At 37.9% G+C, this 144179-nt stretch overlaps 1 protein-coding gene and 1 pseudogene across 3 annotated transcripts; one reads left to right on the top strand and one right to left on the bottom strand.

The window, feature by feature from the left end:
- The first annotated feature begins 69471 nt into the window (after positions 1–69471).
- STARD3NL (STARD3 N-terminal like) lies at positions 69472–122845 on the top strand. 3 transcript variants are annotated; one of them, XM_055301304.1, is made up of 10 exons: positions 69472–69655; positions 70352–70408; positions 98036–98303; positions 103929–104006; positions 106948–107025; positions 109508–109561; positions 109675–109792; positions 110000–110095; positions 121100–121175; positions 122354–122845. In XM_055301304.1, the coding sequence occupies exons 3-9, from the start codon at positions 98079–98081 to the stop codon at positions 121156–121158; spliced, it is 708 nt and encodes a 235-aa protein (XP_055157279.1). In that variant the 5' UTR covers positions 69472–69655; positions 70352–70408; positions 98036–98078; the 3' UTR covers positions 121159–121175; positions 122354–122845. The 3 variants fall into 3 exon arrangements, with proteins under 3 accessions (XP_055157279.1, XP_055157278.1, XP_055157280.1); XM_055301303.1 differs by lacking the exon at positions 70352–70408; XM_055301305.1 differs by lacking the exons at positions 69472–69655; positions 70352–70408 and adding an exon at positions 74875–74962.
- A 9721-nt stretch (positions 122846–132566) lies between these two features.
- Positions 132567–133081, bottom strand: LOC129494095 (T-cell receptor gamma alternate reading frame protein-like; annotated as a pseudogene).
- Between the last annotated feature and the right edge of the window lie 11098 nt (positions 133082–144179).

Genomic DNA, 144179 nt, shown 5'->3' with positions numbered 1-144179 from the left:
ATCTCCAACATTTTCACAGCCACCCAGCCATTCCTAGCAAAAGCAAAAAGGTAGAAAGGAATAATAACATCCTCCTCTGTCTGACAATTGCCCCTTCTTACCAAGTTATTTACTGACCCTCTCAGGTTTTACCACTTCAATTCACAGCAAAATAAATAACTGACAGAAATAACTAGGGATATTTGCAAAGGTCTTATCAGATAAAGCGCTAGTATCCAAAATCTATAAAGAACTTATCAAACTCAACACCCAAAGAACAAATAATCCAATCAAAAAATGGGCAGAAGGGGTGCCCAGGTGGCTCAGTTAGTTAAGCATCTGCCTCCAACTCAGGTCATGATCTAGGGGGTCCTGGCATCAGGCTTCCTGCTCGGTGGGGAGTCTGCCTCTCCCTCTCCCTCTGCCCCTCTACTCTGTTCATACTGCCTCTCTCTCTCAAAAAAATAAAATAAAATCTTTAAAAGAAAAAAAAGAAGAAATGGGCAGAAGACATGAACAGACATTTCTCCAAAGAAAACATATAAATGGCCAACAGACACATGAAAATATGCTCAACATCACTCAGCACTAGGGAAATAAAAATCAAAACCACAATGAGATACCACCTCACACTGATTAGAATGGCTAAAATTACGAGTCAGAAATGATAGATGTTGGCAAGGAGGTAGAGAAAGGGCAACCCTCTTGCATTGTTGGTGGGAATGCAAGCTGGTGCAGATGCTCTGGAATACAGTATGAAGGAGCCTCAGAAAATTGAAAATAGAGCTACCCTATGACCCAGCAATTGCACTACTCAAGATTTACCCCCCAAATACAAATGTATTGTTCTGATACTGGTCAGCCATCAAAAAAATGAAATCTTGCCATTTCCAACGATATGGATGGAAGTAGAAGATATTGTGCTAGGCAAAGTCAATCAGAGAAAGACAATTATATGATCTCACTCATATGTGGCATTTAAGAAACAAAACAGAGGATCACAGGGGGAGGGAGGGAAAAGTAAAACAAGACAAAATCAGAGAGGGAGACAAATCATAAGAGATTCTTAATCATAAGAAACAAACTGAGGGTTGCTGGAGGGGAGGTGGATGGAGGGATGGGGTAACTGGGAGATGGACATTAAGGAGGGCACATGATGTAATGAGCACTGGGTGTTATATAAGACTGATAAATCATTGACTTCTAACTCTGAAATTAATAATACACTAAATGTTAATGAATTGAATTAAATTTTAAAAAAGAACTAGAAAATCAGAAGACAATTATTTGATGCTTTTGAAAAAGTTTTTAAAAATAAAAAGTAAGATGAATTTTCTCACAATAAGGGAGTACTATATGTATATATATATTTTAAATTTAAAACGAACTGTTTCAATTGTCTATTGCTGCATTATGATTATGGATTTGCTCATAATTCTGTAACTTGAGCAGAACTTGGCAGTGACAGCTCTTGGTGCCATGTAATTTGGATAAGGGCAGCTCAGCTAGGGGTTAACTCACATGTTTCCAACTGGCCAGCTCTCTTTATCTTTCTTCTTTCTTTTTTTAGAGATAGTGTGTGAGCTCATGCCCTTAGGTGAAAGGCCAGAGGAAGAGGGAGAGAGAGAATCTTATTTTTTAAAGGATTTTATTTATTTTGTTAACAGAGCGAGAGAGCACAAGCAGGGGGAGCGGCAGGCAGAGGGAGAGAGAGAAGACTCTAAGCTGAGCAGGGAGCCTGCTGTGGGGTTCAATTCCAGGACTTTGAGTGGAAGGCAGATGTTTAACAAACTGAGCTACCCAAGTACCCCAAGAGAGAGATAATCTTAAGAAGCCTCCACACTCAGCAAGAAGCCTGATGCAGGGTTCGATCCCACAATCCTGAGATCATGACCTGAGCTGAAAATTAAAAGAGTTGGACACTTAACCGACTAAGCCTCCTGAGCATCCCATTCCTCTTTTTCTCTGTTTGTAACCTCTTTTCCTCCAATGCCTCTCTGTTTATGTGGTTTCTTTTCTTTCAGTGTATTTGACTTTTTTTATATCGTAGCTGGCATCCAATAAGGTAAAAATGAATGCTGCAAAGCTTTTTAAGACTTATGCCCATAGATCATACCAAATAATTTCTGCCACATTCAGCTGATCAAAGCAAGTCAAAGAGCCAACTTGAATTCAAGGGAAGAAAGAGGCTCCTCTTTTACTGGGACAGGAGTAATCACTGATAGTCTACTTTGCAGACAATCTACCACACAAGGTTTTGCTCCTCAGTAAGATGTAACAAAGAATTATTTCCCAATAAAAGAATGGTATGAAAACTATCATCATTGTTTTTTTTTTCCTATAGCTACAAAGCAGTTTAACTACAGAAGTATATCCCACTCTGTTTCTCAAAATTCCAAATACGTGAAGTTTTAGTCAACACTAAATCAGAAAGGATTCTTTCATGAGTTACGGTTTGACTAATGGCCTCTAAAATTATGCGTCCAAGCCCTAGCCCCTAGAACCCATGTATGTGACCTTTTATGGAAAAGGGGTCTTTGTAAATGTAATTAAGGATGAAGTCATTCTGGATTAACTGAGTGGGCCCTAAATTTAATGACAAGTGTGCTTGTAAGAGGAGAAGACTCAGGAACACAGGGAGAAGAATGCCATGTGGAGACTGGAGAAGCAGAGATTGGAGTTTTGTTTCTACAATACCCGGAGCCTCCAGAAGCTAATAACGCTTGCAAAGATTCTCCCTTAAAGACTTGAGAGGGAGTGTGGCCCTGCTGACACATTGATTTCAGACTTCTGGCCTTCATAACTGTGAGAAAATAAATTTATATTGCTTTAAGCCAACCAGTTTGTGCTAATTTGTTATGGCAACCTTAAGAAACGAATACATAGTTCTTTATCAAACTCTTATTGAAAATATTTAATGAGGCATCTGAGTGGCTCAGTCAGTTAAGCTTCTGCCTTCGGTTCAGGTCATGATCCCAGAGTCCTGGGACTGAGCCCTGTGTCATGCTCTCTGCTCAGCAGAGAGCCTGTTTCTCCATCTCCCCCCCCCCCCCACTCATGCTCTCTTTCTATGTCTGTCTCTTTTTCTTTTTCTTTTTTTTTTTAATTTTTATTTATTTATGATAGAGAGAGAGAGAGAGACAGAGACATAGGCAGAGGGAGAAGCAGGCTCCATGCACCGGGAGCCAGACGTGGGATTCGATCCCGGGTCTCCAGGATCGCGCCCTGGGCCAAAGGCAGGCGCTAAACCGCTGCGCCACCCAGGGATCCCTGTCTCTTTTTCAAATAAATAAAATCTTTAAAAAAAAAGAAAAAGAAAATATTTTGCAATATACTATTTTTAAAGCTTCCACTTCTAGTTCATCTGATTTTAGATGATCTTCATGCTGCAGAAAGAATGAAAGACTGAAAAAAGTTTCATTTATTTCAAACTTAATAAAAGCTCTCTTAACAACAAAATTTAAGAATTAATTCCTGAATTGCGCAGATTTCCCTCATTGGTTATGTATCTACAGATACAATATCCAAATTTTCTCATCATTTATATTGGCTGGATGCTCACACTGATCCATTCAGTCCCTCACAACACCTTTCTTTGACCCATATAGCATCTCGGTGGTCTTTAATATTTATGGTAAGAAATTAAATAAAAATATTTAATCATATCATGGCTTAAGTCAGTAGTTCTCGAAGGCTGACACTATTACCAACAGTAGCGGTAGCACTTGGGAACTTGTTGGGAATGCATCTCTTGAATTCTACTCCTCCCCTACTGGATCAGAAACACAGAAATTTGTGTTTGAATAAGACCTCAGGGCAATTCTAATACCACTAATATTTGAAATTGTTTGGGATTCTGCTACTTGCGAATTATGCCTATTAGTCCGATTACGTTTTCTGGCACTGGGGAAATAACCAGATGAGTTCAAAGACCTACTGGACCCACTGTGAGAAAGACTTGAGCTGAAACTCCATTCATCTCCTGATCTCTGTAAGTCCCTGCTCTCACTGGTGGACCATTGTGACATTTTGAATCTCCTTGAATTAATAACAGTTCTGGAAGCAGTGACCACTAATCTTACAGAAATCTAATTGTTTCCTTTCTTCAATGCACAGTCAACCCAGAGCATGGTGTCATACTGGGGTCTGAATGTTAGTAGTCCCTGCCGTTGGCCGACTGGGCACTCAGCAGTGGCTAAAGCCAGGTCAGCCTCGGTGAGTGGAAGTCAATGTCACTTCCAGGGATTATAGAATTCAAATTTTGAGTTACTATTTAGCAACCAATAAAATTTCTAATTTGTGGATATGCTGAATAGTTTTTTCCCAATTGATTTCTTCTTCAGATTTCCTTCTCTTTTTAACCTGCCTCATGCAGCAAGTGTTTTTATTAAGGTGGCTACTGTCCAACATCTGGATCTGAAAGGAAACTACAAAAATCCATCAAAACACATTTGCTTGATTCCTGTGGGTTTCTGGGTGGGGAATAAGTTTAAACTCTGTATGAACCTAATGAGGGTAAAATAAGCAAGGACAGAAGAAAGAAACATTAGGTTGGGACTGCAGAAAACCAAACGGTTAGGTTTGTGCCCTGAGCCTTTCTTCTATGACAGCCATACTGTTGGTTCAAAAGGAACTGGTGTACTACACAACCTATCGTGCACTGCAAATACAGGTATTCATTATGTCATAAATATCCCGTAAGCATCACTGAAATCTTTCTTTTTGCCTCTTTGGATGGAAAGAGCTATATAATTAACAGGCTCAATGTCATTCACAGGTGAGTCTACAAAAATAAGCTCTCTCTCTATCCATACTCACTATTTAAGAAATGAGGCATGGGTCAGAATTTAACAGAAGCTACACTTAGAAGTGTTGCATGGAAGTGTGACGAATTTACCAAAAAAGTTCCAGAATATAATACCAATTATGTGAATTATGGAATTTTGTTACTCTTTCCATACTAGATTTTCAATCTAGTTGCTCTGCTTCTAAGAATGTATATATAGAAATAATATATCTGAAGAAATGGGGGATTGGAAATAGAGAAATTTGTTTCTAAGCACTTGGTAAAATATTTATCTAGTCTCTTCCAGAGGTTAAAAGTTAATCGATGTTTAGTAATATGTGATAACAAGCTCCAAGTCTATAGCAAAGAAACCCTTCATATTTTTTATGTCATCGCTTTATATGGCAATTTTATGAACCACATTTCACTGAAACCATGATGCTACCAATTATAAAATACATCATTTTATATACTACTAGAAAGAAAAAAGTTGCCAATTCTATCATGTTATGTTTTTAAATTTACACGCTTTGAAAGAGATCTTTGGGACATATTCAGACCCAGATTTTTATCATATGTAACTCTCATGCTTATATCATATGAAAAATGCTACCACGTTGGTGAGGATGTGGAGAAAGGGGAACCCCTTTCCCTCTTGCAATGATGGTGGGAATGCAAACTGGCGTGGTCACTCTGGAAAATAGTGTGGAGGTTCTTTAAGAAGTTAAAAATAGAGCTACCCTCTACGACCCAGCAATTGCACTACTGGGTGTTTACCCCAAAGATACTGATTTAGTGAAATGCCAGGACACCTGCCCCTCAATGTTCACAGCACCAATGTCCACAATAACCAAACTGTGGAAGGAGCCACGATGTCCTTCGACAGATGAATGGATAAAGAAGATGTGGTCTCTATATATACGATGGAATATTACTCAGCCAGCCGAAAGGATGAATACCTACCATTTATTTCGGCATGGTTGGAACTGGAGGGTATTATGCTGAGTGAAATAAGTCAATCAGAGAAAGAAAATCATCATATGCTTTCATTCATATGTAGAATATAAGAAATAGTGAAAGGGACTCTAAGGGGAAGGAGGGAATGGGGAAAAATTAGAGAGGAAGACAAACCATGAGACACTCCTAACTCTGGGAAACAAAGGGTTGCAGAAGGGGAGGAGGGTGGAGGATGGGGTGACTGGGTGACAGGCACTAAGGAGGGCACATGATGAGATGAGCACTGGGTATTATACATATGTCAGCAAATTGAATTTAAATAAATTATAAAAAAGAAAAGAAAATGTTACCAAAAAAGTTGCTTATCATTCCTAAAACTTCTTCCCTTTCAGAGTTCAACTCCTCCAAATTAGAGGTGTCGATGCCCATGTTTTCCCTCATACCACCTTTGGGGCATCAGGAAATGTGCTGTTACATCACATGCTAAGAAGAGGGTCCACTCTTGTGTCCGGGCTTTTCTTCCAGACTACCGACATCTGCTTTTCAAGTGTTTGATGCTGACATTAAAAAGTCTACCAGAAGGAATCAGTGGAATATTTTCAAATAATTAGGGCTCACATTACTTTTTAAATGAGTATTTATTATTTGCTGACTAAGGTGTTCAGAGCTGAAGCTGTCTAGTCATGCCATCAGACACAGCAACAAAGTCATATTTATTGTTGAGCTTTTCCTTTTGCTTTCCCAGTGCTTGTCCACAAAATTAAATAAAAAATAGCATACTTGATCAGTAATGGAGAATCTCTAATCCATCAATTTCATACTTGATAGGTATCTCACTTCATTTTCTTTCTCACTATGAATCCTAGAGGAGTCTCTTTCTGATCAGAGAAATGTCTTTCTTGTTTCATGTGCCTTTGAGGGAGGGATTCTATTCTGTCCGTTTTTTCTCTCTCCTTCCACCAGGCTTTTGACTAGTGGTATATTACTGACATGACTAGGTGAATTGCTAAGCCCAAATTCACCCATATGCAGGCAATGACAATGATTTCCCAACTGCATCCCGGTCCTTAGTACCTATAAGGGGTAAGATGCCATCAGCTAGATGGCTGGCATGGCTCAGGGCTACCAATTTTAGACATTAAGTGTCAAAATGTGGGGAAAAGTGTGAATTTTAGAATATGTTAGAAAAAGTAATTGTTTGATTTTAGATTTTCTCAAGGGCAGTGATCTTGACTTCTGCATCTCTTCATTCCTGGTATCTAACGGTGATGTGTGTAATTATGTTTGGTGAATGAATAAAGCGTTCACCCATGGCCAGAAAAATGCTGATAATGCATATCAACAAAGCATGAACTCTCACATTTGCTTTCCTAAAGATAGAAAATAAGTACTTAAGTGGAGATTTTTCTTTAAATAAGAATATTCCTTTCCTATAGCAGTCATAAATTAAAAGTAGAGCTTTATATGTGTCCTAAGTTCTATCCTCAAAATTAAGTGGTGAAAGCACCACTATGAGAAGGAGCCCCTTCCTCTACAGTGTCCCTCCAGCACTCTCTTGACAAGGCCTAATACCGTCCAGCTGGCAAGGAGAAATGTTTACAGGGTCCAGCCCAGTATCACAAAGCAGGACAAGTGGGAGTAGATTTGGAGCTGGCATAGCAGAAAACTATATTTTATTAACATATAAAAACAACTGGCTAAATATAATTTGTCAAAACATCTCATATATCCTGTGAACTTTCAAGCAAGTTGGAAAGAGGCAAATCTGTGCAGATGTTTTGTCACTGTTAAGATGGGAAGAAAATCATGTATAACCATGTACTTTTGCAAAAACTATTAGCCACAATAATGGCTCTCCAGATGTCTTATGTGGACATTCAATAGTTCCTTTTACTTTTCTTCTTAGTGAACCACTTGTCTTTACATTCAAACAAACCAGGATTTGTCACTGAGCGCGCGGAGCAATGATTCAAGTTGACCGAACTCCCTGCCTCATCTTACCCTCAAAAATCTGTCTCATTATTCAACCTTCTGTGAATATAGATTTTTAACTTATTCAAATTGCTGTTTTCAAAGGAAACATTCTCAATCAGTGTAATCATTCAGGATGAAGTAAGGAGGTAAAATGATACCAGTGATTACTGTGAGCAGGGCAATTTTAACATAAAAACATAGTAACAGGGGATTAGCTACAAAAGGGATAAAGAGAACTCTAAAAAATAAGCAGTGTAAAGAACACTCATCGCTCTTGGGCTGTGGGAAACAGCTCAAGAAAGAAGCAAACTGAGAGGAGCATTCCACTCCATCCTCAAGCATGGATGAGACTTGCCAAGAAGCCACCCACTGGGGTCCAGCACACCACTGATCAAGAAGCTGCCCACGTCCAGGAAGTGTCCTTGGCAAGGAAGCCATCCTCAGCAGCTGTACCTCAGGATCAAGAAGGAAAGCATCAGTGTAAGGAGAAGAAGCTCCCTTCCTCTTAGAGCGTCCGTCCAGCACTCTCCTGACAAGGCTTCGCATTGCGGCCACTGGCTCGGAGAAATGTTTAAAGGGCGCAGCCCCAGTATCACAAAGCAGGTCAAGAAGGGTGGATTTGGAAATGAAAGACAATAAATCGACAACTGGCATAATCAGCATACCTTTTTGTTCTTCCAAGCATGTTGCAAACACTCTAACTTTAGAGCCATAGACTGGTGGGAGAGAAGGGGAGACCGGTTACTGCGAAACACCTGGGCCTTAGTGTCCAGCAATGCCGTCATGCTCATGACCATCCCGTCTCTTCTCCATTCCCTGAAAATAGTCATTTAAAAATTATTTCCTCATGTCTCTACTCTTCAGCCTCGTCCATTGTTTCTAATGATTTTATTGCTTATTTTAAAGAGAATTAAGGAAATCTTCAGAACGAAACTCACTCATCTTCATATGCTTACAACAAACAGGTGCATCTATTGCAAACTTTGCTCCTTCCCTCCTGTCCTGGAGGAAAAAGTGTATTTTTCCTTTATAATGCTTATTCTAGCACCTAATTCCCTAGGAACCATCCCTCCCATATCTCCATGTGCTAGGTTTTATCAGTTTTATTCTTTTTTTTTTTTTTTAGGGATGAAGATGGGGTTTGCTTTTTATTATAAAAGAAAAAGTAACTCCTCGGGAATCTTAACAATGGAAAGGAGCATCTCACACTCAGAATAGACACTAGGATACAAAATGACAAATGTTCTGACTCCAGGGCTGTCCCCATGACCTCATAGAGCAGAGATAGGAAGGAGACAGCCAAAGCAAACGGGTGATTCTGTAAAAACGAAGACTCAGAAAAACCCTACAACAGGATTAAAATCTAAACTTCTGTTTTGCTTTTTAAAAAATTTTAATATATCAAAAGGCCTGCTTTAGTGACATGCTAGTCCCACCAGAAAATAATCCCAATAACCTCTTGTCAGTAACATGCAAGTTGACCAGCCAACTCTTTATTTCTAAACCTCTATCAGTTTTATTCTTGTTTACTTTCCCTTTCCTGAAGTGTTTCTAAAATTGTGGTCTTTCCAATACACAGCTCACATTCACCTGGCAGATTTAGTTAAAAACAGATTCCAGTGCTTCACCTCAAACCTACTAAATCAGCAATTCTGTGAGGCAGAACTCAGAAATCTCTTTTATCTGAGTGTCCTTGACAATGTATTTGCACATGCTAAATTTTGAGAACTAGTGATATATACTATCTTTTTGTTTGTTTGTTTTCATGCTTACTACATTAAAAATAGCCACTGGCTCTTCTCTCCCTCGATTTTTATTTGATCTTTCTTTTCCTTTCGTTCTTTTAAAAGTATAGTTCATGGTGGCTTGCAGAGTAGACTAAGATTCATTATCTGCCTTTCACTTCCAAGATGCTAGATATAGCCTCCTAGGTCATCATGACATTTCTTGTGATAAATTCAAAAGAGTTTTTTCTAACTTTTCAACTCTTTTGTAACTGGATTTCTGCAGTGTTTGACACTGATCTTTCCTTTACCTTGGCCTTTTTTTTTTTTCTTAATTTCTTCCTACTTCTTTATCTTATGCCTTTATCCTATGCCTAAGCTCTAATTTACTGCCTATCTCTTAAATATTGATGTATCTACGGTTCTACATCTGACAGCTTCCTTCTCTTCCTACACACTTCCTAAGTAATTTTCGGAACCTCTGTAGGTATCTGTACCTACCACTTACATAATAATGTAAGCTAAGATTTCTCTCCTAAACTTCATACCCATGTTAAATTCAGCTAAATCCTGGAGAGCTTTACCTAGATGTTCCATTTTAAACTCAGTGAGTTCCAGTTTTAGGTCTGGCTTTCTTCTTTCAAGCCCCAATGTTTCTTCCTCTACCTTTGTGAATAACACTATAATCCCTCCAGATTTTAGAGTAATTCTGGATCCTTTCTCTCCCTCAGCTCATATCCAATAGTCACACAAGCTATATCTCCCTTTAAACTATTTTTTTGCATTGTCACAATTTTATTTTAGACTACATCACATGTAATGCAGAAAGCTACTATATTTTCTTGCTCTCCAACTTTGGTCTTCTTCTAATATACTTTCCACATTGTCCACAGTTTTTTCTAAATATCAAATGTGATTATGTCACATCCCCATTTAAAAAGTGTTTCCACATACTGTACCACCAAGAAATACAAGATAAAACTTTGCAAAATCTATAATTTTAAATACAATTAAAAATATCAAATACCTAAAAATAAATAGTCCAAATGATGTGCAATTCTCTATAGAGAAAAACATTATTTAAAAACAGATAAGACCTAAAGAAATGGAAGATACATGGCTAGAAATGTTCAATACCTTGTAAACTTGTCATTTCTCTCAAAATCTTTTCATACATTCATACAAACTCAATGAATACACCAGGGTCGTTTTGTAAAATTTTACAAGCTGTTTCTAAAGTTTATGAAAATGCAAAGATTCAAGAATAGTCAAAGTGTCTTAAAAAACATGTTAAGATAATTATTTTCTACTTTTATTCAAAACTTGTAAAACTAGAACAAGACTGTGGAATGTTAGCCAAAGAATAGATAGGTACACAAATATTGTTTGGTGATAAAACCATTTTTACTCTCATTCTTGAAAAAATTTTTTGTATATTTCTTATTGGAGTTCGATTTGCCAACATATAGCATAATACCCAGTGCTCATCCATTCTTGAAATTGATAAGTTCTGCCTTTCTCTTCTTTTTTTCTCATTGATCACTCTCCCAAAAGTTTATCAACTTTATTAGTCTTTTTAGAGAGGATACTTTTGGTTTATTTCCTATTTTCTAGTTTGCATTTATTTTCTAATTAATTAAAAGTGAGTTTAACTTGTTCATTTTCTATATTCTTGAAATAGATATTTAGATAACTTATTTTCAGCCTTCTTTTCTAGTTCTTTCTGATTTCTTCTTTTACTCGAAATTGCTTAGAAATATATTATTAAAAAAGAATCATTATTTCAGAAAGTCAATGTTAGAAAGGAAGTTCTCTGGTAGCTGCTTGGACGCTTTGTTGGTAATGTTTTATTCTTTTTAAAACAAGTTGTCTTGCCTTCTCTTTTTTTTGTCTTGCCTTCTTTGAAATTAAACATTTTAATAAACAGAAAAAAGTGTTATTAAATTTCTAAATATTTGGGTAACTATATATTTTATTCTTACCTTTTGTTTTTGATTCCTAGAGTACCTACAGTGTGGTAGGGGAACATCCTCTGAATGATTTGAATCCTTTGTAATTTGTTGGAAATTGTTTTATGGCCCAGCACATGACCAATTTTGGTAATTGTTCCATAGGCTCTGAAAAGAATGTGCATACTGTCATTGGTGGGTGCAGTTTTCTGCATATGCCACTTAGTCAATATGGTCAATCATGTTTTCCGATATTTATATGCTTACTATTTTTTAAAGGTTGGTCTATCAGCAACTGAGAGAGGCATGTTTAAGTTTACCAGTGTACCTCTGAGTTTATCTTTTCTCCTAAATTATGCCAATTTTTGTTGTTAAGTGATTAGTTACCAGGTACAAACAAATTTTGAATAGTTTTCTTTCTGGTAGATTTATGTGGTTAGCAAAATCAAATGTCTGTTGTTGACTCTATTAACATTTTTTGCCCTAAAGTTCACTGTATCTGATATTACTAAAAGTATACAAAGAATATCTTTTTCTATCCTGCTGCAATCTTTTTATATTCTTACATTTAAAACTTGCATCTTTTAAGGAGCATATAGTTTAGTGTTGTTTACTTATTTAGTCTGGAAACCTTTGTTTTTTAACTTGAATATTTAGTATATTCATAATGCAATTATTGATAATATTGCTTTTATATCTACCAACTATTTGTTTTCTATTTATACAATTTGTTTTATGTTTCACTGATCAAGTATCTTATTATTCTAATTTTCCCTCTCTTAACTTGTAAGGTATGTAAATACAGGAATAGATGTATATAATTTATGTAGCTTGATATATCTAAATATATTTACATATAATACATAGTTTATGTTTATAGATAGATATAGTTACACTGTATATGTATATATTTCTATTTATCCACACATATACTATATATATTTATATATACATATAGTTACCTCAGAAATTACTATATTCATCCTTTGAAACTTAAACTTATTATCTCATATAATAGTTTTTACTCTAACAATGAGAAAAGTTATGATTTTTTAAACTTCTTTTAACATCCTCTGACATTTTGTTACTATTACACATTTAATTCTCTATATATTAAAATCCCCAAATATTGCTATTTTGTTTTTATTAAATTTTTTTATATTTATACATGCATTTTCCAATATCACTGATATTTTTACTTCTCACATTTTTGTTCTTTTGTCAGGGATCATTTTACTTCTGTCTTAAGAATCCCCTGTAGTGTTCATTGTAATGTTTTTGTTGATAGTAAATCCTGTTTTTGTCCATTTGAAAACTCTTTATTTCTTTTGCAACTATAAATAATAGATATTTCTAAAGCACTTATTTTCTTTCATCATTAAATATGTCATTACACTGTCTTCTGGCTTCCATCATTTCTGTTAAGAAATCAGCTGTCCACCATATTGTTACTGGTTTAAAAGTAATGCATTTTTAAAAAAGATTTTATTTATTTATTCATGAAAGACACACAGAAAGAGAGAGAGGCAGAGACACAGGCAGAGGGAGAAGCAGGTTCCATGCTGTGAGCCTGATGCAGGACTCAATCCCGGGACTACAGGATCACGCCCCAGGCCAAAGGCAGGCACCAAACCACTGAACCACCCAGGGATCCCCTTTCTCTTTGCATATTTCTAATGATTTTTTTCTTTCATTTTCAGCAGTTTGCTTCTGACGTGTCAAAGTGTAGCTCTCATTGTATTTACCTTGCTTGGACTTTATACACTTATTGATTATATTATTTATCTCTGGTCAGATTTATACAATTTTGGAAAGATTATTCTTTGAAATACTACTTTTTCCCTATCATTTGTCTTTTTCCCTTCTGGAACTCCAATTCCTTATATGATAGACCTTCCCTGAAATATCAGTTAAGAAGTATGTTTCCAGAAGAAGGAAATGTAGCCTAAAAAAAGAACTTCAAAGCAAGAATCAGTGGTAAATAAAGGAGCTGACAAATATTGGGATAAATGTGAATAAGAATTTATACATAAAATATTATAATTATTATTTACAACTTATTTAAAGTATTTTGAGAGAGGGATAAAAATACTGATTAACATTCAACTTTCCAGAGTCGCATGTGTGTGTTTAAAATGTAAGACTGCTTATTTACAAGGAGAAATAGAACAAAAGCTTTAAAAGTGTTATTGGGTTTTTAAATAAAACAATCTACTAAAGCTTGAAAGGAGGGGAAAATGGAGCACAGAGTAAAAACAGATAAACAAAAATCACAAAATAAGATGGCAAAAATAATGACGAATATGTCAGTTTAACTGGATTTGGCAGTTAAATAATGCAAAATATTTAATGCAAAATAAAAACTAAGGTTGGATTCAATAAAATGAAGCAATATTCTATTTAAAAGAGACACATTTAAAATATGAATATGCAGAAAGATTATAAGTAATAAAATATATACCATGCATTCAGTAATCAAAAGACATTCTACTGCAGAAGTCAGCAAAATTTTTCTGTAAAGGGCCAGATAAATATTTTTGGCTATATGTCACAACTACTGAACTCTGCAGGTGTAGTAAGAAAGCAGCCATAGACATTAGGTAAACAAATGAGCATACATGTGTTCCAATAAGACTTTTATTTTTTACAAAAACATGTGATAGGTCATATTTGGCCAATGGGCCATAGTTTGTGACCTTTGGTCTATTGAAAGGTCATCATTATGGGCCTAACAGATATACGAAGGAATATTTTAAGATACAAAGAAATAAATTAAGATATCATGGTTTTATAAGAAAAATTAATCTCAGAAGTTGGAATAGGTATTCAGTAAAAATAGAGGAAAAGGAACTAGACAAAAATGGTAGATAGCCTGAATTTTTACCCTCTTACTCATCATTAACTAATCATTTCTTCCCTTTTCCCTCATTCCCACTTCATACCAGTTCTAGACAAAGTAAAAATTAGGACATAGGCTTAGAGAGTGATTTCAGACAGCAGAGTTTATTTTTTTTTTAATTTTTTTAATTATTATTTATTTATGATAGTCACAGAGAGAGAGAGAGAGGCAGAGACACAGGCAGAGGGAGAAGCAGGCTCCATGCACCGGAAGCCCGATGTGGGACTCGATCCCGGGTCTCCAGGATCGCGCCCTGGGCCAAAGGCAGGCGCCAAACCGCTGCGCCACCCAGGGATCCCGACAGCAGAGCTTATAAGACTAGAATCCCCAAGACGCATATGATGGAATGTAAGTGATCTTACTGGCTTACAATTCTGGGGCAGTGTTTAGCCAGCCACCTTTACGATATCACAGCTTGTGATAAAAGAGATTCCTAAAACTAACTGATTCCACTAGCATCCATGGATAATTATTTAGGAAAAGATCAGAGGACACCAATACCATGCATACTTAGCATTATAATAATAAACTATAAACACTGTGTAAAAGTTACTTACTGTCTCTTAATTATCATTTTTACCACTAGGTGGCCCTCATCCAAAGTTGTATTTACCCAGGAAGATGGCTTAGAAGTTGCAAACTGACAAGGTCTGACTCTCACCCGCAAACGTGTTTTGATTGGCCCAAGATGTTTTCAAAAATTTGTAGTACTGGTCTAAGTTTAAGATTCGACAGTTCCATGTTATAAAACTGCATTTCTTGCCTCTCTACCTGCCAACGGCTGGTAGAGACCGACTGACTCTACCAAGTCCTTTCTATAAAGAGAGCATGTGTTCTCACATGAGGCCCTGCTTATTTTTCTCATCTTGTCTGCTTCAATCACTTATAATCCCATCTGGCCTCTATAGCTGTTTAGCTGTGTGATCTGTACATTATAGTTGTACCGGAAAGTCTCAAGCAATAGCTATTTATTCAACTAAACCAAACCAAACCCAAGAAAAATATAACTTAATACTGAAGTGTATTTCAGAAATATAGATGTAAAGTCAAAAGAGAAGAAATAAGGAAGAAATTAAGATCTGGTTACTACCTTATGGAAATAATACCGAATTAATGAAAGTAAAGGAGGCTTAGAGCAAGGTAAGCAGCAAGACATCATAAAAAAGATAAAAAAAAAAAAAAAGAGCATCCAGCAAATGTCAGTTTACTGAATCCAATACTGGGCTAAGCATTTGATGTAGATTCATGCATTAAATTCTTAAAATCATTCTACGAGGTGTGTTGTTTCCTTCATATTATACAGATAAGAAAGGTGTGTCCCAGAGTTTACATAACTTCTCCAAAGTCAAACACTGTAAGTGGCAGAAGTAAGTTTAAGCACAGGTAAGTCTGAAGCAAAGGCCAAGCTTTTAGTTTCTACTCTAAGGCCCTTGCTGCAGAGAAATTATGTGGTAATTAGGTAGGCATGCAGTTTGGTTTGCTTTGCCATTCACACTGGATCTTTGTGAGCCCTAAAACTGGTTACCCTGATTTTCTCTGTTGAGTGACATCATTCCAGAAGGCAGACAGTTAGGAGTGCTCCTCTGTCTTTCCATTTTGAAGAAGAAAAGAAAAGGCTCCCTTTCAGGTAGCGCCATGGTCCATCTGGATGCAATGCTTCTTTTCCTTCTGTCTCAAGGATTCTTCTTCCTGTGAGAACTCCAAAACACCCAGTGACGCTTACCCAAGCTGAAAGAACCAGAAAATCTGCTCCCTCAGTGGCAGAGGCCATTCTTTTTTTTTTTTTTTTTTTTTTTTTTTTTTTTTTTTTTACAGTTGCTGCCACACGGTGTCGCTATTGAAACACAGGGAACACAGCCACCCAGGTAGGGTTCCTGCTGCTTCATGTTGTTGCTGAGTTCCGGGCAGGTGCAGTGGCAGGCAACCACTGCAAAAAAAAAAAAAAAAAAAAAAAAAAGCTTTGGTGACCTACAACCACTACTGTCATCCATTATTTATCCACAGGGAGAAGAAAGCTCTCCTTAGTATCCTTTTCCATTATGATAATTCTGCGCCATTGTAGGCCTGAGTACCCCCACGACTTCAGTCTTATTTATGAGGCTAATGGAGTATACATATAAAGACGTTTTTTACAAGATCCACACTAAATTTCTGGGGTGGTTGAGTTTGGAGGGATTTTTAGGCACAGCCATGTAATTGCTCACAATTACCACTCTACCCTCCTACCTTCTTTACTAACCCCTAATGTGAAAGAACTTCCTCTCTTTGTCTCAATGACCATCCCCTTTTTCATCAAAAGTAGAACAACATTCCTTTATGGCAACACTCGACCTTGTTACAAAAGTATGGTTCATCAGGATTCGGTGAACTTTATGCCTATTAATCTCTCTATTGTTCAATAGAATTACTCTGCTGGTTAAATCACCTTGGCTTCAGAGATTTGATGTGGACTGACTATTTGAAGCATCCTCAGTAGTTCAATGCCAAGTGGATGATCCCCAAATCCCTTCTTGGTAAAAAATAATTGATGTGATTATTATTTGCCATCTAAGAGCTAGGGGAGTATGCTGTGGAACAACAAATGATATTTAAATGAAGTTTCCAGTTCTGCAAAATATTTTTCTCTTATAATCCCACTATATGCCAGTGTTCTTACTCATGAAAATATTTCTGTATCTTTAAGTACAGATATGAGATAAAGAGTAAATACGAAGAAAATGCTGAGCATGGATTTGAGGATCATCAAACGATTAGATCAGAAACAACCTTGGTAAATTTCCATTTTGTTCTGGACATAGAGTAATATAGACATATATTCAACCGTCAACTAATCTGAACAAAGAGAAATTCATAAATAACCCAAAGTCAAAGTTGAAATAAACTATGCATCATCTTCTACTGCTTCGCAACTCCCTTCTACCAACCTAGAAGCAGCCTATCTCCAAGGTTTGGCTCAAATTTTCCTAAAGCCACCATCCTTGCTCTGGTCCTCTGGGGAAAGGAGAGGGAGTTCTAGTGAATATCGGTGGCAATAATAACTAATTACTGTCTAATTTCTGAGTCCTGCTTCATTATTCCTTTAAGTAGGAATTCGATTACTCTATCCCATTGTAATTGAGAAGTACCTGTATCCTAATCTCTGATCTCCCAGGAAGTAGAACTGCATATCCCCTCTAGTCAATCAGTTTTAGAAGTAATTAGCCAGGGAAATCATTTTAAAAAATTAGTACATTGATTAATTTCCTTAGGATTAAGAAAAATAATTTCTTGAGAAGTCATAGACCTTTAAAATGGAGGGTATTAAGTAACTAATACTTTTTACATCAATGATACAACCCCTCCCAAAGCCAAAAGGGAGAGTTTAGCATTCTAGAAAGGTCTTATAGACCATGATATTCAAACTTTGATTTTTTCACTTACAGATAAGGAAACTCATTGCTATCAACATTAATTTTCTCATCTGTTAAATGAAGGGCTCCAAATGATTTGACCTCAATTGCAGGGTTGGTTACTGGGGTGGAAAAAAAGTTCCTATCTAAGGCACTTTCTATTACCATACATTGCATTAGAACTAATCAGTCATTGTCTTCTAAAACCACTCCCCCCCCCCCCCAGAAATCAATGATATTCCACATTAGAATTCCAGGATACAGCTTTTAGAACATTTGGCTGGAGCTGAGAAGGAAAGTTGCTGGCATTGCGGCTATTCTTTTGTGGTTTACAGGCAATCCAAACAACAGTTGTGTGCTGTTACATTTCAGTTCTCAAAGACTGGTGAGATCCCATGTTATGGTATGCTTAAAATAAAAACAGAGAGACCTCCTTTCTGAGGCTGTGGGATGACATGCAGTTTTGTGCCACTTCATCAGAACTTGGGTCTTTTGACCAGAGCGTTTATTACAAAGTGCAGTAAAGCACAACACAACCACAAGAGAAACATTAGAGCTCCCTCTCCCTTGTGAATTAGTCTGAAGAGATTTTCCTTCAGAAATCACATGTCTGCCTCTGTGCTCACTATGCCCTACCCTCAGTCTCACTGAATTAATCTCCCATAGGCTTCTGCAAAGAAAAAAGCCCCACTGAGTTGGGAAGCAGGGAAATACACATTGTATAGCCTTTTTCATTGAATATCTACCCTTCTTTGGAAGGCAAACTGTGTTATCGAGTTATCTTTAGGAGTGAGAGTTGGGTTGGAAGAGATGCATTCAGATTTAGTTCCAGTGAATTTGAAGTAGAGGACAGAACATGTAAACAAAGATCTCCTTTGGTGACTGGGAAAAAATTGAGCAATATGTTGGAGTTAGAAAAACTGAAATAAAGGAATTTATTGTGTGGGGAGTTAATTCACATACACACAGAAGGCTTCTGAAAGTCTGTCACCAGCTTTCCAATCAGTTCTTGTACCACCCACTGGTTTAGGTTCATGATGGCCTACTTTGCATCTCTATTCTTTTTCTGTGACCCTGAGACGGTAAGGGATTTCAATTTGCCCTTTTTAAATTTTAATATTTATTTTCCCCTTATTCTTAAAAGAAAAAAAAAAAGAAAGAAACGTCGCACTTGGCTGGAACTTCGATTACATGGTTGCCTGAGGCTGGGTTAGAGCTGGAAAGTTGCAAAATAAATCAAAGCAAGCTGTGTTCTTGTGTTTCTAAATTATTAAACATTTACATTTGACTGGTCAAACAGTGTCTTTTTCCTAAACCTATACACCCTTGATTGAGCGGCAGAGTTTGGTGTCAGTAATTTGGAGGATACCTCATTCTATCAGAAGGCATATTTTAGGCCCCATTCAACTAAACTTTGCTGATGGAATAGAAAATTTAAGTACAAGGGTGGACTTTTTTAAAAAACTTATACCCATAGAGTACATAAACACTCTAAACCAGCAAAGCAAAGAAAATGATGTGTTTATGATGCTAATTACTGAACTTCACCAGCTCAGTCTAAGATATATTAAAAAGTTGCTTAGATTGGCAATATACCTTATTCCATTAAGCTTTAGCCTTATTTTCCCCCTAAGTCAGAGTACCAACCTGGAAGGAAGAGGCTAGAAAATCTGAATAATGTTATAAAGTGATCTAATAATAAAAGAATGTTTAAAGTAATTTCTACTCTAGGGTCATATGCTTTTTAGATTGAAAAAAGTTCACAAAGCTTTCAAAGATGACAGACCTGTAACCAAAAGAAAAATGCAGTATAGTATACTCTACTTCCTGTGTGAGCTGTAGGGGATAATATTTAAGGGTATAATGGAAAACCAAGTTAAATGCTAATAATCTCCTCTGGAAGAAAATCATTTAGATTATCTACATCTTTGTTGCCATTTTCCAAAAACTTTTTTGTGAATATTCTACAATTTGCATACTTTGCAGATTGAGAAATATAGTGGTTATCCACAATAGTTAATGAGAACAACCCAAGATTTCCATTTTTTCCGTAGTGTTTCAAAACCTCTAGGCTAAGTCATCCTCTCTTTGACGTATCTTTAAACATTACACCTAGTATCAGATTATTCCATCACATAGCATTTTGTTAAAATATACTGAAACAAGTATATAATATGATATTTCCTGTGGTACAATATTCCCACCTTGCAAATGTTCCCACTAGAGACCACTCATAATCACATTATGTCTGAGTGGTGATTGAGGGAATGTCTAATAGATTAACTTTCCCATTCTCCTGCATAGTCAGCTCTTCCAGGCTCCCATTAATGGTTGTTTTTAACCAGATTTCTCTTGAATGATAAAAGGGGCAGGAATCAGAAAAGTTGTAAATAGATAACCACTGTGCTACTTTATCCTCCAGTATTGATCTAGGGTATTGAGGAAGATTGTTACATGGGATAGAAATAATTCTTTGGGTCTTCATCTTCTATCCCGAAGCCCCAAAACCAGTCTGTCCGATCTTGGTCTGAAGAATGTGTTCAGGCCTTAGAAATCATAGATTTCAATATCCCACATTCTTATCAACACCTCCTGACCTTCTTCTTGGAGGATCTCCTTATCTTTACCCTAGAAACCTCCCTCTCCTCAGTTCTTCATCTTGTCTCACCCGAGTGTCCCCTCACTAGTAGCTTTCCTACCTGCCCTGAACCTCATGATTGATCTTCTCTACCTTTTTACAAGCCCCTTGGGTTTACCTATACTCTATTCTCCTGCTATCCACTCTGCATACTATCTGACCCTTGGCTAAAAGGCAAGGAATAATCCACTTTTTTTCCTACTTTATCTAGGGGACTTAGCCCTTACTTGAACAACTCTGCAAACTGATAAAACCTGACTTCTGGGCTCTGACTTCACAAGTGACTGGTGCCTTCTATCTGCACTTTTATTAACTAACGTAAGTTTCCCCTTTCATTCCATTCAATGACTCTTCTTAATGTAAACCATGACTTTTCTGCCATTAAATTCACAATATAACTTGTCCTCACATATCTTCTCAATGTTAAATTCTACTCAGAGTATATTCAAAGCTTTCAATGGTTGGTTTGAGTATTTTTAATTTTTTTTCTCATTCTGAATTTTCCATCCTATCTGAAAATTTATCACCTATCCATTTTTACCTTCTTTCCTTTGGTCTAAGTTCTCCCTACTTAGGTGATGGGCAGCCACCCAGCCCTTGACCTCATGCACTTCCTTCTATCATCCACTGTCTCTCTTAAATGTTTGATCTCTTCTGTCCTACTTGCTCTTTTACCACCCTTCCTCCCCACAAAAAGCACCATAATTAGTGATCCACAGATCCTAGATTGAAGGATGAGATGTGCAATGTATTTGCCATTCAGATCTGCTGAATTTTGGTTTCCACTCTCAGCACTCCATTGAAGTGCTCTTGTTGGGAGTCCATAATAGTATTGTCACCAAATAGTCATTTTTAGTTTCTATCTTACTGGATCCCTGTACTTTATGTAACACTGTTAATGCTATCTTTTTTTGAAATGTGTTATGCCATTATTCTCCAAGACACACTACTTTCTTACTTCTATCTCCAATTCTATGGGTGAATCTCTTTCTATCACATATTCTTTAATTTTGGATTATTTTCTCAGCCTTTTGCCCATAACCATGGACAAAAAAGTATGTAAAGTTAACTCATCCTATGTCATTTTTAACTATCATCAGTATGGTTTTGACTTCCAATTCTATTATTTCCAACTCAACTTCCTCCCCTTCTTGAGATTTTCACTAGCTGGCTGGACCAGTTATTACTTTTTGAGAGGATCTAAATCTAGTATTTCTATAAGCAATCTCTTCCTACTGCATTCTTTCCTCAAGCATTTTTACATAACCCAATATGCACTGGCTATACAAGCAGCCACCCAAATTCAAGCTTAAAGCCTGCTGGACCTTTTAGCTCCTTATTTCCTCACTATTTATACCACACTCTTAACTTAGTCATGGATTATATCCCAAATATTCTGCTACCAGAACTCTCTATAGTTTCACTGCCAGGGATCAGGCTGCCATCATAACCCTCAAGGAGATGCAGAAGATGCCTACATACCCTCTTTGCTACTCTTTTGTCCCTTCATTTTCATTTTCCACAAAATTTCCAATCACTCTTCTTAGATGAAGAATGATTACATCATTTTCATGCTTAAGACTCTTCAGTGAATGCCCAGAGAATAATGCCTGGGCAACTTACTGTGGTATTTCATGCTCTAATCCTTACCTACCCCTTTAGCTATGAATGTCAGAACACCCTCCTTCAAACTTGCTGCTGCTGCAGGAACATGGGATGGATGGTATTTTCCACATTCTTAAAATTTTCTTTCTTTGTTGCTTTCACTCACATTGTATCATTTTCCTTTTTTAATTTTTTTCTTTTTCCTTTTTTTTTAAAGGAAGCTTTATAAGGAGACTATCCTGTAGAAATTGTATTGTAAAAGATTTCCATAAACAGTGGGAGTTAGAGGTAAATATTCTGTTTACGTTTGTCCTCCAGTATTCCATTACATACCTGCCCTCCAAGGATAAATGTCCCTGGCTATAGGTGAAGAGAGCATGTATCCCTAGTTCCTTCCCTCTTCGCTAATGCTGGCCCACTTTCTTATTGTCATGTTGTGAATTTTAACAGCATTGGGTGGATCCTGAAATAAGGATGTAATTCAAAAAAAATGGCAATGAGAAGAGGGTTTTGCTTTTGTTTTAAAGATTTTATTTATTTATTTATGAGAGACACAGACAGAGAAGCAGAGGTATAGGCAGAAGGAGAAGTAGGGTCCCTGTGGGAAACCCGATGTGGAACTCAATCCTAGGACCCCAGGATCACGCCCTGAGCCAAAGGCATACGCTCAACCACTAAGCCACCCAGGCATCCTGAGAAGAGGGTTTTTGGTGTTGCTTGTATATCTTGGTCTAAAATGTATTCCATTGAATCAGATTTAAGTGTTGTAAGGAGCTGTTTTCACCTGAGACTTATTTGGATAGGTTATTGTCTTTGTAAAGGCAGGTAACAACAAATAGGACCTGTCTTTGCTTTTATTAAGCTTCTCTTATGTCTCATGGGAACAGTATCTGCAGAAGGAGTCTCTAACATCTTTTGCCTGAAATTTCCTACCTCATTCCCTATATCAGATGTCATTTGTACCCGTCTTACACTTTCTCAGCCTTATCCCTGATTTTAGCCATGCTATGGCAAAAAACTCTGTGAACATTTTGTCTCATGACATACTAACATAACTAATACCTCAGCTGCCCATGCTCCCTCTTCAGGACTTCTCATTATTGCAGCATAGGACACAAAAGACCACTCTGCATGAATACATTTGCAGACCAAAAGTTCAGGTATTAGTAACCTGTTGAGGAACCCTCAACCAATGGGGATCAGGAAGTGATAGATAACAAATGCTCTCTGTTACTCTGCAGGAGGATAATCCTGATAGGCATCTACACACTCCTTAGGGATCCAGCCCCAGGAACTCATGAAATGATTTATAACATATGAGCATGTAGCAGTACTACCTGTGCCTAACAAAAAAAGAGTGATGGAGACTTTTGCTAAGAATCAAGTTGGTGCCATGTTGGCAAAATAAGAAGAATGGTGGGGAAAACTGCATAAAAGAAAACTAGCTATTAGCCACCCCATCCGTCAGTACATTGCATCCCTTCCTTATAGTGAAAAGAGGAAGACTGCCGTAAAACATGCTATGTCCACAGAAGGCTAGTAGGGAAATGCAAATAAATGTGAGCACACAACAGTAATCACAATATTATCTGTGGGAAAACTACAAAGTAATGGAGTTAAAAGAGTAAACTGAATGAAACTTTAGAAAATGTATAAATGCAGACAGCTGAAGAACAAAAAAGGGCTCTTAGAACTATTAAAAGGACAATCCAAAGATTGAAAGATAAAAATTAGGAAAATCTCCCAAAGAGCATGACCAAAACCCAAAAATGAGTGGAAAAATGTGATAAAAAAGGATCAATTCAAGAGGAGGCCTAATATCTTAATAATAACAAATTCATAAAAGGGTAGAAAAGAATGAAAGAGATAAATTATTAACGGAGTAATGCATTCAAAGTTCTTGAAGAAATTTTTCTCAAATCAAATGCCCCACAAAGTATCAGGCATGACAGGTAGCCTTTCATTCATTTAATATTATACTCAATTAATATGTTAGTAAGTAAAAAGGAAAATATTAACTAAATTTCTTAAAACACAAAATAATAAATAAATTTGAATCACTATTTGTAACAAATGTGCCATCTAAAATAGAGACATGGTATATTCGTTTTTGAACATCAAAAACTTTCAGAAAACTAATCTTTCAGAGTTAAACTAAAACTGCTAGGGCAAATCAAATTTGCAGTCATTTTCATACAACCTGGAACGAAGCGAGTTTTTACATTTTTAAATAGAAATAAAACAAAATTAAGAATATATGACAGAAACCATATGTGGTCCACAAAACCTAAAATATCTGCTACCTTGGTTTGCTGACCACCTATACTAAGCATAACGATGAAGGTTATATGCTGTCCCTCCATTATGCTAGTCTTCTTCAAGAACATGAAAGAGATTCTAAAAGACTCCGTCACTAAGAAACTGAGAATCTTAGATTTATGAAATGTCTAAAAAACTTCTGCCAAGTGGACACCATGGGGAGTTCCAATACTATGGATTTGGTGATGGGTTAGTTACGTGAGAAACCACTTAGGGTTGTCAAAGGTCCAGGACCAGTGAAGGGGTCAGTAAGGAATCATAAAGAACATACTTTAACTAAAGACATTCACATTAAAAACATAAAAAAATGTGCTGTGCTGACCAATCAACATATCCTATTTATATAAACTGATGTGATTTGTACTAAAGTCATTGCTGTATGGATGTCATGTTTCAGAATTTCTGCTGCTTCTGTAACTTTGTAATTTTCACAGATATCTAAGAATGAAAATTTTGCTTACTTTGAGGCAATATCCTCATATATTTGTGAATTTCTTGGCTTAATATATTGCAGGTCAAAGATTTTCTTGTGATGTGGTAGAAAAAAATCTTAATGCAAAAGGAAATGTGGCTTTGGGCTGAAGCTTATAAAGACCTAATTCAATAAACCAACTTCCCAGGTGACCCCAATAATCCCTGCCTCTTGGTAGTCACACTCTGTGTAACGCCCTTTCCCAGAATGAGGGCTGGACCTCTGACTTGTGTCTAGTGAGTAGAATACTTTAATTGATTAGGTTACAAAAATGATGACTTCTGTCTTACTAGCAGACTGTCTTGCTGGCTTTAATGACATGGCTGAGAAGATCACATCACTAGGAACTGGGAGCAACCTTTGGCCAACAGCCAGGGATGAACTAAGGCATTTAGTACAACAGCCAGTGAGGAATTGATCCCCACTGGCAACAGTCAAAACAGCCTAGAAGCAGGCCTGCCCCAGATGATTGTGGAGATGGCTGCCGACAACACTGTGGTTATAGCCTTGTGAAAATCCCTGAGCCAGAGGACCCAGATCGTCTAAGCTCAGATTCCTCCAGTAGAGACTATAAGACTTCTGTTTTGGGACGCCTGGGTGGGTCAGTAGTTGAGGGTCTGCCTTCAGCTGATCCCGTGATCCCGGGGTCCTGGGATCGAGTTCCACATCGGGCTCCCTATGAGGAGCCTGCTTCTCCCTCTGCCTGTGTCTCTGCCTCTCTCTGTGTGTCTCTCATGAATAAATAAACAAAATCTTTTTTTTTAAGACTTCTGTTTTCAGGCTCTAAGTTTGGGTGTGATTTGTTACACAGCAGATGACTAATACACATATCATAGGAAGAAAATGTTTTGCATGTTGTTCTAGGGCCAGTTTGTGATTCTGCCAGCATCTCAGGATGGTGAATATTCTATAGTACTTATGTGGGGCTGTGCCTACACCAAGTCTTTAGTTCAGTTACATTCTGCATCCAGACATTTCCACAGCATGAGACTTTTCCACATTTTTGCTTTTTAGATCATATTTATGTAAGTTTCATATCCTTTAAATTGATCTTATTTAATGATATTAAAGCTGATTAAAATTTTTATTTAATGATATGATTCTGCAATTTGTGCAATATAACTTGTGTGATGGAGGAGAAGAATGGCTCAGGGGTTACATTAGAAAACACTAGCCATGGGTTGATGATTGTTGAAGCTGCTGGTGGACACATTATACTATTCTCTCTACTTTTGTTTTTTTTTATATATTTTTTTAAAATTTTTTTATTTATTTATGATAATCACAGAGAGAGAGAGAGAGAGAGAGAGGCAGAGACACAGGCGGAGGGAGAAGCAGGCTCCATGCACCGGGAGCCCGACGTGGGATTCGATCCCGGGTCTCCAGGATCGCGCCCTGGGCCAAAAGGCAGGCGCCAAACCGCTGTGCCACCCAGGGATCCCTTCTCTCTACTTTTGTATGCATTTGTAATTTTCCATATGTGTGATGAACTTCTATATAAATATATCATCTCTCTCAAGGATCTTACTATAGTATTATGTGATTTTTTTTTTATAAAACCACATGATGCTTTCAAGTTTTTTGATATACCAACCAGCAACACAAACATGTTTAACATTTTCTATTTCCAACAGGACTGCTCATTTTGAAGGAGACATGCTGTAGAGACAATTTTAATAATGACAACTTTTAATAATGACTAAATATTATTGGTGACTACAGACATTATGCTACATGCTTTACATGAATTATTACAGTCGAATCCATACTATCCTTGAGTGGTGAGAAGTTACTAGTAACTTACCTGTATAATTTACTTAAATAAGTTACTAGTAAAACTTATACATGAGAAATTTATCTCACAGGTTGAATATAAGTCAGAATCCTATGAAAGCCAGTATACATTCTAAAACACTATGCTATACTGTGGCATTATTTTTTCCTATTGTAATGCTTCTCTGGAAAGTTCTTTGATGTCCTACCAAGTTTGGTATCTTTTCTTTAAATACTTAATAAATTGTGCATCAAAATATTTCCTGACACAGATTCTAGTAGATGTTTATAGTTTATCTTTGAAGGGTAAATAACATAAATGAGTCAGTAGCCATTTTTCACTGAGATCCTGCTTAGGGTGGTATTAGAAAATTATAAAACTGAATAGTTTTATTTATCATTGGTTAAAATTATAGTCAACATAAGAGACCACTAGCTTTCAAAATAGTTAAAAAGAAAAATCTGAAACAATAAGAAGATAGTTGATATGAGGATCTGTAGAATTAACAGCAGTGGGCAAGATATTGAGGGAAGCTGGAAAATAGTTAAGCCCCATTATTCTGTATTCTGGTATAAAATTTTTGACTTTGCTTTTCCAAGAAATTTTCCTATGGTTTGCTTCTGCATGAAAAGAGACTAGAAGACAGGGATGTTTATTTTGTTTTTGTGGGACACTGTATTGTCATTGTTTGTTTGCTATAGTTAAACTTACTCATTACCCTTGTACAATTCAACCCACTGTCTGTGATGTCACTGATGTTGCTATAATCAACACAAACGCCAATACAAAATCAGCCTAGATCCTCTAGGAGGTAAAATAAGCATTTGGAAGCTTTTTGTTTCTTGCATATATTATGGCAGATTTGTTTTTAAAATACAACATAAGTTCTCTGACTTTCATCTCCACTTAGTTACTGAGTTAGCTGTACTAATAAATTATCTGGGTTTGGATCTTGGCCCATATGGGATCTATGGCCATGGGAAAGCCTCTTTGCTTTTCCCAATCTCCTTCTCAATCAGTAAAATGGAAACCCAAGCCTTGATTTGAAGATAGTTACATGGCATATGGCATAAGAATCATAGTAAGTGCTCAAATAAAGATCATTTCTTCCCTTCATATAAGAGGCAGGTTGATTTTCCTTTTGTTTCTACAGAAACTTTTCTTTTAAACAAATAATAACAGTATTTCATGAAGAATTACTTGGAATTCTCATTTAGTTAAAAGATGCCAGTTAGGAAGTTCAATATGATTACATTATTTTTACAGAAGATGAGGCAGAGGGGAAAGTTTATGGGTATGTATATCATCCTCAAACTTAGAAAAGATTTAAGGTATCAACTAGACATTCCTTACTTAAAAAGTGTGTTTAGTCAATGGGATAGTTATTTCTAAATACATGTTACATTATTTGTAAGTTGAGTGCTCTACTAGTTTTTTTCTCAGAAATATTTCCCTATATTAGCTCAGTGTTTCCAAACTTGCCTGATCATGAGGCTCTCCTAAATTAAAAACTGATGTTGAGATCCCCTCCTCTGGAGAGGCTGATACATTGGAGCTAGGGCAGACATCTGGACATTTAACTGTTGCCCCAGGTCGTTCTTATGCTCAGGCAAAGATAGGAAAGAGTGCATCTGCTGATATTCCCATTTTGCTGATTGGGGAAAAGTGTATATGTGCAAGTCAACCACTAAAATTACATTTTTCCTGTCATAGTACACGTAAACTCACTGATTCCTCAGAGTTAACAGTGAGGTAGCAGCCTGCAGGGCTAAAAACTTAATTACAATGAAGGCTTAGAAGGTGATTTTGCAGTGTTTTGAGCCAGGGTTAGATTTCAGAGTTAATATATATGTTTTCCAAGCAATTCCCCTCCTCAATGTTTTCTCGCTGGCACACTGAGGATCTCTCTTCATCCTTCCCATCCTCCTTTCTTCTTCCTTCTTTACTTCCACCCATCTAATCATCCATCAAGTAGACATCAAAATAGAAATAAAGACTAAGAGAAACTGTTTTAGTCTTTCTGGGCTGCTATAACAAAATACTATAGACTAGGTGGCTTATAAACAACAGAAATTTAGTTTTCACAGATCTGGAGGCCAAGAAGTCTAAGATCAAGACTCCAGCGATTTGATTCTGGTAAGGGCCAACTCCCTCATAGACAGTCATCTTTTCACTGTAACCTCACATGACAGAAGGGGCTAGGGAGATCTGTGGGGTCTCTTTTATATGGGTACTACTCCTCTCATGGTGTAAGCACCTCCCAAAGGCTCTAGATACCATCATATTGGGCATTAGGTTTCAATATGAATTTTGAGAGAACACAAAATCCAGTCTGTACCAGAAGCCTTTGGCTTCAGTGTCACAGTAAAGTAGGGAGACATGCTTGCCAAGATCAGATCAACATAGAAGGCAGAACTAAGAGAGGAAGACAGATAAAAGGGGGTGGAGAAGGAGTGGCAGGCTGAGGAAAACAATATATACTCTGTCAAGTTATTTTGTCCCTCCCCTCCATTCAATAACACATTTATGCACCAATTATCAGTCTGATTGCCCTTTATAGTAACAGTTGTGTCTAAATACCATAATTTTACCTTGCCAAAATGCTAGAAAGCCCTAAAGGACAAGGTAGCCTCCATCACTATATCTGCTGCACTACTCAGTAGAGGACCTGGCACATAAAAGATGGTCTCGTGTTTTTGAAAAATTTAAAGGGCTACACTGTGGAAGGAGCCTCAGTGTCCATCAAAAGATTAATGGAGGGGATCCCTGGGTGGCGCAGCGGTTTGGCGCCTGCCTTTGGCCCAGGCGCGATCCTGAAGACCTGGGATCGAATCCCACATCGGGCTCCCGGTGCATGGAGCCTGCTTCTCCCTCTGCCTGTGTCTCTGCCTCTCTCTCTCTCTCTCTGTGACTATCATAAATAAAAAAAAATTAAAAAAAAAAGATTAATGGATAAAGAAGATGTAGTTTATGTATACAATGGAATATTCCTCAGCCATTAGAAACGACAAATACCCACCATTTGCTTCGATGTGGATGGAACTGGAGGGTATTATGCTGAGTGAAATTAGTCAGAGAAGGACAAACATTATATGGTCTCATTCATTTGGGGAATATAAAAAATAGTGAAAGGGAATAAAGGGGAAAGGAGAAAAAAATGAGTGGGAAAATCAGAAAGGGAGACAGAACATGAAAGACTGCTAACTCTGGGAAACGAACTAGGGGTGGTGGAAGGGGAGGTGGGCAGGGGGTGGGGGTGACTGGGTGATGGGCACTGAGGTGGGCACTTGACGGGATGAGCACTGGGTGTTATTCTATATGTTGGCAAATTGAACACCAATAAAAATAAATTTATAAAAATAAAAATTTAAAAAAATAAATAAAGGGCTACACAAAGTGATTCATGTCATTAAATATAAAATAAAAATGTTAAAGATTATCTGTGCCTACCTGGCTCCCAATTTCCACAATCCACTCTCTCCCCATGACCCCAATATTATGGTACTAGAATAAATTCTAACTTTGTCCACAATCCACAATTCCTTCTCTTTTGCTAACAGTATGCTTTGGCAGTATCTCACTTTCTGACCTTTTGCTCCAATTCTTATGACTGGACTTCTATCTTATTCTTTGTCCTCTAGAACATTTCTATGTAACCTGACTACTACCTCCCCAGTACCTCTAAGATAGGGTTTAGTCTTTGTTATGGGGTTGAATTATGTCCCCTATGAATATATGTTTAAGTTATACCCCCCAAATCTCAAATACGTCACCTCCAAATGTGACCTTATTGGAAATAGGGTTGTTGCAGATGTAATTAGTTAAGATGACGTGTTACTGGAATAAGATGGGCCCTTAATCCAAAATAATTAGTGCTCTGATAAGAAAAGAGGGTTGCCTGGAGACAGATACATAAAGAGAGCACCATGTGATGACAGAGGCAAAGATTGGAGTGACACAGTTGCAAGCCAAGGAACACGAAGTATTGTGGCTATACCAGAACCTTGAAAAGGCAAGGAAGGATAATCTCTAAAGCTGTCAGAGTGAGCATGGTCCTGCTGACACTTTGATTTCAGATTCCTAACCTCCAGAACTGTGAGACAACACATGTCTATTGTTTTAAGCCACTCAGTTTGTGGTACTTGATTAGGGGAACCCTAAGAAACTAATGTGGTCTTGTGGCTAGTTTCTTTGTAGATATTACCGGAATCACTATGCGTACGCCATCAGAACACCCATAACTAAGGGAAATCAGGATGAGAATCCTGCACTTGTAGGAGTACTCCTTAGGTATCTGCTGGCCAAAATATCTTTTCTCCAACTTCCACAATGATTCTGTTCTCCCAAGTATGTCACAAATTCCATGGGGGATTGGTCCAATTCTAAGTCCTACAAAATATTAAAATAGTGTCTCGCCATATATCAACACGTTTTTTTCCTTGCTCATCTTTAATTAGCAGCCTTAAAGTTAGAAGAGCAGGAAGAAAGCACACAAGAAAAAAAACAACAAATAAAAAGGATCACCTACATGACAGAAGGCCTAGTCAGCTAAGGATGGATTTATTTATAATTCAGTAAAGAGCTCTGTCTGTCCTCTACTTTTTCAAAATGTGATATGTAGAGATTCCTAACTCTGGGAAACGAACAAGGGGTAGTGGAAAGGGAGGTGGGTGGGGGGTTGGGGTGACTGGGTGATGGGCACTGAGGGGAGCACTTGACAGAATGAGCACTGGGTGATATGCTATATGTTGGCAAATTGAACTCCAATAAAAAAATGTGATATGTAACATTTTCATGATTAAATGTGTTTTCAAAAAAAAGAAACACTGCATCATTTTCTTTGAATGGAAACTATTATATATAGGGAAAATGGTAAATGTTGCATAGATGTGAAAAATCACAACATATCTTTTTTAGAGTAAATCAAATGTTCCTAGTGAAGCTGATAAATTGATGGCTCAGCACATCTGGGGACTTGTTTACTCTGGTTTGCAATTGTCCTTGCCACAAAGGCTAAGTTTTGCTTTCTCATGGTTTGCAGGATATGAGAACATAAAACAGATTTTCTAACTCCTGGGTCATAGAAATCTCCTCATTTTTATATATAACTATAAAAGTCTTAGGACTATGGAATACTTTCAGTTTGTTTATGTATATGTGTGTACATGCAAGGGTGTATACTTGTGTACGTGTATTGTGGTGGTGGTGGGTTAATCTTTTTTTAAAAAGTGTTGAATTATATCATAAACACACATACAGATGTATACTAACACATTTTCCCAACCACACTTACATCCTGCTACATGCTGCAAGAGTAAAGTAATTACTTGAACTTGAATATTATAGTAAATTACCATTTCATGTGACAAAGAATGTGGTGATAAAGAAACCAAAGCAATTCATGGAGAAGCAATTTGTCCCACCTGTGAGAACTTCCTCACAGTTTTGAAATAAATATTAAATAAACAGTAGAGATGTACCCTACAAATATTTTATACTGAGGAGGAATTTTAATGTGATTTGGAGAGGATAAAGCTAGGATTATCAAATATTTTTTAATATGTCCTGACATGAACCCCCCCCCCAAAAAGAGAGAAGTTCCTTATTTGAAGATTGACTGAAGGATACCATTTTCACTATAAAAGCTGAACACAGAGGCACTTAGGTAGCTCAATTAGTTAAGCACCCAACTCTTGATTTTAGCTCAGGTCATGATCTCAGGATGGTAAGATAGAACCCCGCATTGGGCTCTGTGCTGAGCACAGAGCTTGCTTAAGATTCTCTTTCCCCACTGCTCACACTCTCTTTCTCAATTGATCAATCAATCAATAAAAGCTGACCACATTCTATTCTATACATTGTAGGGTTGAAAAACTGCTTGGAAACTCCTGAAAAAAGGAAGCTCAAAAAACAAAAATAGAAGCATGTATATTAAACTTCAGGTATATATACTAGTAGAATGTCATCCCCATCAACAAATTTTCTTGGGTGAATTATAGGTAAATTGTGAATGTACTAGTCATGTTTGAGAAAAGATACATGGGTAGGGAGAAGTAATTGAAAAAGGGAGGATAATGATATTGTGATAAGTGGATATTTCAAAGCCTAGCAATGTAAAAAACCTAGAGTTTAAAGTAAATGGAATAGAGAACTAGAAAGTACCTAGCATATAATGATCATGATTTCTTGGAAAAAGATGGTGAGTCAAAGCATATGTATGACCTCTCTCTTCTCCAATGACATTCTTTTAAAAGTATCCAAAAAGTATGTGTCTGGTGAGAGAGCATAACCTGCATTGTTAGTACAAAAAGTTGATAAGAAATGCCAGCCCCAGAGAGCAGGCATTTGCTAACAGCTATTCTAGATAATGAAATCTCAAGACTATATATTATACACAGTGCCAATCAGACCAGATTGGAACAAACACATAAGCATAAATGCTCTGAATTCTAAAAATGTACTTTAGTTATGAAGCAAAGGCTGGAAGCAGGGTTTGAAAGACAGAGAGACTCAGACCAACGTCCTTGCCCATAGTGAAGGGAAAATTCAGGGATCACTGGGTAGTAAAGTCAGATGCAGCAGAGGATTTCCTGAGTAGCAGGCAAACAGGGAAGCAGTTCTAAGAAGTGTTTCAGGCAAATGCCTTGTTGAAGTCAGACCCCTGGGAACAGGCATTTACTGAGAAAAGAAGACCATGGACAATGTAGCAATGACTTTGAGGTATGGTTTTCCCAGTGATCAGGGTTTATGGCTAATATATTCAATAGGTTCTTGGTAAATTAAACATGGGACTGAGTATATGTGTAGTAACACCATAAAACAGGCCAACAGGAAAGGACTGTCTTTCCTGAAAGACCAGGCTGTTCTACACCTAACAAAGAGGCCTGTGTACACTGGGGCTACATCTGGCAAGGTAAATTTACCAAAGAGGAAATGAGTGGATGGAAAAGGACAAGGACTAACAGATGCATCAATGGTCCAGGTCTCTTTCTTACCTTACCTGTCCAGGCAATGCTGGAGAACTATGAGAATGCCTAAGATAGCATCAAAATGGAAAATTAGAATCTAGGTAGAATCCACTCACCTGAGAAAACCAGATCATGGTAGAAAACTCATTTAAGAATAAGTAATGAAAAAAAATCAGGCTATGGAAAATGTTTTGTGGCTTAAAGAGCATCTAAGAAAGGATATATAAGTGACTAAAGAAAACAAATTTTTTAAGAATACCTTTTCAGTATTAAAACATCTTCAAGGAATTACAGAGCCCTTTGTGGACTCTGTATACAGAAGTACTATATACTTCTTTGACCTTACCTTTTGCCATACTCAATCACTTCTGGAATTTCATCCCCTGTCTGGTAATAACAAAATATCTGTCCTATTCCATACTGGGGTAGTGTCAGATAAGACCCAGTGAGTAGTTAGTTACTCATCAATTGTGAACACAACTGAAATGAAGTGAAATTTGGAATGAAAAAGATAAAAGTCTTAGCAAAGAAACAGAAGATAAAAAGTAGTGGAAACTTTGTAAGTGAAAAACACAATAACTAATGGATAGACTCAACAGCTATCAATTCTGAAGAACATGTAGAGAAAATAGATTGAAGAAAACATAGATAATTACAACTCTGTGGATGAGTCTTACACTGCTGTAATCAGAATCCTGAAGATGAGGAACAATGTATGGGGCTGAAAAAATGAGAAAATAAGGCTGAAAACTTCCTAAGTTAGGGAAAAAACCTTTCTTACAGATTTAAGAGCTAAGGGGATCCCAAAGAGAATGAGCCAAAAGAAATCCATACCAAAATATGTCATAGTCAAACTTATAAAAACTAAAAACAAAGAAGAAATCTTGAAAGAAGTGAAAGAGAAGTGACACCTTACTTTTAGGGGAAAAACAATTCAAATGGTGGTAGATTTCTCATTAGAAACCAAGGAGGCAGGATCCCTGGGTTGCGCAGTGGTTTGGCGCCTGCCTTTGGCCCAGGGTGCGATCCTGGAGACCTGGGATCGAATCCCACGTCGGGCTCCCGGTGCATGGAGCCTGCTTCTCCCTCTGCCTGTGTCTCTGCCTCTCTCTCTCTCTCTCTGTGACTATCATAAATAAATAAAAATTTTTAAAAAAAGAAACCAAGGAGGCCAGGAGGAAGAGACACAGCACTTTAAAGAGCTGATAGAAAATAACTCAACCTAGAATCCTATATCCAGAGATATTATCCCCTTCAGGAACAAAGGGGACATTGAAAAACTATTATATGAAGGAAAACTAGAATTCATGCCAGTAGAATTATTCTCAAAGAATGGCTAAAGAGGTCATCAAAACAGAAAGGAAACGATAGAAGGAAGAATTTTGGAACATCAGAAGGGAAAAAAAGAATAAACAAAAATATAGATAAATACAATAGATTTTCCTTCTCCTTCTAAGTTTTCTAAATGATTTTTGCTGGTGTAATCAAAGTATTTGTAACACCAATGTGGTTTATAACACCATCCACATTGGTGTTATAAATGTATAAAGAGGAAATACTTAAGTCAATTATATTATAAATGGAAACAGTAAAGGGATGTAAAGAGAAGTAACTTTTATACTTCACTCAAAGTGATAAAATAATGACACTAATAGATTGTTATAAATTATGTATAAATATAAAGTAATACCCGGAGAAGCCACCCTAAAAGCTATACAAAGAAATGTACCTCAGGGTACCCTAAACAAATAAAAATCCACCCTTAAGAACGTTCAAGTAACCCACAAGAAGTCAGGAAAAAAGAAAACAGAAAAAAAACAACAACAACAAACGTAAGACAGAAAATAATAGACTTAAGCCGTAACACATCAACAATTACATTAAATGTAAATAGTCTAAATATGCCATTTGAAAGGTAGAGATCAGCAAAGATTTTTAGGAGAATAAAAGGATAATAAAGAAATACTACAAATAAATTCTTTTTTTTTAAAAAAAGATTTTATTTATTTATTCATGAGAGACACAGAAGAGAGAGGCAGAGACATAGGAGGAGGGAGAAGCAGGCTCCACGCAGGGAGCCCGATGTGGGACTTGATCTCAGAACTCCCAGATCACACTCACCCGCTGAGCCACCCAGGCATCCCTACGAACAAATTCTGTACTCATAAACTTGACAATTTAAATGTTATGGACCTATTCCTTGGAAACACAAATTGCCACAACTCAGCCAGTTTGAAATAGTTTTCATAGTCTATAACTATTAAAGAAATTGAATGCAACTTAAAAGAAATATCCAGATCCAGATGGTTTCTCTGGAGAATTATAAAGCTACACAAAATAAGACACTGTGTTTTCTGCATAAAGATAGACATATAGATCAATGGAGTAGAATAAGGTTTCCAAAAATAGATCCACATAAGTAGAGTCAATTGATTTTCAACAAAGGTGTCAAAACAATTCAATATGGAAAGGATAATTTTGTAATATATTACTCTAACCATATACATTGATGCATAAAGATAAATCTTAAATGTCATATTGGGTAAAATAAGCAAATAGAAAACTTACATTATCTTCAAAAGTAGACAAACATTAGTTTAAAAAAAACAAAAAAACCATTAGTTTTGTTAAAGGATACAAACATAGATAGGAAAGACAAGCAGTAAAAGTCAGGAAATAAAGAATTAATATAAATTCTTGTACATTAATTATCACTAAAAAGGAGCAAAGGAGACTAATCCAAGAAGGCCCCATAGATAGATTATAAGGCATGATGATATTCTTTTTTTTGTCTTGATATTGGTAAAGATGTAGACATTTTATAATTGTTTTTAAAACAGAATGAATATATTCTCATATACTTCATTATTAGAATGTTACATTTCTCTGGATTTAAAAAACTTGGGGTGCCTGTGTGGCTCAGTTGGTTTAGTATCTGCCTTCAGCTAAGGTCATGATCCCAGAGTCCTGGGACTGAGCACTGAGTTGGCCTCCCTGCTCAGTAGGGGACATTGCTTCTCCCTCTCCTACCTGCTTGTACTTTGTCTTGCTATCTCTGTCTCTCTCTCTCTCAAATAAATAAGCAAATAAACAAATAAAATCTTAAAAAATAAAGAAAACTCTTAACAATAGCCATTAAGGAACAAAAATACAAGCTACAGCTTCCAAATTAATAAAGGGGAAAAGGATTCTAGAAATTTTATTGATTCAAGGCAGGGGAAGATAAAATATGAAAAGACACAGCTGAGATTGAAAACAAGATAAACATCTCTCTGGACCAGAAACTGAAAAAAAAAAAAATGCAGGTAGTCAGCAGGGTTACACCATTAGGCCTGCAAGGCTCTGGGTGTGGAAGCAGTCTGGGATTTTCAGCTATGTAAGGTAACATACAAGAAAAAGATCCATCCAAGACAAGAAATTAGAGAGCTAGACTCACGACTTAATGCCAGGGATTGGGGTGGAGTTGTGCTGATCATGAAAGTGCACTGAGAAGAAAAAAACCCAACTGTGGTTGCCCAATACAGCATGTGGCTATAGCTTTTAAGAAGCTATGGGCATAAGAAAATGGGAAGACTTGTAAACAGCCTCATAAACAAGAATGGAAACCAACCACCTGCTGGCTCAGATCTTGATCTGCTTTATGTCTGTGTCACAGAAGAATGTGAGCATTAACTCATTGTATTACACAGACCTGGTTCTAGACTGGGAAACCAGATGGTTCTACTGGAGGCAACCTGAGACAAAGAGACTGAGAGACAGAAAGGGAGAGTGAGAGAGACCTTTCCACTGCAAACTAAATTCTAAAACATATAAAATAACGAAAGACAGTCAAAAAATTACTAATCAGAATGTTTTGGGTTTTGGGACACTTGGGTGGCTCAGTGGTTGAGCATTTGCCTTTGGCTCAGGGCATGATCCCAGAGTCCTGGAATCGAGTCCCACATTGGGCTCCCTGCATGGAGCCTGCTTCTCCCTCTGCCTATGTCTCTGCCTCTCTCTCTCTCTCATGAATAAATAAATAAAATATTAAAAAAAGAGAATGTTTTGAACACACCTGAAAATAAAAAGGAATTCTGACACAAGCTATGATATGGATAGACCTCTTAGATTTTATGCTAAGTAAAATAAACCAGATGCAAAAGGACATATGATTCCAAGTAGGTATCCAGAATAGACACATAATTGGAGACAGTAAATGAATGACAATCAGAGCCAGGGGAAGGAAGAACGGGGAGTTATTGTCTAATGGTTATTGAGTTTCTGTTTGGGCTAATGAAAAAGTTTTGGAAATAGCAGTGATGGTTATATAACATTGTGAATGTAATTAATGTCACTGAATTGTACTCAGAAATTGTGAAAATTGTAAATTTCATGTTACATATCACAATAAAAATAAAATGTATAAGGCAAAAATAGAGCTATAGGGAAAGAATACATATCCAGTTACAGTGGGGAATGGTTACATGCACTTTATAAAATGATAGAGCCAGTGAACAAAAATTAGAATACAGTACACTTAACAGAATTAACTACTTGATTTCGTATATTTACACTCCTGTGTATATAACGATTGCTTCAGAGAAACATATAAAGTATATTAATGGAATATTTAGAAAAGCTGCAATTCATAGAGTATTCTCTGGTGGTATTTGGTTAAAAAAACATTAGCATGTAAATTATAATCTTTGACTATAATACAATAAAATTAGAAAAAAATTAAGATTATTTAAAAGCCAAACTTCCTTTAACCCTCCATATTTGAAACCTTTAAAATATAAAGAGGATATCATAATAGAAGAATCATAAATAAACATCTATGAAAGTACTACATATCAAAGTTTATGAGATGCAGTTAAGTGGGGTTTAGAGTTTAATGTATATAATCAAATGTGTATATTTTAGAAATGAGATGATTTAAAATTAAGTAGTTCAACATTCAAATCAAGACATTAGAAAAGGAACAAGAATAATATGAAGAAAACAGAAAAAGAAAATAATAAACATGAGAGCAAAAATCAATGAAACAGAAAATTAAAAAAAAAACAAGAGGGAATTCACATTGTCTTTGTTTTTGTTTGTTTCAGGTGCAGGATTTAGTGATCCTCCCTTCTGGCAACTCTCACTCAGTTTGTTCTCTAGAGTTAAGAGACTGTTTTATGGTTTGCCTCTCTCTTTTTTCCCTCTATGTTCATCTGTTTTGTTTCTTAACTTTCAAATATGAGTGAAATCATATGGCATTTGTCTTTCTCTGACATATTTTGTTTCGCATAATACTCTCTAGCTCATTCCACATCATTGCAGATAGGAAGATTTCATTCTTCTTTATGGCTGTGTGTGTGTGTGTGTGTGTGTGTGTGTACACACCAACCACATCTTCTTTATCCATTCATCAGTCAATGGACATTTCGGCTCTTTCTATAATCTGGCTATTACTGATAATGCTGCTAACAATATCAGGGTACATGTATTCCTTTGAATGAATATTTTTGGGACACCTGGGTGGCTCCGCGGTTGGGCAACTGCCCTGGGTTCAGGTCGCGATCCCGGGATCCAGGATCGAGTCCCTCATCGGGCTCCCTGCGAAGAGCCTGCTTTTCCCTCTGCTTATGTCTCTGCCTCTCTCTCTGTCTGTGTCTCTCATGAATAAATCTAAAAAAAAAAAAAGAATATTTTTGTATCCTTTGGTTAAATACCTAGTAGTGTAGTTGCTGGATCTATGGTAGTTCTATTTTGAACTTTTTGAGGAATCTCCAAGACGTTTTCCAGAGTAATTGCAAGTATGCATTATCACCAACAGTAAGACAGTTCCCCTTTCTTTGCATCCTCACTAACATCTATTGTTTCCTATGTTGTTAATTTTAGCCATTCTGACTGGTATGAGGTGATACCTCACTGTAGTTTTGATTTGATTTTTCCCAGATGATGAGTGACGTTGGGCATCTTTTCATGTCATATTGCCTTTTAACATTAGTATGCTAGTTAAAACAATAAGAAAAATAAACACGTGATGCAAGAATTGAGAAGAGCCAAAACTTTCTGTTTCAGATTCTATTATTGTCTATATAGAAAATTCAAGTATATCTACAGATAAACCCTTAGACTCAGTAAGAGTGATTAATGATATTGCCAGATACAAAGAAAAGAATCTATAGTATCCTCATATATGTCCAGTTATATATTAGACTGTTTCTACTCTTAGGGTAGTTGAAAAAATATTCCATTTATAACAGTGACCAAAATTTATGAGTGTCCAGAAAAAAAAATCTAATGATTTTTTTTACAAAATAAAACACACACACACACAAATAAATAAACCACAAAACATTTTGAAGAATGGAAAAGAAAACCTAAATTAAGAGGAAAAAGATTGCAACTCCAAAAATCAGAAGCCTCTCTAGAAATTCTCTTTAAATAAACATACAAATTAAATATAAGCACAAAATCCCACCAGACTTTCCATTGGATACTAATAAAGAACCAAAAATCTCAAAGGCAAATTTGATAAAAAGGAAGGGAAACATGTTATAAAGCAATAGATTTTAAGACAGTCTAGTATTAGCTCAGGGATAGATAAGGAAATAAAATAGAAATGAGGACTACTCAAAATTGTGTGTATATATATATATATATATATATATACTGTGTGTGATATATAATATATATACATATACACACATACACAAATACATAATGACAAATATGTGCAAATGGGTTGACCATTAAAAAAAGAAGCTTGTCCAATTGGCTATGAATATAGAATGAAATTATATTACTACCTAATATAGAGAATAAACCCTAGTTGAATAAATATCTAACTGTAAAAGGCAAACTAATGTTTTAGGGAAAAAAGATAACTTCTTTATGACATTATTGATATTGATAATTTTTATTTACAGTGCAGGTAAAGACTTGTGAAAAACCAAGACTTTAAGGTAAAATGACTGTCCACCACCATCTTTTAGCAATTCTATCATAGCAACACTTTTATTTTTTTGTATAATTTTTTATTGGAGTTCAATTTGCCAACATAAAGCATAACACCCAGTGCTCATCCCGTCAAGTGCCCTCCTCAGTGTCTGTCACCCAGTCACCTGATCCCCCCGCCCACCTCCCCTTCCCCTACCCCTTGTTCGTTTCCCAGAGTTAGGAGTCTCTCATGTTGTCATCCTCACTGATATTTTCCACTCATTTTCTCTCCTTTCCCCTTTAATCCCTTTCACTATTTTTTATATTCCCCAAATGAATGAGACCATATAATCTTTGTCCTTCTCCGACTGACTTACTTCATTCAGGATAATACCCTCTAGCTCCATCCACATTGAAGCAAATGGTAGGTATTCCTCATTTCTAATGGCTGAGTAATATTCCATTGTATATATAGACCACATCTTCTTTATCTATTCATCTTTCAATGGACACCGAGTCTCCTTCTACAGTTTGGCTATTGTGGACATTATCGTAGCAACACTTTTAAACATGGCCTTTGACGCCGCCGAGAAAGGGAAGTGGGAAGGTGATAAAAGCTCACCAGCCTTTAGCTGGCTTGGAAATAACACCCTACTGGCCATGATTAGTCTCAATTCAACTTCAAGGAAGCCTGGGAAATGTAGGGGTGCACTTGGAACCTAGGTTGTAGGGGTGACTAATACCTGGTTCTTCCACAGGTTATTGATCTATGATTTCTACATTTCATTTAATCAAACACTTATTACTTTTCTATTGCTGCTTCAACAAATTACCAGAAACTTAATGCCTCAAAACACTCCAAATTTTCTGCATTGCACTTCTGGAGGTCAGAAGTCCCAAAAGGATTTCACTGGTCTGAAACCAAGATATTGGCAGGGCCATGTTCCACTGGAGGCTCTATGAAATAAATAATTTTTCCTTGTCTTTTTGATCTTCTAGAGGCTGCCAACATTCCTCAAACCACAGCCCTGACCAAAATCAGATAATTTCAATCTCTGCTCATATCATCACATCTCCTTCTCAGATTCTCAGGTATTCCTCTTTCATTTGCAAGGACCCTCATGATTACACTGGACACAACCAGGTAGTACAGGATAATCTCCCCATCTTGGTATCCTTAACTTAATCACATCTGCAAAGTCTCCTCTGCCAGGTAAAATCACATATTCACAAGCTGTGAGCATTAGGATGTAGACATATTTGTAGCACCATTATTCTGCCTGCCACACATGGTATGATCCCATTTTTGTAAAACATACAAATAACACACCTGCACATACACACACGTAACTGGAAATTTATATGCACCTATAAATGCAATTCTATATGTGTAAATAGGATGTTAAATTTAAAGATATGATTGTCTTCTAAAAGAGTTATCTAACTGTATTCAGAATTTGAAATAGGGTAAGTAAAACTCGTTAAAGCTGAGAGAAGATTTTACAAGAAAGAGTTCTTTAGAACAAATTATACATGTTTGTCACATACACAGCAAGTGGAAGGGTACAGGGCATTTTAGAAGATACTAACCTTTCTCAAGAAGGAGTCCTGTAAGAGCACTCAGAGGGCATTATATAAGTTCTATTGTTGTTGTGCAGTTGGGTGTCACAGAAACCTAATATCTGGCAAAGCCACCAGGACTCTAATGGAGAGGGGCTACAGCTATCATGCTGGGGGTGCAGAACAGAGACAAAGAAACTGGACTCTTCTGGAAGCCTGCTAAACTTACACTGCCATGGTGCAAAGGATGCAAGAATATTTCCTGTGGATCACAATAAAAAGGAGAGCTAGCCTCTACTTATGAGGTTGACCTTGAGATGGGACCCCAAAAGAACATCAAAATGGAGTGCATACTAAAATAACAGAGACTGAGGAGTAAGAAACCCAAAGATAAGAATGCATTACTAGCCTTATGGGAACTTCAAGTACATATGTGTAAACAGGATGCTAAATTTGGAGATAAAATAGATGTATATTCCAAATTATTTACTAAACTATATAGAGAATTTGGAGATCCCTGGGTGGCACAGCGGTTTGGTGCCTGTCTTTGGCCCAGGGTGCGATCCTGGAGACCCGGGATTGAGTCCCACGTCGGGCTCCCGGTGCATGGAGCCTGCTTCTCCCTCTGCCTGTGTCTCTGCCTCTCTCTCTCTCATTCTGTGTGACTATCATAAATAAATAAAAAAATTAAAAAAACCTATAAACTATATAGAGAATTTGAAACAGAGAAAGTAAAATTGTCAGTGAATGAAGAACACACAAAGAATACCCATGCTCAGGAGTGACCATGATGGTGGAATAGGAAGCCCCAGTCCCCTGTTTTCCCACAGAGACACCAACTCAATAACGTATAGGCTAAATTGCCTTTGTGAGAACTCAAGAAACCAGGTAAGAGTTTGCAGCATCCCTGATGTGGGCAAAGCCAAGAAGAGACGCATGAAGTCTGGTTAGAAAGTTTGTTGCATTGACCTACCATGTCCCCTCCCCTTCTGCAGCACAGAACAGCACATTGGTAGAAAACTTCCAACTTGTAGCTTCTCCATAGGGAGACATAGAGCATGGAACATCTGTCACTTTGACCTTTCAGAGGGCTGTTCCAAGGACTAGTTTTTGTCTTACTTCACTCAGCTCTGACAGGAACCAATATAGTTGGGATGCCTAGAGGCTACTGAGAACAAAGGCTACTAGCATGGTGGCTTTTGCAACACTAGGGAGACTACACTACCATAGACAGGAATCAGGGAAAGCAAAATATTACAAGTTCCTGAAAAAGAAACAAGGTCAAGCTTCTTTAACACAGAAATTACATGTACAAGCCTAAAGAAGTCACATACACATAAGAGAGTTGAGATATTCCAGAATCTCTAGTCAGCTTCATTGCTGAAAATCTTCCCCTGTACAAAGCCAGGCCAAAAAGATTGAAAAGTGGTTTTTTTTTTTTCAAATGTCCCAATTTCAAAAGAATCACATGATATACCAAAAAAAAAAAAAAAAAAAAAAAAACCCACCAAAAACCCAAAACCCAAAAACCAAAAAACAAACAAACAAACAAAAAAGAAAACGGAAAATATCCAGAAACCAAACTTAGGAAATGGGGATGTAGAATTCCCCTGGGAAGCCATCTGACCCTGGACTCTTGTTTGAGGTGAGATATTTTTTTATTACAGCTTCAATTTCTTTCCTGGTTATGTGTCTGTTCAGGTTTTCTGTTTCTTCCTGTTTCAATTTTGATAGTTTATACATCTCTAGGAATGCATCCACTTCTTCCAGATTGCCTAATTTGTTGGCATATAGTTGCTCATAATATGTTCTTATAACTGTTTGTATTTCTTCAGTGTTGGTTGTGATCTCTCCTCTTTCTTTTTTTTTTAAAGATTTTATTTATTTATTCATGAGAGATACACATAGAGAGGAAGAGACACAGGCAGAGGGAGAAACAGGCCCCTCGCTGGGAGCCCAAAGTGGGACTTGATCCCAGGATCCCAGATCATGACCTGAGTTGAAGGCTGATGCTCAACCATGAGCCACCCAGGTGTCCCAATGATCTCTCCTCTTTCATTCATGATTCCCCCCCCCTCTTTGATAAGTCTAGCCAAGGGTTTATAAATCATGTTCTTTCAAAGAACCAGCTCCTAGTTTCTGTTCTACTGTTCTTTTGGTTTTTATTTCATTGATTTTTGCTCTATCTTTATTATTTCTTTTATCCTGCTGGTTTTAGCCTTTATTTGCTGTTCTTTTTCTTCCCTTAGGTGTATGATTAGGTTGTATATTTTGAGACCTTTCTTGTTTCTTGAAAAAGTCTTGTATTGCTATATATTTCCCTCTCAGGACCACATTTGTTGCATCCCAAAGGTTTAGAACAGTTATATTTTCATTTTCATTTGTTTCCATGAATTTTTAAAATTCTTTAATTTCCTGGTTGACCCATTCACTTTTTAGTAGGATGTTCTTTAGCCTCCATGTATTTGAATTCTTTCCAGATTTCCTCTTGTGACTGAGTTCAAGTTTCATGGCATTGTAGTCTGAAAATATGTGGGGAATGATCCCAATCTTTTGGTACTGGTTGAGACCTGATTTGTGACCCAGTATAAGAGATCTATTCTGGAGAATGTTCCATGTGTACTAGAGAAGAATGTGTATTCTGTTGCTTTAGGATGGAATGCTCTGAATATATCTGTAAAGTCCATCTGGTCCAGTGTGTCATTCAAAGCCTTTGTTTCCTTGTTGATCTTCTGCTTAGATGATCTGTCCATTGCTGTGAGTGGGATGTTAAAGTCCCCTGCTATTAATGTATTATCAATGTATTTCTTTAATTTTGTTATTAATTGTTTTATATAATTGGCTGCTCCCATGTTAGGGGCATAAATACAATTGTTGTATCTTCTTGTTGGATAGACACTTTAATTATGATATAGTGTCCTTCCTCATCTCTTATTACAGTCTTTGGTTTAAAATCTAATTTGTCTAAGGATTGCTACCCCATTTTTCTTTGGATGTTGATTATGTCATTGATGATAAATGATTTTCCACCCCCTCACCTGCAATCTGGATGTGTCTTTGGGTATAAAATGAGTCTCTTGCAGACAATATTGATGGGTCTTGCTTTTTTCTCTAATCTGATACCCTATGCCTTTTGATTGGAGCAGTTAGCCCATTTATGAGTAACTATTGATAATGGCACGAATTTAGTGCCATTGTATTATCTGTAAAGGCATTGTTTCTGTATATTGTGTCTGTTCCTTTCTGATCTATGTTACTTTTTGGCTTTTTCTTCACTTAAAATGATCTCTTTTGATATTTCTTGCAGGGCTGGTTTAGTGATCACAAATTATTTTGGTTTCTGTTTGTCCTGGAAGCTTTTTTATCTCTCAGCTGTATATTTTTCTCATTTAGTACTCTGAATATATCATGCCAGTCCTTTCTGGCCTGCCAAGTCTCTGTGGATAGCTCTCCTGTCACTCTAATGTTTCTACCATTGTAGGTTATGGTCACTTGTCCTGAGTTGTGTTCAGGATTTTCTCTTCTTTTGTCTCTGAAATTTGCAAGCTTTGCTCTCATATGTCAAGGTGTTGATCTATTTTTATGATTTTGAGGAAAGTTCTCTGTGCCTCCTGGACTTGAATGCCTTTTCCATTTTCCAGATTAGGGAAGTTCTCAGCTATAATTTGCTCCAATATACCTTCTTTCCTTTCCTTTTCTGGAATCCAATATTCTAATATTGTTTCACTTTATGGTATCCCTTATCTCTCAAATTCTCCCCTTGCAATCTAGTAGTTGTTTATCTCTCTTTTTTTCAGCTCCTTTATTCTCCAACATTTTGTCTTCCATATCACTAGTTCTCTCTTCTGACTCATTTATCCTAGCAGTTAGAGCCTCTATTTTTATTGCATTTCATTAATAGCTTTTTAAAAAAATTTTGACTTGATTAGGCTTTAGTTCTTTTATTATTCCAGAAAGGGATTCTCTAGTATCTTCTATGGTTTTTAAGAAGAATTAATATCTATTTTTCTGAAGTGGTTTCAAAAAATAAAAAAGGAAGGAAAACATGCAAACTCTTTCTATGAAGTCAGCATCCCCTTGACCCCAAAATCAGACAAGACCTCATCAAAAAGGGAGAATTACAGACCAATATCCCTGATGAACATGGATGACAGAATTCTCACCAAGATACTGGCCAATAGGATCTAACAGTATATTAAAAGGATTATGCATCATGACCAAGTGGAATTTATTCCTGGGTGGTTTAATATCTGGAAATCAATTAATGGGATACACTATATTAATAAAAAAAGGAAAAGAGCCATATGACCCTCTCAATAGATGCAGAAAAAGCATTTGACAAAGTACAGCATTCTTTATTGATTAAAACTCTTCACAGTGTGGGGATAGAGAGAATATACCTTAATATCATAAAAATCATACACAAAAGCCCATAGTGAATGTCATTCTCATTGGGGAAAAACTGAGAGCTCTTCCCATAAGGTCAGAAATAAGACAGGGATATCCACTATCACCTCTATTATTCAACATAGTACTACAAATCCTAGCCTTAGCAATCAGATGAAAAATAAATCAATAAACTAAAGGTATCTGAATCAGCAAAGAAGTCATGATACTCTACGTGGAAAACACAAAACACTCTGCCCCAAAATTGCTAGAACTCATGCAGGAATTCAGTAAAATAGCAGGATATAAAATCAATGCACAGAAATCAGTTGCATTTTTATACTCTAACAATGAGACAGAAGAAAGAGAAATTAAGGAGTCAATCCCATCTACAATTGCACCCAAAACTAAGATACTTAGGAATGAACCTAACCAAAGAGGCAAAAAGATATGTACTCAGAAAATTATCAAACACTCATGAAAGAAATTGAGGAAGACACAAAGAAATAGAAAATTGTTCCATGCTCATGGATTAGAAGAACAAAAATTGTTAAAACATCTATGCTGCCTAGAGCAATCTATACATTAAATGCAATCCTATCAAAATACCATCAATCTTTTTCACAGAACTGGAACAAATAATCCTAAAATCTGTATGGAACCAGAAAAGACCCTCAAATAACCAAAGGAATATTGAAAAAGAAAACCAAAGTTAGTGGTATCACAATTCAAGACCTCAAGCTTTATTACAAATCCATAATCATCAAGAAAGTATAGTACTGGTGTAAAAACAGACACATTGATCAATGGAACAAAATAGAGAAACCAGAAATGTACCTTCAAATCCATAGCCAACTAATCTTTGACAAAGCAAGAAAGAATATCCAATGGTAAAAAAGTCTCTTCAACAAATGGTGTTGGGAAAATCGGACAGCCACAAGCAGAAAACTGAAACTGAACCATTTTCTTACACCATACACAAAGATAGATTCAAAATGGATAAAAGACCTAAATGTGGGAAATCCATCAGAATATTAGAGGAGAACACAAGCAGTAACCTCTTCAACCTTGGCCATGGCAATTTCTTGCTAGAAATTGTCCCAAAGACAAAAGGGGAACAAAGGCAAAAATGAACATTGGGACTTCATCAAGATAAAAAGATTTTGCACAGCAAGGGAAACAGTCAACAAAACCAAAATGGGAGAAGATATCTGCAAATGTTTTATCAGATAAAGGGCTAGTACCCAAAATCTATAAAGAACTTAACAAACTCAATACCAAAAGACAAATAATCCAATCAAGAAATGAGCAAAAAACATTAACAGACATTTGTCCAAAGAAGACATACAAATGGCTCTAACAGACACATGAAAAAATGCTCAACATCTCTTGCCATCAGGGAAATATAAATCAAAACCACAATGAGATACGACCTCACATTAGTCAGAATGGCTAAAACTAGCACGGCAAAAAAATGACAGATATTGGCAAGGATGTAGAAAAAGGGGAACTTCTTACACTGTTGGTGGGTATGCAAGCTGTTGTAGCCACTCTGGAAAACAGTGTGGAAGTTCCTCAGATAGTTGAAAATAGAGCTACCCTAAGACCGAGCAATTGCACTATTAGGGATTTACCCCAGCGATACAAATGGAGTGATTCAAAAGGGTGCCTACATTTCAATGTTAATAGCAGCAATGTCCACAATAGCTAAACTATGCTCTCCCAGTGAGAGCATGGAGCAGGCACCCAGTGCTCATCCTCACCCACCTCACAGCTCTGGCACCTCTCTGTCGACAGCTGGAGACATTCACAAGCAAGAATGTACTCTATAAGAAACATGCCAGGATTCTCCTGAGACAGATCGCAAGCCCAGCAGTTTCTGAAATAATATTCACTGAGTTCTATACTTTAGAATCCAGTTCACTGGATTCTATACTTTTATGTCTTATATATATAGTTCATTGACAGATCTCCCAAAAATCTATAGGTAATTTGAAATTAAAACTAAATGGCACCTGCTCACACTGGCAGCCAAATAAAAACAAAACAAAACAAAACAAAAACAAAAACAAAGGGCCCAGATGTCCATTGACAGATGAATGGATAAAGAAGATGTGGTATATATATACAACGGACTAATACTCAGCCATCAAAAAAATGAAATCTTGCCATTGCAATGATTTGAATGGAAGTAGAAGGTATTATGCTAAGTGAAATAAGTCAATCGGAGAAAGACAATTGTAGAATTTAAGAAACAAACAGAAGATCATAGGGGAAGGGAGAGAAAAACAAAACATGATTAAATCAAAGAGGGAGATAAACCATAAGAGACTCTTAATCATAGGAAACAAACTGAAGTTGCTGGAAGGGACGGGGGTGGAGGGATGGGGTAACTGAGTAATAGATATTAAGGAGGGCCATGATGCAATGAGCACTGGGTATTATATAAGACTGACTGACCTCTCCAACTAAAAGTAATAATATACTATATGTTAATCAATTTATATTTAAATTAAATTAAAAATTAATTAATTGAAAAAGGAAAAAAAAGAAATGAGAATCTATGAATTACCTGACAAAGAACCATTAAAAATAGCAATTTTAAAGATGCTTGATAAGCTAAAAGAGAATACTGATGGAAAACTAAATAAAATCAGGAAAATAATGCATGAACAAAATGAGAATAATTTCTTTTTTTTTTATGATTGTCACAGAGACAGAGAGAGAGAGAGAGAGAAAGAGAGACAGAGGGAGAAGCAGGCTCCATGCACCGGGAGCCCGACGTGGGACTCGATCCCGGGTCTCCAGGATCGCGCCCTGGGCCAAAGGCAGGCGCTAAACCGCTGCGCCACCCAGGGATCCCGAGAATAATTTCTTTAATGAAGAAATCGAATATATTGAAAAGGGATCAAGGAAAAATTCTGAAGCTGAAGTATACAAAAGCAGAACTGAAAAATTCACTAGCAGGATTCAACAACAGAGTTGATGAAGCAGGAGATAGAAACAATGAACATGAAGATAGGTCATTTAAAATTATGAGTCAGACCTAACTCTGGGGAACAAATAAGGGGTAGTGGAAGGAGAGGTGGGCAAAGGGTTGGGGTGATGGTGACTGGCACTGAGGGGGGCACTTGATGGGATGAGCATTGGGTGATATGCTATATATTGGCAAATTGAACTCCAATAAAAAATAATATAAAATTATAAGTCAGAATTATAAGAGAAAAAAGCATGAGAAGTGATAGGAGTCAAGGGACTTACGGACATGATCAAAAGAAGTAATATATGCATTATGGGAGTCACAGAAGAGACAGGGAAAGGAACAAAGAGTCCTTTGAAGAAATAAAGGCCAAAAATGTCCCAAATTTGAGAAATAAAATGGATATAAAAGCTCAAGAAATAAAAAGAACTCCAAATGGGATAAATACAAAAAGGGTCATGCAAATTGTCAAAAGTCTCATAGAAAGAATGTTGAAAGCAGCAAGAGAAAAGTGACTCATCACATATAAGGGAGCTCTCATGAGACTATCAGTGGATTGCTCAATAGAAATCTTGCAATCCAGAGGGCTTAGGATGATATATTCAATATGATGAAAGAAGAAAACTGCCAAACAAGAAAAATGGCAAAGCTGCCTTTCTTTTTTTTTTTTTTGCAAAGCTGCCTTTCAAAATAAAAGAGAAATTAAGTCTTTCCTAGACAAATAAGGGCTGAAGGTGTTCACTGATCCAATACCTGCCCTACAAGAAATGCTAAAAAATAGTTCTTCATGTTGAAGCAAAAAGACATTGGATACCAATCTGAAAACCTACACAATTATAAAACTTTCTGGTAAAGAGAAACATATAGGCAAACATAGAAACCTCAATGTCAGCACATAAATCACCTTTAATTTTGGCACAGATTTTAAGTGACAGAGGCATTAAAAATAACTATAAATCTATGTTAATGGATAAACAGTATAAAAATGTAATTCATTACATCAAAAACATAAAGTGAACAGAGATGTAAACACTGTTTTTGTATGCAATTAAAGGTAAATTGCTATCAGTTTAAGACAGATCGTTATATATGGGGGAGCAGGTAATGGGGATTAATAGTAGGATTAAGAGTACTTTATCTTGAGGAGCCCTGAGTAATGTACAGAATTGTTGAATTACTATGTTGTACACCTGAAACCAATATAATACTGTATGCTAAATATACTTAAATTAAAATTAAAGAAAAATAAAATAATAAAATGGATTGTTATAACTTTAAGATGTTTTTTGTAATCTCCATGGTAAACACAAATAAAATACTATAGAAGATACATAAAAAGAAATGAGAAAGGAATCAAAGCATGTAACTACCAAAAAAATAAATGAAACACAAAGGAAGGTAGTAAGAGAAAAAGATGGACAAAATAGTTACAAAACATATGGGAAACCACTAACATTTGGCCATAATAAGTCCTACCCTATTGTTAATTACTTTAAATGTAAATAGATTAAAACTCCCAATAAAAAGATATAGAGTTATTGAATGGGTTGAAAAACATAAGGTCTATCTATTTGCAAGAAACTCACTTTAAAATCTAAGGGCACATATAGGCTGAAAGCAGAAAGATAGGAAAATACATAATGGGCAAATAGTAAATAGGTGAGGTGACTGTAATTATAACATAAAATAGGTAAGACAGAAACTGTCTTAAGAGATAAGGAAGGACAATTTATTATAATTAAAAGGTCAATTCATCAGAAAATATAAGAATTATAAATATATGCACTTAACGAGCTCCCTTATATTTAGGAAAAAAGTTGACAGAAGTGAAGAAATAGCAATACATTATAGAAGGAAATTTTAACAGTCCTCTATATTAAAAGAGGACTTTATTATGAAATGGCTGAAATAACCAGACAGAAAAGCAATATGGAAACAGAGGTCTTGAAAAACACTATAGACCAATAAGATCTAACAAGTATATACAGCATTATACCCAAAGACAGCTAAATACACATTCTTCTCAATTGCACATGAAACATTCTCCACAACAGATCACATGTTGGGCCACAAAACAAGTTTTAACAAATTTAAGAAGACTTAAATCATGCCAAAGATCTTTTCCAGTTACAATGAGATGAAACTAGAAATCAATAGCAAAAAGAAAACTGGAAAATTCACAAATACATAGAACTTAACACACTCTTACACATCCAATGGGTCAAAAATGAACAAAATATCCTGAAACAAAGAATAAAAGAAAACACCATACCAAAACTTAAGGGATGCAGTGAAAACAGTATTAAGAGGGAAGTTTATAACAGTAAACAATTACATTAAAAAAGAAGAAATATCTCAAATCAACAACCTGACTTTCCATCTTCAGGACTAAAAAGAAACAAACTTAATCCATGTTAGTGGAAGGAAGAAAATAAAGATTAGAGGAAAAATAAATGAAATAGAGTAACATTGAAAAAGACAAAACACAGTTGTTTTTTTAGGAAACCAACAAAATTGGCCAACTCCGCTAGGCTGAGAAAAAACAGAAGACCCACATAAATAAAATAAAAAATAAAAGACAGGTGCCTGGGTGGCTCAGTTGATTAAGCATCCAACTCTTGGTTTTGGCTCATGTTATAATCTCAGAGTCATGAGATGGAGCCCCATGTAGGGCTCTGTGTTGGATGTGGAGTCTGCTTAAGAGTCTCTCTCCCTCTCCCTTTGCCCTTCCTCTGCTACTTGCATGGTCTCTTTCTCTCTAAAAAAATTAAAATAAAAGTAAATAAATAAATTAATAAAGAGGAGATATTACACCTGATGCCATAGAAGTAAAAAGGACTTTAAAGAGACCACTGTGAACAGTTACACACAAACAAATTGGGTAATCTAAAAGAAATGGATAAATTACTAGAAATATAGACTCTAACAAGACCAACTCATAGAGAAAAAAATTCCTAACAGACCTATAATCACTAAGGAGACTGAATCAGTAATCAAACATCTCCCAAAAAAGAAAACCTCAGAAACAGATGGCTTCTCTGGATAATTCTACCAATATTTACAGAAGAAAACACCAAACTCTTCCGAACTCTTCCAAACTTCCAAATTTCAAACTCTTCAAAAAAAATTGAGGAAGGAACACTTACAAACTCAGTTTAGGAGGCCAGCATTACCCTGAAACCAAAGCCAGAGAAAGAGACTATGAGAAAAAAAAAACTAGAAGCAAATATCCTTGATTAATATTGGTATAAAAATCTTCAATAAAATACTAGCAAACTGAATTCAACAGGACATTAAAAGCATTCCACAGTGACTATGTGGGATTTATTCCTGAAATGTCAGAATGGATCAACACATGAAAACCAATCAATTTAGTATACCATATTAACAAAATGAAGGAAAAAAAAAACCCACATGATCATCTCGATGAAAAATCATACGGCAAAATTAAACACAATTTCATGATAAAACACTCATAAAACCAGGAATCAAAGGAAATTACCTCACATAATTAAGTCCATATAAGAAAAGCCCACATCCAACAGTATACTCAATGGAGAAAAATGGAAAGTTTTTCCTCTCAGATAAGGAACAAGAGAAGGATGGCCATTCTCATCTCTTCTATTCACCATAGTATTAGAAATCCTAGCCAGAGGAATCAGGAGAAAAAAAAAGACATGGAAATTGGAAAGGAAGAAATAAGATCATCTCTGTTTGCAAATGACATGAGCTTATATGTAGAACACTAAAAAATAAACACAGACACACAGATAACAGACATACAAACGCTGTTAAAATAAATTCAGCAAAGTAGTGGGATGTAAAAATAATACCCCAGAATCAGTTGTGTTTCTATGTTAACAATAAACAATCCAGAAAGGAAATTAAGAAAACAACCACAACATTAAAAAGAACAGAATACTTAGAAATAATCTTAACCAAGATGGGAAAAAACTTGTACACTTAAAACTACAAAGCATTGATAAAAGAAATTAAAGAAGACACAAATAAATGGAAAGGCAACATATGTTTATGAATTGTAAGACTTCATATTGTTGAAATCTCCATATTACCCAAAGCAATCTACAGATTTTTCTTAACAATTTTATTTATTTATTTATTCATGAGAGATACACAGAGAGAGGCAGAGACATAGGCAGAGGGAGAAACAGGCTCCATGCAGGAAGCCCGATGTGGGACTCGATCCCAGGGCTCCAGGATCAAGCCCTGAGCCAAAGGCAGATGCTCAACCGCTGAGCCACCCAGGCATCCCACAATCTACATATTGAATGCAATCCCTATGAAAATCTCAATGACAATTCTTTAGAAATAGAAAAAAAATCTCAATATTCATATGCAATCTTAAAGCACCCCAAATAAATCTTGGAAAAGAACAAAGTTGGAGTCCTCACACTTCTTTGATTTCAAAACCTTACAAAACTACAGTTATCAAAACAGAGTAATACTACATAAAGATAGACATACAGGCCAATAGAACAGACTAGAGAGGCTAGAAATAAACCCTCATGCATTTGGTCATATGACCTTGGACTAAGGTGCCAAGACCACACAATGGGAATAGAATAGTCTTCAACAAATGATGCTGGGAAAACTAGGTATTCACATGTGTTCTATATGGATAGATGTTTCTGTGATTGGTCTGGCATAACCGACCACCTGAACCTCCATATTCATAGGCAGGTTAAGAAATGGTTGTGAGACTCATGCTGTGTGAGTAATCTTGGGAGCCTGGTTATTTAAAATATATGATCTGGCCTCCAGGTCAGAACTGGACCTTTTGTTCTGGATGCAAAGAACTACAAATCTTGTCTCACATCTCCTGCTCCAGGCTGGGCTTGCCTTCCAGAATTGAATGTGGGAGGGGAGTCATATCCATATAGCCCAGGCTACTTGAAAACATAAAAACCATGATAACATAGAAATGCAGCTCACTCCAAACTGCACGTAGGCAAACAAATGTTTAACTTCAAACCCTGTCATTTGCCTATAAATATTGCCCTTATGGAGATGGTCAGTTGGAAGTCTCACTTGACATGAGGATACTCCACCCAGGCCTCTCAACTGGGACTCCAGCCTGGCTGTTTCCATGGGGCTTCCCCAGCTGATGAGGTTGGATATCATAAGTAGCTGATTTGATGTAACTTTGCCTTATTCTTATTTATTGCCTATATGTAGATTCCTTTCCTCTTCTGTTTCTATTAGGTCTCTATAATAGTAACAATGTTTTCTTTACTTTTCAAAACCAAAACATGGCTGTTGTGAATCTTTGTTGTTCAGAACAACATGCAAAAGAATGAAATTGGACCTTTACCTTATAGTATACATGAAAATGGACTAAAAATGTATTAAAGACCTACAGGTAAGACATAAATCTGTAAAACTATATTAAAAAAAGCATAGGGGAATAACTTTGTGGCAACTGATTAGACAATAATTTCTTAGATATGACACCAAATGCATAGGCCACAAAAGTAAAAATAGATAAATGGGTGTATACCAAACTAAAAAAACTTCTCTCCATCAAAAAAAGTAATCAGCAGAGTGAAAAGACAACCTACAAAATAGAGGGGAAAATATTTGCAAATCATATATACGATAAGGGGTTAATATCTAAAATATAAAAAGAACTCCTATGAATCAACAACAACAACAACAACAACATCTTGATTTTAAAATGTGCAAAGCACCCAAAACAGAGATTCCTCCAAAGGAAAATAAACAAGTGGCCAACAAAGATATGAAAAAATGGTAACCATCACCAACCATTAGATAAATGCAATGAAGTATCAATAAAAACCCCAGAAAATAACAAATGTTGGTGAGGATGTAGAGAAATTGGAACCCTATGCACTATTAGTGGGAATGTAAAGTTTCTCAAAAAATTAAAAATAGAATCACCATAAGACCCAGCAATTCCACTTCTCGGTATTTTTCCAAAAGAATTGAGACAAGGAATTAGAATGCTCTGCATACTCATGTTCATTGTAACATAATTCACAATAGCCAAAAGGAGGAAGCAACCCAAGTGTCCATTGAAGAATGAATGGATTTTAAAAAAAGTACCATATATATATAATGAAATATTATTCATCCTTAAAAAAGAAGGAAATCTTGATACATTCTACAACATAAATGGGCCTTAAGGACAATATGCTAAGTGAAATATGTCAGTCACAAGAAGAAAAATAGTGTACGACTCCACTTACACAAAATATCTCAAGTAGTTAAACTCATACAAACAGCCCTCCGTGCTGTCACCTGGTGGCCATCGCTCGGGGTGGGAGGTTGCCGGCCCGGCACATTTTTTTTTTTTTTTTTTTTTTTATGATTAAAGTCTATACTTTATTCAGACTTCCTTCATTTTTTCCATATGTCCTTTTTCTGGTCCAGGATCCCGTCCAGGATACCTTTATATTTAGTCGTCGTGTCTCCTTAGGCTCCTCTTGGCTGGGAACATTGACCAGTTGCTTTAATTATGCAGATATTTAATTCTGACATAGTCCATGGGATCTCGGTTCCAGGATCCTCAGCCTAATCACTGGATTTCCCTTCCCCCTGGGCAAAAAGGAAATGGAAAGGAGCTTCCATTCCAAACTCATACAAACAGAGGGTGGAATGGTAGTTGCCAGGGGTTGTTAGAAAGGGGAAATGGGGAGCTGTTGTTCAACGGGTACAGAGTTTCAGTTTCGCAAAATGATAAAGTTCTAGAGAGCATTGCACAACAATGTGAATATAGTTAACACTATGGAATGGTACACTTAAAATTGGCTGAGATGGTAATTTTTACTTTTTTAACCACAGTTAAAATAATACAAAACACTCAGGACCAGAGACCATGGAGCCTTCTTATAGAATTCAATAAAAATTAACACTTTCCTACCTACCTCCCATAGCCATTTCTCTTTCTTCCCTATTTCCCATCCTTCTAGCTCCAACTAGAGTGGGTCACTGCCAGTAAGAGGGAAAGAAGTACTAAAAAGAGGAGAGAAGAGGAGCACCCTTTCTCTAGCAGCAGGTGGTCCACTTGTAATGAGCCCAGTCATTACAAGGAAGGATGGGATGGTTTGTGATTGAGGGAAGGAGGGATGGTTTGTGATTGGGATACTCAAGTGCTGATCAACATGTAGCGTTTAGGGATCCCTGGGTGGCGCAGCGGTTTGGCGCCTGCCTTTGGCCCAGGGCGCAATCCTGGAGACCCGGGATCGAATCCCACTTCGGGCTCCTGGTGCATGGAGCCTGCTTCTCCCTCTGCCTGTGTCTCTGCCTCTCTCTCTCTCTCTCTCTCTCTCTCTCTGTAAGACTATCCTATATTAAAAAAAAAAAACATGTAGTGTTTAGCATTCTAATTTCTAAGATAGGACCATAATTTATAATTTAGAGTTAACTAGGCAGGATCAGAAGAGTAAATAGATATGCCCAGTTTTAACCTATTGGCAGAGAGAGAAATTTCCCACTGAGCCTGTATAAAGGACACAATAGGAAATACGAAAATGAAGATCTTTTAAATGTATATCCAATGTGTTTTGTCTGTCCAGTATATTAGTTTCAAATGTTAATGTACTTAATATAGAGAAAAGCTGTATACGAAGTGATTAATAGCAGCCATCTTTGGGGATGGATTAAAAAGGGGATCATTTGAAAGATTTTTCTTCTGGGACACCTGGGTGGGACTCCACATATCGGGCTCCCTTCTCACTGGGGAGCCTGCTTCTCCCTCTGTCTGTGTCTCTGCCTCTCTCTCTTTCTGTCTCTTATGAATAAATAAAATCTTAAAAAAAAGAAAGATTTTTCTTCTTCATGCACTCTACATCTGTCCTATTGGAATTATTTGCAAGGAGTATATATTTATATATCACTTACTGATTTTTAAAGTCAGAATTTGGAATTAACAGGTTATGTACGTTTATTTTGTACAGGTAATGAGTCTGCCTAAATACTGTCCACTCTGTTATAACCAGACATCAGTGAACCTCACGGGAAAGAACTTTTGTTTTTGAAATTTTCGATATGCAGCATTAAAAATGAAGCCAAATGTGAAGTCTGTGTTTTCTTTTTTCCTTTTTCTGTAGCAAAAAGAGGAAGAAGGAAGTAAGACGTGGAGGAGAAGGGGAAGGAAGGGAGCATGAGGTACGTCCAATCTTCTTTTCCCTATAATTTTTAAATGGAAAACAACCCCAAATCCTTACTAACTCAATCAGTTTCTGCTGCTAGTGAATTTCACCAAGCGTGAACGTTAGCATTATAGTTCTGTCTGTATTCTTTTTATTTTTTCTTTTAAACCTCTTTATGGATAGCACAATTTTATGGAGAAATTTTACATCAATATGGTGCTTTCCAAAGTTAAAAATTACTAACAACGCCTTTACTTCTTTGTTGTGACACAGAAAGGCGACCCTTACAAAAAGACTAGGAGAACCCGAAGGGTCAAAGCAGCAAACTGGAAAACCCTCTTTGAAAATGGTAAGCGTTGCTTTCCTGCATATACTGCCATTATTTTGGCCCTTCCTCACGTTACCACTAGAATCTTATAGGAGCTGCTTCCTGCCAACATAAGCATTGTGTGAAAACTTTACAAACATCACTGGGAAGAATAAACCAATGAACTCTGTATGACTTCTTAGCAACTTTGCAAGACAGAGGCCTAATTTGACATGTGGATTTGGTGGTTTGCCCAGCCTTGGCTAACATCAGGTCCACATGGAAGAGGGGTGTGCAGTGGCTCCATACCCCAGGGGACCAGCTCAGTCTCATGTGCCATGAGTCACAGTGGCAGAAGAGAGCCTCCTTCCTGGCTGTCTTGACTCACTCTGGAGCAGAAGAGGATGCTCATTGGGGTTGTGGTCCCGTTACGTGAGAGACCGCGGTGAGCTAAACAGCTTCACCAAGATGCAACCAAATCCCTCAAATTAGGAGAGAACAGGATGAGAAAGGCCAAATTCACTGATGGTTTGAGTTGGCAAAATTCTATCAAGCTCTAACATTAGCTCTGGGCTCATAAATCATGTTTTCCTTTGTCTTCTCGACTTCTAGTAATTAAATTGCTACAAATGAAGTTGTCTTTTCAATAATTTCTATAGGAATTTCCATTCTGTTTAAGGGTGAATCGACATTTAAGGTATATCCTGGATCAGACTCAATGTCCCAACTTGCCTCCGAGCCCATGTCTCTTTGGACAGTACACATACTGCCCTTCCCAACAGCCATCCACTATTGCATTCTCCAGGATTGGGGTGTTGGTGTTGTGTGTGTGTGTTTTTTTTTTTTTTTATTGAAACCTCCAATCCCAGGTTTTTAACTTTTTTACTTATACAGTAGTAGTATTTTATGGGAACTTAACTGTAATCTATACTCGTGATTTGTCAAATTCCTAATTTTGTCAAATTCCTAAATACTAGGATTACCCCTTTTAGATAAACTCCAGACTCTTGCAGTTGCAAACTAATAAATAATAAAGGGAAAGCATCAGAACAAAATGTGTTAATCCCTCTTGTCATCATAGGACCAAACAGCCTCTCTCAGAATCTAAAGTGATTTACCAGCTTAAATAATAAAAGGACCTATTGTTCCATGTACCATTCAGTCAAGGCTACCTTCAGGCTGTTCACACATTGCTACCTCCATTTTTTTTTTCTCTAATGCTTATCCTTCTCCATTTTCCACCTACTTTTTTACTGCTTTATATTACTTACTCCCTAAAATCCAAGTTACAATTAATCTCTTATGTATATATATATGTATATATATATATACACATTCACATTTTAATATTTATTTGAGGGAAGGGGAGAGAGGGAGAAAGTTTGAGTGGGGGGTGGGGGCAGAGAGAGAGAGAATCTTCAAGTAGGCTCCCTGCTCAGCTAGGCTCAGTCTCATGACTGAGATTATAACCTGCACCAAAACCAAGAGTTGGACAATCAACTGACTGAGCCACCCAGGTGCCCTTCAACTCTCTAGGTTTGTAATCTAGATTATAAAGACACACAAGACACACAATTCCAAATGAAGCATACCTATTTAAAACACAAAATGTTCAAAAGAGAGGCTAGAACCCAGAACCTGTCCAATCTAGCTTTCCTCCTAAATTCCGAATAGTGAAATTCTCTAACCATTCCCCTTCCCAATTCTTATTTTCCCATTTTTTCCAAATAAATAGTCAAATCTTGTCCATTCTGTTTCTTTAATAGCTTACATACATATTCATTACTTCCTTTCTAATCCATACTGATGCATTTTACTGATTTCCATTATGAACATAACTACTGCAAGCCTGCAGGCTTTCCTCATATCCCATAGAGACCCATATCCCATAGTGGCAGTATAGAGGACAGATTAAACAGCAGCATTGTACTGCTTGAACATTGTAAAATGCTTATTCATTGTGTCATCATTCAACAAATATTTCTTTTTTAAAAAAGATTTTATTTATTTATTTATGAGAGACACAGAGAGAGGCAGAGACACAGGCAGAGGGAGAAGCAGGCTCCACGCAGGGAGCCCGAGGTGGGACTCGATCCCGGGTCTCTAGGATCATGCCCTGGGCCGAAGGCGGCGCTAAGCCGCTGAGCCCCCCCCCCCCCCCCCCCCCCCCGGGCTGCCCTCAACAAACATTTCTAAGCCCCTGACGTGATCTAGGACATAAAAAAGGTGTAGCTAGCCAAATGGAAAGTTGGAGGAGGAGGGCAGATAAGTTGGGCATATAATGACAGAATTTTCTGTGTTGTTCTATTTTTACACTTATATAGCTTAAGTAGAATACTGTAATTTAGATAATTCTTCCCTATTTAAAACAGCTATAGGTCTCTTCATTACCTCAAATCCATGGGATTTGGGGAAAGAGAAGAAAATTCTTTAACCATTTTTCTTTGGGGCGGGGAGAGGTTAGCAAACTGCTATTTTTTAAACTGAAGTGAAATTCACATAACATATAATTAACATTTTTAAGTAAACAACTCAGTGGCATCTATTTAGTGCATTCCACGTTCTACAATCACCATGTCTATAGAGTTCTAAAACATTTGCACCACTCCAAAGGAAAACCTCTTATCCCTCAAGCACTTGCTTTGCTCCCATTCTATCACCCTCTCTTGATAAGCATAAATGTACTTTCTTTCTATGGATTTACCTATTCTGGACATTTCATATAAGTGGTATCATATAATCTTTTGTGTCTGATTTTATTCACTTAGCATAATGTTTTCAAGGTTCATTCAAACTGTAGCATGTTTCAATACTTTATTCTTTTTATGGTTAAATATTATTTCATTGTGCGTGTATACCAAATTTTGCATACCCATTTACTCATGGATGTGTTTTTTTTAGCTCTTTCCACCTCTTGGCTATAGAAAATAGTGCTGCTGTGAATATGCATGTATATGTATTGATTTGACTTGTTTTTATTATTTTGTTTATACACCTATAAGTTGAAATGTTGGGTCATACTATATCTATATATAACTTTTTTGAGGCATGCCAAACTGTTTTTCATAAAAACGGTGTCATTTTACACTCCCAGCAACAATGGACAAGGGTTCTAATTTTTCCATATCTTTGCTAATATTTTTATTTTCCATCTTTATTGTGGGGGGGGTTGTTCTTGTTTTATTTGTCATTCTAGTGGGTATGCAGTGGTACTTCACTGTGACTTTGATTTCATTTTCCTAAAATTAATGATGGATATTGAGCATCTTTTCATGTCTTATTGGCCAATTATAGATTTACTTTGAATAAATGTCTATCCATGTCCTTTGCCTATTTTTTTTGTTTGTCTTTTGTTGTTAAGTCATGGGAGTTCTTTATATAATCTGGATACCAGACTCTTATCAGATACATTATTGCAAATATTTTCTCTCATTCTGCAGGCTTTCACTTTCTTGATAGGTTATTCACTTTCTTGATACATGCACATAAGTTTTTAATTTTGAGGAAGTCCATTTTATCTATTTTTTTAAAAGATTTTATTTATTTATTCATGAGACACACACACACACACACACACACACACACACACACACACACACACACAGCGAGGCAGAGACACAGGCAGAGAGAGAAGCAGGCTCCATGCGGGGAGCCTGACGTGGGACTCTATCCCGGGACCCTGGGATCACGCCCTGGGCTGAAGGTGGCGCTAAACTGCTGAGCCACCTGGGCTGCCCCATTTTATCTATTTTTGTTGTTTTCACACTTTTATTATCAAAACTAAGAATCCGCTGCTAAATCCAAGGACATAAAGATTTACCCCTATGTTTTCTTCTTTTTTAAAATTTATTTCCTATGTTTTCTTCTAAGAGTTTTAGCTCTTATATTTAGATTATTGCCTCCTCTTGAGATAATTTTTGACACACCAGTGAGGTAGGGGTCCAATTTTATCCTTTTGCATATGTATGTCCAGGTGTCCCAGCATGATTTGTTGAAGAGACAATTCTTTACCCTATTAAATGCTGTCGGCATCTTTGTTGAAAATCACTTTGCTATAGATATTTGGGTTTATTTCTGGACTCTCAATTCTATTCTATTGCTCCATATGTCTCCATTCCAGCATCACATGGTTTTGATTATTGTAGCCTTGTTCTAAGTTTTAAAACCAAAAAGTATGAATTCCCCAACTTCGTTCTTCTTTTTCAAGACTGATTTGTCCATTTGGAGCCCCTTGCAATTCTATATGAATTGGAAGATAAGCTTTTCCCTTTCTAAAAAAAAATGGTATTGACATTTTGGTTGAGATTGCACTGAATCTGTAGAGAGCTTTGAGAAATACTGCCTATGAACATGAGCTGTCATTCCATTTATTTAGTTCTTAAATTTCTTTCAGCAATGTCTTATGGTTTCCAGTATATAAGCCTTTCAGTTCATTAGTTAAATTCATTCTTAGCTTTTTTTATGTGAATGTAAATGGAATTGTTTTCTTAATTCCATTTTCTTACTGTTTATGCTAGTGTAGAGAAACACCTGATCAGAGACACATTTGATTTTTTTGTGTTGATGTGGTATCTGCAACTTTGCTAAATTTACTTATTAGCTCTAGTAGGGTTTTAAAAAAAGTCTTTGGATTTTCTATTTATAGGGTTATACTATCTGTGAATACCTATAGTTTTACTTCTCACTTTCCAATCTGGATACCTTCTATTCCTGTCTGTTCTTTTCCTACCCAGGGACCAGAGTCCCACACTGGGAACACAAGCTCCCATCTTCAAGACCACTACAGAACCTGAAGGGGTCTGGTTGAGGGCAAGTAAAAACAACCCAAACTATTTTACCATTACACAGTTGCCTTTTCTTTGATTCAACACATGCTTGTATTGTAAACTTTTGTCTGTTTTCCAGACTTTTGAGAGAGTTGATTTTGACAGTTTTTGCTTAATTTTTTAATGTTTCTGTGGACGAGTAAGTTATTGGAGCTGCCTACTCCACCTTTTTCACCTATGTCTTTCCAAATATTTTTCTTGTGGTGCACATCACTATTCTTGGCTAAGGGACACCAAAATAATATTATCCACACCTGTCAACATACTTGATCCATTTTGAGCTATAATTTACTATTTGGTATCAGACCAACTTCCTACCAAGAATAACCACAATGCTGGATTAAGTTTGAAAAGAAAACAGTTGCATCAGAGAGTCACCAAAACAGCCAGGAGAGACAGCATAGGTATATCATCTTAGATAGCCAGGATGTCATCATTAGCAAATCAGCAGACATACTCTAAAACTGTTTAACAAAGAGCACAAAAATGTCAAATGTAATGTCAGAAAAGCCAAAAGTAATAAAAGACAGAGTAAAGGAAAAATATATGGATAAATCTAAATTTCTCTCTACATAATAATATTTTGCTGGGTTTTTCAATTTAATAGAATTTAAAATACATGACAATTGCCCCCAAATCAGGAGTTGGGTAAATGAAATTAATGTTCTAGAGTCCTTGAATTTTCCAGAAACTAGAAAAAATATTAATTTGTTGTACATTCTAGTAAAATGAATATTTTATAATTATAAAGTAAGTCACAAAGTGAGAAAAAGATACATAATACATATATCTGACATAGGACTCATACCTAAAATATAGAAAAATCTCCTAGAAATCATTGACACAGTCTAATTTTAAATTGGGCAAAAGACTTGAACGAGTGGCATATAGACATATGAAAAAGTGCTAAACTCTTTGTCATCCAGGAAATGCAAATTAAACCTACAATGTGATTCCCCTACATATGCACCAGAATGTATAACATTCTGTATAACAGACTTCCATGCTGTTTTCCATAGTGGCTGTACCATTTTACATCCCCACCGTGTACAAGAATTCTAACTTCTCCACATTCTGTCAATATTTGCCATCTTTTGTTCATTTCAATCCCAACTGGTGTGGGGTGTATATCTTAGTGATTTTGACTTGCATTTCTCTGATTAGTGATGTTAGGCACCTTTTCATATATGTGTTGGCCAATTTAATGTCTTCTTTGGAGAAATAGCTATTCAAGTCTCCTGTCTCTTTTTTAACTGGGCTATTTGTTTTTGTTTTCTTTGTCAGAGAGTCGTAGGAGTTCCTCATATATATTTTGTGGGGAGAGGGGCTAACATCTTATCAGATACGTGGTTTGCAAATATTTTCTTCCATTTTTAGGCTGCCTTTCCATTCTGTTTTTCCCTTTCATTGTGAAGAAGCTTTTGTTTGTTGTAGTTCTACTTTTGCTTGTTTCCTGTCTTTTAGATGTCCAATCCATATACCCATGAAATCATTACCAAGACTAGTGTCCTGAAGGTTTTCACCTGGAAGTTTTACAATTTCAGGTCTTCTGTTTAAAGCTTTTAACCTTATTTCAGTTTATTTTTGTGTGTGTTTTGAGGTAGTTTATTTTCATATTTTTACATGCAGATATCTAGTGTTCCTGACCCCATTTGCTGAAGACACTATCCTTTTCCCACTGTGTATTCTTGATACCACTGTTGAAGATTAGTTGCCTATATATATGTGTGTGGGTTTATTTTCAGACTCTCTAGTATGCTCTATTAGTTTATGAGTCTTTTCATGGCAGTATCATACTGTTTTAACTATGGCCGCTTTGTAATATATTTTGAAATCATGAAGTGTGATGTCTCCAGCTTTGTTCTTCTTTCTCAAGGTTGCTTTGGATATTCTGGGTGTTTTGTTGTTGAACATAAATTTTAGGATTATTTTTCTATTTCTGTATAAAATGCCATTTGAATTTTGATGGGAATAGAACTGAATATATAGTTTTGGTAGTATGGACATTCTAATAATATTAAGCCTTCTAATCCATGAATGAAAAGACTCTTCCCATTTATTTGTGTTTTCTTTGTTTCACTAGTATATTATTTTCAGTGTACAAATCTTTCATCTCCTAAATATTTTATCATTTTTGATACTAAGGTACCTGAGAACATTTTCCTAATTTCCTTTTTGGATAGTTCATTGTTGCTGTATGGAAATGCAACTGATTTTTCTATGTTGATTTTTATACCCTGCAACTTTCCTAGATTCACTTATTCATTCTAATAGGTGTGTGTGTGTGCGTGTAATTATAAGGGTTTTATACATATGATCATATAATCCACAAACAGACAATTTACTTCTTTTCCAACTCGGATGCCTTTTATTTCTTTTTCTTTTCTAATTGTTTTGACTAGGACTTCCAGTATTATGTTGAATAGAAGTAGTGAGAGAGGGCACTTTTGTCTTATTCCTGATTTTAGAGGAAAAGGTTTTAGTTTTCCACCACTGAGCAGGAGGTTAGCTGTGGGCTTCTCATATATGGCCTTCATTATGTTGAATGAATTCTTACTATACCTAATTTGAGATGTTTAACATAAAGGGATGTTGAATTTTGTCAAATACATTTTCTGCATCTATTGATATAATCATGATTTTTATGATATGATCAATAAACATTTATTGATTGCATTTGAGCATCCCAGGAATAAATTCTATTTGATTGTGGTATATGATCCTTTTAATATGCCATTGAACTGTTTGCTAGAATATTTGTCACAAATTTTTACACTGAGCACTCTTTTTTATAGATTTTTGCATCTATGTTCATCAGCGATATAGAGCTACAATTTTCTTTTCTTGTAGTGTCTTTTTCTGGTTTTTATATCCGTGCAATGCAGGGCTTGTACAATGAGTTTGGAAGTGTTGCTTCTCTTTAATTTTTTGGAAGAGTGTGAGAAGGACTGGTGTTAATCTTTTACATGTTTGGTAGAGTTCACCAGTGAAGCTTTCTGGTCCTGGGCTTTTCATTGTTAGGAAGTTTTTGATTACTGATTCAACTTCCTTGCTTATCTATTGGTCTGTTTATATTTTCTATTTCTTCTACCATATGATCCAATAATTCCATTCCTGGGTACATATCTAAATTGAAATAAGGATCTCAAAGAGATATCTGCACTGCCATGTTTATTGCAGCATGATTCACAACAGTCATGATTCAGAAATAATCCAAATGGCCATCAACAGATAAATGAGTAAAGACAATGTGGCATATGCATAAATAAAATGTTATTTAGCTTTTAAAAAAGAAGGAAATTCTATCACTTGTGACATCATGGATAGACTTAGAAAATATTGTGCATTTTTCAAGCATTTAAAAAGTAGAAGGGAATATTCTCTATACCTCTACATTTTCATTAAAATTCATTTTTAAAAGATTTTATTTATTTATTCATGAGAGACGAGAGAGAGAGAGAGAGAGAGAGAGAGAGGCAGAGACACAGGCAGAGGGAGAAGCAGGCTCCATGCAGGGAGCCAGACGAGGGATTGGATCCTGGGTCTCCAGGATCAGGCCCTGGGCTGAAGGCGGCGCTAAGCCGCTGAGTCACCCGGGCTGCCCCATTTTTCATTTTAAATATCCTTTCATCTAAGTAATAATTGCTTTGAGCCAAAAGCTAAAGAGATAATCCATGCATTTCTGGCCTTAAAAACTTATTCGGGGGATCCCTGGGTGGCGCAGCGGTTTGGCGCCTGCCTTTGGCTCAGGGCGTGATCCTGGAGACCCGGGATCGAATCCCGTATCGGGTTCCCGGTGCATGGAGCCTGCTTCTCCCTCTGCCTATGTCTCTGCCTCTCTCTCTCTCTCTCTCTCTGTGACTATCATAAATAAATAAATTAAAAAAAAATTAAAAAAAACTTATTCGGGTCACAAATGATTGCATTTTGTAGTTTTGATTACTTAAAAGTCATGTGATAGGCCAGTTGCAGAACCAGAGACAAGTTCTTACTCTGACGTTGTCTCACTTAGGTTCAAACATCACTCTTTCTTTATAGCATCTGTCTTGCCCAGACAATTCCTAGGGATTTGTGGAATACAAAATCCAGGGCCAAAACTTATCCTGGCCATCTAGGCAAACATGGGTCCCCGGAACCTGAATGGGGAGGCTACAGAGAAACTTTTAGGTTTAGGTGCCAGGTCTAGGGAAGTCTCAGGTGGGGGCTAAGAGGGGCGGCAGGCAGAAAGGAATAGAAGGTGACCCACACTTACCACAGCACCTCTTACCTGCTTGTGGTCCCCTTGTGATGATTATCCTCAGGGAAGACACTGAAGACTATCCCGGTTTGGGGGTTTCATGAGGTTTGGTGTGAGGAACAGGAGACATTGTATCATCATGGAAAACATGCCTGGAAGTAAGTCAGTCACAGAGGAACAAATGCTGCATGATTCCACTTATATGAAGAATCTGGTTGATGCAGAGACTAGAATGGTGGTTGCCAGAAGATGGGAGATGGGAAAATGGGGAATTTTGTAATGGTTACAAAGTTATAGTACAAAATGAATAAATTCTAGAGATCTGCTGTCCAACACAGAGCTTATAGTTAATAATAGGGTGCTGTGCACTCAAAAACTTGTTAAGAGGGTAGAACTCATGTTCTCTTACAGGGAAGAAACAAAAAGCAACAAAATCAAGGGGGCACAAGAAATATTTTGGTGATGATGGATATGTTTATTATCTTGTTTGTGGTGATGGTATCACGTATACGCACACTGTCTAAACTCATTACGATTTAGACATTACACACACGCAACTTTTTTGTATGTTCAATTTGTCTCAATAAAACTGAAAACAAAGAAAAAAGAGGATGAGCACAAAACAAAACTGAGAATATCAAGTGTCGACAAAGACGTTGAGCAACTGGAATTTTTACTCACTACTAGTGAGTTGTAAATTGGCAAACCAAAACACTAATTGCCAGGGTCTACTAATAGTGAATATATGCATATCCTGTGGCACAGTAACACTACTCCCAGGTATATGCCAAAATCAGATGGGTAACTAGGTGCATCAACAGAGATGGACAAGAATATTCATAGTAGTATCACTTGTAGTCACTGCAAACTTCAAACAACCTAATGTCAAGCAATATTAGAATCAATGGAGAAACTTTGGAAGCGTATACAAAAACGAAAATAAACTACTACCTTCTTTAACACGGATCAGTATTACAAGCATATTGTTGAGCTAAAAGAGCCATGGGGGAGTACATACTATCTGTTGTCCATTTACAAAGGTTCAAAGGTTCAGGCAGCCAAAACTAATTTGGGTGGAAAATTTTGCAATAGTAGCTATTCATCTGTTGAACAATGACTGAGACAAGTATGAGGAGAGATTCTATATTCCTGGTAAACCTTTAAAATCTTAGCCTAGGAGATGCTTACACAAGATCATTTGTTTTCCTACCAAGACATACACTCATGAGCAGTGAGTGCACTTCTTTTGCACATGTGTCATCCCTCAAAACTTTTTTTTTCACACTGATCATCTCAGAATTTTTTTTTTAATTTTATTTTTTCAATTTTAGCAAGGGTGCAGGGAGTTGCTCGTCATATACTACGGGTAGGAATGCTAAGTTGTAACAGCTACTTAGAGGAGCAAATGAAGAGAACCCACCATGGGGATTTAAAATGTACATTCTCCATGCAGCACACCGACCTGCCAGTGTTTCTACCCTAGAGAACACTTGGATGTGGGTCACAAAAAGGAGCATGAACTTAGGTGGAACGTAGCAACGCTTTTTTTTTTTTAATTGTAGTTCAATTTGCCAACAGATAGCCTAACACCCAGCAGCAACGCTTCCAATGGAAAATAAAGAAACCAAGTACATATTCAAGGAATGAATGAATAAGGAAATCATAAATTGTATCTATTAGTTCCGAGGACTACCATGCAGTATTCCAAAAAAAAAAAAAAAAAAAGAGGAAGATTTATATATAATACGGAAAAATCCCAAGGATGTAATGTTGATTGTTGATTGGGGGGTGGGGGGGGGACCCTACACGTATGCAAATGCATGGGAACTAGGGGTCCTCCTATAGGGGCCGGGTTTGTAATTAGCGGCGGAAGAGGATCTCAGCCCAATTTGCAACGTGCACATCCATTATCATGTGTCACTTAATAACTAACAGCAGCCCTTAGGGTGCCTCTGGAAGCCTATCCACCCAGGGAACAACACGGGTTCCCTCCAATAGGCGAACTGACCGCGGGAGGGCCTGGAAGCGGAAGAATTTTCACTCTAGGACCTTCTTCATCTTTAAATGTAGCATCTTTTGGTTAAAAAAAAAAAAAAAAAGTCCAGTTAGGACTTAAAAGGTCATTGAAAGGCGCTCCATCTCGTGGGAAAGCAGAAGACGAGGATAGTTAAGCGTGACGACACGGAGGTCGGGCGCCAGCCCCGCCGCGGGGCGCAGAGCGAGGCCGCCCAGCCGGGGCCGACCTGGGTCACCGCGGCCGCGGGCCCGCGCTCAGGGGCGGAAGGTCCCACTTCTCCCTCCCGGAGCGCTCGGTGCGCCGCGCCAGGGGCCCCGAAATCCAGGCCAGGACCACTTTCCGCGAACTGGAACCTCAGTCCCCACCGAGACTCTGTAGGGAAGCCCAAGAAGCAGAATCCCCGAAAAAGGGGAAGCGGCCGCTTCACCCAACGGCGCGCGGCCACCGTCAGGACCGAGCAGCTCCGCGCTCTCCGGGTGCGGACTCCAGATTCCCACCCTCCCCTCGGGGCAGGCCAGCCCGCCCCCTTCCCCCGGATCCGCGTCGCCTATTGGGCAGCGAGTGATCGACAGACGTTTCCGCCAATCGCCGGCTCTGTCACGGCCCCGCCCCCGCCCCGTCTGCGGTCCCCCGGGAGAGAGGGGCCTCTGTGCGTCGACGTCAGCGTGTTGACGTCACGGGCCGGGCTCTGGAGGAGGACCGGGGGTGGCTGACGGCGGGCGGTGGGCTGCGCGTCGGCTGCGGGGCTCGGTTCCCCGGTCCCGCCCCGCCAAGCCCCGCCCCTCCGCCCGCTGGGGCTCCCGCGGGCGCAATCACGGAACCGCTGTCCCCGGGCCAGCCTGGGGCGGCCGGCCCGAAGCCCCCCGATAAGGTAGGCTGGGTTTCCCGTGACCCTATTTGACAGATTGGAAAACTGAGTCACCCGGGGGGGGGGGTCAGATGACTTGCTGGGAGCTCGCGGGAGACCGCGCGGACGGAGGCCGGAGCCCGAGCGTCGGGGCGTTTGCCGAGCGCTGCGCGGTGCTCCGGGAGGAGGAGGGAGGAGGGGCTCGGCTGTTCGTGAAGGATGCACGGGTGAAGTTGCAGATTGCAGAGCCCCACCTCGTTTGGGCGCCCGGGCCGGATGCGGGGCTGGATGCAGGCAGTGAGGTCTGCATCCCTTCACCCTCCCGGGCCCCCGCTGGGTCCCGCCCCACCCTCCCGCCTGGGGCCCTCCAGAGTTACCAGGAAGGGAGACTAGGGCGACGCCTGGGCTATGCAGGCCAGGACGGTCCCTGGCCTCTTTTACTCCTTTAAGACAGTCTGTGTTCAAAAATTTTAAGAATTAAAGCACAAGTTATGAGGGTCGTGGTGGTAGTTTCATTTCACTGCCTTGCCCACCCGTGGTATCCGGCCATATTTTGAAGTCTCAGTAGCATGATGATTTTTGTTGAGGATTTTCTAGAAAGGGATATTTTTTTTTCCTCCCCTCTCTTTTGTTCAAATATGGGTTAACATTGTGGAGCTTTTCTTACCCTTCCATTAATGCGCCAGTTATTCACCATGTCATTTGTCTTCTATTTCACAGATGGAATCACTGAATTCATCACTTGACTCAGTTAATAGTTTGGATAAGTTTAGCAAGGTAACAAACTAACAGGTCCAATCTCTCAAATACACTGGAACTAGTTCAGATGGTTTCCCTTAGAATCTTTGTTGAGAAGGGCTCTGAAAGATCATTCCCATCTATATACCCTCTCTTTCTAAAAGCAGGATCTCAAAAAATAAAACTTTCATTACCTTTGCTTCTTTATTGATGGATTCATGCCCATAAAGTGAAAAATGTGCACTACACAATATATGCATACATATATGATGTTTTCTTCTTTTCATAAAAAAATCATTCTCTTTAAATCTTGCTGTCGGAAACATTGGACTTTTAAGTCTGCATTATTGCATAAAACTGCATTAAAGAAATAGAACTGAAGTCACTTTTGGGGGGACCTTTCCTTCCTGATGTTCACAGGATGGCCATTTTAATCATTTGAATTTATTCTTTGAACAAGTTTATCAGACGAGTACCTCGTCTCTGCCGTATTTTGCCTGAAGATGTTGAGGATTAAGTGCTGAAAAATTTACGTCCTTAAAGACCTTCCATTTTGGTGGAGACACAATAAACATGTAAACGGAAATGACAGTTTTAGGTAATGATAAATGGTAGAAGAAATAGTTCAGGATAAGGGGATAGAGTGTGACTGGGATGTGGGAGAGTAGGAGGGAATTTAGGTACGGTAATCAGAGAAGACTTCCTTGAGGAAGTGACAGTTTCATGAGACGTGAATGTTTGGAATGAGTCAGCCCACAGGAAGATCGGTGGAAGTTTCCAGGCAGACACTGCAGTGCAAAGGAGCATGTTCCAGGGGTAGAAGAGAAGCTATGTGCAATGGAGTGAACCTTGGAGAGAGTGAAGGCGGGGAGATGACAATGGGTGTGAGCTGGGTGTGAGGCAGAGGACATAGGATTTGTGTATTGCCAAATCCTTCTTTATTTAGTGACATTCATAGACTCTAGCCAGCTCTCTGCTTTATTTTGGTTATGAAATCATTGCAGCAACTCATTACGTATTTTTTTCACCAGTAGTCACCTCTCAATGAAATATGTCTTCTTCCCTTGAGCACTGTGTCCCATGCTATTTTTTTGTGTGTGTTCATTATTATGTGCAGGACTTTAAGCCTCTGCTTATTCTCAGCTCCCTGCTTTTATCCTTCCTTCCTATGAATCCTCCAGTATTATCTTTATGTGTTGGCCCTTTGGAAAGAACTGGCTGTCAATCCCAGCTCTTGTCCAAGCTGAGTTCTAGGAAACTGCACTGTCAAGTGGATTACCATTTTCCATGAGAACTTTGAACTGACCAGAGACTTAATGCCTGCTTTTATTTAGTGCCTAAAGTGTGTCAGGTGCATTACATACATTCTTATCCTTCCAACATATTGCAGAGGTAAATATCCCTTTTTCATCAGAAAGGAAGCTTGCCCTTTGGCTGTCCAGCTTGTACTGAGTGAGTAAAGATTTGAACACTCCAGTTAGCCTGCCCCCAAAGTCTAACCCATGCTACTCCACCTCACTGCTTCCCTGAATATATAGCAGTAGCTACAAATCTCTGTTATTTGAAGTTATATTTTTTGAAATGATATTTTAGAGGTCATGATTCAGTCCTCTCATTTTATAAAGATTTTATTTATTTGGAGGGGGGGGAGAGAGCACAGGCATAAGTAGGGGGAGGGGCAGAAGGAGAGGGAGAAGCTGACTCCCCACTGAGCAGGGAGCCCGATGTGGGGCTTGATCCCAGGACTCCAAGATCGTGATCAGAGCCGAGGGCAGATGCATAATGGACTGAGCCACCCAGGCATCCCCAGTCCTCTCAATTTAAAGGTCAAGCTGTGGAGGCCCAGATTTTCAAAGCATAACTGGCACCAAGTTCTTACCTTACTGAATCTCAGCCAAATATTTTTTTCTGTTATACTTCATAAAAGTTCCATCACAATGGGTTTCTACATATATGAAAATACAATATTTCTTTTTTTTTTTTGAGAGATCGAGAATGAGCAGGTGGGAGAGTGGGGAGGGAGGGACACAGAGAGGAGAGAGAATCTTAAGCAGGTTCCAGGCTCAGTGCAGAGCCTGATGTGGGGCTCAATCTCATGACCCTGAGACATAACCTGCAAGAGCCAGACACTTAACTGACTGAGCCACCCAGGCGCTCCTGAGAATACAATATTTCAACATGGTGAATTTATTGTCCATCAACTCATTCAAGGTAGTAATATTTCTTGGACTAGTACAGTCCATTGCCTTATTTTCCTTACCTTTTCTCAGCAGGGAGCAGCTGCAGACTTTCTGAATGAATCCTTGATTTTTGTTAGAAGAAAGATAGTAGTTTCGAAATGACTTTAAAATTTAAGGATTAATTGCACACATTTTTTAAAAAAATTTTTTAAGTAATTTTGTTTGAGAGAGAGAGAGAGAGGGAGTCACAGTGACAGTGAGAGAGGGAGAGGGAGAAGCAGGCACCCTGCTGAGTAAGGAGCCCGACATAGGGCTCCATTCTGGGACTCTGGGATCATGACTTGAGCTACCCAGGTGCCCCTAATTGCCCACGTCTTTGAAATGGAGTTCAAAACTTATTACTGATTTTCCAGATTTAACCGTGTACTTCCAAGTGTGAGAACATTGTCTAGAATTGCAGGCTTATAGTTTCTGATAGCAAGTGGAGTTTCTTCCTGGAATTGAGGAAGTCCTCGGGTTAGCTCAGAGATATAACTTCTCTTTCTTGGTAATATATAATCATTTAAAAAAAAAAGTAAAAATCATTTCATGAATTTCATGGTTGAAAAATGGGTTACTATGTTCCTACAAATTTAAAAATACTCATTATTCATTTCCAGGCCTTGTTCATTATGATTGGGATATGGCAGGTGAATAATAGTAAACTAACAGTTTACCAGAAAGTACTTTCTGGTGGCTTTTTGCCTCTCCTTATATAAGTTAATAGAGATTGTCTTTCATTAGTCAAATTAGAATTATATTACCTGGTATCCTTGGTCATACATTCTTATACATATATGTTTGCTTGAGTCTAAAAGACACTTAAGGATTCGTGTTATAACATGCAAAGTTTTTTGTGGATTGTAGAGCCCTTTAGTTTTATTTATCATTTCATCTTTGAGAGAGGCACCGTTATGGTTTTCTTGGCTTTGGTTCAACAGAACCTCTTTACTGTTTCAGTTAAGGATCTGACTTCTGACCCTCAATTCCCTTGAGAGGAGCTCAAGTCTCTAGGGTTATAGGTGTTGAAGGCACATTGTTGCAAGTAAAAATCATTATTGTCTGTCTTGATGGTATTGGAAAAAGTAATGGAAAGTCCACTTTTTAATATTAAAGATTAGAAAAGGCCCAGAGAGCCTATCCAGCGGTGGGTGTCCTGCTGAGGTAAGAAGCCTGGTCCACATCCCTGGCTCAAGGCAGCAGGAGCTCCCACCAGCTGTTGCAGGCTCCCATGTCCTGCAGAGCTCGAGGCTTTCTGTGCTATTTCAGTTGTTTGGCTTGTTCTCCATCTGGATCTGGAAGGTACCTGTTGTGGTGACTCCACATCAAAGCAGGACATCTCACCCAGGATCCCTGCCTCAGCTGTTTAAGCCTGCAGGATGTTCCTGGGCAGGTATTGGGGAAGTATGTAATGGGTTTGGTCAGCCCTCTAGTTTAAAACCCTTCTCCTCTACTTCTTCTCGTTTTCCAAAAAATATCCTGGGACCAGTGGGTATTCTTAGTGTGTAAAACTTGGGAGTTGAGAGGAATTTTGCCTAGTACCTTCTAAGTTATGGTAATCACAGGTTTCCACAACCCCTGTTTTACAGGGCAGGATACTTTTCAAATACTGTGTATTATTGCTCGCCCAGGTATATTCTTGTTTGCTTTTCATTTTAGGAAAATATATTTGCAGGTTTTTTTTTTTTTTAAATTAACTACTTGCTTGTTGAGCTAAAGCTGTGGAACCAGGGAGTTTCAAGTACATTTTCCTATTTGTATGGTAGTTAAGTTCATCAAAGCAAGGAGCTCCTGAGCTATTAGAAATTTCTCCAGCTGAGGTAGGAAGCCAGCCAGGACTTTGGGCATTATTGATAAGAGCTGACACTCAGAGAGGCCTTCTCTGCCAGCTGCTGTTCTGATTGCTTTGTGTCTGGATTTCTCATCCTGTTGACATTTTGGGCTGGGTATTTTTGTGTATAAACATTGCAGCAGTGTGAGATGATAGAGAAATGTGTGTGCATTTGATGGCAGAAATGTGTGTGGGGGGCACGTTTCCCTTTGAAGGCTCTGGAAATGAGGGTGGATGGCAGGGGGCTCCCAGACTAGAAGTGGGTGTCTTGCTGCTTTGTAAGCCAGCATGAGAATGAAAGCTGGCCATCCGACACCCTTTGAACTTTCAGCACTCTGCTGCTCAGTGCAGACCATTTAAAAGTTCTGTACTCTCCGGCCCTTCGGCACGTTGGTAACTGTTTCTCTCATGCCTTCTCTTTTCCAGGTGGTAAAATAGATATTTTTATAGGACATTGAGAAAACATAAATTCTGGAATCCCGGAACGGCTGTATCCTGGAGAAGCAAACCCCAACTATACCTCTCTTTGTTGACCAGAAATCAGTTGAGTCCACATTTAACGCTTTGAATGACCAGCACCTCTGCCTACATTTCAGTAGCAGATGGATGGCTGTGGTCTTCAGTGCATTATCCTCATCCTCAGACTCTGGCCTTTTTAGTTGAGCCTGTGTGCCCTCATGCCTCTGCTCTCAGTGTGAAATCAAGCCCATGCTCCCCTGTTCCCCATCCATGCGCCTTGTCACCTGTCCTCCTTCCTGGTCCAGCTGCACCTTCTGAAGCTTCCTCACGTGGGGCCCCTCCCAGACCATCAGTGGCTCACTGCTCCTGGACGTGCTCCTATGCCTCTTTTTAATCTACTACTCATCTTCTTCCTCAAAATATACTGTCTTTCCGTTTCTTGCAAAGTCATGTTTCCTTTTGGGCCAGCTTTTTCATGAAGCCTTTTCTGGTCACCACAACCTAAAGTTCAGTCTTCTCTGTATTATAATTATCTTAGGCTTTGATTCCTCATTATTTGTATAACTATTTTACCTCCTTTATAAAACTGATTCTACTTGAGGATCAGAGTCACATCTTTTCCATCTTAGTTTTCCTCATAGCTCTAGCATAGTGTCTTGCTTGTGGTAGATACTTACATATCTGTCTGTTTGGGTCCCATTCACATAGTGATTTCTTTCTCTTTTTCCATATATTTGTTTCAGTTTATGTAGTGTGTTGTTTTGGAGTGACTTCAGTAAATAGCATTCAGAATACACTGGAAGGGTCCCTATGTGGCTCAGTCGGTTAAGTATCTGCCTTCGGGTCAGGTCATGCATGATCTCAGGGTCTTGGCATAAAGCCCCGTATCCAGCTCCCTCTCCCTCTGCCACTCCTGCTGGTGCTCTCTCTGTCTCTGTGTCTCTTTCTGTCAAGTAAATAAATAAAATCTTTAACCCTCTTTCCAAATACATGGGAAAAAGAGATGACCAAAATCATTAAATCGGGGCATTCTGATTGTTTTGTCAGTTATAATAATTCAAGAAAGTTCAAGTATTTTTGGTTCCTTTAGTGTAATATATTAAAACTCCAGACATGTGTAAACTTGCCTAATTTTGGTTAACAAGTACCCAGACCCCAGACTTCTTTACAATGATATTTGTGATTCATGAATTGAACAAACAAATGCTTAACATATGACCAGGTATTTCCCCAGGTGCAAAGGATATAGACGTGTCTTGTAGGAACTCTTGATAGCACTGAGAAAAGGACACGTGAAAAAATGTGTGAAAGATTAGAGGTGCCATTAAAGATATGTGCCATGTGTGTCATGCAGTGGGGCCACAGAAGGTTTCTTTGAGGAAGTGGTACTTAAGCTTCCTTGAACAATGACTTATTGTTGTTTAAGGGCTCAGATGAAAAGGCTCTCTAGGAAGAGGGAGCATTAGGGCAAAGGCATACATGTTGAACTTCCTCCTGTATTGGGAACTAAAAATAGGTTCCTATGGCTAGAGCCCTGGTTCTCTATGGCTAGAAAAAAATTGAGTTTGGAGTAGAGGGATGAAATGAGCATTCAAGTTTTCATTTTTAAAAACCTAGCATGATACCAGCATGGAGGGTGTTTCGAGGATGAGTGAGTCTGAATTATTGGAGTAATGTGAATAAATGATAATTGGGAAAACTGGGAAAGTCCTATAGAGATCTTAGGGGAATGACATGGTCCCCAGTTCGGAGGATGGAACTCATGGCAGAATGAAAATAAATGCATTGTCTTTGTAGTGAAAACTGTACACAAGACCTTATGGGTCATTATTTGTTAGTTTTTTCCTACCTTAAACATGTTTGAAATATTTACAGGTAGTATGTATGTTTTACATCGTTATCTGTATTTTTAAGTCATTCTTACAATTTTCTTTTTGATTTTGTAATTGCTTATCTCTTGTTACATTGAGAGCAAATAATGGAGCTGGTTTCAAACCTTTATCGAGAACCTTGAGAGCTTAAAGAGATCCTGCTACTTTTGTGATGTCCTCTGCCTCTGTAATGTCCTCTGCATCCATTCTCATTATGAGGCTGTAATTCAGTTTTCTGGGTATATCACCCTATAGTTGCCCTGAGTCTTACAATTAGTTGGTCTTTGCTTTTGTGATTCTGTTTTCTGAAGCGTAAGCTAGGTTGATAAAGTCTACTGGTGCTGATCTCCTGAAGGTCAGTTTCCTGTGTGACCACCTAAGAAGTCAGACGACAAAAGAAAAGATTACTTTTTAAAAAAATCCAGGCATCACGATTTTGCCATTGATTTTCCTTATCTGTCATATGCACCAAGCTGATCTTCATCCATGGTAGAGATTAGTAATTATGTTAGAAACTGTGTGCCATATCTGTATGTCAGAGTGGAGGAGATAACATGTGTAACATCTGCCTGTTGGTAGATAGTCCTGGGCAAAGATGTGAATAACAAATCCTTTTATTGGCTTGCTCTCATTTGTGAATTAGGAAGTTGGCCTTGGATAATGCCAGGGGCGGTTGATACTCTGATCTTCCCTGGCATCACTCTTAGGGTACCAGTTCTCCCTGCGTCGGAGCCACTGTAGGAGCGGTGAGTAGAGGATGGCTTTGTCAGCTAGAGTGATCCTTGCAGGAATGCTTATTTCTCCTCTTTCACAGAAGGAGTCTTGTGTTGTTGGATGAAAAGAAACCCTGCTCGCTTCTGGATAGTCACCTTAGGTTTGCTGTCTACTCATCAGCTGGCTACTTGGAATTTAGCTGCTATTTCCCTCCTGTGTAGAGAAGAGAAGTTTGGAGAGGCCTATGGAGAATGTGTGATTAACACATTCTTAATTCTAGTCATTGAGATGAAGAAAGATGGTTACTAAGAGAAGTATACACTGGTAACCCCTTGCCTGTGATTCCCAGGAGACCAGTGAGCTCACTGCCTTGGGCTATTAACTGATTTTCAGATCTAGATCAATAAGATTATAGTTTGTCCTGAGAACCAAAAGCCTCCGTTTGAAAATTGCTTGCACTAAGCACTAAAGAAGTGGCATTATGTGGTGTAGAGATGTCCTCAAATGCACTGAAAAATATTTCAGGTTTCTTAATTGAGGGATTTTGTTGGTTTACAACTTCCTCTGGAGCTTCCAGAGTGTAACCCGAAACCCTGTGTGTATAGGACAGGGACAGAGTGAAGAAGGAGTTCACTTCACATTGGCTGTGGCAGTTGTAAGGAACCAAGGAACTTAACTTACAAGGCTTGTTTGAGCAGCTGCAAGATGAATAGTTTTCCTCACCCAGCCTCCAGAATCTTTAAAAGTTTACATTGAGGCCTTCAGCGAGTTTAGTCAGTCATACACCCAGTCCAGATGGCTTCAGCACCACAGTTCTATTTCAAGGCTGTATCTTTGGAGCAGCTTCTGGGAGTGAGGAAGGCAAGCAGAATACACATTCCAAGGACAGGAAAGGGGATGGGGAGCCTCCAGTTGGCCAAATCCAGTTCACAGGTTGGCTGGTGGTGGTGTCTTCTTGATGATCTCCTCCAACAGACCTCATCTGTCTAGAAAATAATGACTGTTGGGGATCCCTGGGTGGCGCAGGGGTTTTAGCGCCGGCCTTTAGCCCGGGGCGCGATCCTGGAGACCCGGGATCGAATCCCACGTCGGGCTCCCGGTGCATGGAGCCTGCTTCTCCCTCTGCCTGTGTCTCTGCCTCTCTCTCTCTCTCTGTGACTATCATAAATAAATAAATAAAAATTAAAAAAAAAAAAGAAAATAATGACTGTTGACTCCATGATTGCTAAAGCTGGCAGCACATCCCAAGAGGAAGTTTTAAATATTCATGAGAATGTGTGTGGTCAGGAGCAACATGGTTGTCCGAATTTCCATCTCCTGATGGTTGAGAGTACTAATGAATTCAAAATTGGGAAAAATAGTGCTAACTCCATAATAGCCATAATAACCGATCTCTTGTGATTTTTTAGGAAAGCTAAAAGTAGATTTCCTTCTGTGGGAACAAGAACAAGTTCTGGAAAATGGTGGGTAGTCAGCAACCAAAAAAAATCAGCAGTCTTTTATACCTGTGGAAATGACTTTGTTTGACTCATGAAGGGAAATGGGGTTATGTATAGCTTCTGTGACCTAGAAGATTAAAATAAAGTTGTTTCTAGGTGAGCTGTGAGGGAAATATATGAGTTTAGAAGTTAGAGCTAAAGCTGAGAAGGGGAGAAAAGCTGGAAAATCTATTTGAGCACTAGGAGAGCTCTACTAGGAGGAGAATCAGAGTTTGGAGAGAGACAATAGAAGCTGCAGGAAGGTAGCTATAAAGACCATGTCATTCCAGTTATTCTTGGCCACCTGATAGCAGTTTCTGAAAAAGATGAATGTTCTTGTTTGCCAGAGCCCATCTTGAGAGAGACTTTTTTTTTGAACACTGATGAGATGTAGCTGTAACATGCCAGCCATCTGACTCGCCAGTGGGGGCGCATAACTCCCTACCAAGTTGTCAACCCCTGCAGAGGTAGTGAGCTAACGATATGAACTACCCAACATGACTGGCCACTCCATGGCATTCTGCCATTTTGCCAACTGTGATCTATGGAAGAACAAATATACATTGTCAGATGTCCTTCCTCTCTCCAACTGGTTCATCTTTTCCTGGACTAGGCCACACCCAAGGACATGGTTATTCTCAGGGGGACACACTTGACTTCCTTCCTTTCTTTTTCTTCAGTCATTCCCTTCTCTTATTTATCTGTCTCCTCAATTAGATGGAAGTTCTGCTGAGATTAGGTGATGATCTCTTGCATTGCATTTTGAATCCTTTTAAATATCCTTGGGTTTTACATTTTGTAGGTGTTCAGTGCTTATTGTTTAACAAAATGGGAACTTTTATGGACCTACTTTCTTATTTTCTGCTCTACAAATAAAGGCACTTTGTTTTTTTCTCACTTTTATGGAAAGAAGGGAGAACATTCAACTTTCTGTTCTGTCTCATGGTTTGACCTTCCATCTGTGTGCTGTCGACTCTCAGATTTCTATGTCTAGCTAAGATCTGTCTCCTGAACTCCTGACTTATTTCCAGCTACTTTAATCATAATTACTGTCCACTTGAATGTTTTTTTTTTAAATTTTATTTATTTAGTCATGAGAGACATGGAGAGAGAGAGGCAGAGATACAGGCAGAGGGAGAAGCAGGCTCTATTTTGGGAGCCTGATGTGGGACTCAATCCCAGAACCCAGAATCACACCCTGGGCCGAAGGCAGACATTCAGCCACCGAGCCACTCAGGCGTCCCTCCACTTGGATGTTAATAAGTGCCTCACACTTTGTGTGTCCAAACTAAACTGATAGAAGTTCTTCCTCGAAGTTGCCCATCCATAAACTTCTCGATTTCAGTAAGGAGCAACTCCATCCCTCTGTGTCCCCCGGCTGTAAAGCTGGCAGTTCTTGAGTCCTTCCTTTATCCCATACCCCATACCCAGTCCATCAACAAATGCTTTTGCCTCCGTGTTTAGAACTAGTCTGTTCTCATCACCTCCACTGCTACCATCCCAGTCTGCTGAGTCACTGTATCACCTCTTCCCTGAATTGTTGCCATGTCCATTGATTGGTCTTCCTGCTTCTATGGTTCTCTCAGCTAGAGAGCCTCTGCTGAAAACCTTCCAGTTTCTTCCTGTCTCCTTAAAGTTTTTAAAGTGGCCTCCAAACTCCTCTGCCCCTTCTTAACCTCTCTCTTTTCCTCTTCTCCAACTCTATTCTGTTACTTCGCTCCAGCAAAACTGAAAGCTAAAGACCTGTGTGCATTCCTAGGTGGCCAGGCCAGCTGCACCCCACCTGAGGGCATTGGCCTTCTTCCCTCTCCTCACACTGCTCCTTGCAGGTCTTTGCTCCACCTTCCCAACGGAGGTCATCCTGACCTGTCCAGTTTAAGAATTACAGTGCTCTTCTGTTTATCCTCAGCCCCCTTACTTTAGAAAGTAAGATCTGTGAGTGCAGGAACTTTTTTGTCTGTTCATTGCCACATCCCCACTGCTCAGAGGAAGACCTGACACATATTTTTGGTGCTCAGAATGTATTTGTGGAGCAATAAAAGTGGACATGGTATATTCCTGGGAAACTCTGAATTTTCAGAAATTATCAAATGCAATTTTAAAATGTTGTAGTACACATCCAGATTCAGCTTCTCAGTATATATTTTTGTTTGCTTTACAAATTATGGAAATGTCATTATGGATTTATCCAGCCATCTATAAACATTAATATGTCTATATTCAGTGTCAAAAGTTCACAAATATTTTTACTATTGCTATAGAAATAGATCACTTAGAAATCAGGTTTTCATAAAAACAGCTTGGGCTTGGGAGATAAGTTAGTGTTGTTAGAAGACTGACCTAAGGGGATCCCTGGGTGGCTCAGTGGTTTAGCGCCTGCCTTTGGCCCAGGGCGTGACCCTGGAGTCCCGGGATCCAGTGCCGCGTCGGGCTCCTGGCCTGGAGCCTGCTTCTCCCTCTGCCTGTGTCTCTGCCCCCCTCCCCATGTCTATCATGAATAAATAAATAAAATCTTAAAAAAAAAAAAGAAGACTGACCTAAAAGCAGCACCATAACATGTTTGTTTTCTGCTTTAATTTTTCCCCATCACTAATATTAATTTCTAAATAAATCTTAGTCTTGAAGCATACTATTGAAAGGTCAAATCCTTTTTATGCACACACAGTTACTTTGGTCTGATATTAGCAGAAATTATTGAGTGAGTGAGACAAGACTGCAAAAATGACAGAGGGTTTTAATAGAAAGCCTTGAATGTGTGTGTTGGGGACAGGGGGAAGAGAGCAGAAAGTAGCAGCGAAGAGTGAGTAAATTTATCAGGACAGAATAAAAGCTTTCATTACATCCCAAGTGAGTAAACAACACTAGGAAATACGAGACCTAAAAAATAAATATTTGGAATAAAACCTTGGAAAATGTATATGGAGAGATGACTACGGAGTTGGACATTCTTAAATTCTTAAAGAGAAGTAGGAACAGAAGGAAGTGGTGTTGAAATGTAGGTACAAGTGTTGAAATGTAGGTACAAGCATGAATAAAACAGCATATGGTATGCCTGGGCCTTGGTGCATGATACCTTCTAAAAAATCCCCTTCCCCAAGTGTCTGGGGAGAGTTTGGATACTAATGTATGGAACCAAATGTGGCTTGTAAAAGCTTACAGCAAATAATTATCTTGTGCACATTTTCACTAAAGAATTGAGCAAACTTTAGAGCCTAGACTCTAGGCTCAGTGTACCCTCCATCATTTGATTGGGGCCTCCATCGGTGGACAAAAAAGACCATTAGGTGTTTGACACTGCCTGAAAGTTCATACAAATCAACTTCTATCTGCAGTCACAAGTACTTTAGAAGTCTTCAACCAATTTTCATTTGTGTGGGGATGATTTGTTAGTTATATAAAGAGCAAAATTATTTGGATGCCTAGAGATCTTACAGAGGTTTTCCTTTTAGTCTCACTGTCTCAAACAGTCATGCACAGAAGAATTCAGAATTATGCAAATGTATACAAAATGCCTGTTCGTTCTGTTTTGTAGAATGGCTTAAGCGGTTTTCTAGGATGAATTTAGTGCCTCTGCTCATAAAGGTAGCTCATACTTTAGTGATTTTTTTTTTTTGTAATGAAAATTTGCCTTTGCTCTTTATAATGTCTATATGCTACATATGCATGTACATATTGTATACACATTGTATTTAAGTGTATGTTTGTATGTTTATAGGTCCTAGTTGGATGGATAAAGAGAGCCAAATCTATTACAAAACATCTTTCTGTCCTCATGTATTTCTGAACTATTCATAAGTTAAGCTGTGTACTTCATGACACTACTACAGAGTACTTCAGCATGCATCTACTAAGAATAGGGGCATTCTCTATAACCAGAGTACTGAACTATAATCAATTCCCCAGTTGTCTTCTATAGGTCTTTCTTTCTTTCTTTCTTTCTTTCTTTCTTTCTTTCTTTCTTTCTTTCTTCTTTCTTTCTTTCTTCTTTCCTTTCTTTCTTCTTTCTCTTTCTTTTCTCTTCTCTTTCTTTCTCTTTCTTTTTCTTTCTTTCTTTCTTTCTTCTTTCTTTCTTTCTTTCTTTCTTTCTTTCTTTCTTTCTTTCTTTCTTTCTTTCTTTCTTTCTTTCTTTCTTCTTTTCCTCTTTCTCTTTTTCTTTCTTAAATTCAAAATTTAGTCTAGACTTCTGCATTGCATTTGATAATTGTATCTATGTGTTTTAAGTTCAAAGAGTATGCACACTTTTCCTTCTTTCTGTTCTTGTTTTGTTTTTAACCCTGTTGACTTCTTTGAACAGTCCACAATACGTATCTTGGAGAACATCCCAATATGCTGTTATGCTGTGTTTGTCTGATTGTTTCTTTCTTTCAAGATTTTATTTATTTATTTGTTAGAGAATGAGAGAGACTGACAGGGGGAGGTACAGAGGGAGAGGGAGAAGCAGATCCCCCTCTGAACAGGGAGCCCAGTGTGGGGCGACTCGATCCCAGGACCTGGGATCATGACCTGAGCTGAAGGCAGATGCTTAACTGACTGAGGCACCCCTGTTTCTTTATGAGTAAAATCAGGTTAAACATTTTTGGCAAGGGTATGTCACAATAGGTAATTGGTGTTATGTATTTCTTACTGCATCACATCAGAGGGTATATAATGTCAGCTGATTCCAGTGTTGATAATGCTGTTTGAAGACTTGGTACAGATGGTGGCTGCTAGATGTCTTCACTATAAAAATGTATTATCCCCAAAGGAATTATTAGATAATCTGAGGGATAAGACTTTGAGATTATGAAGATCCTATTTCTCAACAACATCTTTTTTAGTGTCCATTGAAGATTTTTACATGGCTCAGTTACTCCAATTGTGGGTTACAAATTATTGATTTTTTCCAACTATATTATCTCTTCTTCTTTTTTTATGTGATTTTTTTTTTCTGTAAAGGAGAACTTCTCTCTCTCTCTCTCTCTCTCTCTCTCTCTCTCTCTCTCTTTCTCTTACAATAAATACTACTGTGGACTTTTGCAACTTTTTTTTTTATACTTTATTTATTCATGAGAGACAGAGACATAGGTAGAGGGAGAAACAGGCTCCCCACAGGGAGCCCGATGAGGGACTCCATCCCAGGATCTGGGATCACGCCCTGAACTGAAGACAGATGCTCAACCACTGAGCCACCCAGGCGGCCCTCAGTTTTTCCAACATATCTTGTCATTACTTGTTTTCATGTTGAGGTTTTCCTACATTCACCAGTGGGAACCTTGCAAAAGAGCATATACAAAATTTTTAAATGATTATAGATTTGTGTTTTCTATAAGAAATCCTTGCCTATGAAAAGGTTGTAAAAATATTCTCCCACACGTTCTTATTTTTTGTACAGTGTGAGTCAGGGTTCAAAGTTCTTCCCCCCCCCCCCCCCGTTCAGTTTTGATATCTGGTTGTCCTGGGATCATTCATTAAAAACAAACTTTCTTTTTACCTTTGGATCGCTCTGACATCTTTGTTCAGTCAAATGATCATAGAAGTGCAGGTCTATTTCTAGGCTCTCTGTTAGCTCCGTTGATCTATCTGTTGATCTTATGCTGGTACCACACCATTTTCATGACTGAAGCTTTATAGAAAATCTCAAAGTTAGGCCATGTGAGTCTTCCAATTTAGTTCTTTTTTCTCAAGATTACTTTGGATATTCTCATTTCTTTGGATTTCTATATATATTTTAGAATTAATTTGTCAATTTCTAACAAAAAAACTTGATGGGATTATTATTAGGATTGAGTCGTAGCTATAGATCAATTTGGGAAGAATTGAAGTTTTAACACTGTGAATTCTTCTAATCCGTAGACATCATATATCTCTCCATTTATTTTCATCTTTATTTTCTAAGCAGTGTTTTATAGTTTTCAGCGTTGGGATCTTGCATCTATTTTGTTCAATTGAGTGTTTTTGATGCAATTTTCAATAGTCTTCTATATTTTCTTCTAAGGTTTATTTACTTATTTTAGAGAAAGAGAGAGAGAGCACACACATGCAGAGGGAGGGACAGAAAGAGATAAGCAGACTCCTTTTCAGCAGGGAACCTGATGAAGGGCTGGATCCCAGCACCCTGAGATCATGACCTGAGCCAAAATCAAGAGTCAGACACTTCATTGACTGAGCTACCCAGGTGCTCCATGTCTGTCTGTCTTTAATTTCTCCCGCTTTCACTGTCAAGAATGAAGGGACTGGTAAATACATGAATCCCAACATTTTAAGCAAACTTGCTTTAAAAAAAATGAAGAGCAAAAATAATCTTGATGCAGTGAAATAAATGTCATTATAGAAGTTCCGGCACTGCAGTTGCCAATTTTTTTCTCAGGGCAGAGAGGTGTGAAAGGGTAGAAGAAGCCAAGGCTTCCTGAGAAAGTAACCTTTGAGTTAAGGCTTATAGGATGAGTCAGCCATAGAGATGAGGAGAGTAGCACTCCAGGTAGAGAGAAAAATACAAGTAGAGCTTCCAGAGAATGTGATTACTTTAGAGAAGTGCTTATGATTTTTAGCATGAGTGGTTCTGGAGAGGGAGGCAGAAGTAGACCAGGTGGTAGGTTAGGCAAGATTTAAGAGTTTGAGGTCTACCTGAAGGTCTGAGGAAATTATTTAATAGATGATCTCATAAATTTAATTTGCTTCTCTAAAAAAATTACAGGTATCGGATGAGAATTCTTTTTTTATTAGAGTATCAATACATTTTTTTCTTATGTGTCTTGTCTTTGCCCATTTTTCTAATTGAATTTTAAGATTTTCATTATGTCTTTAATCACTTTTAAGTTTCACTTCTTTTTTTAATATTAAATTTATTTTTTATTGGTGTTCAGTTTGCCAACATACAGAATAACACCCAGTGCTCATCCCGTCAAGTGCCTCCCTCAGTGCCCGTCACCCATTCACCCCCACCCCCCGCCCTCCTCCCCTTCCACCGCCCCTAGTTCATTTCCCAGAGTTAGGAGTCTTCATGTTCTGTCTCCCTTTCTGATATTTCCTACCCATTTCTTCTCCCTTCCCTTATATTCCCTTTCACTATTATTTATATTCCCCAAATGAATGAGACCATATAATGTTTGTCCTTCTCCGATTGACTTATTTCACTCAGCATAATACCCTCCAGTTCCATCCATGTCGAAGCAAATGGTGGATATTTGTCGTTTCTAATGGCTGAGGAATATTCCATTGTATACATAGACCACATCTTTTTTATCCATTCATCTTTTGATGGATGCCGAGGCTCCTTCCACAGTTTGGCTATTGTGGACATTGCTGCTAGAAACATCATTAAGTTTCACTTCTAACGTAAGATAGAGACACCTTTGATTTTTATATACTGATGTTTCTCTTTGTAAATGTTCTTACAAATTCCTCATCCTAAAATCATTTATTTACCTGCAGTTTCTTTTACTACATAATGCGCGCAAGTGGTTTTGTTTCATTAACTTAAATGGAACCTTCAATATATTTTGACATATAAATTTCTTTCTCTGTGAGCCAGAAAGACTAGTTATTTTCTTTTGCAACTGAATTTTGATGGCATATTTATCATCTGTAGATGTTTTTTGCAGAAGTACAGGCCAGATGGTTTATAAGTAATGAGTTTTCCTTGATCTTTAGTGGCTTTATTTATTTATTTATTTTTGATTAAACTAACACTTGGTGTTTGGTTAATTTCCTCTTACAGTCCAGATTTCTGACTTATACTGATAGATCAACATTGTAGCCTCTCTGTCCACACGTGTGTCCCTAAAGATGGGCACACACTCCTCTTCTGATGCCTCTTGTTCCCTGCCACCCAGCATTGCAGTTGTTAATTTTTTCTTTCAGTTTGCGCTTTTTTCTTATATCATTGATATATTACCCTGTCTCTTTCAAAACACGGAGAATGAGAGACTTGAAAGAGCCATACTTGAAGGAAAGTGGAAGACAGTAGATGTCAATTTGGAGATGAAGAGTCCACAAAGTTTGAAAGCATGCCAGGCCTCCTAAACTGAAACCAGTCAAAATTTATATAATTTCAAAGCTTTTTGGCTCATGTGAATCATGTTTTGTTCATGCATACTTTTGAAATGCAAAGAAACATTTTTTTTTGCAAAGAAACATTTTAATGGGTAGAAATATCTGCCTTATTGCATTTAGTTTTTATTTGTATGAGTTTTGACTTATGTATGCCATGTTTCGGAAATACATTTGAATATAGGAATCCTACTCATGGGAGCTATTGTGAGGCTTAAATGATTCCAGTGTAAGTTAAGTACCCAGTACTCTGGGTAACTCAGTCTGTGCTAAGGAAATTATTCATTTTACTACTAGGCTAATATATGGTATGTACAGTGTTATATAATAACATGTTCATAGATAGGATATGTTTATACTTGTGTTCTTTGTCCTTGTATATTCTTGGTCAGACAATGTCAGGATTATGCTAGCCTTATTTAATGATATGATAGCTTTTTTTTTTTTTAATGTTCTGGAACAGGGGGATCCCTGGGTGGCGCAGCGGTTTGGCGCCTGCCTTTGGCCCAGGGCGCGATCCTGGAGACCCGGGATCGAGTCCCACATCAGGCTCCTGGTGCATGGGGCCTGCTTCTCCCTCTGCCTGTGTCTCTGCCTCTCTCTCTCTCTGTGTGTGTGTGTGACTATCATAAATAAATAAAAATAAAAAAAAATGTTCTGGAACAGTTTGCAATATTTTACCCTTTTTAATCAAATTTTGAAATACTGAACAAGCTGTCTGGCTCTAATTCCTTTGCTATGTAATTCTTTGTCAACTTTTTTACTTTTCTTTTTTGGGATGGTTCACTGTAATCAGGCCATCTACATCTTCTTGATTTAGTATTTCCACTCTAAGTTTACCTATTTTCCTATTTCTTGGGTTTATTTATATATTTTAAACTTGTGGAATTTTTCATCCATTTGCAAAGGTAGAAAGTTTAGTATAATGAATCCTATTGTATCCATCCCCTAGCTTGGAACATTTATCCTTCTCCTTTCTCCTTTAGGATTTATTTATTAATTATACTCTTGTTTTTCTTTTCTTTAATATTTTTCCCTGTAGGATACTTGTGATTTTTGTAACCTTATAATTTAAGTGTCTAATTTTTTTATAAGTATTTTATTTATTCATGAGAGACACAGAAAGAGAGAGGCAGAGACACAGGCAGAGGGAGAAGCCGGCTCCATGCAGGGAGCCCGATGTGATACTTGATCCCGGGACCCCAGGATCATGCCTTGAGTCGAAGGCAGACACGCTCAATGACTAAGCCACCCAGGCGTCCCAAAGTGTCTAATTTTTAAATTTTATTCTTTATTTAAAAAGTAATTAAAGCACTTTAAGGAAGTGAATTTTATAAGTGCAACTTTCCACTATTTTTACTGTTATTTTTTTATTATGCAAACGAATTTTTTTTTTCAGAGTAAGGTGTTTTACTTCCATTGTATCCACTTTTCATCCCTGATATAGGAAAGGAAAAAATGGAACTTTACATTCAATATCAGAGAGTTTCACGTGTTCTTACTTCAGTGATTTTATAGAACATTTTCAGAATTTTTTTAGATTGATTTATTGATTTATTGATTTATTTATTGAGAAAGAGAGGGAGCAGGCGCACACAAGCAGGGGGGGAGGCAGGGCAGAAGGAAAGGGAGAGAGAGAGAATCTCAAGCAGCTGAGTGTGGAGCCTGACATGGGGCTTGATCCCAGGACCCTGAGATCATGACCTGAGCCAAAATCAAGAGGCAAATGTTTAACGGACTGAGCCACCCAGGGGCCTCTTCAGAAGTCTTTTATAAACATCTACATATGAACATTTTCCTAAGGTCTAACTATCAGTTTTTAAATTTAATTACAAAAATTTTTAAATATATTTATCTCAGTAGTTATTTTAGAAAGTACTGCTCTGAGTGTCTATTATGCATTATTTTTTCTATATACAGTTCCAAATTTTAAGACTTATTGAATTAGATTTTTTTACTAGTATAGTTTTATGCTGAAAAAATCTAATTCAATATAAGAATATTATATCTTCAACTTTTTTTAAATTTATTTATTTATGATAGTCACACAGAGAGAGAGAGAGGCAGAGACATAGGCAGAGGGAGAAGCAGGCTCCATGCACCAAGAGCCCGATATGGGATTCGATCCCGGGTCTCCAGGATCGCGCCCTGAGCCAAAGGCAGGCGCTAAACCGCTGCGCCACCCAGGGATCCCAGAATATTATATCTTCAAAATAACATATAGTCTGTGATGGAGGGGTTAAAAAATCATTATCAAGCTTTAAAAAACTTATGTATTCACATCTGCATCTATATGTATGTCATTAAAATACCAATAGATATTTTAAAAAAGTAAACTCTTAAACCTCCCATTTTGATTGTAATCTATCATTTACTTAGCTTTTACATTTTATTCATTTTTAAGATGCATGTTTTATCTCTGTTCTCTCTGGTAAGGCATACATTATTGATACTGAGTGGTAAATCTTACACCTGATTTCAAATGTATTACACTTATCTAAATATTAGCTATATTTGCTTAGTTAAGAGGATATATGTCAGAATGTATATCCTTATTAAGAAGCTTTAGCTGAACTTCCCCTGCCTTTTATTGGTTATGAATTAGTATTCATACTCAAATACTTGTAAATTAGATTTTAAAATAAGCAGATGTACTTACTGTATTACCATGACAGAGTCAAGTTCATTTATACTATCTCTGTTTTGAGCTTGATAACTGTGGTCCTCTTAATAATTTACTTACAGAAAATTATTGATAATTGCATATAAGTCCACAAATAAATCTGTGTGATACACTGCATTAATAAAAGAAGGGTAAGAACTATATGATTCCCTCAGTAGATGGAGAAAAAAAGCATTTGACAAAATACATCATCCTTTCTTGATAAAAACCCTCCACCACATAGGGACAGAAGGAACATACGTCAACATCATAAAAGCCAAATATGAAAGACCCACTGCGAATATCATCCTCAATTGAAAAAAACTGAGAGCTTTCTCCCTCGGGTTAGGAATACGACAAGGATGTCCATTCTCACAACTGTTATGTATCTTGTAAGTTTATAAGGAGATATTGGAAGAATACTCGAGTGAATGTCTGACTTTCTATACATCTCTTTTGTTTTTGGAATGTCACTACTTGCATATGATACACAAAATATGCTAATATTTAAAGATGACTACCATTGAGAGTTGGTATCTCTAGGAGTTCTCAAAGAGCAATGCTTTTGAGGATCATCAGGCGACATCCAGACACCCCCAAAATTTCTCAGCAGCATCATATAGTCTTTGTTATAGTACAGCTCTTTCTCTTGATGCCCGAGAAACTTGATTTGTCACCATCTGTTTATAGAGCCCCATGGGTTAATTCACATCTCACATCTGCAGTGAATACTGTAACTGCTATGTAGACTGCTTATTTCAAGCTGGTCAGTCTATTGTTTATCTATCTACACTATGACATTTTAATAAGAAACACTTTTTAAAAGGTAGTAGGAAGCATGCAGGGAATTATTAAATTGTTCAGTGACAAAAGGCACTGATGATACCTTTATACCATCATATTAATCATAGAAATAATCTGGCCCGTGGACTGGAGATACTGAAAATCCAACAGTCAAGGTACTCCCACTTGAAGATGCCAGGCTAAAAACAGCTTCCATATGCCGAGATAGTCCTTTTCTGTCTTCTGGACTGACCTCCATCCATCCCTTTTCTGATGGGCATATTTCCTCTTCCCCTCTTGAGGGATGAACATATGTTCTGTCAGTGTTCTCCTATCTTGGCCTGCGAACCATTTTACTTCTTTAGGAACGCAGTACTTCTACTCTGATTATTGATGTGTTGAATTTATTGTTTATCAGAGAGCAGTATTATTTTAATTGTTTCAAAATTCTCCTCTTTGCTCCCCCATTGTAGCCCTGGATATGGGCAGATCTGTAAAAAGCTTTGCAGAGTTTTTATACATGCACATACATTTATTTTTTTAAAATATTTCACTCAATTGTTAAACTTATAGGGATCTACCGGCAAAATTTGACTTGTTGACTGAGGAAAGATTTTTTTTTTTTATTTGAAGTAATACCAAACAGGGTGATTTAATTTAAGTGCTTTATAGAATTTTTTACTAAATTTTTTACTAAAATTCAATCCTAGGATAATTGTCTTTCCCTGACTGACTGACTTCACTTAGCATAATACATTCTAGCTCCATCCGTGTCCTTGCAAATGGCAAGATTTTATTCTTTTTGATGACTATAAAGAACATACTGAGGGATGCTGAAGAAGACATGGGTGAGGTATGGGCTAGCTGGATGGTGGGCATTAAGGAGGGCACTAGTGATGACCACTGAGGGTTATATGTAGATGATGAATCATTAAATTCTACTGAAATCAATATTACACTGTATGTTAACTAAAATTTAAATAAAAACCTCAAACAAAATAAAAGATAATAAAATTCAATCCAATAGCCTAGATTTTAGAAATATTTTTGTAGACATTGTATTTAGTTTGAAGTATTATATAGCATAAAGTAAACCAAGACTTTTGAAATGTGAACATAGTGGTAGTGGGCTATTTGCCCCCCAAAAAAGGGTTTGTTTGACCTTGATTTTATTAAACTGCTGTAGTGCTTTGTAATCCTGGTTCTCCAGCTCAGGAAGCCCAAGTGTTGCACAGAGGCATCAGCTCCTTAACTTTGCCCACTGCCAGTCTTTCTAAAGCCACTTTCATCAGCATTGTACCAGGCCTTTACTTTCCAGGCTGAGATGGACATACCTTATAACATCAACAGCATGAAGTACAGGGCAATGAATTGTACTTTTTCCTTGTTTAGAACATCTTTTCTACAAACCACTTTGGAGGTTTAAAAAAATATAAGCAGCTTCACTTAAGCAAACATGAAGTAGACATTTTTATTTTACAAAAGGTTAATAATTGAGTTTGACATGTAGGATATCCAACTCTTAGGCATGGCAGAGCTTTGCTCACCTCATACTGATATCTTTAAAATAGGAAGGTTGTTTCACTATGTTTTTTTGACACTCCAGGTTGGCTTTAGCTCCCTTCCCACATCCTCTCTTTCTCTGCATGTTTATTCTTTAAAGTGTCTATGTTTCTTAGTTACCATGCCTCTTTCTCTTACTGGCAGGGCATGTTTGTAAGTGTCAGGTTATTTCCTCAATATTCCCATTCCCCAGTTCTAGCTGTTTAATCTTGGAACCTTTAGGCTCTAGATAGGACTTTTGCCATCATAAACTAGGTCTTATTACATGTGGGCCTTCCAAGAGGATAGCCAGCTGAGGCTGCTTCTTCCTCCCAAAGAAACCCAGTCCTATGATAGAGTGGGCACAGCGAGGCAGCCCATGTCTCTACAGACTCTCAAATTCATTGCCTGCATCCCCGAGTCTATTTAAATACTAAGGAACTCCTAGTTCCTTTTAGTAATCTGGGAGGAGGCAGAGTGATGGAGAGGAAAGAAGTAGAAGAGTAGAAGTAGAAAGAAGAGTAAAAGAAGTTTTAATCTTAAAATATATTTTAAAGTATCTCTTAGATGGGCATGTCCCTATAATCCACATAGGCCTCAGATTCTCTTTTCTTTATTTTTAAATTTATCTTTAAGAATACATTTGTTTTATAGGCAAGAATAACTTTGGTAACAAAGATGAAGAAAGCTTTGAAACAATATGATGAGACTAGTCTTCAAGTGTTAATTCATCTCCTTGTCTATAAAACAAGGAAATAGGTCAGAGTGCCAAACTCAAATGCCTCCAAGCTATATCAAAACCTAGGCCAAGTAGAAAGTGCATGCCCCATCTAAAGAGGTCAGCAGCTTCTTGACTTTATTGTCATGGTAAGGAAATGCAGGCCTGGGGATTCTATTTTTAACTTTTCAAGGGAAGCTGCACATCTGGATTTTTATATGAAAATTTATTATTTAAAATGTTAGTGATTAGTTCAAAATCTTGAGAAACAATGTGCAAGACCAATCAAAACATGCCTATAAGCCAAGTCTGCTCCCTAGCCCTTTGGTTAAGATGATGACTAAAGTCTGTCTAAAATTAAGTGATTTTAAAGTCTGTCATTCTGACACTCTCTTGGAGAACATACAGTGTCCTGGCTGTTGCCAGAAGTAATACAGAAAAGAAGCTTGGGTGATTGGGTTGAAAGACATGGTTTGGCACTGCCAGTAGGTGCCTAGAGGCTCTCTCTACTCCTCCTAGGAAGGTACAAGAATGTGTGGGACTTTTGTCTGATGCTGGCAGTGGTAGTGAGTGCTCAGAGCAGCTGCTGTTTACCATCTGGATAGTATCAGTTCTGTGCTGAAGCAGATGGAGTTGAAGTTTTGGCTCCGCATTTGCACCCAGCCTGGGGATGAGTGCAGTAGAAGAATACCAAAGATGTAAGCATTTCTCCTTGGTAGCAGAAAGGATCTTAGTTCTTTTTGTTTCGGTTCTTGCATGTGGGAAGGATATCATCATTCATGAAGCTACCAACATAAATGGGGCATAGTTTTTCTCCAATTCTGGTAGTGTGGAATTAAGGAAAGAGAATTAAGTCAAAGAGTAGCATATTTATGCTGTAGGCACTGCTGAAGTGGCCCTCGGGTAAGCCACCATAAGGTGTATACGTAACCTGTGGTGTCACTAGAGCAACTTGTGGAAAAACTAGAATGAATTACAGGTTTTTGCCAGTCACACAACCAGAGCATGTGTTGGAAAAATTAATATTCATCAATTGGCCTAGTTTTGCTAATCTAAACAACTCTAAATCTTACCTGGGTCTTCTTTGTGAAGCTAATGAAAACAGTAATCCCTCTTTCTAGAAAAATGCCCATAGTAAATATTGTAGTATATGATTTCTGTTGTGACAATTCACCTCTGCCATCATAGTGTGAAAGCATCCATAGACAATAAGATTGGGTGTGGTGGTGTTCTATTAAAACCCGAAATTCAAAAACAGGCAGCAGGCCATTATTTGACCTTCAGGCTGTAGTTTGCCAACCCTGGTTTAGAACCTTGATAGCTGTGCTGGATTGGAACGTTAACCAGCAAATACTCCTTCTCCTCTTCTTTGAATGGAGCGTACATCCCAGCTCTGCTGCCTTCGGGCATGGCCTTGAGATATACTTTGGCTGATAGAATATGAGCAGACGTGTATACAAAGATTTTAAATGTATTTACATGATCTAGTTTGTCTCATGTGCTCTTGCCACTTGCCATGAAAAGAACATGACCCAGATAGTTGTGGTCCAAGGAGGAAGACAGACAAAGATCAGAGTAGATGGAACACACAGTTTGAAGCCAAGTTCTGTCCCCAGAAGCCTCATTGCCCAGCTGAGACTCTACTAGATAAGCTGAACTTCAGGCAACTTATAGACCTGTGAGCTTGAGAATAATAGATTGTCTTAAGCCAATTTTAGGCAGTTGTTAAAACAGCATAATTATAAAAATAGCTGGCTAATATTATAGTACAGGAAGATATTCATCTAGGCAGGAAGACAGGAATCTCATTTTCAAAAACTGAAACAACAAAAGGGAATTCTCATCTCCTTATACAAATCCTAGAAAAAGATAAGGAGATGTTTGCCTTTTTTTTTAATAATTCTCCACCCCACTCCTCATCCCCCATATTTTTTCCCAATAGTTGGAAAAAATCTTGAATTTTAGATTTAGGTTCCTGTGCATACAGCTAATCAATGCCTAACACCCATGTTAGAGAGGCTTAGCTTTCCTCAAGCCAACCCCAGAGAGGCTCTCAGTACCAAGAACTGAATATTCAATAGTTCCAAAATTATAACTGGGCGAATATCCAAGCTCTTCCTTAGAAAAAACAGTTGTCGTCTCTTCCATTCAGAGAATTTTGAAAGCCAACTGTGCTAGATGGTAGAATTGACTTAGTCAACAGTTGTTTTGTTCCCGCCATGTGCAATATACTGTGGTAGTTCCTGGGGCACAGAGGTGTGCAAGTCAAACTCAAGGCCTTTACGGAGCACACTGACCAGCAGGAGAGAGAGGCGAGTAAATGGGTAATTAGGGCACATTGTGGTAAGCAATACCGGAAGTGGCATGTCTACAGTCCCAGGGGAACTTGAAGATGTGCTTGACCCTGCCTGGGGATTGGAATGTGGTGAGCATTTCAGTGACGTCTTCCTGGAGGAATCCACACTTGAATCTTGGGAGAACAAGGTTAGCATGAAGTCCTATGATTGTAGAGTTGGAAGGGGCTTTATGTCGTACCCTTCTCTTTTTTTATACATTAAATGGAAGCTCTCCCCTTTAAGATTTCCCTCTGTCCTAGGGAAGGATCAGTCTGATAAGAATCAATCTGCTCACGACAGTCTGTGCTTTGAGTAACTATTGTTGAAGGTATATAAATATCTATAAATTTTAGCTAGTTAGTTGTGCGCATGCATCTAAAAAATAATGTAATGATTCTCATTTCTCAAGGCAGGTGCATACCGTCGTATGGTGTCAGGTTTTAGTTTGAAATAGACTCGATTTCTAGGGTTTGTGTTTTGTTACCATTTTTTATTCATGAGGAGTGGGCTCAGGGAAGGAGGAATGAATGAGCCTGAGAAAATGATCTAATTACCTTGAAAGTTATTTTCTTCCTAAAAACAGTCCTGAGTTTCAGTTGTGAATTCGTTGGATTGTCTGTACAGTTTAGTAGACTTGAGAACTTAATTTTTAGATACAGTTGCTAATAGAATATTAGGTTGGTTTAAACACTATTTAGATTGCTTTTTCTTACTGTAGAATGTATTGTTACAGAAATAAGTCTGTATTTATCTGGGTTCAAATTTAGAGAGCATTTCTGGTGTCTTTTTGAACTCTGAAATGTGTGTTTCATCACAGAAAACACAGTTGCTTTCCTTTTTATTTATTGTTTCAGAATTAACTCCTAGAAACCTGGCATGTAAATTTAGTGTTTTGCAAACTTTGTTTTAAGAGCAACTATACTGGGGAATATGCCAATGGTAGTCCTTCCCCTAGGATGGTGATGATCTCATTGAGAAAGAAATTGTGTATAAATAATTTTGGTTTTTGGAATTTTTTATTTTATTTTACAAAGCACTGAAGTGGACTTCTTTGAGTTTTTCAGAACGTCCAAGATGATGTTATCTACTGTCACCTGGATGTGTTGAAAAAGTAGGGAAGAGCCTCATAAAGTCCTGGGACATCTGTCCAGGACTATAAAAATATTACGTTTGAATTTAGTCCTTCCTGTTGTAAATATACTTTGTACAAAATAGGGAATCTGAAAATATGGAAAAGGAAAAGGGGGGATATAATATTATCAGGGAGAGATAATCAGTATTAACATTTGATATGCATCATATGTACATTCTTTTAAAAATTTGGTTTTATTTTTACAAAATTGTGAACATACTCTGTATGTGTATGTGTGTTCCATTTAATATTCAGATTTTAGGCTAGTTACTATTGTAATATAAGCCTTTTTCTGACTTCTAAATACTGTATAAGTATTTTAATGACTACTGTGTCTGTACTATGATTTATCTATTTATCTATGATTATTACCTTTCTGTTAGATATTTAGATTATTTTCTAACCAGAACTATTATAGATATATAATATAAGGTCTGCTTAACAGAGACACATACACAGTTCATAAATATGTAAGTGTACATAAGTGTATAGCATTTTGAATACTCACAAATCAATATACCACTGAAACCACTACCTACATCCATGCTAGTACTACTCAAGCCAAGAAATGGAATTTGATCAAACTTGTGAGCTCTAGTCAACTTCTTGCTCAAGAGTAATCACAAACCTGACCTCTAATGACATAGATCAGTTTCTGTCCTGAAGGTCTACAGTTAATTTTCTCTAGGTTTGCTGAAGTAAGGTTACTAGCCCAAGAAGGATGAATATTTTAAAGCATCTTAGTTTATGTAACCAAATTGCTTTCAAAAATGTTAATTCATTTTATTACCACATCTATGAAAATGTGGGAAGGACTTTTGTTCCCGAATGTGGGAAGGGAGAGAAGTGAGGGTCATGTGTAAAGAGATAGTTCTGGATTGTGAATAGGACCAAGTGGGACTACAGTGCTTTAGGAAAATCTCAGCAGTCTGTTAACAAATTCTATTTTACTCACCTTGAAAATGCTTTTCTTTATCTGGACATCACCAGTCACTATGCTAGAAAGAAAGGAATCAATGCATTTTTCCTAGATCTGGACAAAAGTGGCACACAGACTTCTGCTTGCGATACATTGGCTAAAGAAAGGCTCATGAGGTTGATAGAGCCAGGGGTATAGAATCCTCCCGTGGGGAGAGATGCTATGGGAGGGAAACGGGAATATTTGGTAAACGACACCGTTCACCATACTGTTTCATGACTTTGCATCACCTGTGGGGTGATCAGACCACTTAGATTACCAATCTTTTACTTTTATTATAGAAGCACATCCTGATCTTGGGGAGACATGGCCCTGGATCTCTAGATAGAGCTGTAACTTGTGTAATTAGCACAGAGGTGTTTGCATAAATGCTGAACTTTGGTGGTGGTGTGGGGGGGTGTACTTCTTTTCCAAGAAGAGGCCAGGAAACATGCTTACTCATTCAGAGATGATGGGGAAATGCATTTCCTCTTCAGGAATATGTTTTTCCTGTCTAGTTTAGATATTCTGGTTACCTACTGTCTGGGGAGCTTTCAGAAAATGTTTTCCTGGTTCAGGAGAAATGACACAGAGTTGGAAAGGTTTTCTCCCTGGCACAGCAAAGGACAGGTCTGCTCTGGATTATCAGTTATACCTTTCTCATGTGGTTAGCATCCTGTCTTCTCTCTTTAATACTGTAAATTTGCATTCTTCTTTATTTCATTCATTTCTGTAACAGCTCTTTTGTAGTATTGATTGATAACATCTAGAATTGCTTCCCATTTCACCTTCTCTTTACTGTCTTCATCAAAACAAATGTCTTCAGTTAAGACACTGTTGCTCATTAAAGAAACAGTTGCACGGTGGTGGGTGGTGGGGCTGGCATGGTGGTGTTAGGTGAGCTCTGATTTAACACAAAGCTCTCCTTTCTGTAGGGATGGTGAAGTTGGAAAAAGGCTCCTTTAACCTTCCTTCAGGATGAACCCCCTGCAAGAAGACATGGAAAACGCTCTCACAGGGAGCCAGAGCTCTCACGCTTCTTTGCGCGACGTCCATTCCATCAACCCTACACACCTCATGGCCAGGATTGAATCCTACGAAGGAAGAGAGAAGAAAGGCATATCTGATGTCAGGAGGACTTTCTGTTTGTTTGTCACCTTTGACCTCTTATTTGTTACATTACTGTGGATAATAGAGTTAAATGTAAGTGTTTTTTTCCCATGACTTTATATAAGAGTTGTTTCCAGAGACAGGAAACAATTTTCTTATTTTTCTCATCATTTCTGTCTCATTTCGTGAATTCCATGCTCTTTTCCAGCTGATTTTGACTTTTCTTGTGCTGTATTGGCATGTTTTAAAGCAAAGCCAGAAAAAAAAAAAAAAAAGCAAAGCCAGGTCATTTAAAACTCACTTTGAAGTTTGAATTCATGGTGTTTTGCTCTATACCAGGAGTGAGCAAACTGCAGCCTGGGGGACAGATTCATCTGGCCTTTTTTATAAAGTTTTATTGGAACACAACGCTGCCTGTCCATTTACCTATTGTTCATGACTGGCTTTAGTGCTCAGTGCTTGACTTGGGTATTTATTTCCTGACCCTTTTCTTGTTCCAAAAAGGTAGCATGCCTCTGGAATAGGTTTTAGCTGTTAAACCTACTTTTGTAATCCCCAAGTTTGAGATTTTTCATGCATTCTTTACTGTTTCAGGAAGGGACTATTCATATTTTATGGAAAAAAATGTTGTAGAAACATTTGGAGGTTTATCTCTGTCTTGTCAAGTCTATGCAGTTATATTGTCATATAATTGTCTGGACTAATACTGTCCAATGGAAATATAATGCAAGCCTCACAGATGATTAAGTTCTCCAGTTGCTACATTAATAAAGGTAAAAATAAACAGATGAAAATACATTTAAATAATATATTTTATATAACCCAATAGATTTGTTTTCTCCCAAAGCCTTGGCTCTGTTTATATTCCTTACCAACAAATAGGAAACTTCCAGAATGCTTTCCTCACAGGCAAGAGTTGTTTAAAACCAATCAAGCCAGTGATAAGACATCGAAATTTAGAAACATCGTAATTCAGAATATTTTTTATTATTTGTCCCACATGTATACTTTAAAGAAAATATTTAAATTAATATGTATTTCAAAGGAATTAAAGTTTCCAAAACTAATGACTGTATATTAAGAAATGAAAAGAAATACATCTTTTAACAGGAAAGCATAGCAGTAGTTTTAAGGGAACTCACTTAAAAATTTTAATTTTAATTTAATTTAATTTTAATTTTAATGAAAGCACAAAATCAAAGCATTTATTGATTTACCAGTAATATCACTATCTGCTTTTAAGTGAGTGAAATTGTGGGGGCGGGGGATCACACTCTCTCATCCTTCCTTTCTTATTGCTTCAACAAAATTGAAATGGAAGTGAAGTGGACTGTGCACTGTTATCGTTCATCAGAGGGGATCGGTTTTTGCCTGTATGCAACATGTTATAAATAAAAAAAAAATCACTAGGCCTAGCAATTAAGAAAGGTATTTTTATTTAATTTTTTTATTGAAGTATAATGAACATATACAGTGGTATATTAGTTTCAGAACATAATGATTCAACATTCCTGTATATTACTCAGTCCTCACAATAAGCATAGTCGCCATCTGTCACCAGACAACAATATTGCTGTCTCACTGACTATATTTCTCAGGCTGTACTTTTCATCTCTGTGACTTATCTGTTTTGTAACTGGAAGCTTATGCCTCTTAATCCCCTCTATTTCATGCATCACCCCACACCCACTTCCACTCTGGCAACCATCAGTTCTCTGTATTTAAGAGTCCGTTTTGTTTGTCTCTTTTTTTTCATTTGTTCATTTATTTTGTTTCTTAAGTTCCACATGTGAGTGAGAAATCATATGGTATTTGTTGTTCTCTGACTTATTCCACTTAGCATAACACCCTCTAGGTCCATCCACATTGTTGCAAATGGCAGGATCACATTGTTTTTCATGGCTAATATTCCAGCCTGTGTGTGTGTGTGTGTGTGTGTGTGTGTGTGTGTGTGTATACACCACATCTTCATTCATCTGTTGATGGACACTTGGGTTGCTTCCATTTCTTGGCTATTGTACAATGCCGCAGTAAACATAGGGGTGCATATATCTTCAAATTTAAAAGATATGTCTTTTAAGACTCAACTTTTCCACTGACTACTAGTTACTCCTGTTGGAAAATTAAAAGATCATATAAGAATATAGTAAAATAACACATCTTGACCTTTTAAGCAAAGATTTATTTATTATTTATTTATTTATTTATTTATTTATTTATTATTATTAATAAATGATTTGTTAACATTTAGTTTCTAATTCGATTTGTTTTATATTGTCAGTCCTGACCTGGGTTTTTCATCCCTTTAATTTGTGGTCTATGTCTAAATCTCTAATCACTCACATCCATTGTTCTTTTTACATGTCTCTATGTTTCCTGAGTGCTAGGGCATAGGGCATGGTGAACTCCACAAAAAAAATTATATAAGATTTGAAGTTTGGCTGAGGAGATAAGACACGTATCTTATACTGCCTTGTAGTGTTGGTCTTGAAAAGAGGAAAGAAATAGTACAAAGGATGTTAGGCTTTTGGCAGAGTAATGGGACCCAGCTGTCCTATGCAATCATAACAGTAACCAAAATACTTTGCCCTCATCTATGACTTTCAAAGTAGCCAGTTTTCCTCCTTGCTTCAAGGAAGCAGGATTCTCAGGCCAAAAATGAAGACTCATCGTTTATTAAGTTGCTTGTTTGTTTTGTATTTCTCACGCTCCACATCCAGGGGAAAAGTAAGCCCTGTCAAATCTGCTTGTAGAATATATTCAAAATGTGACCTCTTCTTTCCGTTCCTATAGTTGGTCCCCTCAACCATGCCGGTGCTAGCACTCATCCAAACTACTATACCAGAGGCCCAGCCAATTTCCCTATTTCCACTCTTGTCCTCCTAATGCCCATTCTCCTCATAGAAGCCAGAGGGACTTTTAAAAGTAAAAACACAAATCAGATAATGTTACTTTCTATTTATAACCCTTCGCTGACCTACCAGAGCACTTTGAATAAAATACAAATGCTAGAACATGGCTTGCACAGCCCCAAGGAGCTTCCAGACTTCCTTCTCCACTCTCTGTTCTGGTCCACCCAGAGCAGCCCAGACGTGCCTCCTGGTCTCACAATGTAACAAACTCTCTTCTGTTTGGGGCCTTTATACTAGTTGTTCCTTCTAAATGAAATGGTTAATTGCCTTTATCTTGATGGAGATTCTGACTGCTTATCATGCTGGTAATCTGTCAGTTTAAATATCACCACAGAGAAGCCTTCCATTTACCACTGGACCAAAAGAAGTCAACCATTACTGTGTCGCCCTGCTCTGCTTTGTTCTCTGCATGGCACTTATTTTCTTGTTTGTCATCTCTCACTGCTTGGTAGAATGTAAGTTCCAATAAAGACAGAGATACTATATTGTTTACTAATGTATTCATTGTATTTAGAGCCATACTTGACGCTTAATACGTTTTCAGCAAATATTTGGTGAATGGATAAAGATCTTGTGGCAGTGGTTTGCCAGTTGGATTACCTTACAGACAGATCGTTTCTAAAGCTGTTAAAGGAATCCCATGTACGGTGGTGGGACTAGAAAGGAAAAAGCTAACCTTAGAGAAATACTAAAAAAATAAGTATGCTGATAGAGTTACCGATAGGCTGGTTTTGTCATCCCCGGTGTCCAAAAACGACTCTGAAGATTTCTTGTGTTGGAATGTAGAAGAACAGGATGAGCTCTGTCAGAACTGTGAGGAGAGGTTCCATGTGAAACTAAAGACGAGTCTATAGTGGACACCTTGAGCTAGAGACAAAGATTTTGAAATAAGATTTAGAGTGCAGGTTGGAGCTACAGATGTAGATTTAGATTTCTCTATTTAAAGGCAAGACAAAATCCGTCTTTTTTTTTTAAAAAAAAACTTTTTTTAAAAAAAGATGTATTTATTTTAGAGAGAGGGAGAACATGAGCAGGGGGAGAATCAGAAGGAAGAAGGAGAATCCCCAGCAGACTCCATGCTGAGTGCGGAGCCTGACATGGGCCTCGATCTCACAACCCCAAGATCATGATCTCAGCTGAAACCAAGGGTCAGCTGCTTAGCCAACTGAGCCACCCAGGCACCCTCCAAATCAGGGTCTTTTAAAGTGTGCAGATACTGTAGAAAACCTTTTTTCTACTGACTGTTGATTGAAGAACTGCATGAGCAGGTTGTTGGCTGTTCTCAGGAGGATAGAGATTAAGAACGCATCTTTACTGTAGGTCAGTTGGAATAATCATTCTTCTAATATTTGAGATAGTGCTAAGTAGTTTGGAGACACACAGTGATAACACTGCATGATTGTTTGGCTTTTAATAATTATTTTTCTTTGCTCCCAAGTTTTCCATTCTATTTGCTATATAGATCTATATTCAAGCAGGTCAGTAGCTAGTCTGCACAAATTACACAGAAACCGAAACCTCCTTAAGGGATTTTTAAGTACCAAATGTTTTTTATGGTATATTTGCATTTAAACAACAAATACAAATACTTGTAAAAGTTTCCAAGCCAAGAGGATCCATTCCTTGTGGCAACTTTAATTCCAGTTTGACCAATTAGCAAGCCTTACAAAGGCATTCCTAATCGATTTTCTCCTCATTTATCCAGGTCTTTGGTCCATCACCCTTCACTCTGTCCTTTTTCAGATCATCTCCATCAGTTTGCCAGGATAAACAATGTCTGTACTCCAGATTGGAAATGCCAATTCACTGTTGCATGTCATATTCCCTAATCCACTGGCCCTAATGATTCTAGTGTCTGCTTGGCTGCTGCATTAACTGTCAGACACACGTTCCATTACTTGATTTTTTAAAAAAAGATTTTATGTATTTATCCATGAGAGACGCAAAGAGAGGCACAGAGACATGGGCAGAGGGAGAAGCAGACTTCATGTGGGGAGCCCAATGTGGGACTCGATCCCAGGACCCCGGGATCATGACCTGAGCCAAAGGCAGACACTCAACCACTGAGCCACACAAATGCCCTATTATTTTTTTTTTAAATATTTTCTATAAGTGTAATATGTAGAGTTCTGAACTTGATCATTTAAAAGTCATCTTGGAGAGAATTGGCAGAGGAAAGTTTGTAATCTTAGGTCTGATTTTCATCATTTATTGTAACTTCAGCACATATGATTGTAGGTCTGGTTTGTCCCTCATTTCATTACCAAGTTAAAAATATATGTTGATAAAAGTGCAGGGTTTTCATATGCCAGGAGCAAATAAAAAAGAAAAACCAGAGAGAATATCTACACTTCTATCCCATGTTATTGATCTTTGCTAAGATTAGAGGACCCGTTGGCCTTCCAAGAGCTAAAACAATGGAAAGTGGTCAGAGAGTGAGGGCAGCCCTGGACGAATGAATTGTCTCCCTTAAAATTATACATTTGTATAATTGAAGATTTTATTTAGAAGAAAAAAGAGGCGGTTTTTAAAAACATTTTAGTTTGCTAAACTAGGAACTACAAACAAGGCATTGTTTTTCATCATACATTTATATTTGTTGAATAAATGAATTCAGAATTGAAGTGGGAAATGCTATTCAATATTTTTTCTATTAGAGTTAATGAGTATTTTGTTCTTCCTATTTTAACATTTCAGGGTTCTAAGAAGGTAGGCAGAAAACTGCATACAAAACCTTACATGTATGTTTTCTTGTATTATTTTCACACGTAAATGTCTCATTTTTACTTCTCACTCTCTTTCCTAGGTGAATGGAGGCATTGAGAACACATTAGAGAAGGAGGTGGTGCAGTATGACTACTACTCCTCTTATTTTGATATATTCGTAAGTATTTCCTGTTTTACATTTCACTTCAGATATGATGAATCTAACCACAAGTGAATTTCTTCTGAGTCGATCACACACTCTATGCCATTCTCTTTCCCTCTCTTGAACCCTGGCTTTCCTTCCCTCTCAGTTTCTGGACCAGTCAGTGCACTCTCACTCTCTTTGTAATGAATCGTCTTGTCACAGGAAGGAAAGAAAATGATTAATGAAAGATAAGGAAGGGCAACAGAAGGAGCCTTTTTTTTTTTTAATACATATATTTTTTATTGAAGTTCGACTTACCAACATATAGTATGACACCCAGTGCTCATCCCGTCAGATGCCCCCCTCAGTGCCCGTCACCCAGGCACCCCATACCCTCACCCACCTCCCCTTCCACTACTCCTTGTTCATTTCTCAGAGTTAGGAGTCTTTCATGTTTTGTCACCCTCTAATTTTTCCCACTCATTTTCCCTCCTTTCCCCTATAATCCCTTTCACTATTTTTTATATTCCCCGTATGAGTGAAACCATATAATGATTGTCAGAAGGAGCCTTTATTCTTTTCATAGAAGCCAGTGACCCACCCTAATCACTAACAGGAAAATTGACCTGTTTATATAACAGCACGATGAAAATGCCATTCCTTTCCTGCCTTGAGATAGATTTCTGAGTGTACTTCTATTAATAATACAACATTTCATTTTTCTATAATTGGAGTTTTCAAGGAAAGTTATCTGTTGATAATTCTGGGCAACCTTAGTTAGTTGTAGAACTACAAAGATGTGATTCTCTATAGACAAGGCCTTCATTTCAGTCAAAAGAATGCTTACAATCTTTCCAGGGCACACTGTGACTCGCACTGGGTTTGGTATGTCTCCCCAGTATCTTTTTATAGTTGATAGTGTAAGTAAATCAGATTGTAACATCATGTTAGATGTAGTGTGGGCAATTCATATTCACAGTGAATTCCTCCAAATTCATTTTATCTACTTTGTTCACTACCTTCAGAAGCTTTATGCACAGTTGTTAAGAGCACGACAGAAAAACCTGGGTTTGATTCACACCACTATCACTATTTGTACATCTTTTAATGTATTGGGTCTAAACTTCAGTGTTTTCATATGTAAAATAAGATTACCCTACTTCTGAAAAGTAAATGAAATAATGCATGGAAAACATTTAGGCCAATGATTGATACATCCTGGAAGCATGCTGTCACTATCATCAAAATCATCATTTTTGGTTGAGAATTTTAGTAATTGAGTAATTATATTTTCTAGTGGTTTTCAAACTACACTAGAAGGCTTTTTTGTTGTTGTTGTTTTATTTCTGAAGGGGCCTGCAGAAGTGTGTATGGGGAAGGAGCTGCGACTCCCAGTAAGCAGAGGTTAGGGTTCCCTGTCATTGACATCTTGCAACCCAAGTAGTTCCATTTTTCTCTGTATGATATGTTTGACTTCCAATAAGACTGTCTTGAAAAGTGTTAGGTTGCTACAGAATATTTGGAAAATCACTAATATAATTTTAATTCCCTCATTTTTCCAAGTGAGGAAATTGAGTTTCTTTGGTTTGGTGTCTTGACCCATCCCAGGTCATTAAAGTTCGAGGCAGAGAGTGATAGATCCCATATTTCTTGACATTTCTTTCTTCAAAAACAATTGACCTATAATAGCAAGATTGATTTCCCTTTTTCCTCTTCTTCCCTTGCCGAATTTATCTTAAACTAGCCTCAGCCAGGAAACCAGGCTAATCTATCAGCCAGATCTCTGAGAGTTGTCTGTCCTTTATGCTTAGGAAGTCAGTGGTCCTGGACAAGCAGTCAGGGCCCATTAGCTTAGACTAAAAGGACTGACATGTCTGGCCTGGAAATGGACACAGCCTCCAGGAAACCTTCGGACCAGGGAGACTTTGAGATAGAAGGCTGAAGAAGACTTATCCTTTTGCCAAACCCAGATTGCAGGGCTAGAATTAGAATGAATAGAGAAGCTAAACAGTTTGCAGATTGTTGGAAAACACATTTTTAATGAAAACAGCAAATTAAAACAAAACATAACCTGTGACCTTCATTTACGTAAAAGGATCTTAAGTGTGGTCCTCTGGTCAGTGGCTGCAAAAAGGCTGTCAGCCTCCAGCCTTTCAGCAGTTTTGATTAGTGAGAAACTTTTGGCAGACTCCTGCCCTCAGGCACTGCTCAAGAGTCACCTGACTTTTCTCTATCCACAATAGGCATGTCTTCCAAGGAAAATTGGTAAAATCTTACTCTATATGTATTCCTTACTAAATGAGAATTACAAAGACAGCTGTGACATAGTGGTTCAGTAGAGCCCGACCACCTGGGTTCAAGTCCTGGCTTCCTCCCCAAGGGGTTGTGTGACCTTGTATAATTTTTATATCTACTTTATGTGTATAGTGGGATTAATGACAGTAATTGATACATGGGATTGTTGACAAAGGGATTACATGGGATAATAATACACATGAAGGATATCACAAATGTCACAGAGCTACCCTAAATAATCGGGTGGTAGCTACTTGGATAGAACTCTCCCAGTACCCTCTGTAACCCAGAGCTTTACTGTGGACTTTACTAAGAACCTGTCTCTTTCAAAAGTGAGTGTCTGTACCAGGAGTGGGAAAGTCAACTCTGAGAACATTCTCTCCAGTCTTAACAGCGTATCAGAAATATATGTGTACTCAAATAGAAAGGAAAAATAAAATGGTGTTTTATTTTTATAAAAATAAAAATGGTGTTGATAATGTGAAGTGAATTTGAATCCTTATTTGGGCAGTATTACATAAATTCTAAAGCAGAGATCCCAAATATGGGTCTATAGCCCAGTGCCAGTCATCAGTTAAGTCAGAATAATAAAGATGCTTTGGTGAGTTCTTCATAAAACTCCATTATTTTATATTTGTATCTGTTTTTTAAAACTTACTTTGTCTTTTTCTTAATACAGCTCTTGGCAGTTTTTCGATTTAAAGTGTTAATACTTGCATATGCTGTATGCAGACTGCGCCATTGGTGGGCAATAGCGGTGAGTATGTCTGTGCGAGTTGTTCATCTTCTCCAGTGCTGGTGGCCCAGGCCCGCTCACAGCAGCAACAGGCTGGGAGAAAATGTGCTTTTCATCTGGGTTGCATTCTGCTAGCTTCAGTAGGTTCAACACTCCAGGGCTTCTTTCCAATGGCAATGAGTAACTAGCTTTGTCTCAACGGATACTGAGCCAAATGAGGAATATAGAGACCCAACAATGGTTCTTGGCCAAACACCAACGCACCCTCTACCCTCATTTTGCAAATGAATGATGAGATCAGTACCTCTGTCATAAAGATACTTGTGAAAATTTCCCCTTTGGTTGAAACTGCTTGATAATTCTTCATGACTTGTTCTCTCCTTATTTTGATCATTGCCTTTCTTGCTATTTTATTCCCCTCCCTCCAATATCAAAGGGAAAAGTTCCTGTGGTCCTTTTATATTGTTACCTTCAGGCTTCTTGAAGTCAGTGGTGGGTTTTTTTTTTTTTTTTTTTTGTTGTTTTTTTTTTGGCAGTGGTGTTTTTAAACATGTATTTACTTTAGAGAGCTAGAGCACATAGCGGGAGCAGGAGAGGGAGAGAGAACTTCAGGTGCACTCCCTGCAGAGCTTGGAACGGAAGTGGGGCTCAGTGTCTCAACCTTGAGATCCTGATCTGAGCCAAAACCAAAAGTCAGACACTTAACTTGAAGGAGCCCTGAAGGCAGTGGTATTTTTCCTCGTCTCTGTTTCTTTGCATCCGGCACAGAGCCTTGGCACTTGCTCTTCGCCATCAGTAAATATTTACTGATTAAAAGAAGAATTATAAGCCGTTCTGCCTCAGTTATTTTTGCCACTTCCACAGATGTCTGAACACTGACCTTTTGAAGAGCTCTAATAAGGCAGGTGTATGGGGATAACATTGAGCTCCCCAAGCTGGAGGGAGCAGCTCCAAAATACTTGCAGTTCTGCTTCTGGAGTGAGACCTCGGTGTGTGTGTGTGTGGGCCGGCAAAGCTTGCCCAGCTGGGGATGGACCCTCTTCTAAGACGTGGTCCTCCAGGAGCCAGCTCTTCCGAGCATCCACAGAATCACAGGTGGGACATCAGACCCTCAGCTGAGTCCCAAGCTAATGTGTCTCAGATGTAGGCTGACAGCATTAGCCAGGTTTGACTCCCTGTCCTGAATATATTTTTACTGATAACAAATAGCTGTGATTGTGTCTTTCTGATTTTCTTCAGCCATCCCATTTGAGACATTCTACTCCAAAGTTTCTTTAACGTACACTAGTGTTTGTCAGATTATCTGCCTCAATATTTGTTTCAGAGGCGTGAGTGATACTCAGTGAGTTTTTATTATTTATTTATTTAAAGATTTTATTTATTTATTCGTGAGAGACCCAGAGAGGCAGAGACACAGGCAGAGAGAGAAGCAGGCTCCCTGCGGGGAGCCCAATGCGGGACTTGATCCTTGGACTCCAGGATCATGCCCCAGGCCGAAGGCAAGTGCTCAGTCACTGAGCCACCCAGGGATCCCCGAGTTTTTAGAAAGTATCCAATATCTACTCCAAATTATGAAACGATAGGTCATACTTAGCACATCCATTTGATTATTTTTTATTTTTCCATTTAAAAACATTTGCTGAGAGGGTCAGCCAGCTGGAAGGAGGACTCAACTGGTACCTAATAAGGTACTAAGTGTCAGCCTATAAAATTAATTTGTGTCAGAATGTAAAATGCCTCCTCTCTTCCAGACATAGCTCACTCTGGCAGGTGTGTGTGTGTGGGGAGATATATATATTTATAAATATATAATATTTAATTATATATCATTCATAAACAATAATTTAATTTAATCATAATATAATTATACATGATTAAATTATATTAAATTAATTAAATTTATAGTTATATTAAATTAATAATTTAATTATATATTTAATTTATAAATATATAAATATAAAAATGTTTGCGTGTAGGGGGGTGATTCGCTAACAAATACTCTGCAACTGTGTTTATACTCACAGAGCTTGACACCCCATGTCCCCTGATCCCTGTTCTGTCAGGCTCCTGCTGGCATCACCCTGCTCAGGGGTCATGGTGCTAGGAATCCTAGTTGGGGGGTTGGAGGGACTAGGCCCAGGTCCTGTGGGATGATCTCTGGGCTCCCCAACCACTAGGGGGAGCCCCGGCTCTGCGTTTCAGGGGTCCCTTGTGTGGGGACACTGCCTTTGCAGGCTGGACCTTGTTGGGGACAAAACTCGGTTTCCCCACACAGTGGCCTGCTAGACCCTGGGAGGAGGGAGAGCACCAGCAGCCAGTGGGGTCAGGAGCCACGGAGAAGCCCATGTTGGCCCAGTGTCGGTTCAGGGGCTGGGGACAGAGTGGTGTGGGCAGAGCTTTTCCGGGCATTGGGAGCTTCTGGCTCAGACAGGGATCTTTGGGAGCAGGTTCCTCCCAATGTAAAATGTCTAATGCAAATGATGTTGGATGATGTGTCTTTCAGTTGACGACAGCAGTGACCAGTGCCTTTTTACTCGCAAAAGTGATCCTCTCAAAGGTACAGCCTCCCATGTTCTCTTACCATTACCATCTATAATGGCGAAGCCTTTTTTTCCATTGTGAGCTCCTGGTAATTGCATTTCCCTCTCCTGCTCACATCTGTCCTTCCAGCTTTTCTCTCAAGGGGCTTTTGGCTACGTGCTGCCCATCATTTCCTTCCTCCTGGCCTGGATTGAGACCTGGTTCCTGGATTTCAAAGTCTTACCTCAAGAGGCAGAAGAGGAAAACAGTGAGTGTCTCCCCAGATTAGCTTCCTGAGACCAGCTAGGTACCAAGCTAGAAGGGAGACCCTGGAAGTCCTGATTTGAACAGAGCTTACCTTTTTGCTAAGCCTTCCTTTCATATAATGAAAACAGCATTTTATTGTGATTAACCTTGCCCAGAAGCTACCAGAAGTATGACATCATTCCCAGCATCTGAATTTCTTCTCTTCCAGGACTCCTGATAGTTCAGGATGCTTCAGAGAGGGCAGCACTTATACCTGGTGGTCTTTCTGATGGTCAGTTTTATTCTCCTCCTGAATCTGAAGCAGGTAAAAAAAGTTGTGATTCTCTTTTGTGTTTACATTCATCACTCAAAAGCCCAGTCCTCCCTCTGCTCTCAGAACACTGAGCAGACATGGAGCACAGCAGGCATGGAGACAGGAAAGTAACTGAGACCTGGCCTTGCTGTGGGACCTGTGGTGAGACCCAGAGTGTAAAATAAATGTCTCCGAGGGCCACAGACCCTGTGACGTGCCCTCTGCATCTCAGAAGACAGGCAGACCAGGGGAAGGGGCTGGATGTTCTCTGATTACCTGTCATGCCCTCACCTGACCATCCTCCAGGACCCCCCCTGTGTGAAGATGGAGCTCTGTCTACCTGGTTGCTGGTGATGGAGACCAGAGCCTCCTTGGGGACCTGCCCTTTCTTAGAGGCTCCCATCCCATCACTCACTAGGCCATGTCTGGATTTCTGCCTCTTGTGTCTCATCATTGTCCCACCTCCTGTTTCTCCACCTTGCATTCAGCATCTCCTGCTTCGGTTCCAGCCTCCTGCCTCCTGCCACAGTCACCCTGTCCCAACCCCATGTGAAGTAGAACACTAGACTTGTTCCATGGGTTCCTCAAGCCAGTCTAGGACGTGAAAGTCTCATTAACCCTGTTTTAGAGATGATTATATATAGGCACAGAGAGGGAAGTCATTTGTGCAAAGTCATACAAAGAGTAAGAGATGGAGCTGGGATTTGAACCCGGCTCAGGGCTGGAGTCCATGCTCACAGCTAATCCATGTGTGGCCTTTCAGTATTAATGGAAACACAGTGTTGATCACATCTTCTCCTGCACAACAGCCTTCAGTAGGGGAAAGGATTAAGTAAGTCATGGTCCTCATTCTGGTAGAAAGCACCATTTGACCTCCCACAGGCAGTTATCCAAACTCCCAGTCCTGTCTCCTTGTGTCTCTTAGTTTTCTGAAAACACTATGTACCAAAACCCCCAGGCCATTGCTCAGCTTGCTTTTTCTATCCTTCCTACTGTTCCTCTACAGCCCTACTCTCCGCTCACAGGAGAGAAAGCTTCTCCCACCCCACCCTCACCCCCGGGCTGCTGGGAGGGTGTTCTCTGCATTTCCGTAGGAACCTCTCCTACAGCCCTGTCATCTGTGCTGGCTCCCTGCCCTCAGCGCTGACCTCGCTGTTCCTACCGTGGGGATGGGGACCTGAGTTAGAGACTGCATTATTGTATTCCCAGCATTGAGCTCAGTGGGTAATTGAACTCTCTCTCTCTCTCTCTCTCTCTCTCACACACACACACACACACACACACACACTGTACAGCAGTTTCCAGGCAGAAAGACTCATGTGAGTGATCAGAGACACAGCAATGGGACACAGCGAATCAGGGGAACTCCAAGTAACATGGTATTCTGGATTCTTGGTGTTGCTTCTAAAAGGTTAAAATATGAAAGCATAGGATCAGATGAAATACAGATATGAATTAGCAGAAAATGTGTTTCTCAGCCAACAGAAACTCAAGTAAGTACTAACCTTTTGTATACCTCATGAGAGTTATTTCCTTGAGTTTTTTTGTTATAGGACTCATTCTTTTGGAAAGAGGAAGTTCGCATTCTTGTTCATGCTTTTGTATAACTTTTATTTTCCTAAGAGTAATAAAAGTTCTCAGTAGTGTTGTGTTTACTTAGTTAGAAGTTCAGAGCGGCAGGATAACAACAGGAGGAATCCCACCTTAGACATTCTTCATCAAGCTCCCAGGTCTGAATCCGCTGGCTTCCTGCCTCTGACTTGTACCCCCACCTAGTGGTGGTTGGGAGCATTTCCATTTCCTTGGGTTCCGGAGCTGATCTGGAACAAACCTGGTCAGGGTGCTCTGCTGGGAAGCTGCTTTGTTCAAGACAAAATGCAAGTGTGTAGTAGGAGAGAAGGAGTGTTCAAAGTGACTTACTTTATTGTATTATATTTTCATTGGCTGAACCTTCAAGTTAGGAAAGAATTATAATTAAAAACTGTTACTGGAATTAAAAACTGTGCCTAGAAAAGAAGATTCAACTCTAAAGCACTGTTGGCTCGTGAGGCCGGTGGTTGAAAATTAAGCAGAACAGGTGTCTGTGCTTCTGCTGCCCTGGGACTGATGCGGCGCTGGTTGGGCCCTGGTGGAGAAGAGGGCATCTGGGGGCTGCTTGCCTTCTCCTGACTTTCTCCTGCACCTCGTGTGGTGCCGGCACAGAATACATTTATAGCTGTGGAAGGAATGGATGAAAGGAGGAGAAATAAATCAGAGTCACCAAAAATTAAAATGTTAGCATTTTTCCTTGTGAAGCATTGGCCTGAATTTTAGTATCACAGAGATTCTGAAAGTTAGCCCCTTTTGATAGATTACTTTTAAAGGCTATTAAGGTGGTGTGTTTGCAGGTTTACATGTTGGTCTAACCATATCGTGCTTACCTGTGTATTCAGTAGAAGGAATGAGGAAGCACAGCCCTTTGTCAGGTGACTGGGATGAAGTTTTTTGTGTAGTCAGACAGCTGAAGTGAACCCATTGTGATATTGAGGAAAAGTTAGTCACCTCATCATCAAAAGACTTCATTTGAAGAGTAGTTCAGTTGCATAATATACTCTGTGCTAAGCAAATCTAGGGAAAGACACTGTAATTCTGCTTTGATACTTTCTAATAGTAACCAGCCACACATGCTTGTTTGCCCTGGACAGTATTAGCTTACTCCTGTGGGTCCATGTAATTACTATTATACTCCTTTGATCTCTAGGAAATGTTCTTGTTTAGATGATCAATTCTGTAGTCACCTTACAGATAATCAATAAATTTGACACACAGTTTTTCTACTTTTTATTAAAAATTTTGAAGTGTATTAAAACATCACCACTGAGGATACTACCTAACCTTGATTTAAAAAAAAGAATAGCTTTAATGAGTTATACTTTGCATACCATAAAGTTGATCCATTGTAAATATGCAATTGTATGGTTTCTAGTAAATTTGAACTTTTTAAACCAACATCATAGTATAATTATAGGGCACTTTTATCATCCAAAAATATTTTTTTTATCAAATCATCACTCCTATTTCGTAGATAAAATGCTGATCTACTTTCTCTCCTGAAAATATGCCCCTTTTTGATAATTAACATAAATATCACAGAATATGTAATTTTTTGCATGCGGCTTCTTTCTCTTACTATAATATTCTTGACAAGCCACTCATGATGTAGCATGTGTAAGTAGTTTCCTCTTTTATGTGAGTCAATAATATTCCTTTTTATGAATATACATACAGTGTTTTCTTTACTCATCAGTGGTTAGCCATTGGAATGGTTGGCACTTTTTGCTATTATGACTAATCCTGCTATGAACTTTTATGTGCGTGTCCTTGTGGAGACATTTGTTTTTATTTTTCTTAAATTCCTAGGAGAGGACTCTCTGTGTATGATGGCGAGTTTCTGTTTAACTTTTCAAGTCATTGCCAAAGTCTTCTCCAAAGTTACTGTACCATTTTTCATTCTCTCCAGTAGTATCTAAGGATTGATTTGTTTTTCCACGTACTCACCAGTGCCTGGCGGAGGCTGTCTTTTTCATTCTAGTTATTCTAGAAGGTGTGAAGTACTTTCTCCTTGTGCTTTTCATTTGCCGCTGAGGACTGATGACCTTGAGAACCTTTTCATGTGCTTGTGAGAGTTATTCATTTATTTCCTTTGGAGAAATGTCTGTTTTTACCACCCCCCCCCTTTTTTTTAAAGTTATGTTGTTTGTCTTCTTCTTGAGTTGTAAAAGTTCTTTATACATTCTAAGTAAGAGTCTTTTATCAGATAAAAGTCCTTTATATGATTCACAAGTATTTCTTCCCAGGCTGTAGACTTTTCAGTTTCTTCATGGAGCCTTTTTGAAGCACACATTTTGAATTTGGGTGAAGTCCAGTTTATCAGAATGTATTCTTTTATGGATAATGTATTTGGGGCCATATCTAAGAATATCTTGCCTTAATCCTGTATTGCAAAGATTCTCTGTTATATTTTCTTCTAGAATTTTTATAGTGTTGGCTCTTCCATTAAGTTTATCGACCATGGTGAATTAGTTTTCATGTATGGAGGAGGTAGGGAATTAAGTTCATTCTTCTGCCTTTGGATATCTAGTTTGTTGGAGTACCATTTGTTGAACAGACTATCCCTTCCTGCACTGAATTAATGTGGCACATTTGTCAAAAACTATTTGACCATAAATGTAAGTGTTTATTTCTGGGCTCTCAGGTCTCTCTCAGTGACCTGTGTGCTCTCTTTGCACTCATAGCACACTGGCTTGTTACTGTAACTTAATCTTTCTGTAAGCCTTGAAATCAAGTCCTGCAAGGCCTTACTTGAAAGGCCCACCCTGCTGTCCTCAGAACTCCATGTGTCAGTAATAAACCTTTCGACACCCTCCGTGTGTGTGTGGCATCATCAGTTTCCTCATCCACATCAAATTTTGAGTGTGCCCTCCTACACTGCTTTTGCAGGGTGACCATATCATCCCTTCAACCTTGTTCTTTTTGAAAATATTTTGTCTATTCATGTCAATTTTTGATCTTCATGTCAATTTTGAGATGGGCTCGTTAATTTTTGTGAATAAAGACTGCTACATTGGATTTATAGCTGAATTAGGGAAGAATTGCCATCACAACAATTTTGAATCTTCTAATCCATGAATGTGGACCCTCTCTGCATTTATTTATTCTTTAATTTTTTTTGCATTATTTGTTTTCTTCTTTTTATAAATTTATTTTTTATTGGTGTTCAATTTGCCAACATATAGAATAACACCTAGTGTTCATCCCATCAAGTGCCCCCCTCAGTGCCCGTCACCCAGTCACCCCCACCCCCCCGCCCACCTCCCTTTCTACCACCCCTAGTTCATTTCCCAGAGTTAGGGGTCTCTTGTGTTCTGTCTCTCTGATATTTCCCACTCATTTTTGCATTGTTTTGTAATTTTCAAAGTTTTGCTCTTCTTTTATTGAATTAACTCCTAAGTGTTTTATCCTTTTTAGTTCTACAGTAAATGGAATTGTTTCCTTAATTTCACTTTCATATTGTCATGCTAGTGTATAGAAATGGAACTGATATTTTGTGTATGGAATGTGTACCTCGTGACAATGCTAACTAAGCTTGCTCATTAGTTCTAGTTTTGGTTTTGTGTATATGTAGATTCCATGGCATTGTCTACATACAGACTTTTTTAATTTTCACTCTGTTAAATATCTTCATTCTTTTTTCTAGTTGCACTGTCTAGAACTGTAAAACTATGTTAAATAGAAACATCAAGAACAGACATCCTTACTTTGTTCCTGGTCTTTGGGGGGATGCATTCAATCTTGCAGCATTAAGTATGATGTTAGCTATGGGTTTTCACAGATGTCCTTTATCAGGTTGAGGAAGTTTGCTTTTATTCTTAGAGTGAAAGTTCTTATCATGAATAGGCATTAGATTTTTCACATGCTTTTTATGCATCTGTTCAGATGATAATGCAGTTTTTATCTTGTATTCAATTAATTAATATGATGTACATTAATATTTGGATGTCATATCAATTGTTTATATAGTATTAATCCCACTTGGTCATGTTGTATACTCCACTCTTATTTTTGTAGATTTCATTTGCTTATATTTTCCTGAGAATGTTTGTGCATATATGTACATATGAAATATATACTCATGATATTTTGCCTATTGGTCTGTAGTGTTCTTATGTCCTGGGCATTAATATCAGTAAAGGTACATATCATAGAGTACATTAGAAAGTCTTTCCAAACACACTGTTTCCAAATGAATTCTTCTTATGAATGATTAATATTGTTTCTCCTTTGAATGTTTGATAGATTTGTCAGTGAAACCATCTGGGCCAAGAATTATCTTAATGATTAGTTCAGTTTCTTTGCCTATTACAAAGAGATATATTCAGATTTTTTATTTCTTTTGATCCTTTGTGTTTTCCTAGAATTCATCATTTCTTCTGAATTATCTAGTTCTTGACAAATTATTCATAATATTCCCTTATAATCATTTTAAATTTCTATAGAATTGGTAGTGATGTTTTTTTTTTTTCTTCTAGATTTTGGTAATTTGTGTCTTCTTTCATTTTCTCTTTGTAACTCTAGGTTGAGGTTTATCAAACCTGTTGATACTTTAAAAAACTGACTTGTTTTCATTGATATTCCTCTCTTGTTTTTCTTTTTTCTTTTTTTTTTCCTCTCTTGTTTTTCTTTATTCTACTTTAGTTATTTCTGTTCCAATTTTTATTTCCTGTATTCTATTTGGGTGAGTTTAGCTTGCTTTCTTTTCTATGATTGATTTTAGATTTTTCTTCTTTCCTAACGTAGGCATTTAAAGCTATAAATTTTCTTCTAGGCATTGCTTTAGCAACCTCTTATGAAATTTGATGTGTTATATTTTTATTTTCATGCACTCATGGCTTTCAGCAGGTTTATTGTTAGGTGAATCTATTTGTGTATATCCTAATCGTATTTGTTTTACTAGATTTGTAGATTAATATTTCTCAACAAAATTGGGTGTTTTAGCCATAAGGGAGTTTGAAACGTTGTTTCTTCAAATCATTTCTCCTGTTCTTTTTTTTTTTTTCCCCTTTCTGTTCCATCTGGGAGTCCTATGCCATTAATGCTATCTCATTTGTCTTTGAGCTCTGTTCAATTTTTCTTAAGTCTTTTTCTCTCTGTTACTCAGCTTGGATAACTTATACAGCTCTATCTTCAGATTCACAGATTATTTCTTCTGCCAATTTGAATATTTTTTTTAAACTCCTAGAGAATGTTTCATCTAAAGTACTATATTTTTCTATTCTACGTTTTACTTTAAAAATATGTATATATATTTTACTATTTTATGAGAGAGAGAGAGAGAGAGAGAGCGCACAAGCAGGGAGAGCATCAGGCAGAGGGAGAGGGAGAAGCAGAGGTTGAGCAGGGAGCTGAATGAGGGGCTTGATCCCAGGACCCTGGGATCATGACCTGAGCTGAAGGCAGACTCTTAACTGACTGAGCCACAGGCACCCCCCACATTTTACTTTTTAAAGTATCTTTTTGGGACGCTTGGGTGGCTTAGTGGCTGAACATCTGCCTTTGGCTCAGGTTGTGACCCTGGGGTCCTGGGATCAAGTCCTGCATCGGGCTCCCTGCAAGGAGCCTGCTTCTCCCTCTGCCTATGTCTCTGCCTCTCTTTGTGCAATAAATAAATAAATAAATAAAATCTTAAAAAAAAATCTTTTTTTTTTAATAATTTGTCCCATCCTTTAGAATATCTCTTTGTTCATTTATTATTGTCATACTTTCTTTTACTTCTTTAAACATGGTTTTCTATACTTTCTTGAACATATTTATAATAGCTGCTTTGAAGTCTTTGCTAAATAAAATACACTTTGCTGACACACTCAGACAGTTTCCATTGAATTGTCAGGATTTCCCTCCCCGCCCCCTGAGAATAGACACAGTTTCTGAATCTTTGCCTTTCCTTTTTTTTTTAATTGAAAATATTTTGTTGAAAAAACATAGTAGCAACTCGAGAATCTAATTTTGTTCTCCCCAAAAGTTTGCTTTTATTGTTATTTTTTTTTTTTTTTTTTTTAATAAATTAATTTTTATTGGTGTTCAATTTACCAACATACAGAATAACACCCAGTGCTCATCCCGTCAAGTGTCCCCCTCCGTGCCCGTCACCCATTCACCCCCCACCCCCCGCCCTCCTCCCCTTCCACCACCCCTAGTTCATTTCCCAGAGTTAGAAGTCTTTATGTTCTGTGTCCCTTTCTGATATCTCCCACACATTTATTCTCCCTTCCCTTATATTCCCCTTCACTATTATTCATATTCCCCAAATAAGTGAGAACATACACTGTTTGTCCTTCTCCGATTGACTTACTTCACTCAGCATAATACCCTCCAGTTCCATCCACGTTGAAGCAAATGGTGGGTATTTGTCGTTTCTAATGGCTGAGTAATATTCCATTGTATACATAAACCACATCTTCTTTATCCATTCATCTTTCGATGGGCACCGAGGCTCCTTCCACAGTTTGGCTATTGTTATTTTTTTAAATTAAAAAATTGCTTAGGCTAAATCCGTGAAATTGTGTCCCTTGCAGTATATGATTGTTGATGGCTGTACTCAGTTTTTTCTTTTTTTAATTTATTTTTAAGTCTAGCTCCCTAGGGTCACCTGTGTGTCTGCATAGTTTAGTGGTAGCCAAAGATTGGATGGAGATTGTGCTCAAGCACCTTGATAAGATCTTCATCCTCTGTTAAGTGAAATAAGTCAGTCAGAAAGACAAATAGCATATGGTTTGGTTTCATTTACTCGTGGGATTAAAGAAAGAAAAAAAAGATAAAAAAAAGATTCTTAATTATAGAGAACAAACTTTTTACCAGAGGGGAGGTAGGTGGGTAGATGCGTAGAATAGATGAAAGGGATTAAGAGTATATTTATTGTAATGTATTGAATTGGTGAATCACTATTGGTACACCTGAAATTAATACAGCAGTATACATTATACTGGAAATAAAAAAATTCTATTCTCTGACAAATGTTTTGGGTGTATATAGAATAGCATATTCAGATTTTAGAGATTTTCAAGTTTTCCTCTGCTTGTACTCTCTCCTGAGTCTTTTCACATCTCCTCTGCATATGTCCAAAGCCTCAGGATTGACCAAGAGTCTTTGGCTGCCTTGGGCTCTTTTGGGTCTCTGCTAATCATGCACACAGCCTCAGCCAAGCATATGCTTGCTGCAGCCATGACCACAACCACAGACCAGCGGAGCCCATGGCCTTCCTGCTTGCACACCACTGAGTTTGTAGTTCACCATCACATCACTCTCCACCCCAAAATAACTCAGCTCCCTTCAGCTGTGTAATTTTGCTGCCAGTCCTCCTGGCCTGGCCTGTCTTAAAGAACCTTCATACCTATTGACTTGAATATTGGGAGGTCGGGAAGGGATGGGATCAGCTCTAGGTAAGAGCACTACTGTTGTTCCTTTCTGCAGCTTTTCAATCATAAATGCTTCTTAGATTGTTGTATGTCTTTGGACATTTCCCGACTTTTGAAATGGTTGGTTTTGTTCATCTAGTCCAGTTGTATAGCTGCTTTTCAAGGAGATTTGTTAGCCTCACTTGACCATAACCAGAAAGCCCTGCTAGCATGTACTTTTAAATTATGTAAAACATACCTATTATTATGTTTTAATTAAAAGTTTGACTTTATTTAGAACTCCCAAATAATTTCAAGACATGTCAGCTCTTTGTGGTTCAAATGCCATTAGCCTGACAAGTGGGGTGGAACGTAAGCCCAGAAACAGGAAGATGTGGTATGATCATCTGCCTTAGACTCATTTCAAAGTGAGAACGCAGTCACCCGCCCCAGTGTGACTATGATTTACAGCAATTTAACACACTGGATAGTGAAACCCTCCAACCACTGTACATTTATCTATTTATGTTACCACAAACTTAACCTGAGCCGTCTGATATTTATGAGGTTAAGATGTGGGGCACGATCTTTTCTTAAGGTTCTCTGCTGTTCATACTCCTGTACCAAATTTGTTATTGCCTGTAATGCAGGCAGACATTCTCAGAAGAACAAAATGTCTTCTTTGAGGCATATTATCTGGCCAGAGGAAAGCAGCTATGAGGCAGGCTGCCTCCTCTGTGTGAGGAGGCTTCATCCCTCACCCACTCCCTTGTCTTCCCACCACTCCTGTTTTGTGTCCCTTCCCTGACAGTAACACTTGCCTTTTATAAAAATGTGCACAAAAATCAAACAAACAAAAAAGCAAAAAAACGTGCACAGAAGAGCAATCGAAGATCTTGTCCTTCCAACTCTACAGCCACATCTGTGTTGACAGTTCAGTTTGTCTCCTGCTGGTTTTGTGTTTGTAATTTCACATCATTGTGGCCATGCTGCTGGTATTTATACAACCTTTTTGAAAAAATTATAATTTTAAAATTATGAAGTCAGTTTGTTGCACATATTTTGGAACATCCAGAAATGATTCAGGCCATCTGGTTATTTTCTTATAGGCTTTCTGATTGGTGCATATATACTTAGGTTTTTATTTTTGTAATTATGATCCTATGTAATTACGATCCTAATTTTTCATTATGTATATGCTTTTACTTTATAAAATGTGCACTTCTAATGCTGTAATGAACTATATAAATGTAAGGGGGTACAAGATACTTTATGAAAGTAAAATAATTTTTTAACTTTTACCCTCAGACATCTAGATTTTTTCCCCTGATTTTTAGCAATTTTGTCAGACATATTTCCTAAAGAAATAATTCCAGAGTGAAATTGTGGGCTCAAATGTATAAATAACATAAGGTTCACAAGACAGGACCCAGCACAGTGATACCAGTGCTCACTGGTAACAGCCTACAGTGCCATCACCCTCAGCATTAGGAAGTCTTCACCATGCCTACTCACTGGGTACAGTGATTTGTAAAAATATGTAGATTGAATGATTTGTACCAAAGGTTAAAGTTATTTGCACTTGATAAATATTCAGGCTTGGGAATCCCTAGGTGGCTCAGCGATTTAAGCACCTGCCTTTGGCCTGGGGCGTGGTCCTGGAGTCCTGGGATCGAGTTCCATATCGGGCTCCCTGCATGAAGCCTGTTTCTCTGTCTGTGTCTCTGCCTCTCTCTTTGTCTCTCATGAATAAATAAATCTTAAAAAAAATATATTCAGGCTTGTCAGCAAAGAGATGGTTAGGGAAGGGCAGTAGATAATTCTTCTCTCTGAATATTTTTAGTAGTACCTCATTGATATCTGTTTAACAGATTAGTATGAGTCGTAGGTTCTATTTTAAATATTTCTTCCTCCAGGAAATAAGTAAAACTTTATTTGATAGTTACAGTTTTTTAATCTAAACCTTTGATACTGAGGTTAAACATCGGTATCTCCCACTTAAAATTTGGTGCCCATATAGTATAATTAAAAAAAATTGTTCATTTCCTTAATGGAATACAGTACTTTTTCTCTTTCCCTTTCCTAGGATCTGAAGAAGAAGCTGAAGAGAAACAGGACAGTGAAAAACCACTTTTAGAACTATGAGTACCACTTCTGTTAAAGTGAGTCTTTGAAAGCAGAAACATTAACAAGAAACTGGGTACATATGGATCACTTCTTTGAGTAGATTCAAGGTCAAATTCAAGAATATGAGTATAAATACAAAGCCAGATTTATCCTATTCACTTGAATTTATAGTTGTAGTTTATTCATGTAAAATCTCTTAACATTCTTTTGCATTGGTATAAATTTGTCAAGTGTGAAAAATGCCTCAGAGTTCAAATTTCTTTTTCTTCTTCTTTTTTTTTAATTGAAGTAAAATTGGCTGGTAACATGAAAGTTTCAGGGCACAACATCAGAATTCGGTATATGTGTATACTACAGATCACTACTGCAGAGTGATCCCCATCATAAGTATAGTTACCATCCACGTAGACAGAATAAGGATGAGTTCATTATTCTTTACTTGTCCAGAATGTCTCCATGTCAGGTGTTGTTCAATTACAAACCCTAACTCAGTGTGTTGAGGGGAGCAGTCGTATGAGACGGAGGCACTGCTAGTCTCTGTCTACACCTGAGCACATGGTACTAGGATGCTGAGTGACTTGTCCCGAGCGGCAAAGCTGACAAGTGGCAGAGCTGGGACTCAGGCTCGCCCAGTATGATACCAGGGTTTGCCAAGTACTGGGGAGATGCCTTAATGAAAGGTATGTTCTGGTCAGAACAGTAGCCTGATGGGCCTCAAGTGGAGCCACATTGTTGAGTTACTTCAGATCCTCAATGGAAAACACTTCAGCCTCAGAAATGCCAGCAAATAAACACAAAGTGAATTGTAGTAACAGCAGCTCTGCCTAATTAGTGATGAAGGAAAGTGGTGGCCGTCTCAGAGCTGCCAAGCAAGTGGGACAGGTGGGGACTGGCCGCAGAGGCAGCCTGGGGCCAGTGAGCATACCCTGTTTCTATACCCCCAGGGCCCCAACACGCTCCAGCCCTACTTTGTGCATTGGTGGTTGAGACACAGCCAAGATGAGGACATGTGAATAGTAAAGTTCTAAAATGCCTTAAAATAAATTCTCATGTGGCCACATCCAGGTCTTTACGTATCTATAACAGGCCATCTTCATGGACTTTCTTATAAAATGTATAAGGCATGTAAATATATATAAAAGTATAAGGCAAAGTGCAGCACTTTACTTTTTAACACTATGTCTCAAATATTTTTATGTTCTCTTTTTCTAAGTGTGAAAATCCATCATTGAAGGTCACTGCAGGGAAAAAAAAGGACCAGAGCTGGGGTCTCCCTATTAAAAGTTGAAGGTGACATCCACTGCTGACTTTAATGAATGGCTAATAAAGAATTTATTTATTGTAATACCTCATAGACATTGTACAGATCCATGTACCTTGAGGACCTGCCTGTGGCTGGTAAGATAATGTGATGATCCATCCTGTGTTCAGTGAGACGAAGTCTGATCTGTTCATGAATAGTTGGAGCAAAGTCTTGTGCTGTATTCCCGATCAAAAGACTTCTTAATATATTGGAATAACACTTTTTTTAGTAAGCAAAATATCTTTTTATTTGATTCGCAGTTTGGAATTTTTTGTTTCATGTCTCAGATTTCTTTTGTATTTCTTTTTTAACATCCGACATTTCCCTTGTGTTTTTTAACTCACGCTTATGCGCTCTTTGTACAATTTTACAGAGTAATAAATACAACATGTCAAAATGGTTCATTTTATTTTTTTGGTTTTGCATTATGCATTTGGCTTGAAGTGTTGGAATTACCAAATGGGGCAGGGAGGGAATGCGAGTACATGTACAGTGTAACCAGACATTTTTGTATTTTCATTATGAAGTAACATCTTTCTCTTAGAAGTATGGTTCTGAAATAGTGTGAGATTCTTATTTTGAACCCACATTGCCATCATTTCCCTTTGTGTGGCTAATTTGAATTAAAATAAACTAAATTATATTGTGAACTCTTTCTTTCCAACATGAATATTTACCTTAATGCTTCATAGGAAGGCAGTGTGTCTCTTAGTTTTCTTTCCTCATTCATTGTGTCCTTCAGGAAAAACTCAATTGTGTGTACTGACTGGTGCTCATTTGGCTGGAAAGCAGCCATTTGTGCAGGTCAGATCAGCTCTGCTCCACTCCCAGCACACTTACCTGATGGGCATGTCTTCTACTGAGCCTTGCTCAGCCTCACTTTGCAGTCATTTGTCCCGTTAGTGGGACTGAGATGACTCAGTCTGACATTAAATTACACACTTGAACTCAGGGCCTCCGTATGTCTGTGTTCTTGTGGGGAGAGAAGCAACTGCTGTTGTGAAGTCTACAGTCTCCCTGTGCTAGTAGCTTCATGGGCAGGAGTCTCATGTCGCCCTGCCTGCCTATGCTGACAAAATGAGACCAAAAAGTACGAACCTCAGTAAAACACCTGCCATAGAAGAGCGCAGATCCTGGTGGAATGTCAGGGATCACCTAGTGCTACAGGAAGTCTGCATGCTATTTCCTTCAGAACAGTATCTCGAGTGGACTGAGGGTGCAGTGTCTCAACAGTCCTGGTCAGAGGATCCCAACTCATGTGGCTCCTACTTGGAGGAATGTGGTATAAAATAGGGGACCCCTCAAGCACAGCCTGACAGCAAGACCATGTGTGTGTTGATGAATATTTTCTTTCCATTAGTTGTGATCTTTTGGGAGTGAACAAAGCTGGCTGTGGTTTAATTGCCCTTATTTCATCTTACAGTAACCAAGCCACTGCTTGCACAGCCCCAACCAGCAGAGGCCTGTTTGACTTCAAGCATTTTCCATGACTTGACCACATTTGACAGGGCACTTAGGCAGAAAAAAAAAAAAAAAAAAAATAAATAAATAAATAAAGCACCACCACCACACCAGCACCTTCCTGCCACTCATGCCATCTCCTGTACCACCACCCTCCCCCCAATTTGTATCTCCAGGGCAGCCGAGGTTGGGTTGGAGAAGGAAGGTGCTAAGATACTGGAAGCCACAGGAGACACTGCCTAGGAGCCCCAGCAGGGACATCAGCCCACACAGCTTTCCATCATTTGCTGGTTTCCCCTCTGTGCCTCCGTGCTTTCCACATGCTGAAACAGTTCTAGATCCCTAAGCAGAGGCCCAGGCATTTGTCCTAAAGAGGTCTGAGAATCAATGAGTAGATCGAGATTAAATTTCCTCTTCCTTGCATCTGGTGGGTCTTATATTGCTTCCACATAGGAACCTTTACTTGGTTTTCAAGAGTATCTGTTTGACTGAAGCCAACTGTAAGTAAAAAATCCTTCCCAATTTTAAGTGAGACATTGTTTTATTCTAACACATAAAACTTCTACTTTAAAAGGATTAATAGAAAATGAGAAAAATAATCACATATTCGTTCACTCACCTACCATGCATTGAACATTTTGTTTTACACACGTTTGAAGAGATACACACATGTAAATGAATATCATACTTGGTAGTATTATTACTCAGTAGAAATCATGGTCAAAAGACTGGACAAATATTGTACAAAAGAAATGTAAACAGACTCAATATATGAAAATATGGTTATTTTCATCAGGGAAAAATTCAAACCATGATGGGATATTATTTTTCATGTGTCAGATTAGCAAAATCCTGATGTTTGATAGCAGTGTCCTGACATCCACCTACGTCGTGGCAGAAGTACACAATGGTGCTAGATCTATTGGAGTAAGTTGGCAATACTTCTACCAAAATGACTAGTACAGAAGTCCAAAGTGGCATAAAACTATTATAATTTCAGTATATTTTATAATACTAAAAGATTGGAAATAATCCATTGGTGTATCACAAGGAATTGATCTTAAGAAGTCAGCAGTGAAATAACTGTGCAGCTAAGTGTCCTATACTGACATAAAAAGAGCTCAAGGATGTGCAAGAATAATGTATATTGTACTCTACTTTTGTGTTAGAAGGAAAAAAATTAGTTTATGTGCATTTATATTTTATCTATAAATTCATATTCACATAAAAACTGGAAGGATGCACAAGAAATGAATGTGATCTCTAAGTGGTGGGAAGGTAGAGACAATAATTGGAGGAAGATTTCTTAGTTCAATTTTTAGAGTGTTTTGATTTTGGCCACATGAAGGTATAATCTAACAATTTTAGTAGGGTCATGCCATGCATAGTTCTTCAACAACACTTTCTGATTAATTTTCCATTTTTTTTAACAATCTACATTTTTTTTGTAGATGCAAACTACTCCATCGTACGACATCATTTAGTTTGTTTAGTTTCTTATTGGGCATTTGAGTTGATTGGGACTGTTACAAATGGTACTATGGTATTGCACATAAATCTTAGTGCATACCTTTTGTGTATGTGTGTGTGTGTGTGGGTGTGTGTGTGCTAATGTGTGTGGGTATATTATCTATTGTTTCTAAAGTAGAGCTGCCAACAGTAGATGCTAATGCATTGAGGACTGGCATGTACCCCCAAATTAGATCATCTCACCCATACAACTCCAGGGACAGGGCGCCCTATATCTTCATTTTACAAATGAGAAAATTATGGCACAGAGAGTTCAAATAGCTATAGACCCAAGATTTAAACCCAGGCACTTGAGTTTCAGAGTCCAAGCACTTAAACCTCCACCATTCTACTTTTCTGATGTTAGTGCAGCTCTCATGGGGTTCTTGTGAAATCAGGAAACATGGTGCCCATGAAACACTGCTGTAAGGTCTGAGGTCACCCATCAGTCACCACCAGAGTGTCTTAAATGAGTATGAACCTGCTGACCTTTGAAGGGGAAATAACCTGGGCATATTCACTGGTTATGGCTCTCCCAGGGCCAGTGCCCCAAAGAAAGCATCATAAGGATTATCTCAGGGCAAGAATTAGAAATGTGGAGTTGATCAGTATTACAACCAGCACTGAATTGGAAGTTGTCATGCTGTCCCTTATCTTGGACTCTCGGATTGCGCCAGATGATAGTACACAGAGGCAAAAGTAGACATTTAATTGTTTTTATTGTGCCTATTATGTAAGACAGTACAAGCTTCAGGTAGCAAAGATGGCAGGTTCTGGATGTGTAAATAGGCTTCCAGGCAGTTATCCAGTTAAAGAGCCCTGGGGGATGTGACTAGAAGCTATATGCTGGCTGTACTCAGAGGCATGGGTACTGGGTAGAGGGAGGAACTGGTGGACATTAAGGAGAGAGCAGTGCTGATGCCTCTGTGAATGGCCCCCAAGCCCCGCCACTGAGTCATGGCAGAATTTGTTCTTGGTGCAGAGTGGAAGTTTGTGTTTGCCCAGGGGTTTGTAAACCTGTTCTGCAATAATGACACAATTGAAGAAGACACGTGTGAACTGAAATAATCCAAAACCAGAAGGCAAGCCCAGGTAGATCCTCAGCAAACACTTTTAGCGACAAAAGCCAATGGACCTTTGGTGCCACCATGTGTTAGGAACTCTTCCCATTGCCACAGGGCGCTGGTCTCCTAAACAGACAGAAGGCGGTGATGATGGAGTACATCAGGCTCTTAAGGAAGAGGAGGAGGTAGGTGTAGTAGGCAGAGGTGGTCTTGAGCTGTAGCTGTAGTATGTCTAAAAGAAGTCATTTATTAGTATCTTCTGTTCTTTTGAAAGATGAAGACTTATTAATGAGAGACAGGTCACATTATACATTTCTGATATAGGTTGAAGGGACACCCCAACAACAAAACAACCTGATAGTAAACTATCCACCACCACCATCACCACCAAGACAACTCAGAATCTAGCTTGTATATCAAGTCAAACAACAACCTCCAGGAAATTCACCTGCAATATTACAAAGTATTACAAAGTAAGATTAGGTCTTAGATGAATGAGTCAACCTGAAAAAAGCACTGGTGGTAAATAACTTTTACTATTTCTTCACCATGACTCTTAACTAATAATAGCTAATATGGACCACTAATGCCAAACATTTAATCTGAGAGCTTTGTGTGCAAAGCTTTAATATGTTACTTAATTTTTCAGTAACCCAGGAGATTATTTTCATTCCATTTCACAAATAAGTTGAGGACAGAGAAGTAACTTCCCTGATGTCATATGACTACTGAGTCCCACAAGCCAAATTTTATCCCAGCAACGTAGTATCCAAGAACACATTTACCTATTCTGTAATTCTGAACATCCACGTGCAATAAATACCCAGACAATAAACAGTTAAGCATAAATATAAAGATGAATTGCTGATTTAGAAGCATTTTAGCCATTACACATCATGCATTAATGAGATTTGTAACAAGGGGACAATCTTTGGAAAATTGGTTGTACTCACAGTGGAGTAGGTGGGAGATTTTAGTAAAGAGGGCACTTGTTGCAATGAGCGCCAACTAATGTATGGAAGTGTTGAATCACTATATTGTACACCAGAAACTAATATTACACTGTATGTTAACTAACCGCAATTTACATAACTTAAAAATAATAAGGTGGAAGAAAGGGGTTAATTCAAATTCTCTGCAACTTTCCCTTGTCTTTCCTGAATACCTTAATTATAGCTATGATGTAATAGGACAATTGTCTTTAATATCCTCTGAGATTTTGAAAAAACATATTTGATATGAAGAAATAATTAATGACAAGGATGGTGGACCAGACTGGCTATGAACTACAATGAACTACAAGGCCAAGTCTGTTCCTGTGGAAATTTCTTCTACATGCTTTATCTTCAGAGAGAAGGAACTGCAGAATCATTAATCCCTGGTGTGGAAAGCTAATTCAAGTTGCGCTGTATTCATAACTTCTTGCCCTTGGCTAGGTAATATGTTAGCTAAGTTCTAGGAGCCCCTTGGGATTGGACATGGAAGGCATATGAGCAGGGTCTGGTGAAAGCCAATGATATACCCCATGATAGACATTCCACATATGTGACATTATGTCTTTAGTAACTGAGTGAAGCGTTGTTCTTGTTATCCCTGCTTGGCTCAGGAAATGTAACTACTGTACCTGCATTCTTGCAACTAATAATTAAAGAACTGGGATTAATGCCCAGTCTGTGGCACTGGAAGCCCTGCACTCACACTGATTCCCCATGTGTGCACCTGTCTCAGGGCCTTGGCTTTGGGATTTCTTGCTCTATGATGACATCACAGAGGAAGAATAGAAAACTGAGTAAGTGGGGCAGCCCCGGTGGTCCAGTGGTTAGCGCCGCCTTTGGCCCAGGGCGTGATCCTGGAGACCCGGGATCTAGTCCCACATCAGGTTCCCTGCATGGAGCCTACTTCTCCCTCTGCCTGTGCCTCTGCCTCTCTCTGTGTGTGTGTGTCTCATGATTAAATAAATAAAATCTTAAAAAAAAAAAAAAGAAAACTGAGTAAGTGTGTGAATTGTCGATTCAGACAGTCTGGGTTGAAACCCCAGATCTCACTGTGTGGTGTGGTGCAGGGATTGAATTCTTTTTAGCTCATTGCCTCATTTGTAAAATGGGAATAAAATACTTCCAGTGAGTATTAAGAAAATTAAACAAAATGCACTCACAGTGCAGCACAACACCTTCTGTACAAGAACCTCTTAATGTCAGTTCATATAATTAACTACCAGCAAGAAGAAAGACTTAAAAAAACAACTTGATACCATGTTTTCCTCAGTCAGTAGAAAAAACGGCCACAGAAATTCCTTCATTGTTGAAAGAATTCAGAGCACATCACTGCACCCCTAATTCATAGTCTTCTCACACCCAACCCAGTATTTACTGTGTGAACGTGATTCCTGAGAAATGACGGATTGACTTCAAATATCACTCAGTCTATTTTGCAAGAACCAGCCATTCTGAGGTTTCTCCCTGAAGCCAGGGGAGTTCAAAGGGTAATTTGGTCAAGATGGAAAAGATGCTATAACATAACATAAAGGCAAACATGGACAAAAACTTACCATCATCAGTTTTTGTAGAATTAATAGCAGTGAGCTCTAAAACAAATGAAAGCAAGCATTATTCAAATGTTTATAATCATTATTTGACATGTGTCTATGTTGTGGATAGAAAGATAACAGAGAGGGGAGTCATTACAAACATGAGTCCCACAATTCCAGAAATGCTTGATTTGATTCTGTGTAATTCAGTAGGTCAATTCATACGTCGTATTTTGGTGCTTGAAGATGTTGAAATTCATGAATGATGCATTTTTTTCTTCTTTTCTCACAACTAGAGGGTAATGTCTAAGACTATCTTGTTTTCCGTCTATGCTCATAGCTCCCAGCCCAGTGCTTGCTGCACTATAGGTGTTCTATAAATATTTGTGAATGGAAAAATAACCAGAAACAGTGGCTTCTGTGCAGTCGTCAGCACCCACTGTTGACATGAAAGGTTGTTATAAAATGAATTCAAATGAATTTGCCCAAGCCTAGAATTCGCAGTAAAATCTTACATGTTTGAAGAAGTTTGGTTGTTTGATTTAGGTAAATTTCTGTCTAAGTTAAAGAGGAAAGCCCTACCTTTCCAAATCATGTATGCACCATTATCCCCAACTCCCAAATGATCTTCTGAAGTGGGGATGCTGTTTGCGGACATGACAATAAAGCTAATGAAAGCCAGTTCCTATTGGGTGATTATTACTGTGCTAGGCACTTACGTGCATTATCTCATCTGATCCCCCAGGGACAATGATATGAGACAAATTTGGAAAACTCCATGTTAGACTTGAGGAAATAAGTTTTAGTGAGTAATTAACTAGCCATGAATCATACCAGTGACTGGCAGAGCCAGCATTCAGAGGTCACTTGTCGGGGTTTAGATGAGCTAGAGCATGTGGAAAGTACTTTGTAAAATAATCCATAGAAATCAATCATACTTCACCATTGTGGACTCCAGGCATCATCTCTTCCCGATATCATAATGAGTCTTAGCAAATGACCTTTTCACTGCAGAAGCTCAGCATTTCAGTGTACTTCTTTCCAGGGTCAGAAGATAGACCGAGTAATAAATATAGGTTTCTGAATATATAAAACCTGAGGTGAGAGTTGCATTCCTCTATAGTGTAAAAAAAATGCCCAACATACATGCAAAGACAAAATTCCTTTGACCATCGGATGTAGGAAGAGAAAGTTACAAGGTGTTTTGGTTTATTTTTTTTCTGCTGGATATGTTCTTGTCCACACAAAGACATGATTCTGGTGTGCAAATCGATGCACTCCACAAGCCTTATTTTGATGTGTTCTTAAAATAATGGGTTTGAGGTGTAGGCTTTAGGGTACACCTAGGGTACCCTAGGGTAAGTCCTCGAAATAAAATATCTATATATATAATTATGTTTAGATGTTAAAATATCAAGAACTGACTTTAAAATGTCTTAAAGTCCCTTTCTTTTCCATACAATGGCTTTACCCATTAAAAGAGAAATAAAAATCTCTCTCCACCATGCAATGATTGATGTAGGGTTAACAATTTGATTAGGGTTAACAATTTTTCAAATTAAAATCTGTGAGTGTACCCTAGATTCGCTTTCTCCATCAAACTTGGTTGAAAATTTGGACCAGATAGTTTTATCCGTTCAAAATCACTTCGTGGATTTGTACTTACACATTCTATATATTTTCAGCTTTCACAAAACCAAAAGAACAAACAAAAAACTTACAAGCAACAGCATTAGAAATTTGCTGATGAAAGGCATTAACAGAAATGCCCTCATTAGCTTTGTTTCTAGGAGAAGACTTCGGGAGACATTCCTTTCAGAAATTAATTCTCACGTGAAACACATCATGAATAAGAATTTCTCCCTTTTCTGTAATCATCACCATGGAACTTATTACAGTATATTTTTACTTTGATTACTATAAAAGTTAATACCTAAAGAACTTCAGCCCAGTGATTAAACTTGTGCTTCGCTCATTTGCCTTCTCTCTGTTTCTTAGCGATAGAAATAAAAAATTAGGGCTGTTTGTAAAATCGATTCAGTTATTTTAGGCAAAGATAAACATAAATGCAATAAGCATGAATAAATACATCCATGTCATGCTTTCAAAATCAAGCATTTTCACTGACATGTTTGCACTTCCTCTTCATCACATGCCAGGACAAAGCAAAGATAAGTGTTTCATCCTAATTTGATCATTGGAAAAGCGAGGGTTTCAAGAAGATATAGATTACCTTCAGGAATTCTGAGTGGCATGCTGCAAAAGTCTTTGCACATCTTGTTATGTGCGTGTTCCCCACTGATTCCCAAGGGCTTGTGAAACACAGGGAAAAGTGCAAACTGGTTCCTTCTTATGGACCCTCTGGGGCCTTGATCTGTGATGTTCATGCTCACGACTTGACTTCTCAGCCCAGTGAGTTACTGGACCACAGCTGGGCCAGTCACATTCAGCCTTCTGCCCACACTGTCTAAATATGTCCAGACTCTGCACCAATGAGCTTAATTTGGGACACCATACCTGAATCATGAGTGACCCTGAGTGATTAGGAAAAGTATGTTCTCTCTACTGTAGTGATCCTCCTTGGGAGAGTGGTTCATCCTGCATCCCTTCCAGACCTGGCACATGCTAGTATTATAGTAAATGTTTGCTGAGCAACATTTATCAAAGTTAAGAAATATGTTCATTGTAGTAGAATGAAAAATGTATTTACACATCAGCCTCACCCAAACTTTATTTGCCAAATTTCGCTTTATGGTGGTATATAAAATTCAAATCTAAAAACCACAGGACCGTACTAAACCCTCAGCACCCAAATTATTCTATTTTTTGTTGAGTTGGGATCTGGTTCCGTCAAATGAATAGCATTTTGCCACCAACTCATCATTGACAGGTTATACCTGAGGTAGACCAGATTGAAGTAAGAGGGGCTTTGATTTCTGAGTAGAACATTCCTGAAAGATGTGTGATTGTTTTTATGTCTTGCTCAAGTAAGATCATCAAAAGAAGACTCTCTTCTTGAGCATTTATGTTGTGCAAAGTTGCTAGATGCTTTCATGTGCATTGTTTCATTTAATCCCTACAATGACCCTAAAAAAAAAAATCACTGTACCCTTCATATTTTGGATGAAAAACTGAGGCAACAAAGGGTAAGTGAATTTGTCTTTTTTCTTTTTCTTTTTTAATGTTCCAAAACCACGAATATTTCAATCCATGGGGGAAAAAGCAGCACATTTATGCTATCATTAACAGTTTAGAAAGATTTCTATTTGTTTCTTTTCATTAATATTTCACAGAAAAGCTGGAGTATTTCCTTCAAAAAAAAAGAGCACTGCAAGATTATATTTCTATTTCTATATCACATACCTTTTATCATTGAACGATAAAGAATCTCCTTATTAATCCCTTCTTTATTATTCTCGTGTGTGATGATACATTGTTGTTCTTCAGCCATTGACTTTTTAGCCACGGTCAGCCAGCTGAATTTCATGAATGTGCCCTAAAAGCTGCCAAACAGTTTAGAATGCCACAGTCTTCACGGTGTCTCCCTGCTGGGATTTCAGAATCATTTGGCCATTCTTCTCTTTCCAATGTATCTTGATAACTTCAGGGAAAAAATTCTCAACAAGACAAAGATATGTTCCAGTCTTATGGAGTTTTATTTCAGCAATTGAAGGAAAAAAAATTGTGGGCTTGGGGGAAATGTCTGTATCAAAGCTTCTATCTGTGAAGGAACATGGAATATCAATTAATAACATTATTAGAGAAAAACAGACATTGTGTACTTTGGAACCACTTAGCACAGAGTGAAATGAAGGAAACTTGCCATTGAATTAGAGCTTATCATAGTCTTTCACACACAATGAGTTATGAGGTATTGATTGTTCTTATTTTCAGTGGGAAAATAGGTACCAGAAATCATATAACTTGCCTCAAGTCACAGCTATTAAGTGGCAGAGTCTAGATTAATATATGAGATTTTATTAAACAGTACACACTCCTTTTTATGTGGGAATCTACTTCCATGTGTACTTGACAATCTATCAAGTTGATCTTTAAATCTTCAGATATGAATCCCATGCGCACTTCTGAAGTATGGAGGTCTCCTACTTGATTGTTCTGATTGTAAGACTGAGATGTCTTACATCTGAACAACTCCGGGGTTTTGAGTAGGACAATGTTTATAACTGCCTCCCAATTATTTACAATGTCTTGAATTTGGAAGCTAAGGGGCAGTATTTCCAAGACTGCTATGAAAAAGTATTATTTTCAAAAATGCCTTTATATTAACTTTATCAAGTAACATACTTATCAGAATCTTGTTTTGCTTTGGAAAATGTTTACCAAAAGCACATTTTATTTTGGAATATCATTTGTAGTTTAAGTATAACTAAGAAGACACCATTCATTTTGACTTCTAGAATTCCCCTCAAAGTTGAATGTGCCCTAAAAAGCTGCCAAACAGTTTTAGAATGCCACAATATACTGTGATTTCACCAGCTGAATAAAGTACACATAAAATTGGTATAGTGTTAAAAGTTATGATTCCAGAGTTTCTTGCAGATAAAATGTCAAAATATATATCAAGATATCATAGTTTTAAAGGTCATGTCACTTGAATGTTGGTATGTTACTTAATTATACATTTACTGTTAATTTAATGGTTGAAATTACAAATGTTAGAACTCTTTTAAAATTGATTTCCACAGCTCTTTCTAGTGTTTTTCTTATCTTCTCTTTGGACTAGTTTAATAATTCAATTTCTTAAGAAAAAAGGGAATTGGGTTTCTCATTTGATAAAGGAAAGGGAAAAAATTTTTAGGGGGGGCTCTTAATACTCTATTTTTTGAGGGACTGGATAATGCAAGAGAATTTCTACCTGGGTGGCAAAGCTCCTGATTTTTATACTAAATCAGCAGGGAAACAGTGAGTTCTTATTCATGGTGTAAGTAGATTTAGGTCATAACATGCTTATTTTAAGTTTATACATCTTGCTTTGAGAAATAGTATTTTATTAATTATAATAGTAAGGCACTGTACACTTTCCAACCATATGCTTTGCTTGTAATTTAAAAAGCATGTTAGAAAAAAAAGTAGAAAAAAAGCATGTTAGATAAAGATCAATTTTTCAATTGTACATGATAGTTACATAATTTTAGCCTCTAGTCAATATATTAAGGAATCTAATTTTCATCTTAGAAATTTTGTGTTTTTTATAGGAATACATCTGATATGTTACACTTAAGAAATTGAAAATCAAATGATGAACTTGAAAGGCTTCAGGATAATAGTACACGTTTTAACCCCCTGTGACTTTTCCTTAGCTATAGTCTTGATGTTTTATTCTTTTGGATAAAATTAATCTTGAACTTCCACAATTTTGTCAGTGGAATGGTTGACTGAGCCATTCCACTGTTTAATTTGTTTAATTTGATTGCTAGAACATACATTGATTAGGCAGTCAGGTGGAAAAAAGAGGTCCAGAAACTTGCTTTTCAGTTTATGAATTCATATGTGCCTATCATCACAACCACTAAGGAAAGCAAGATATATTTATTTCATTTTTTCAATGTTTCAATTTTCATCTTTGTGAAAATTTTATTTGAGTAGACCTAGTATGCTAGAAACATCCCTGTGATATATTTTCCCTCATTCAGGCAAAATTTCATCTCTAAGGCTAGTGAAGAATGAACAAATATAATAGATTGAATTTAGGGAGGGAAACTTAGCTTATAACATCCTTGAATATGTTTGCACAGTTAAATGTTTTGATACTTGATATTAATCATCCTCTGACTAAATGAAAGTTTAGCAAATTTTTTGTTCATTCTTTTTCATTGGTTATTTTTGAAGTCAAATAAATAGGATGTTCAAACCTCCTTACAAAACTTTCTTTTCTTAAAGATCTTATTTATTCATGAGACACACACGAGAAGGGCAAAGACATAGGCAGAGGGAGAAGCAGGTTCCCGGCGGGGATCCTGATGCAGGACTCGATCCCAGGACTCCAGGATCACGCCCTGAGCCGAAGGCAGACTGCTCAACCACTGAGCCACCCAGGCGTCCCTCTCTAGCAAACTTTCAACACAGAAATCCAAAAAGGCCCTAACATCTCCATCCCTTAGGGACCCCCAGTTAGCTCCTTGTTAATGTCTTCTATGCTAGATCAAACAGCAACTACCCCCCCCCCAAGGACTAGGACAGAGTCCTTTACCTCCCCAAGGATCCTGCTGCTGTATGTGACCAAATTGGGAACAATCCTAGAATTCTGAGCCAGCACCAGCACCTAGCCGGCAGCTCCTGCCTCATCTGCCTCGCCTCCCTATCTTATACTGAGGAATGTAAAGAAATTTACCTGTAATCCTGAGCTTTATGCCACAACCAAATGCTTTGATTTTGCTCTAGCCATACTAATCTTGCCTGAAAAGCTTTTATAAAAATCTCTCTTTGTGCCTCTTTTAAAATTGTGCTTATATTTTTTCAATATTACATAAATATATAAAAATGGACCCTGCTAACATTAAACAAAGATGAAGCTCAAGAAAAATCATGTTAGAAATGAACATAGTCAAGAATTGATGAAATAACCCTTCTCTGCCTGGGCAGCTTGGGTCTGTCTTTCTTATCTGACTCACACAAATTGGAGAGTATGATTTCACTTTTTCTCATCATTTTCTTGGCCCTTAGAAATCTCTTTCCTAAAGGTTTTCTTGTATGATATAACTCCTTTACTCGAGATATACAGCTATTATTTCTTTTATTTTCAAAGAGGAACAAAGAATATTTAGTAAATATTCAATATTTTTACAGGTATTTTTTTTCTTTCTACAAATTGAGGGGTGGGTATCTTGTTTGACTGTAAAGCAAGCTATTTCCAGAATCCAATCCCCACTAATTGGAGACCAAATGAGTTGTTACAGGGTCTGACATCTTAATGATAATCTCTTAACCTATTTATTCCTGAAAGATTGCCTCTTTGAACTCAATATTATCTTAACAGTTTCTAGGGTATTGATTTACAGTTATGAACTGCTCATCAGAGGATACTATTGGATACTATTTGGTTTGGTCTTTCTGCAGCTGTCCCAGAATGAGTGGAAAGTCATCTCTAAGTTATGCAATTTAGTCATGCATGTAGTATACTAGTTCCAGTTCTTCTGCTAGCTTCAATATTTCCAGCAAATTGGGGAGGTGGGGCAAGATGGACAGCCTGAAGGAAAAATCTACGTTTAATTGGGGTTCCAGAGGGCGCCGAAAGGGACAGAGGTCCAGAAAGTGTATTTGAACAAATCATAGCTGAGAACTTCCATAACTTGAGAAGGGAAACAGGTATTCAGATCCAGGAGATAGAGAGATTCCCCCCTAAAATCAATAAAAACCGCTCAACACCTTGACATTTAATAGTGAAACTTGCAAATTCCAAAGATAAAGAGAAGATCCTTAAAGCAGTAAGAGACAAGAAATCTCTAACTTTTATGGGGAGAAATATTAGGATAACAGCAGACCTCTCCACAGAGACCTGGCAGGCCAGAAAGGACTGGCAGGATATATTCAGGGTCCCAAATGAGAAGAACATGCAACCAAGAATACTTTATCCAGCAAGGCTCTCATTAAGAATAGAAGGAGAGATAAAGCGCTTCCAAGATAGGCAGAAACTGAAGGAATATGTGACCACCAAACCAGCTCTGCAAGAAATATTAAGGGGGATCTGTAAAAGAAAGAGGAATCCAAGGAAACAATCCACAAAACAGGGACTGAATAGGTATCATGATGACACTAAATTCATATCTTACAATAGTAACTCTGAACGTGAATAGGCTTAATGACCCCATCAAAAGGCACAGGGTTTCAGACTGGATAAAAAAGCAGGACCCATCTATTTGCTGTCTACAAGAGACTCATTTTAGACAGAAGGACACCTACAGCCTGAAAATAAAAGGTTGGAGAACCATCTACCATTCAAATGGTTCTCAAAAGAAAGCAGGGGTAGCCATCCTTATATTAGATAAATTAAAGTTTATCCCAAAGACTGTAGTAAGAGATGAAGAGGGACACTATATCATACTTAAAAGATCTATCCAACAAGAGGACCTGAATGTGCAAGCTGCCAAGTATATCAATCAATTAATAAAACCAAAGTTAAGACATACTTAGATAATAATACACTTATACTTGGTGACTTCAATCTAGTGCTTTCTACACTCGATAGGTCTTCTAAGCACAACATCTCCAAAGAAACGAGAGCTTTAAATGATACACTGGACCAGATGGAGTTCACAGATATCTACAGAACTTTACATCCAAACACAACTGAATACACATTCTTCTCAAGTGCACATGAACTTCCTCCAGAATAGACCACATACTGGGTCACAAATCAGGTCTGAACCAATACCAAAAGATTGGGATCATCCCCTGCATATTTTCAGACCATAATGCTTTGAAACTAGAACTAAATCACAAGAAGTTTGGAAGGATTTCAAACACGTGGAGGTTAAGGACCATCCTGCTAAAAGATGAAAGGGTCAACCAGGAAATTAGGGAAAAGTTAAAAAGATTCATGGAAACTAATGAGAATGAAGATACAACCGTTCAAAATCTTTGGGATATGGCAGAAGCAGTCCTGAAGGGGAAATACATCGCAATACAAGCATCCATCCAAAAACTGGAAAGAACTCAAATACAAAAGCTAATCTTACACCTAAAGGAGCTGGAGAAAAAACAGCAAATAGATCCTACACCCAGAAGAAGAAGAGAATTAATAGATTCGAGCAGAACTCAATGAAAAAGAGACCAGAAGAACTGCGGAACAGATGAACAAAACCAGGAGTTGGTTCTTTGGAAGAATTAATAAGATAGATAAACCATTAGCCAACCTTACTAAAAAGAGAGAAAAGACTCAAATTAATAAAATCATGAATGAGAAAGGAGAGATCACCACCAACACCAAGGAAATACAAACGATTTAAAAAACTTATTATGAGCAGCTATAGGCAATCTAGAAGAAATGGACGCATTTCTGGAAAACCACAAACTACCAAAACTGGAAGAGGAAGAAATAGAAAACGTGAACAGGCCAATAACCAGGGAGGAAATTGAAGAAGTCATCAAAAACCTCCCAAGACACAAGAGTCCAGGGCCAGATGGCTTCCCAGGGGAATTCTATCAAACGTTTAAATAAGAAACCATACCTATTCTACTAAAGCTGTTTGGAAAAAATACCAAATTAATAATTTGGCTTTAAAAGTGTCTCCCCTAAATTATTCTTTTATAAATTATTTTTAATATTTCTTTTTAAATGTCATAAAATATTTTTCCAAAGCATGAGTTTGAATGGCCTCACCATATCTTATTACGGACTATTGTATTTAACCAGCCTCCCGTTGTGCTATCTACACTCTGGGTGAGGACAGTCCAAGAAAGTGCTGCATTGAACTTGGAGACAGAAATCTTCCTGCCTTGCAGCTTGCTACTTCCCTCTCACACAGCTTCTGACAAGAAAGAGATGAAATACTTCCAAACTCATTCTATGAGGCCAGCATCACCTTAATTCCAAAACCAGACAAAGACCCCACCAAAAAGGAGAATTATAGACCAATATCCCTGATGAACATGGATGCAAAAATTCTCAATATTTCCAGAAAATTTGTTGCCAATACAGAAAGAAGATTGAATGCACTAGTGTCAAAAGGACTTGTACTTTTATAGAAATACCCCAAAAATCACACTGCGAGAATTTAATAAATGTGTATTTGGCATGACTTACCTGATCTTGTGTGAGGGAGAGAGGTATTTTAATGCCATGATTAGAAGCTGAAACATTGTTTTCCACATGAGTAGTAATACAAATTATGAGCTATTACTAATTAAGCATTCAAGTAAGGAGTCTATTTAAAAGGTCAAGCTACAAAAGAGTACATATCAGAATATAAAATTACAGCTTAATGTTTCTAATACCACATAATAGTCTAAACCATACTCTTTGGCATGGACAAGTCTCCGTTGGACCCCATTCTTTGCCATAGTAACAAGCCATGTGACATTAGGCAAATAACTGAACTTCTCCAAGCCTCAGTTTGCTCATCAGTGAATTTGGAATAAGAGTATCTTCCATATAGGGCTGTTGAGGAATGAAAAAATGCACTAAGACCTGTTCCTCAAAAAATCTTGGCTGCTATTATGATTCTCCTTAGTGGGATGGTTTCAGGCCATTTTATCAAATTCTTCCATTAAACAAAATATATGGATTTTATTTTTTTAGATTTTATTTATTCATTAGAGACAGAGAGAGAGTGAGAGAGAGAGGAAGAGACACAGGCAGAGGGAGAAGCAGGCTCCATGCAGGGAGACTGATGTGGATTCGATCCTGGGACTCCAGGATCACTCCTTGAGCTGAAGGCAGACGCTTAATCGCTGAGCCACCCAGGCATCCCAATATATGGATTTTATAAGCAACTGGTATTACATAAATTAAGAAAACAAAAGAGCTCATGAATCCAAGATGTTCTGTGTCTCTCACACCCACCAGCCAAAACAACATAGGACCCAATGAAGCCACAATCTAGAATAATTACCCTCTAGACTAGAGGCTTTTTGAGTGTTGAGACTGTGTCTTCTTCACCCTTTTATCTCCAGCATCCAGCAGAGAAACTATCTTTAATAAATGTTTGCTGAGACAATAAATGAACAAATGAAAGTGTAAAACCATGCAGACAGACTCTTTTTATGGACTCTTTGGAGCTGAAGTGGTTTACTGAGCTCACAAATTTCATTAAACCTGACCATCTTTAGGTAATATCCCAAGACTAGCAGTAGCACAAATTTTGACCAGTGCCAGCCTCCCCCTAGCTAGAGTAATAAATGGGATTATTAATATTCTATAGTCATTTACTGTAAGAGTTAAATTTTTTACACTGCTGTTAAAGATGGCATCAAAAGTAATCACTTTGATTTTGCATGTTATTAGAGAAAGGAGCACTATTCATTAAGAAAGGAGCACTATTAATACTAGAGGTACTTCATCAAATTGTTTCTCACTTAAGAGACCAATTAGAAGAAAAGCATCTTGAACGAATAGCACACACAACCGATTTGTAGGCACAGTCCTAAAAATGATTTTAACTTCAAGCCTGAGTCTATTTTTGAGTGCATGCATATATTTTCTAAAAGTAGAATTTTAATCTGCTTACATGTAGAAAAGTAAATAAACCATTTGAAAAGTAGTTGTGTTTCCATGTAGAGGGATCAGTAGCTGCAAAATTACTGTCCATGTGCTGAGGTGATTCTACATTATTTTTTCTAAAAAACAGCTATCAGGTTTTCATTCACAGGGTCGAAACAGAGCAAAGTTACTCACCTGGAGGAATTACTATGACCTTAGTTCCTTGTCCAAATATCTTGATCCAGCCTGAGTTACACAGTGGTTAGAGCTTCTACAAGAATGTCAGCCTTCTCTTGAGGTTCGTGGCATGACCAACAGGTAAAACCTTTTACTGGCAATTTGATCTTCTGGATTCTCTTGGAAGTCCTTGAATATAGGCTTCATGGCATCTGATATCTTGTAAGTTTTCCTCACATTAATTGACAACAGTGTCTGTTTTCCAATGAGGCAGTAATCACAGAAACAATAGGAAACAGAAACAATAAAAGCAAAAGAAAAAAAAAAAAGAAAGAGAGATTGGGAGTAACTGGTCAACCAACTACTTATATTAATTACTAAGAAAAGTAGTCTGTGAATTAAGAGGTTTTGATTTCCAGGTGTTCAATTGTGTGCAGCTGCTCAAAGATTGCATCAAAGGAAAAGCCCTTTTGTTCTCACAAACACCAGATCTGCTCCGTTAGTAATTTGGGATTGTATTTCTGAAGGAGGAAACTCTTCAGTAACCAAAAATGCAAACATGCCAACAGAAATAAACTTGAGAAATGTGAACGATGTTTTCTATTTTTGAATCAGGTACTTGTACATCTTACCAACATGATTCTTTACCACAGAACATAAAGACTCCTAACTCTGGGAAACGAACTAGGGGTGGTGGAAAGGGAGGAGGGCGGGGGGTGGAGGTGAATGGGTGATGGGCACTGACGGGGGCACTTGACGGGATGAGCACTGGGTGTTATTCTGTATGTTGGCAAACTGAACACCAATAAAAATAAATTTATTATTAAAAATGATTCTTTACCACATAATGCAAAATGAGGGAATAATCTGTGTAATGACATTATTTTTTCCTAGAATAAGAGGAAATTTGTGGAAGTCTATCCTCCTTGAAATAATAGATTCTTATTTAAAGCAAAATTTGAAAAAAATTCCAGTTCTTTGATACGTTGAAAGAAGCAGCCCCTAGGGAGCTATTCTATGATCTTTAGCAACTTATGTGTAGCTGTACTTCTGTGGTCAACTAGCTTTGGACAAGGCATTTGCCATCCCTGGGTTCTCACGTCTCACATTTCTTGTGTGGCCATTGAGCTATGTATGTCCAAAGGGCCCTTCCTATTCTGAGTTTATGAAACTTTGATTAAGAGTAGGAAAGGTCTGCTGTGGTTGAACAAGTGAGGATGTAGTTGAGTGTTAGTAATAGAGAAGGTTTTCTTACAGGTCCCTTCTGTGTGACATTGTGAGATCTCAGCAGGCACAATAGCAGGTGACTTAATCGGACTTGAGGACATTATTGATTATCAAGCAAAAGACTGTTGTCTCTCTCTCTCTCTCTCTCTCTCTCTCTTTATAAATTTATTTTTATTGGTGTTCAATTTGCCAACATATAGAATAACACCCAGTGTTCATCCCATCAAGTGCCCCCTTCAGTGCCCATCACCCAGTCACCCCCACCCCCTGCCCACATCCCTTTCCACTACCCCTAGTTCATTTCCCAGAGTTAGGAGTCTCTCATGTTCTGTCTCCATTTCTGATATTTCCCACTCATTTTTCTCCTTTCCCCTTTATTCCCTTTCACTATTTTTTATATTCCCCAAATGAATGAGACCATATAATGTTTGTCCTTCTACGATTGACTTATTTCACTCAGCATAATACCCTCCAGTTCCATCCACATCGAAGCAAATGTCTGTTGTTTCTCTTATCTGTGTCCAAGCCAGAATTGAGCTTGTTTTACAGATAATATTGGTTGAACCATATAGGATTCATTTCAGGGGCTCCCCTTCTTTTTGTTAATGCCATGCATAATAGGCTGCTCCAGGGAAACCCCAGACAGTTTGCAACCTATGTGGGCCATTCCCTCATATCTTTAGTTAAAGGAGACTTGATCCTTAGATATTCTTATTTTGCTATCTGTATCTGAAAAGCAAAGGAGAGAAATCAGAGCCATTTGAACAAGTCGACAGTGGACATAAAAACAGTGAAGAGACAAGAAAGGAGTTTACTCAATCTACAAACCCAAGCTGAAGACACATGTGGATCCATAGGGTTGGCATTGCCAATGACTACTCAGAATTTTCTCCAAGATGGGTATACATCAGGACTGGGGAGGCAGTGACACCCCTTGTTCTCCAGAAGCAAGGATGGGGGAGGAAGGTTTGCTTTAGGACTAAGGAAAGATCTCATTATGATCTGTTTCTGTGTCATTTTATTATGTTCCTGGTGTAAAGAACTATCAGATCCCAGTAGACCTCACCAAAACACCTATGTCGTAAGAATTCATTATTATCTCCCCCTTGGTAATAACATTCTTGCGTTGTCCTTTAGGTTTTGCTTCAAACACACCTATCTTTGAGCCCCTTTTCATTCTACGTGATAGTATAGGTAGCTCTATACCTATCATGAGAACTGGAAGAAATGTCTTATTACTGTATGATAACAAATGAGATAATAATCTCACATTAGGCAGAAGTGTAATGTGTAATAATTAAAAGTGTAATAATGTTATTAAAATCTAATTACTGTATCATAACAAATGAGATAATAATCATACAACTTTATACATATAGATCTGTAGTTTGTAGAAAGTTCATAAAGTTTGGTGAATATTAAAATTACTGTAGGGATCCCTGGGTGGTGCAGCGGTTTGGCGCCTGCCTTTGGCCTAGGGCACCATCCTGGAGACCCAGGATCGAATCCCACGTCGGGTTCCTGGTGCATGGAGCCTGCTTCTCCCTCTGCCTGTGTCTCTGCCTCTCTTTCTCTCTGTGTGTGACTATCATAAATAAATAATTTTAAAAATAAAAAATATACTGTAATTATTGCTTCAGATGTTTCTATATTCTAATGTGAATGAAGAAAAATCTTGGAGCAAAAGTATCCTCTGGTTTATTATTCTCAACTCTTTTACTATTCACAAGTTTTAGCTTTTCAAAATAAAGCAAACTTTACTGTTGTTTGGAGGACAATGTAAGATGTGACTTTTCAAGAGTCCCTGAGCTCCTGTGTTAGCTGAGATGGCTCAGTGAAGCATTTTAGTAGTAATGGGAAAGGACACAGTGATGTGTTGACCCTGTGCTAGATAGAACTGTCCTGTATGGAACCTCCCGTAGTCCCCAGAAATCCTATGAGAAAGATTTAGTAACTTTCCTGGATGGTGCTGTGAGTTAAGTGGCTGAGTAGGAATTTGAAATTCAGATCTTTTTCTCTTTCTTTCTTTCTTTCTTTCTTTCGTTAGCACATTTTACACATTGAGTTTGGCTTCTTTCCCAAGAAACTCCTCATAAATGGAGAAGTAAAAAAATCAAGACACTAACAAAAGCCAGCCTAGGACCCAGAGAGGTAGGGATAGATGACAAAATGTTCTTATCAAAAGAAATATCACAGGCTGGATCTGAAAGTCCTACCTCACGCTTTGCTGAGGACACAAATGCAGGAGAAAGCCCTGTATAGAGAGTGAGCAGGTCCCTCTGGGAGGTAGAAAGGAGCATGTAAATGTTTAGAGGGGTGTGGAGTTGTGGAAGGGTTTTTGTTCAGTGGAAGTGGAGCATTTCCATATGGTGCATCCCAGCAGGCACAGTAATACAGCCCAGCATCTGCCTCATTAACTCGGTGTATCCTGAGACTTGCCGGCAAATCCCTCTGTCATTTCCTGGCTTCATATCATCTTTCCTCACTAACACTTTGCTCATGGACCACATTTTCATTTGAGGAAATATATACAGAGTTTGTTGTAGAGGCTGGTCTGACTTCCATAGGTACCAATACAGTATATATATATATATACACACACACACACACACA

The sequence above is a fragment of the Nyctereutes procyonoides genome, unplaced genomic scaffold (assembly GCF_905146905.1).
Source record: "Nyctereutes procyonoides isolate TBG_1078 unplaced genomic scaffold, NYPRO_anot_genome, whole genome shotgun sequence".
Lineage (NCBI taxonomy): Eukaryota > Metazoa > Chordata > Mammalia > Carnivora > Canidae > Nyctereutes > Nyctereutes procyonoides.
The sequence above is the reverse complement of the archived record's forward strand: the minus strand, read 5'-3'. Positions and strand labels throughout refer to the sequence as shown.

What these genes read in the sequence shown, in the direction of transcription:
- STARD3NL (XM_055301303.1), top strand. Translation starts at nt 98,079, where the DNA reads ATGAACCCCCTGCAAGAAGACATGGAAAACGCTCTCACAGGGAGCCAG. An exon ending in CCTCTTATTTTGATATATTC is followed by an intron (nt 104,007 to 106,947) that starts GTAAGTATTTCC and finishes TTCTTAATACAG; the next exon opens with CTCTTGGCAGTTTTTCGATT. An exon ending in AGAGGCAGAAGAGGAAAACA is followed by an intron (nt 109,793 to 109,999) that starts GTGAGTGTCTCC and finishes CTTCTCTTCCAG; the next exon opens with GACTCCTGATAGTTCAGGAT.